At 39.2% G+C, this 140,876-nt stretch overlaps 3 protein-coding genes across 5 annotated transcripts; 2 read left to right on the top strand and 1 right to left on the bottom strand.

The window, feature by feature from the left end:
- The first annotated feature begins 56,304 nt into the window (after positions 1 to 56,304).
- Positions 56,305 to 61,977, top strand: psme2 (proteasome activator subunit 2). The gene is made up of 11 exons (XM_081392440.1): positions 56,305 to 56,668; positions 57,040 to 57,072; positions 57,165 to 57,227; positions 57,435 to 57,521; positions 57,602 to 57,647; positions 58,819 to 58,916; positions 59,003 to 59,071; positions 59,194 to 59,261; positions 59,549 to 59,603; positions 61,330 to 61,416; positions 61,568 to 61,977. Exons 1-11 carry the CDS (start codon positions 56,621 to 56,623, stop codon positions 61,646 to 61,648), a joined length of 735 nt encoding a protein of 244 aa, XP_081248566.1. The 5' UTR covers positions 56,305 to 56,620; the 3' UTR covers positions 61,649 to 61,977.
- An 84-nt stretch (positions 61,978 to 62,061) lies between these two features.
- On the bottom strand, positions 62,062 to 66,611 carry lsm5 (LSM5 homolog, U6 small nuclear RNA and mRNA degradation associated). Of its 2 annotated transcripts, none has more exons than XM_081392442.1 (5): positions 66,477 to 66,611; positions 64,626 to 64,721; positions 64,237 to 64,264; positions 63,362 to 63,434; positions 62,062 to 62,293 (listed from the first exon to the last, which is right to left on the bottom strand). In XM_081392442.1, the coding sequence occupies exons 2-5, from the start codon at positions 64,678 to 64,680 to the stop codon at positions 62,261 to 62,263; spliced, it is 189 nt and encodes a 62-aa protein (XP_081248568.1). In that variant the 5' UTR covers positions 64,681 to 64,721; positions 66,477 to 66,611; the 3' UTR covers positions 62,062 to 62,260. The 2 variants fall into 2 exon arrangements, with proteins under 2 accessions (XP_081248568.1, XP_081248567.1); XM_081392441.1 differs by lacking the exon at positions 66,477 to 66,611 and adding an exon at positions 66,335 to 66,401.
- Positions 66,612 to 71,283: 4,672 nt separating this feature from the next.
- drosha (drosha ribonuclease III) lies at positions 71,284 to 136,654 on the top strand. Of its 2 annotated transcripts, none has more exons than XM_081393057.1 (31): positions 71,284 to 71,434; positions 72,900 to 73,642; positions 74,013 to 74,319; positions 75,384 to 75,525; positions 78,076 to 78,233; positions 79,374 to 79,454; positions 80,354 to 80,440; positions 81,154 to 81,240; positions 81,870 to 81,941; positions 82,255 to 82,336; positions 82,439 to 82,510; positions 84,398 to 84,567; positions 85,629 to 85,753; positions 86,910 to 87,009; positions 87,248 to 87,355; positions 87,998 to 88,105; positions 89,657 to 89,795; positions 89,881 to 89,941; positions 90,130 to 90,189; positions 90,380 to 90,479; positions 92,490 to 92,592; positions 111,712 to 111,782; positions 123,424 to 123,468; positions 124,761 to 124,918; positions 126,944 to 127,049; positions 128,250 to 128,391; positions 129,774 to 129,856; positions 131,700 to 131,803; positions 133,699 to 133,791; positions 134,397 to 134,443; positions 134,758 to 136,654. In XM_081393057.1, exons 2-31 carry the CDS (start codon positions 72,900 to 72,902, stop codon positions 134,871 to 134,873), a joined length of 3,870 nt encoding a protein of 1,289 aa, XP_081249183.1. In that variant the 5' UTR covers positions 71,284 to 71,434; the 3' UTR covers positions 134,874 to 136,654. The 2 variants fall into 2 exon arrangements, with proteins under 2 accessions (XP_081249183.1, XP_081249182.1); XM_081393056.1 differs by having other exon boundaries at positions 71,292 to 71,434; positions 78,073 to 78,233.
- The last annotated feature ends 4,222 nt before the right edge of the window (positions 136,655 to 140,876 follow it).

The following is a 140,876-nucleotide window of genomic DNA, read 5'->3' as shown; positions in this document are numbered from 1 at the left end:
TAGTTGTATTAACCTGATGTCTAAACAAGAACCCTTAAATGTAGGATAACTTAAATTATTCAAGTTAACTGAAAACCATTAATTGAAGTTAAACCAAAACCTTTCATTCAAGTTAAATGAACACCATTGGTTGTAGTTGGTTTTACATGGTTGATTTTACTTTGTTTTATTTGTTCATGTTTTGTTAAAATTACTTGTTTTAATGACGTGGAACCACTGTCCATGAATGAATGAGTGTGACCGTGCACACTGTGAACCCTGTTGGCTATTTGGAGACCGCAGTTCACCCCACTACAATAATGCATGGGTGAAGGGAGTCAGAGATTGGGGCCATTTGTCTGAATTTTTTTTTTTTTAAATACACGGGTCCTCTCAGTTTCATGATCAAGCCTGCATGAAAACACTTGGTGCTTCCTGTTTGTCTTTCAGCTGCAGTCTGGGACGTGTGTGAATGCGGACCGAGCCCCGGTGTCCCTTCTTTAAATAGCTCTTTATTGGCTGAGACTCTCGCTTACGGCCATACCACCCTGAACACGCCCGATCTCGTCCGATCTCGGAAGCTAAGCAGGGTCGGGCCTGGTTAGTACTTGGATGGGAGACCGCCTGGGAATACCAGGTGCTGTAAGCTTTTGCTTTATCTTCACTAATACACTTCATGGCTCGGCTTCCACGGTTGTTCCTTTATCCTTTTAAATTCAATTGCTTCATTTATTTGTCTTTTATTTTGCTTTCTCCCTGGCTTCTGTCTGTTTTCGGTGTGCAAAGGACAGCTCAGCCTCGTCATTATTTCGTCCTCCTCCAGGGGGCGATCGACAGGCTTTTTTTCTCTCTCAGTCTACAAGCAACACAGAACTCTGAGCGCTTGTTCTTTTGTAACCAGCTCATTTCCTCAGCTTCAATTAGACCAGATGTTCCCAAACTTTTTTTGGCAGCCGAACGCTCAGATTTTAACTTAATATTTCAATAAATCCACACACATTCGCATGTTCATGGTTTTCTGGCGTTGGGAACGGTCAGAAGAGACATGCAAGTAAACAGATGAAATATTGAATCTTTTCTTTATTTTGGGTTTACTTGTTTAATTTTATTTGGTTTTATTTTAATATAGGGCTGCGAGTATAGGGCCTATTGAAATTATTATTATAAAATAGTTTTAACTCTAATTATAAAAATGAAAATATTAATATGTTGTATATTAGGTACAACTGTCCTGTTAAATACTTTAAAAAGGAGTATTTGATACGCCTAATTAATGGCAGAATAATGATTTGATTTTACAAGTTATTGTTTACAAGTTATATATTTACAAGTTACAAGCACTATAACTCCATATTTGTCATGAGTTTGTTGTCTACTTTATGAATGAAATGGTGATGTATGGGTTCCTGAGCGCACAACTGGATGATTCTGGACAAACTTTAGTTTACGGGCATTTGCGTGACTGTGAGAAAATGGAAGTATCCTAAATGGGGCCAAACCTTATACTAGTAATCTCAGTTTCAAAGATAAAACCACGCAGACATAAATAATGTGGTTGCTTTAATGTGGATTTTAGTGTTAAAAAATGACTCGCTAAACATTTTTGTGTAAAGTTATACAGTTTCACAACTTTTACTAGTTGTATGAACAGCGGAAACTTAATGGCACCATTGATGTGCAGTTGGAGAGGGACATGCATGATGTTGCGCTTTTTTTTAAACAGGTGCTAAAGCGCATTGTCCAACCTAGTGTTCCGGGGACACAGAGACATTTTGGGACAGCCAAACAGTGGGAATTTCCTCGCCATTATTGAGCCTTATTGACCTGTGACCCTGTGCTGCAAGAGCAGATCAAACGGCCCAAGGGGTCAATTAAATACCTCAGTCCCTCTATCCAAAATAAGCTCATTTATATTTTGTCACAGCGTGTTCAGCAGGAGATTACGACTGAAATCAACCAAGCACCATTTTTTCCAATTATACCACACAAGCCCTGTCCGAGCGATACCAACTTGGTCAAGTTTACAGATAAGTCACCACCATAGTGAGGAACACATTGGACATAAGCTATCGTTATAGCTGAAGCTTTTCTCGGATTTCAGAAAACATCTCACACATCTGCAAGTGAACTGGAAAACAAAATCCTCGACAGCATTACGAAAAATGGCCTTGATATTTCTAAATATCGTGGACCGGGATATGACGGAGTGGTCAATATGAGTGGCGTCTATGCGGGAGGGCAGGCCAGGATCAGGGAAAAAGAGACACTTGCAACGTATGTACACTGTGTGCCACATAACCTGAACCTAGTGCTGAATGATGCAGTAAAAAACATTCCAGAAGTGTCACAGTTCTATGACAACATCGAACATTTGTATGTGTTTTTTGGCCACAGTATTAAAAGGTGGACCATGCTCACTGGCATCGACTCCACAGAGCCCTCACTCGGGTGTAACACTGAAGCGACTATGTCCCACCCGCTGGTCCTCTAGAAATGAATCCATTGTTGTTATTCGGTACAGATATGTGGATGTAATGGAAGCGCTGACAAAAATATATCTGACAAGTGCTTGTCACTTGTCAGATATATTTTTGTCAGCGCTTTCATTACATCCACATACATCCATTACATCCTCGTCCTTTTCATTTCAAGGACGAGTGTGGTGAAGCAGCAGGGAAAAAAAAAAGAAAAAATGAGAAATTCCCTTTCATTTTTCAAGTGATTCTGCAGACTAAAATTTTGGAGAGTGTGAATGCTGTATCTACAATGCTTCAAGCTACAAACACTGACATGCAGAAGGCATTGACATTGCTGGACAACACCATTCAGAGCTTGTCTGAGTATCGTGGCGCTTTTGACCAGGCAAAGGTTAAGGCACAGACGTTCGCAGAAAAATGGGGATCTCAGCCAACTTTCGAAAATGTGAGAGTCAAAAGAATGAAATGTCATTATCACTAGTTGTGTGAAGAAGAGCGCCTGTCCAACAAAGAACGTTATTTCAGAGTCAACATTTTTAACGCTAATCTAGACACAATAATCAACCAGCTCTATGTTCCCACATCCCTATGTTCCCACAGCCTTATGTTCCCACAGCCCTAACCCTAACATACCTAAACCTACCCCTCACAGGAGGGAGATTTGTCTGGGATGTTATTGGGCTATCCCTGTACCAGTACAAGCACTAACACCTACCCTTCGTGGGGGAATTAGGCTTGATTGTTTGACATACCTAAAACCCACCCCTCACAGGAGGGAGACTTGTCTGGGATGTAATTGGGCTATCCCTGTACCAGCACAAGCACTAAAACTTACCCTTCATAGGGGACTAGGGCTTAATTAGTTAACATACCTAAACCTACCCCTCACAGGAGGGAGACTTGTCTGGGATGTAATTGGGCTATCCCTGTACCAGCACAAGCACTAAAACCTACCCTTCATATGGGACATAGTTAAATGAGAGAACATAGGACTGTGGGAACATAGGGCTGTGGGAACATATGGTTGTGGGAACATAGGGCTGTGGGAACATAGGGCCTAATTTTCTAAATTTTCAGTAAAAAAAAAAATTCTTAGAAATGTGGGAACATAGGGCCATGGGAACATAGGGCTGTGGGAACATAGGGCTGACCCCCTCTCGGGGATTCAACAGTATGCGAACAACCTCTGACATGTTGAGGCCCTACACCCCATGACTCTTCAGCTCGCAAGTGATGATGAGCTGTATGTCAAGGCAAAACATCTGTCTGACCACTACAACAGGGACATAGGATTTACATTTCCTGCACAACTACTGTCATTCAGGGCCTGTTTTAGAGCAGAAATTGCTCAGCAGTCCTCAATCTATCAACTTGCCAAGATGTTGATTGTGGACTCCATAACGTCCACCTATGGTGAGGTGTGCACTGCTCTGCTGTTATTTTGGACATTACTAAATAACTAAAACCTTTGATTCAAGTTAAATGAACACCATTGGTTGTAGTTGGTTTTACATGGTTGATTTTAGTGCATTTTATTTGTTCCTGTTTTGATAACTTGTTTTAATCACGTGGAACCACTGTCCATGAATGAATGAGTGTGACCGTGCACACTGTGAACCCTGTTGGCTATTTGGAGACCGCAGTTCACCCCACTACAATAATGCATGGGTGAAGGGAGTCAGAGATTGGGGCCATTTGTCTGAATTTTTTTTTTTTTTAAATACACGGGTCCTCTCAGTTTCATGATCAAGCCTGCATGAAAACACTTGGTGCTTCCTGTTTGTCTTTCAGCTGCAGTCTGGGACGTGTGTGAATGCGGGCCGAGCCCCGGTGTCCCTTCTTCAAATAGCTCTTTATTGGCTGAGACTCTCGCTTACGGCCATACCACCCTGAACACGCCCGATCTCGTCCGATCTCGGAAGCTAAGCAGGGTCGGGCCTGGTTAGTACTTAGATGGGAGACCGCCTGGGAATACCAGGTGCTGTAAGCTTTTGCTTTATCTTCACTAATACACTTCATGGCTCGGCTTCCACGGTTGTTCCTTTATCCTTTTAAATTCAATTGCTTCATTTATTTGTCTTTTATTTTGCTTTCTCTCTGGCTTCTGTCTGTTTTCGGTGTGCAAAGGACAGCTCAGCCTCGTCATTATTTCTTCCTCCTCCAGGGGGCGATCGACAGGCTTTTTTTCTCTCTCAGTCTACAAGCAACACAGAACTCTTGTTCTTTTGTAACCAGCTCCTTCCTTATGTCCCACCCGCTGGTCTTCTAGATATTAATCCATTGTTGCTATTCGGTACAGATATGTGGATGTAATGAAAGCACTGACAAAAATATATCTGACAAGTGACAAGAAGCACAAGCGTGGTGAGGCAACAGGAATAAAGAAAAAAAATTAAGAAATTCCCTTTCATTTTTCAAGTGATTCTACATACTAACATTTTGGATGCTGAAATGCTTCAAGCTACAAACGCTGACATGCAGAAGGCCGTGACATTGCTGGACAACACCATTCAGAGCTTGTCTGAGTATCGTGGCGCTTTTGACCAGGCAAAGGTTAAGGCACAGACGCTCGCAGAAAAATGGGAATCTCAGACAACTTTCGAAAATGTGAGAGTCAGAAGAATGAAATGTCATTATGACTAGTTGTGTGAAGAAGAGCGCCTGTCCAACACAGAACGTTATTTCAGAGTCAACATTTTTAACGCTAATCTAGACACAATAATCAACCAGCTCTCTCAAAGAGTCAAAAAGTACGCGAGCAACCTCTGACATGTTGAGGCCCTACACCCCATGACTCTTCAGCTCGCAAGTGATGATGAGCTGTATGTCAAGGCAAAACATCTGTCTGACCACTACAACAGGGACATAGGATTTACATTTCCTGCACAACTACTGTCATTCAGGGCCTGTTTTAGAGCAGAAATTGCTCAGCAGTCCTCAATCTATCAACTTGCCAAGATGTTGATTGTGGACTCCATAACGTCCACCTGTGGTGAGGTGTGCACTGCTCTGCTGTTATTTTGGACATTACTAAATAACTTAAACCTTTGATTGAAGTTAAATGAACACCATTGGTTCTAGTTGGTTTTACATGGTTGATTTTAGTGCATTTTATTTGTTCCTGTTTTGATAACTTGTTTTAATCACGTGGAACCACTGTCCATGAATGAATGAGTGTGACCGTGCACACTGTGAACCCTGTTGGCTATTTGGAGACCGCAGTTCACCCCACTACAATAATGCATGGGTGAAGGGAGTCAGAGATTGGGGCCATTTGTCTGAATTTTTTTTTTTTTAAATACACGGGTCCTCTCAGTTTCATGATCAAGCCTGCATGAAAACACTTGGTGCTTCCTGTTTGTCTTTCAGCTGCAGTCTGGGACGTGTGTGAATGCGGGCCGAGCCCCGGTGTCCCTTCTTTAAATAGCTCTTTATTGGCTGAGACTCTCGCTTACGGCCATACCACCCTGAACACGCCCGATCTCGTCCGATCTCGGAAGCTAAGCAGGGTCGGGCCTGGTTAGTACTTGGATGGGAGACCGCCTGGGAATACCAGGTGCTGTAAGCTTTTGCTTTATCTTCACTAATACACTTCATGGCTCGGCTTCCACGGTTGTTCCTTTATCCTTTTAAATTCAATTGCTTCATTTATTTGTCTTTTATTTTGCTTTCTCCCTGGCTTCTGTCTGTTTTCGGTGTGCAAAGGACAGCTCAGCCTCGTCATTATTTCGTCCTCCTCCAGGGGGCGATCGACAGGCTTTTTTTCTCTCTCAGTCTACAAGCAACACAGAACTCTGAGCGCTTGTTCTTTTGTAACCAGCTCATTTCCTCAGCTTCAATTAGACCAGATGTTCCCAAACTTTTTTTGGCAGCCGAACGCTCAGATTTTAACTTAATATTTCAATAAATCCACACACATTCGCATGTTCATGGTTTTCTGGCGTTGGGAACGGTCAGAAGAGACATGCAAGTAAACAGATGAAATATTGAATCTTTTCTTTATTTTGGGTTTACTTGTTTAATTTTATTTGGTTTTATTTTAATATAGGGCTGCGAGTATAGGGCCTATTGAAATTATTATTATAAAATAGTTTTAACTCTAATTATAAAAATGAAAATATTAATATGTTGTATATTAGGTACAACTGTCCTGTTAAATACTTAAAAAAGGAGTATTTGATACGCCTAATTAATGGCAGAATAATGATTTGATTTTACAAGTTATTGTTTACAAGTTATATATTTACAAGTTACAAGCACTATAACTCCATATTTGTCATGAGTTTGTTGTCTACTTTATGAATGAAATGGTGATGTATGGGTTCCTGAGCGCACAACTGGATGATTCTGGACAAACTTTAGTTTACGGGCATTTGCGTGACTGTGAGAAAATGGAAGTATCCTAAATGGGGCCAAACCTTATACTAGTAATCTCAGTTTCAAAGATAAAACCACGCAGACATAAATAATGTGGTTGCTTTAACGTGGATTTTAGTGTTAAAAAATGACTCGCTAAACATTTTTGTGTAAAGTTATACAGTTTCACAACTTTTACTAGTTGTATGAACAGCGGAAACTTAATGGCACCATTGATGTGCAGTTGGAGAGGGACATGCATGATGTTGCGCTTTTTTTTAAACAGGTGCTAAAGCGCATTGTCCAACCTAGTGTTCCGGGGACACAGAGACATTTTGGGACAGCCAAACAGTGGGAATTTCCTCGCCATTATTGAGCCTTATTGACCTGTGACCCTGTGCTGCAAGAGCAGATCAAACGGCCCAAGGGGTCAATTAAATACCTCAGTCCCTCTATCCAAAATAAGCTCATTTATATTTTGTCACAGCGTGTTCAGCAGGAGATTACGACTGAAATCAACCAAGCACCATTTTTTCCAATTATACCACACAAGCCCTGTCCGAGCGATACCAACTTGGTCAAGTTTACAGATAAGTCACCACCATAGTGAGGAACACATTGGACATAGCTATCGTTATAGCTGAAGCTTTTCTCGGATTTCAGAAAACATCTCACACATCTGCAAGTGAACTGGAAAACAAAATCCTCGACAGCATTACGAAAAATGGCCTTGATATTTCTAAATATCGTGGACCGGGATATGACGGAGTGGTCAATATGAGTGGCGTCTATGCGGGAGGGCAGGCCAGGATCAGGGAAAAAGAGACACTTGCAACGTATGTACACTGTGTGCCACATAACCTGAACCTAGTGCTGAATGATGCAGTAAAAAACATTCCAGAAGTGTCACAGTTCTATGACAACATCGAACATTTGTATGTGTTTTTTGGCCACAGTATTAAAAGGTGGACCATGCTCACTGGCATCGACTCCACAGAGCCCTCACTCGGGTGTAACACTGAAGCGACTATGTCCCACCCGCTGGTCCTCTAGAAATGAATCCATTGTTGTTATTCGGTACAGATATGTGGATGTAATGGAAGCGCTGACAAAAATATATCTGACAAGTGCTTGTCACTTGTCAGATATATTTTTGTCAGCGCTTTCATTACATCCACATACATCCATTACATCCTCGTCCTTTTCATTTCAAGGACGAGTGTGGTGAAGCAGCAGGGAAAAAAAAAAGAAAAAATGAGAAATTCCCTTTCATTTTTCAAGTGATTCTGCAGACTAAAATTTTGGAGAGTGTGAATGCTGTATCTACAATGCTTCAAGCTACAAACACTGACATGCAGAAGGCATTGACATTGCTGGACAACACCATTCAGAGCTTGTCTGAGTATCGTGGCGCTTTTGACCAGGCAAAGGTTAAGGCACAGACGTTCGCAGAAAAATGGGGATCTCAGACAACTTTCGAAAATGTGAGAGTCAAAAGAATGAAATGTCATTATCACTAGTTGTGTGAAGAAGAGCGCCTGTCCAACAAAGAACGTTATTTCAGAGTCAACATTTTTAACGCTAATCTAGACACAATAATCAACCAGCTCTATGTTCCCACATCCCTATGTTCCCACAGCCTTATGTTCCCACAGCCCTAACCCTAACATACCTAAACCTACCCCTCACAGGAGGGAGACTTGTCTGGGATGTTATTGGGCTATCCCTGTACCAGTACAAGCACTAACACCTACCCTTCGTGGGGGAATTAGGCTTGATTGTTTGACATACCTAAAACCCACCCCTCACAGGAGGGAGACTTGTCTGGGATGTAATTGGGCTATCCCTGTACCAGCACAAGCACTAAAACTTACCCTTCATAGGGGACTAGGGCTTAATTAGTTAACATACCTAAACCTACCCCTCACAGGAGGGAGACTTGTCTGGGATGTAATTGGGCTATCCCTGTACCAGCACAAGCACTAAAACCTACCCTTCATATGGGACATAGTTAAATGAGAGAACATAGGACTGTGGGAACATAGGGCTGTGGGAACATATGGTTGTGGGAACATAGGGCTGTGGGAACATAGGGCCTAATTTTCTAAATTTTCAGTAAAAAAAAAATTCTTAGAAATGTGGGAACATAGGGCCATGGGAACATAGGGCTGTGGGAACATAGGGCTGACCCCCTCTCGGGGATTCAACAGTATGCGAACAACCTCTGACATGTTGAGGCCCTACACCCCATGACTCTTCAGCTCGCAAGTGATGATGAGCTGTATGTCAAGGCAAAACATCTGTCTGACCACTACAACAGGGACATAGGATTTACATTTCCTGCACAACTACTGTCATTCAGGGCCTGTTTTAGAGCAGAAATTGCTCAGCAGTCCTCAATCTATCAACTTGCCAAGATGTTGATTGTGGACTCCATAACGTCCACCTATGGTGAGGTGTGCACTGCTCTGCTGTTATTTTGGACATTACTAAATAACTAAAACCTTTGATTCAAGTTAAATGAACACCATTGGTTGTAGTTGGTTTTACATGGTTGATTTTAGTGCATTTTATTTGTTCCTGTTTTGATAACTTGTTTTAATCACGTGGAACCACTGTCCATGAATGAATGAGTGTGACCGTGCACACTGTGAACCCTGTTGGCTATTTGGAGACCGCAGTTCACCCCACTACAATAATGCATGGGTGAAGGGAGTCAGAGATTGGGGCCATTTGTCTGAATTTTTTTTTTTTTTAAATACACGGGTCCTCTCAGTTTCATGATCAAGCCTGCATGAAAACACTTGGTGCTTCCTGTTTGTCTTTCAGCTGCAGTCTGGGACGTGTGTGAATGCGGGCCGAGCCCCGGTGTCCCTTCTTCAAATAGCTCTTTATTGGCTGAGACTCTCGCTTACGGCCATACCACCCTGAACACGCCCGATCTCGTCCGATCTCGGAAGCTAAGCAGGGTCGGGCCTGGTTAGTACTTGGATGGGAGACCGCCTGGGAATACCAGGTGCTGTAAGCTTTTGCTTTATCTTCACTAATACACTTCATGGCTCGGCTTCCACGGTTGTTCCTTTATCCTTTTAAATTCAATTGCTTCATTTATTTGTCTTTTATTTTGCTTTCTCTCTGGCTTCTGTCTGTTTTCGGTGTGCAAAGGACAGCTCAGCCTCGTCATTATTTCTTCCTCCTCCAGGGGGCGATCGACAGGCTTTTTTTCTCTCTCAGTCTACAAGCAACACAGAACTCTTGTTCTTTTGTAACCAGCTCCTTCCTTATGTCCCACCCGCTGGTCTTCTAGATATTAATCCATTGTTGCTATTCGGTACAGATATGTGGATGTAATGAAAGCACTGACAAAAATATATCTGACAAGTGACAAGAAGCACAAGCGTGGTGAGGCAACAGGAATAAAGAAAAAAAATTAAGAAATTCCCTTTCATTTTTCAAGTGATTCTACATACTAACATTTTGGATGCTGAAATGCTTCAAGCTACAAACGCTGACATGCAGAAGGCCGTGACATTGCTGGACAACACCATTCAGAGCTTGTCTGAGTATCGTGGCGCTTTTGACCAGGCAAAGGTTAAGGCACAGACGCTCGCAGAAGAATGGGAATCTCAGACAACTTTCGAAAATGTGAGAGTCAGAAGAATGAAATGTCATTATGACTAGTTGTGTGAAGAAGAGCGCCTGTCCAACACAGAACGTTATTTCAGAGTCAACATTTTTAACGCTAATCTAGACACAATAATCAACCAGCTCTCTCAAAGAGTCAAAAAGTATGCGAGCAACCTCTGACATGTTGAGGCCCTACACCCCATGACTCTTCAGCTCGCAAGTGATGATGAGCTGTATGTCAAGGCAAAACATCTGTCTGACCACTACAACAGGGACATAGGATTTACATTTCCTGCACAACTACTGTCATTCAGGGCCTGTTTTAGAGCAGAAATTGCTCAGCAGTCCTCAATCTATCAACTTGCCAAGATGTTGATTGTGGACTCCATAACGTCCACCTGTGGTGAGGTGTGCACTGCTCTGCTGTTATTTTGGACATTACTAAATAACTTAAACCTTTGATTGAAGTTAAATGAACACCATTGGTTCTAGTTGGTTTTACATGGTTGATTTTAGTGCATTTTATTTGTTCCTGTTTTGATAACTTGTTTTAATCACGTGGAACCACTGTCCATGAATGAATGAGTGTGACCGTGCACACTGTGAACCCTGTTGGCTATTTGGAGACCGCAGTTCACCCCACTACAATAATGCATGGGTGAAGGGAGTCAGAGATTGGGGCCATTTGTCTGAATTTTTTTTTTTTTAAATACACGGGTCCTCTCAGTTTCATGATCAAGCCTGCATGAAAACACTTGGTGCTTCCTGTTTGTCTTTCAGCTGCAGTCTGGGACGTGTGTGAATGCGGGCCGAGCCCCGGTGTCCCTTCTTTAAATAGCTCTTTATTGGCTGAGACTCTCGCTTACGGCCATACCACCCTGAACACGCCCGATCTCGTCCGATCTCGGAAGCTAAGCAGGGTCGGGCCTGGTTAGTACTTGGATGGGAGACCGCCTGGGAATACCAGGTGCTGTAAGCTTTTGCTTTATCTTCACTAATACACTTCATGGCTCGGCTTCCACGGTTGTTCCTTTATCCTTTTAAATTCAATTGCTTCATTTATTTGTCTTTTATTTTGCTTTCTCCCTGGCTTCTGTCTGTTTTCGGTGTGCAAAGGACAGCTCAGCCTCGTCATTATTTCGTCCTCCTCCAGGGGGCGATCGACAGGCTTTTTTTCTCTCTCAGTCTACAAGCAACACAGAACTCTGAGCGCTTGTTCTTTTGTAACCAGCTCATTTCCACAGCTTCAATTAGACCAGATGTTCCCAAACTTTTTTTGGCAGCCGAACGCTCAGATTTTAACTTAATATTTCAATAAATCCACACACATTCGCATGTTCATGGTTTTCTGGCGTTGGGAACGGTCAGAAGAGACATGCAAGTAAACAGATGAAATATTGAATCTTTTCTTTATTTTGGGTTTACTTGTTTAATTTTATTTGGTTTTATTTTAATATAGGGCTGCGAGTATAGGGCCTATTGAAATTATTATTATAAAATAGTTTTAACTCTAATTATAAAAATGAAAATATTAATATGTTGTATATTAGGTACAACTGTCCTGTTAAATACTTAAAAAAGGAGTATTTGATACGCCTAATTAATGGCAGAATAATGATTTGATTTTACAAGTTATTGTTTACAAGTTATATATTTACAAGTTACAAGCACTATAACTCCATATTTGTCATGAGTTTGTTGTCTACTTTATGAATGAAATGGTGATGTATGGGTTCCTGAGCGCACAACTGGATGATTCTGGACAAACTTTAGTTTACGGGCATTTGCGTGACAGTGAGAAAATGGAAGTATCCTAAATGGGGCCAAACCTTATACTAGTAATCTCAGTTTCAAAGATAAAACCACGCAGACATAAATAATGTGGTTGCTTTAACGTGGATTTTAGTGTTAAAAAATGACTCGCTAAACATTTTTGTGTAAAGTTATACAGTTTCACAACTTTTACTAGTTGTATGAACAGCGGAAACTTAATGGCACCATTGATGTGCAGTTGGAGAGGGACATGCATGATGTTGCGCTTTTTTTTAAACAGGTGCTAAAGCGCATTGTCCAACCTAGTGGAGACATTTTGGGACAGCCAAACAGTGGGAATTTCCTCGCCATTATTGAGCCTTATTGACCTGTGACCCTGTGCTGCAAGAGCAGATCAAACGGCCCAAGGGGTCAATTAAATACCTCAGTCCCTCTATCCAAAATAAGCTCATTTATATTTTGTCACAGCGTGTTCAGCAGGAGATTACGACTGAAATCAACCAAGCACCATTTTTTCCAATTATACCACACAAGCCCTGTCCGAGCGATACCAACTTGGTCAAGTTTACAGATAAGTCACCACCATAGTGAGGAACACATTGGACATAGCTATCGTTATAGCTGAAGCTTTTCTCGGATTTCAGAAAACATCTCACACATCTGCAAGTGAACTGGAAAACAAAATCCTCGACAGCATTACGAAAAATGGCCTTGATATTTCTAAATATCGTGGACCGGGATATGACGGAGTGGTCAATATGAGTGGCGTCTATGCGGGAGGGCAGGCCAGGATCAGGGAAAAAGAGACACTTGCAACGTATGTACACTGTGTGCCACATAACCTGAACCTAGTGCTGAATGATGCAGTAAAAAACATTCCAGAAGTGTCACAGTTCTATGACAACATCGAACATTTGTATGTGTTTTTTGGCCACAGTATTAAAAGGTGGACCATGCTCACTGGCATCGACTCCACAGAGCCCTCACTCGGGTGTAACACTGAAGCGACTATGTCCCACCCGCTGGTCCTCTAGAAATGAATCCATTGTTGTTATTCGGTACAGATATGTGGATGTAATGGAAGCGCTGACAAAAATATATCTGACAAGTGCTTGTCACTTGTCAGATATATTTTTGTCAGCGCTTTCATTACATCCACATACATCCATTACATCCTCGTCCTTTTCATTTCAAGGACGAGTGTGGTGAAGCAGCAGGGAAAAAAAAAAGAAAAAATGAGAAATTCCCTTTCATTTTTCAAGTGATTCTGCAGACTAAAATTTTGGAGAGTGTGAATGCTGTATCTACAATGCTTCAAGCTACAAACACTGACATGCAGAAGGCATTGACATTGCTGGACAACACCATTCAGAGCTTGTCTGAGTATCGTGGCGCTTTTGACCAGGCAAAGGTTAAGGCACAGACGTTCGCAGAAAAATGGGGATCTCAGCCAACTTTCGAAAATGTGAGAGTCAAAAGAATGAAATGTCATTATCACTAGTTGTGTGAAGAAGAGCGCCTGTCCAACAAAGAACGTTATTTCAGAGTCAACATTTTTAACGCTAATCTAGACACAATAATCAACCAGCTCTATGTTCCCACATCCCTATGTTCCCACAGCCTTATGTTCCCACAGCCCTAACCCTAACATACCTAAACCTACCCCTCACAGGAGGGTAGACTTGTCTGGGATGTTATTGGGCTATCCCTGTACCAGTACAAGCACTAACACCTACCCTTCGTGGGGGAATTAGGCTTGATTGTTTGACATACCTAAAACCCACCCCTCACAGGAGGGAGACTTGTCTGGGATGTAATTGGGCTATCCCTGTACCAGCACAAGCACTAAAACTTACCCTTCATAGGGGACTAGGGCTTAATTAGTTAACATACCTAAACCTACCCCTCACAGGAGGGAGACTTGTCTGGGATGTAATTGGGCTATCCCTGTACCAGCACAAGCACTAAAACCTACCCTTCATATGGGACATAGTTAAATGAGAGAACATAGGACTGTGGGAACATAGGGCTGTGGGAACATATGGTTGTGGGAACATAGGGCTGTGGGAACATAGGGCCTAATTTTCTAAATTTTCAGTAAAAAAAAAAATTCTTAGAAATGTGGGAACATAGGGCCATGGGAACATAGGGCTGTGGGAACATAGGGCTGACCCCCTCTCGGGGATTCAACAGTATGCGAACAACCTCTGACATGTTGAGGCCCTACACCCCATGACTCTTCAGCTCGCAAGTGATGATGAGCTGTATGTCAAGGCAAAACATCTGTCTGACCACTACAACAGGGACATAGGATTTACATTTCCTGCACAACTACTGTCATTCAGGGCCTGTTTTAGAGCAGAAATTGCTCAGCAGTCCTCAATCTATCAACTTGCCAAGATGTTGATTGTGGACTCCATAACGTCCACCTATGGTGAGGTGTGCACTGCTCTGCTGTTATTTTGGACATTACTAAATAACTAAAACCTTTGATTCAAGTTAAATGAACACCATTGGTTGTAGTTGGTTTTACATGGTTGATTTTAGTGCATTTTATTTGTTCCTGTTTTGATAACTTGTTTTAATCACGTGGAACCACTGTCCATGAATGAATGAGTGTGACCGTGCACACTGTGAACCCTGTTGGCTATTTGGAGACCGCAGTTCACCCCACTACAATAATGAATGGGTGAAGGGAGTCAGAGATTGGGGCCATTTGTCTGAATTTTTTTTTTTTTTAAATACACGGGTCCTCTCAGTTTCATGATCAAGCCTGCATGAAAACACTTGGTGCTTCCTGTTTGTCTTTCAGCTGCAGTCTGGGACGTGTGTGAATGCGGGCCGAGCCCCGGTGTCCCTTCTTCAAATAGCTCTTTATTGGCTGAGACTCTCGCTTACGGCCATACCACCCTGAACACGCCCGATCTCGTCCGATCTCGGAAGCTAAGCAGGGTCGGGCCTGGTTAGTACTTGGATGGGAGACCGCCTGGGAATACCAGGTGCTGTAAGCTTTTGCTTTATCTTCACTAATACACTTCATGGCTCGGCTTCCACGGTTGTTCCTTTATCCTTTTAAATTCAATTGCTTCATTTATTTGTCTTTTATTTTGCTTTCTCTCTGGCTTCTGTCTGTTTTCGGTGTGCAAAGGACAGCTCAGCCTCGTCATTATTTCTTCCTCCTCCAGGGGGCGATCGACAGGCTTTTTTTCTCTCTCAGTCTACAAGCAACACAGAACTCTTGTTCTTTTGTAACCAGCTCCTTCCTTATGTCCCACCCGCTGGTCTTCTAGATATTAATCCATTGTTGCTATTCGGTACAGATATGTGGATGTAATGAAAGCACTGACAAAAATATATCTGACAAGTGACAAGAAGCACAAGCGTGGTGAGGCAACAGGAATAAAGAAAAAAAATTAAGAAATTCCCTTTCATTTTTCAAGTGATTCTACATACTAACATTTTGGATGCTGAAATGCTTCAAGCTACAAACGCTGACATGCAGAAGGCCGTGACATTGCTGGACAACACCATTCAGAGCTTGTCTGAGTATCGTGGCGCTTTTGACCAGGCAAAGGTTAAGGCACAGACGCTCGCAGAAAAATGGGAATCTCAGACAACTTTCGAAAATGTGAGAGTCAGAAGAATGAAATGTCATTATGACTAGTTGTGTGAAGAAGAGCGCCTGTCCAACACAGAACGTTATTTCAGAGTCAACATTTTTAACGCTAATCTAGACACAATAATCAACCAGCTCTCTCAAAGAGTCAAAAAGTACGCGAGCAACCTCTGACATGTTGAGGCCCTACACCCCATGACTCTTCAGCTCGCAAGTGATGATGAGCTGTATGTCAAGGCAAAACATCTGTCTGACCACTACAACAGGGACATAGGATTTACATTTCCTGCACAACTACTGTCATTCAGGGCCTGTTTTAGAGCAGAAATTGCTCAGCAGTCCTCAATCTATCAACTTGCCAAGATGTTGATTGTGGACTCCATAACGTCCACCTGTGGTGAGGTGTGCACTGCTCTGCTGTTATTTTGGACATTACTAAATAACTTAAACCTTTGATTGAAGTTAAATGAACACCATTGGTTCTAGTTGGTTTTACATGGTTGATTTTAGTGCATTTTATTTGTTCCTGTTTTGATAACTTGTTTTAATCACGTGGAACCACTGTCCATGAATGAATGAGTGTGACCGTGCACACTGTGAACCCTGTTGGCTATTTGGAGACCGCAGTTCACCCCACTACAATAATGCATGGGTGAAGGGAGTCAGAGATTGGGGCCATTTGTCTGAATTTTTTTTTTTTTAAATACACGGGTCCTCTCAGTTTCATGATCAAGCCTGCATGAAAACACTTGGTGCTTCCTGTTTGTCTTTCAGCTGCAGTCTGGGACGTGTGTGAATGCGGGCCGAGCCCCGGTGTCCCTTCTTTAAATAGCTCTTTATTGGCTGAGACTCTCGCTTACGGCCATACCACCCTGAACACGCCCGATCTCGTCCGATCTCGGAAGCTAAGCAGGGTCGGGCCTGGTTAGTACTTGGATGGGAGACCGCCTGGGAATACCAGGTGCTGTAAGCTTTTGCTTTATCTTCACTAATACACTTCATGGCTCGGCTTCCACGGTTGTTCCTTTATCCTTTTAAATTCAATTGCTTCATTTATTTGTCTTTTATTTTGCTTTCTCCCTGGCTTCTGTCTGTTTTCGGTGTGCAAAGGACAGCTCAGCCTCGTCATTATTTCGTCCTCCTCCAGGGGGCGATCGACAGGCTTTTTTTCTCTCTCAGTCTACAAGCAACACAGAACTCTGAGCGCTTGTTCTTTTGTAACCAGCTCATTTCCTCAGCTTCAATTAGACCAGATGTTCCCAAACTTTTTTTGGCAGCCGAACGCTCAGATTTTAACTTAATATTTCAATAAATCCACACACATTCGCATGTTCATGGTTTTCTGGCGTTGGGAACGGTCAGAAGAGACATGCAAGTAAACAGATGAAATATTGAATCTTTTCTTTATTTTGGGTTTACTTGTTTAATTTTATTTGGTTTTATTTTAATATAGGGCTGCGAGTATAGGGCCTATTGAAATTATTATTATAAAATAGTTTTAACTCTAATTATAAAAATGAAAATATTAATATGTTGTATATTAGGTACAACTGTCCTGTTAAATACTTAAAAAAGGAGTATTTGATACGCCTAATTAATGGCAGAATAATGATTTGATTTTACAAGTTATTGTTTACAAGTTATATATTTACAAGTTACAAGCACTATAACTCCATATTTGTCATGAGTTTGTTGTCTACTTTATGAATGAAATGGTGATGTATGGGTTCCTGAGCGCACAACTGGATGATTCTGGACAAACTTTAGTTTACGGGCATTTGCGTGACTGTGAGAAAATGGAAGTATCCTAAATGGGGCCAAACCTTATACTAGTAATCTCAGTTTCAAAGATAAAACCACGCAGACATAAATAATGTGGTTGCTTTAACGTGGATTTTAGTGTTAAAAAATGACTCGCTAAACATTTTTGTGTAAAGTTATACAGTTTCACAACTTTTACTAGTTGTATGAACAGCGGAAACTTAATGGCACCATTGATGTGCAGTTGGAGAGGGACATGCATGATGTTGCGCTTTTTTTTAAACAGGTGCTAAAGCGCATTGTCCAACCTAGTGTTCCGGGGACACAGAGACATTTTGGGACAGCCAAACAGTGGGAATTTCCTCGCCATTATTGAGCCTTATTGACCTGTGACCCTGTGCTGCAAGAGCAGATCAAACGGCCCAAGGGGTCAATTAAATACCTCAGTCCCTCTATCCAAAATAAGCTCATTTATATTTTGTCACAGCGTGTTCAGCAGGAGATTACGACTGAAATCAACCAAGCACCATTTTTTCCAATTATACCACACAAGCCCTGTCCGAGCGATACCAACTTGGTCAAGTTTACAGATAAGTCACCACCATAGTGAGGAACACATTGGACATAGCTATCGTTATAGCTGAAGCTTTTCTCGGATTTCAGAAAACATCTCACACATCTGCAAGTGAACTGGAAAACAAAATCCTCGACAGCATTACGAAAAATGGCCTTGATATTTCTAAATATCGTGGACCGGGATATGACGGAGTGGTCAATATGAGTGGCGTCTATGCGGGAGGGCAGGCCAGGATCAGGGAAAAAGAGACACTTGCAACGTATGTACACTGTGTGCCACATAACCTGAACCTAGTGCTGAATGATGCAGTAAAAAACATTCCAGAAGTGTCACAGTTCTATGACAACATCGAACATTTGTATGTGTTTTTTGGCCACAGTATTAAAAGGTGGACCATGCTCACTGGCATCGACTCCACAGAGCCCTCACTCGGGTGTAACACTGAAGCGACTATGTCCCACCCGCTGGTCCTCTAGAAATGAATCCATTGTTGTTATTCGGTACAGATATGTGGATGTAATGGAAGCGCTGACAAAAATATATCTGACAAGTGCTTGTCACTTGTCAGATATATTTTTGTCAGCGCTTTCATTACATCCACATACATCCATTACATCCTCGTCCTTTTCATTTCAAGGACGAGTGTGGTGAAGCAGCAGGGAAAAAAAAAAGAAAAAATGAGAAATTCCCTTTCATTTTTCAAGTGATTCTGCAGACTAAAATTTTGGAGAGTGTGAATGCTGTATCTACAATGCTTCAAGCTACAAACACTGACATGCAGAAGGCATTGACATTGCTGGACAACACCATTCAGAGCTTGTCTGAGTATCGTGGCGCTTTTGACCAGGCAAAGGTTAAGGCACAGACGTTCGCAGAAAAATGGGGATCTCAGCCAACTTTCGAAAATGTGAGAGTCAAAAGAATGAAATGTCATTATCACTAGTTGTGTGAAGAAGAGCGCCTGTCCAACAAAGAACGTTATTTCAGAGTCAACATTTTTAACGCTAATCTAGACACAATAATCAACCAGCTCTATGTTCCCACATCCCTATGTTCCCACAGCCTTATGTTCCCACAGCCCTAACCCTAACATACCTAAACCTACCCCTCACAGGAGGGAGACTTGTCTGGGATGTTATTGGGCTATCCCTGTACCAGTACAAGCACTAACACCTACCCTTCGTGGGGGAATTAGGCTTGATTGTTTGACATACCTAAAACCCACCCCTCACAGGAGGGAGACTTGTCTGGGATGTAATTGGGCTATCCCTGTACCAGCACAAGCACTAAAACTTACCCTTCATAGGGGACTAGGGCTTAATTAGTTAACATACCTAAACCTACCCCTCACAGGAGGGAGACTTGTCTGGGATGTAATTGGGCTATCCCTGTACCAGCACAAGCACTAAAACCTACCCTTCATATGGGACATAGTTAAATGAGAGAACATAGGACTGTGGGAACATAGGGCTGTGGGAACATATGGTTGTGGGAACATAGGGCTGTGGGAACATAGGGCCTAATTTTCTAAATTTTCAGTAAAAAAAAAATTCTTAGAAATGTGGGAACATAGGGCCATGGGAACATAGGGCTGTGGGAACATAGGGCTGACCCCCTCTCGGGGATTCAACAGTATGCGAACAACCTCTGACATGTTGAGGCCCTACACCCCATGACTCTTCAGCTCGCAAGTGATGATGAGCTGTATGTCAAGGCAAAACATCTGTCTGACCACTACAACAGGGACATAGGATTTACATTTCCTGCACAACTACTGTCATTCAGGGCCTGTTTTAGAGCAGAAATTGCTCAGCAGTCCTCAATCTATCAACTTGCCAAGATGTTGATTGTGGACTCCATAACGTCCACCTATGGTGAGGTGTGCACTGCTCTGCTGTTATTTTGGACATTACTAAATAACTAAAACCTTTGATTCAAGTTAAATGAACACCATTGGTTGTAGTTGGTTTTACATGGTTGATTTTAGTGCATTTTATTTGTTCCTGTTTTGATAACTTGTTTTAATCACGTGGAACCACTGTCCATGAATGAATGAGTGTGACCGTGCACACTGTGAACCCTGTTGGCTATTTGGAGACCGCAGTTCACCCCACTACAATAATGCATGGGTGAAGGGAGTCAGAGATTGGGGCCATTTGTCTGAATTTTTTTTTTTTTTAAATACACGGGTCCTCTCAGTTTCATGATCAAGCCTGCATGAAAACACTTGGTGCTTCCTGTTTGTCTTTCAGCTGCAGTCTGGGACGTGTGTGAATGCGGGCCGAGCCCCGGTGTCCCTTCTTCAAATAGCTCTTTATTGGCTGAGACTCTCGCTTACGGCCATACCACCCTGAACACGCCCGATCTCGTCCGATCTCGGAAGCTAAGCAGGGTCGGGCCTGGTTAGTACTTGGATGGGAGACCGCCTGGGAATACCAGGTGCTGTAAGCTTTTGCTTTATCTTCACTAATACACTTCATGGCTCGGCTTCCACGGTTGTTCCTTTATCCTTTTAAATTCAATTGCTTCATTTATTTGTCTTTTATTTTGCTTTCTCTCTGGCTTCTGTCTGTTTTCGGTGTGCAAAGGACAGCTCAGCCTCGTCATTATTTCTTCCTCCTCCAGGGGGCGATCGACAGGCTTTTTTTCTCTCTCAGTCTACAAGCAACACAGAACTCTTGTTCTTTTGTAACCAGCTCCTTCCTTATGTCCCACCCGCTGGTCTTCTAGATATTAATCCATTGTTGCTATTCGGTACAGATATGTGGATGTAATGAAAGCACTGACAAAAATATATCTGACAAGTGACAAGAAGCACAAGCGTGGTGAGGCAACAGGAATAAAGAAAAAAAATTAAGAAATTCCCTTTCATTTTTCAAGTGATTCTACATACTAACATTTTGGATGCTGAAATGCTTCAAGCTACAAACGCTGACATGCAGAAGGCCGTGACATTGCTGGACAACACCATTCAGAGCTTGTCTGAGTATCGTGGCGCTTTTGACCAGGCAAAGGTTAAGGCACAGACGCTCGCAGAAAAATGGGAATCTCAGACAACTTTCGAAAATGTGAGAGTCAGAAGAATGAAATGTCATTATGACTAGTTGTGTGAAGAAGAGCGCCTGTCCAACACAGAACGTTATTTCAGAGTCAACATTTTTAACGCTAATCTAGACACAATAATCAACCAGCTCTCTCAAAGAGTCAAAAAGTACGCGAGCAACCTCTGACATGTTGAGGCCCTACACCCCATGACTCTTCAGCTCGCAAGTGATGATGAGCTGTATGTCAAGGCAAAACATCTGTCTGACCACTACAACAGGGACATAGGATTTACATTTCCTGCACAACTACTGTCATTCAGGGCCTGTTTTAGAGCAGAAATTGCTCAGCAGTCCTCAATCTATCAACTTGCCAAGATGTTGATTGTGGACTCCATAACGTCCACCTGTGGTGAGGTGTGCACTGCTCTGCTGTTATTTTGGACATTACTAAATAACTTAAACCTTTGATTGAAGTTAAATGAACACCATTGGTTCTAGTTGGTTTTACATGGTTGATTTTAGTGCATTTTATTTGTTCCTGTTTTGATAACTTGTTTTAATCACGTGGAACCACTGTCCATGAATGAATGAGTGTGACCGTGCACACTGTGAACCCTGTTGGCTATTTGGAGACCGCAGTTCACCCCACTACAATAATGCATGGGTGAAGGGAGTCAGAGATTGGGGCCATTTGTCTGAATTTTTTTTTTTTTAAATACACGGGTCCTCTCAGTTTCATGATCAAGCCTGCATGAAAACACTTGGTGCTTCCTGTTTGTCTTTCAGCTGCAGTCTGGGACGTGTGTGAATGCGGGCCGAGCCCCGGTGTCCCTTCTTTAAATAGCTCTTTATTGGCTGAGACTCTCGCTTACGGCCATACCACCCTGAACACGCCCGATCTCGTCCGATCTCGGAAGCTAAGCAGGGTCGGGCCTGGTTAGTACTTGGATGGGAGACCGCCTGGGAATACCAGGTGCTGTAAGCTTTTGCTTTATCTTCACTAATACACTTCATGGCTCGGCTTCCACGGTTGTTCCTTTATCCTTTTAAATTCAATTGCTTCATTTATTTGTCTTTTATTTTGCTTTCTCCCTGGCTTCTGTCTGTTTTCGGTGTGCAAAGGACAGCTCAGCCTCGTCATTATTTCGTCCTCCTCCAGGGGGCGATCGACAGGCTTTTTTTCTCTCTCAGTCTACAAGCAACACAGAACTCTGAGCGCTTGTTCTTTTGTAACCAGCTCATTTCCTCAGCTTCAATTAGACCAGATGTTCCCAAACTTTTTTTGGCAGCCGAACGCTCAGATTTTAACTTAATATTTCAATAAATCCACACACATTCGCATGTTCATGGTTTTCTGGCGTTGGGAACGGTCAGAAGAGACATGCAAGTAAACAGATGAAATATTGAATCTTTTCTTTATTTTGGGTTTACTTGTTTAATTTTATTTGGTTTTATTTTAATATAGGGCTGCGAGTATAGGGCCTATTGAAATTATTATTATAAAATAGTTTTAACTCTAATTATAAAAATGAAAATATTAATATGTTGTATATTAGGTACAACTGTCCTGTTAAATACTTAAAAAAGGAGTATTTGATACGCCTAATTAATGGCAGAATAATGATTTGATTTTACAAGTTATTGTTTACAAGTTATATATTTACAAGTTACAAGCACTATAACTCCATATTTGTCATGAGTTTGTTGTCTACTTTATGAATGAAATGGTGATGTATGGGTTCCTGAGCGCACAACTGGATGATTCTGGACAAACTTTAGTTTACGGGCATTTGCGTGACTGTGAGAAAATGGAAGTATCCTAAATGGGGCCAAACCTTATACTAGTAATCTCAGTTTCAAAGATAAAACCACGCAGACATAAATAATGTGGTTGCTTTAACGTGGATTTTAGTGTTAAAAAATGACTCGCTAAACATTTTTGTGTAAAGTTATACAGTTTCACAACTTTTACTAGTTGTATGAACAGCGGAAACTTAATGGCACCATTGATGTGCAGTTGGAGAGGGACATGCATGATGTTGCGCTTTTTTTTAAACAGGTGCTAAAGCGCATTGTCCAACCTAGTGGAGACATTTTGGGACAGCCAAACAGTGGGAATTTCCTCGCCATTATTGAGCCTTATTGACCTGTGACCCTGTGCTGCAAGAGCAGATCAAACGGCCCAAGGGGTCAATTAAATACCTCAGTCCCTCTATCCAAAATAAGCTCATTTATATTTTGTCACAGCGTGTTCAGCAGGAGATTACGACTGAAATCAACCAAGCACCATTTTTTCCAATTATACCACACAAGCCCTGTCCGAGCGATACCAACTTGGTCAAGTTTACAGATAAGTCACCACCATAGTGAGGAACACATTGGACATAGCTATCGTTATAGCTGAAGCTTTTCTCGGATTTCAGAAAACATCTCACACATCTGCAAGTGAACTGGAAAACAAAATCCTCGACAGCATTACGAAAAATGGCCTTGATATTTCTAAATATCGTGGACCGGGATATGACGGAGTGGTCAATATGAGTGGCGTCTATGCGGGAGGGCAGGCCAGGATCAGGGAAAAAGAGACACTTGCAACGTATGTACACTGTGTGCCACATAACCTGAACCTAGTGCTGAATGATGCAGTAAAAAACATTCCAGAAGTGTCACAGTTCTATGACAACATCGAACATTTGTATGTGTTTTTTGGCCACAGTATTAAAAGGTGGACCATGCTCACTGGCATCGACTCCACAGAGCCCTCACTCGGGTGTAACACTGAAGCGACTATGTCCCACCCGCTGGTCCTCTAGAAATGAATCCATTGTTGTTATTCGGTACAGATATGTGGATGTAATGGAAGCGCTGACAAAAATATATCTGACAAGTGCTTGTCACTTGTCAGATATATTTTTGTCAGCGCTTTCATTACATCCACATACATCCATTACATCCTCGTCCTTTTCATTTCAAGGACGAGTGTGGTGAAGCAGCAGGGAAAAAAAAAAGAAAAAATGAGAAATTCCCTTTCATTTTTCAAGTGATTCTGCAGACTAAAATTTTGGAGAGTGTGAATGCTGTATCTACAATGCTTCAAGCTACAAACACTGACATGCAGAAGGCATTGACATTGCTGGACAACACCATTCAGAGCTTGTCTGAGTATCGTGGCGCTTTTGACCAGGCAAAGGTTAAGGCACAGACGTTCGCAGAAAAATGGGGATCTCAGCCAACTTTCGAAAATGTGAGAGTCAAAAGAATGAAATGTCATTATCACTAGTTGTGTGAAGAAGAGCGCCTGTCCAACAAAGAACGTTATTTCAGAGTCAACATTTTTAACGCTAATCTAGACACAATAATCAACCAGCTCTATGTTCCCACATCCCTATGTTCCCACAGCCTTATGTTCCCACAGCCCTAACCCTAACATACCTAAACCTACCCCTCACAGGAGGGTAGACTTGTCTGGGATGTTATTGGGCTATCCCTGTACCAGTACAAGCACTAACACCTACCCTTCGTGGGGGAATTAGGCTTGATTGTTTGACATACCTAAAACCCACCCCTCACAGGAGGGAGACTTGTCTGGGATGTAATTGGGCTATCCCTGTACCAGCACAAGCACTAAAACTTACCCTTCATAGGGGACTAGGGCTTAATTAGTTAACATACCTAAACCTACCCCTCACAGGAGGGAGACTTGTCTGGGATGTAATTGGGCTATCCCTGTACCAGCACAAGCACTAAAACCTACCCTTCATATGGGACATAGTTAAATGAGAGAACATAGGACTGTGGGAACATAGGGCTGTGGGAACATATGGTTGTGGGAACATAGGGCTGTGGGAACATAGGGCCTAATTTTCTAAATTTTCAGTAAAAAAAAAAATTCTTAGAAATGTGGGAACATAGGGCCATGGGAACATAGGGCTGTGGGAACATAGGGCTGACCCCCTCTCGGGGATTCAACAGTATGCGAACAACCTCTGACATGTTGAGGCCCTACACCCCATGACTCTTCAGCTCGCAAGTGATGATGAGCTGTATGTCAAGGCAAAACATCTGTCTGACCACTACAACAGGGACATAGGATTTACATTTCCTGCACAACTACTGTCATTCAGGGCCTGTTTTAGAGCAGAAATTGCTCAGCAGTCCTCAATCTATCAACTTGCCAAGATGTTGATTGTGGACTCCATAACGTCCACCTATGGTGAGGTGTGCACTGCTCTGCTGTTATTTTGGACATTACTAAATAACTAAAACCTTTGATTCAAGTTAAATGAACACCATTGGTTGTAGTTGGTTTTACATGGTTGATTTTAGTGCATTTTATTTGTTCCTGTTTTGATAACTTGTTTTAATCACGTGGAACCACTGTCCATGAATGAATGAGTGTGACCGTGCACACTGTGAACCCTGTTGGCTATTTGGAGACCGCAGTTCACCCCACTACAATAATGCATGGGTGAAGGGAGTCAGAGATTGGGGCCATTTGTCTGAATTTTTTTTTTTTTTAAATACACGGGTCCTCTCAGTTTCATGATCAAGCCTGCATGAAAACACTTGGTGCTTCCTGTTTGTCTTTCAGCTGCAGTCTGGGACGTGTGTGAATGCGGGCCGAGCCCCGGTGTCCCTTCTTCAAATAGCTCTTTATTGGCTGAGACTCTCGCTTACGGCCATACCACCCTGAACACGCCCGATCTCGTCCGATCTCGGAAGCTAAGCAGGGTCGGGCCTGGTTAGTACTTGGATGGGAGACCGCCTGGGAATACCAGGTGCTGTAAGCTTTTGCTTTATCTTCACTAATACACTTCATGGCTCGGCTTCCACGGTTGTTCCTTTATCCTTTTAAATTCAATTGCTTCATTTATTTGTCTTTTATTTTGCTTTCTCTCTGGCTTCTGTCTGTTTTCGGTGTGCAAAGGACAGCTCAGCCTCGTCATTATTTCTTCCTCCTCCAGGGGGCGATCGACAGGCTTTTTTTCTCTCTCAGTCTACAAGCAACACAGAACTCTTGTTCTTTTGTAACCAGCTCCTTCCTTATGTCCCACCCGCTGGTCTTCTAGATATTAATCCATTGTTGCTATTCGGTACAGATATGTGGATGTAATGAAAGCACTGACAAAAATATATCTGACAAGTGACAAGAAGCACAAGCGTGGTGAGGCAACAGGAATAAAGAAAAAAAATTAAGAAATTCCCTTTCATTTTTCAAGTGATTCTACATACTAACATTTTGGATGCTGAAATGCTTCAAGCTACAAACGCTGACATGCAGAAGGCCGTGACATTGCTGGACAACACCATTCAGAGCTTGTCTGAGTATCGTGGCGCTTTTGACCAGGCAAAGGTTAAGGCACAGACGCTCGCAGAAAAATGGGAATCTCAGACAACTTTCGAAAATGTGAGAGTCAGAAGAATGAAATGTCATTATGACTAGTTGTGTGAAGAAGAGCGCCTGTCCAACACAGAACGTTATTTCAGAGTCAACATTTTTAACGCTAATCTAGACACAATAATCAACCAGCTCTCTCAAAGAGTCAAAAAGTACGCGAGCAACCTCTGACATGTTGAGGCCCTACACCCCATGACTCTTCAGCTCGCAAGTGATGATGAGCTGTATGTCAAGGCAAAACATCTGTCTGACCACTACAACAGGGACATAGGATTTACATTTCCTGCACAACTACTGTCATTCAGGGCCTGTTTTAGAGCAGAAATTGCTCAGCAGTCCTCAATCTATCAACTTGCCAAGATGTTGATTGTGGACTCCATAACGTCCACCTGTGGTGAGGTGTGCACTGCTCTGCTGTTATTTTGGACATTACTAAATAACTTAAACCTTTGATTGAAGTTAAATGAACACCATTGGTTCTAGTTGGTTTTACATGGTTGATTTTAGTGCATTTTATTTGTTCCTGTTTTGATAACTTGTTTTAATCACGTGGAACCACTGTCCATGAATGAATGAGTGTGACCGTGCACACTGTGAACCCTGTTGGCTATTTGGAGACCGCAGTTCACCCCACTACAATAATGCATGGGTGAAGGGAGTCAGAGATTGGGGCCATTTGTCTGAATTTTTTTTTTTTTAAATACACGGGTCCTCTCAGTTTCATGATCAAGCCTGCATGAAAACACTTGGTGCTTCCTGTTTGTCTTTCAGCTGCAGTCTGGGACGTGTGTGAATGCGGGCCGAGCCCCGGTGTCCCTTCTTTAAATAGCTCTTTATTGGCTGAGACTCTCGCTTACGGCCATACCACCCTGAACACGCCCGATCTCGTCCGATCTCGGAAGCTAAGCAGGGTCGGGCCTGGTTAGTACTTGGATGGGAGACCGCCTGGGAATACCAGGTGCTGTAAGCTTTTGCTTTATCTTCACTAATACACTTCATGGCTCGGCTTCCACGGTTGTTCCTTTATCCTTTTAAATTCAATTGCTTCATTTATTTGTCTTTTATTTTGCTTTCTCCCTGGCTTCTGTCTGTTTTCGGTGTGCAAAGGACAGCTCAGCCTCGTCATTATTTCGTCCTCCTCCAGGGGGCGATCGACAGGCTTTTTTTCTCTCTCAGTCTACAAGCAACACAGAACTCTGAGCGCTTGTTCTTTTGTAACCAGCTCATTTCCTCAGCTTCAATTAGACCAGATGTTCCCAAACTTTTTTTGGCAGCCGAACGCTCAGATTTTAACTTAATATTTCAATAAATCCACACACATTCGCATGTTCATGGTTTTCTGGCGTTGGGAACGGTCAGAAGAGACATGCAAGTAAACAGATGAAATATTGAATCTTTTCTTTATTTTGGGTTTACTTGTTTAATTTTATTTGGTTTTATTTTAATATAGGGCTGCGAGTATAGGGCCTATTGAAATTATTATTATAAAATAGTTTTAACTCTAATTATAAAAATGAAAATATTAATATGTTGTATATTAGGTACAACTGTCCTGTTAAATACTTAAAAAAGGAGTATTTGATACGCCTAATTAATGGCAGAATAATGATTTGATTTTACAAGTTATTGTTTACAAGTTATATATTTACAAGTTACAAGCACTATAACTCCATATTTGTCATGAGTTTGTTGTCTACTTTATGAATGAAATGGTGATGTATGGGTTCCTGAGCGCACAACTGGATGATTCTGGACAAACTTTAGTTTACGGGCATTTGCGTGACTGTGAGAAAATGGAAGTATCCTAAATGGGGCCAAACCTTATACTAGTAATCTCAGTTTCAAAGATAAAACCACGCAGACATAAATAATGTGGTTGCTTTAACGTGGATTTTAGTGTTAAAAAATGACTCGCTAAACATTTTTGTGTAAAGTTATACAGTTTCACAACTTTTACTAGTTGTATGAACAGCGGAAACTTAATGGCACCATTGATGTGCAGTTGGAGAGGGACATGCATGATGTTGCGCTTTTTTTTAAACAGGTGCTAAAGCGCATTGTCCAACCTAGTGTTCCGGGGACACAGAGACATTTTGGGACAGCCAAACAGTGGGAATTTCCTCGCCATTATTGAGCCTTATTGACCTGTGACCCTGTGCTGCAAGAGCAGATCAAACGGCCCAAGGGGTCAATTAAATACCTCAGTCCCTCTATCCAAAATAAGCTCATTTATATTTTGTCACAGCGTGTTCAGCAGGAGATTACGACTGAAATCAACCAAGCACCATTTTTTCCAATTATACCACACAAGCCCTGTCCGAGCGATACCAACTTGGTCAAGTTTACAGATAAGTCACCACCATAGTGAGGAACACATTGGACATAGCTATCGTTATAGCTGAAGCTTTTCTCGGATTTCAGAAAACATCTCACACATCTGCAAGTGAACTGGAAAACAAAATCCTCGACAGCATTACGAAAAATGGCCTTGATATTTCTAAATATCGTGGACCGCGATATGACGGAGTGGTCAATATGAGTGGCGTCTATGCGGGAGGGCAGGCCAGGATCAGGGAAAAAGAGACACTTGCAACGTATGTACACTGTGTGCCACATAACCTGAACCTAGTGCTGAATGATGCAGTAAAAAACATTCCAGAAGTGTCACAGTTCTATGACAACATCGAACATTTGTATGTGTTTTTTGGCCACAGTATTAAAAGGTGGACCATGCTCACTGGCATCGACTCCACAGAGCCCTCACTCGGGTGTAACACTGAAGCGACTATGTCCCACCCGCTGGTCCTCTAGAAATGAATCCATTGTTGTTATTCGGTACAGATATGTGGATGTAATGGAAGCGCTGACAAAAATATATCTGACAAGTGCTTGTCACTTGTCAGATATATTTTTGTCAGCGCTTTCATTACATCCACATACATCCATTACATCCTCGTCCTTTTCATTTCAAGGACGAGTGTGGTGAAGCAGCAGGGAAAAAAAAAAGAAAAAATGAGAAATTCCCTTTCATTTTTCAAGTGATTCTGCAGACTAAAATTTTGGAGAGTGTGAATGCTGTATCTACAATGCTTCAAGCTACAAACACTGACATGCAGAAGGCATTGACATTGCTGGACAACACCATTCAGAGCTTGTCTGAGTATCGTGGCGCTTTTGACCAGGCAAAGGTTAAGGCACAGACGTTCGCAGAAAAATGGGGATCTCAGCCAACTTTCGAAAATGTGAGAGTCAAAAGAATGAAATGTCATTATCACTAGTTGTGTGAAGAAGAGCGCCTGTCCAACAAAGAACGTTATTTCAGAGTCAACATTTTTAACGCTAATCTAGACACAATAATCAACCAGCTCTATGTTCCCACATCCCTATGTTCCCACAGCCTTATGTTCCCACAGCCCTAACCCTAACATACCTAAACCTACCCCTCACAGGAGGGTAGACTTGTCTGGGATGTTATTGGGCTATCCCTGTACCAGTACAAGCACTAACACCTACCCTTCGTGGGGGAATTAGGCTTGATTGTTTGACATACCTAAAACCCACCCCTCACAGGAGGGAGACTTGTCTGGGATGTAATTGGGCTATCCCTGTACCAGCACAAGCACTAAAACTTACCCTTCATAGGGGACTAGGGCTTAATTAGTTAACATACCTAAACCTACCCCTCACAGGAGGGAGACTTGTCTGGGATGTAATTGGGCTATCCCTGTACCAGCACAAGCACTAAAACCTACCCTTCATATGGGACATAGTTAAATGAGAGAACATAGGACTGTGGGAACATAGGGCTGTGGGAACATATGGTTGTGGGAACATAGGGCTGTGGGAACATAGGGCCTAATTTTCTAAATTTTCAGTAAAAAAAAAAATTCTTAGAAATGTGGGAACATAGGGCCATGGGAACATAGGGCTGTGGGAACATAGGGCTGACCCCCTCTCGGGGATTCAACAGTATGCGAACAACCTCTGACATGTTGAGGCCCTACACCCCATGACTCTTCAGCTCGCAAGTGATGATGAGCTGTATGTCAAGGCAAAACATCTGTCTGACCACTACAACAGGGACATAGGATTTACATTTCCTGCACAACTACTGTCATTCAGGGCCTGTTTTAGAGCAGAAATTGCTCAGCAGTCCTCAATCTATCAACTTGCCAAGATGTTGATTGTGGACTCCATAACGTCCACCTATGGTGAGGTGTGCACTGCTCTGCTGTTATTTTGGACATTACTAAATAACTAAAACCTTTGATTCAAGTTAAATGAACACCATTGGTTGTAGTTGGTTTTACATGGTTGATTTTAGTGCATTTTATTTGTTCCTGTTTTGATAACTTGTTTTAATCACGTGGAACCACTGTCCATGAATGAATGAGTGTGACCGTGCACACTGTGAACCCTGTTGGCTATTTGGAGACCGCAGTTCACCCCACTACAATAATGCATGGGTGAAGGGAGTCAGAGATTGGGGCCATTTGTCTGAATTTTTTTTTTTTTTAAATACACGGGTCCTCTCAGTTTCATGATCAAGCCTGCATGAAAACACTTGGTGCTTCCTGTTTGTCTTTCAGCTGCAGTCTGGGACGTGTGTGAATGCGGGCCGAGCCCCGGTGTCCCTTCTTCAAATAGCTCTTTATTGGCTGAGACTCTCGCTTACGGCCATACCACCCTGAACACGCCCGATCTCGTCCGATCTCGGAAGCTAAGCAGGGTCGGGCCTGGTTAGTACTTGGATGGGAGACCGCCTGGGAATACCAGGTGCTGTAAGCTTTTGCTTTATCTTCACTAATACACTTCATGGCTCGGCTTCCACGGTTGTTCCTTTATCCTTTTAAATTCAATTGCTTCATTTATTTGTCTTTTATTTTGCTTTCTCTCTGGCTTCTGTCTGTTTTCGGTGTGCAAAGGACAGCTCAGCCTCGTCATTATTTCTTCCTCCTCCAGGGGGCGATCGACAGGCTTTTTTTCTCTCTCAGTCTACAAGCAACACAGAACTCTTGTTCTTTTGTAACCAGCTCCTTCCTTATGTCCCACCCGCTGGTCTTCTAGATATTAATCCATTGTTGCTATTCGGTACAGATATGTGGATGTAATGAAAGCACTGACAAAAATATATCTGACAAGTGACAAGAAGCACAAGCGTGGTGAGGCAACAGGAATAAAGAAAAAAAATTAAGAAATTCCCTTTCATTTTTCAAGTGATTCTACATACTAACATTTTGGATGCTGAAATGCTTCAAGCTACAAACGCTGACATGCAGAAGGCCGTGACATTGCTGGACAACACCATTCAGAGCTTGTCTGAGTATCGTGGCGCTTTTGACCAGGCAAAGGTTAAGGCACAGACGCTCGCAGAAAAATGGGAATCTCAGACAACTTTCGAAAATGTGAGAGTCAGAAGAATGAAATGTCATTATGACTAGTTGTGTGAAGAAGAGCGCCTGTCCAACACAGAACGTTATTTCAGAGTCAACATTTTTAACGCTAATCTAGACACAATAATCAACCAGCTCTCTCAAAGAGTCAAAAAGTACGCGAGCAACCTCTGACATGTTGAGGCCCTACACCCCATGACTCTTCAGCTCGCAAGTGATGATGAGCTGTATGTCAAGGCAAAACATCTGTCTGACCACTACAACAGGGACATAGGATTTACATTTCCTGCACAACTACTGTCATTCAGGGCCTGTTTTAGAGCAGAAATTGCTCAGCAGTCCTCAATCTATCAACTTGCCAAGATGTTGATTGTGGACTCCATAACGTCCACCTGTGGTGAGGTGTGCACTGCTCTGCTGTTATTTTGGACATTACTAAATAACTTAAACCTTTGATTGAAGTTAAATGAACACCATTGGTTCTAGTTGGTTTTACATGGTTGATTTTAGTGCATTTTATTTGTTCCTGTTTTGATAACTTGTTTTAATCACGTGGAACCACTGTCCATGAATGAATGAGTGTGACCGTGCACACTGTGAACCCTGTTGGCTATTTGGAGACCGCAGTTCACCCCACTACAATAATGCATGGGTGAAGGGAGTCAGAGATTGGGGCCATTTGTCTGAATTTTTTTTTTTTTAAATACACGGGTCCTCTCAGTTTCATGATCAAGCCTGCATGAAAACACTTGGTGCTTCCTGTTTGTCTTTCAGCTGCAGTCTGGGACGTGTGTGAATGCGGGCCGAGCCCCGGTGTCCCTTCTTTAAATAGCTCTTTATTGGCTGAGACTCTCGCTTACGGCCATACCACCCTGAACACGCCCGATCTCGTCCGATCTCGGAAGCTAAGCAGGGTCGGGCCTGGTTAGTACTTGGATGGGAGACCGCCTGGGAATACCAGGTGCTGTAAGCTTTTGCTTTATCTTCACTAATACACTTCATGGCTCGGCTTCCACGGTTGTTCCTTTATCCTTTTAAATTCAATTGCTTCATTTATTTGTCTTTTATTTTGCTTTCTCCCTGGCTTCTGTCTGTTTTCGGTGTGCAAAGGACAGCTCAGCCTCGTCATTATTTCGTCCTCCTCCAGGGGGCGATCGACAGGCTTTTTTTCTCTCTCAGTCTACAAGCAACACAGAACTCTGAGCGCTTGTTCTTTTGTAACCAGCTCATTTCCTCAGCTTCAATTAGACCAGATGTTCCCAAACTTTTTTTGGCAGCCGAACGCTCAGATTTTAACTTAATATTTCAATAAATCCACACACATTCGCATGTTCATGGTTTTCTGGCGTTGGGAACGGTCAGAAGAGACATGCAAGTAAACAGATGAAATATTGAATCTTTTCTTTATTTTGGGTTTACTTGTTTAATTTTATTTGGTTTTATTTTAATATAGGGCTGCGAGTATAGGGCCTATTGAAATTATTATTATAAAATAGTTTTAACTCTAATTATAAAAATGAAAATATTAATATGTTGTATATTAGGTACAACTGTCCTGTTAAATACTTAAAAAAGGAGTATTTGATACGCCTAATTAATGGCAGAATAATGATTTGATTTTACAAGTTATTGTTTACAAGTTATATATTTACAAGTTACAAGCACTATAACTCCATATTTGTCATGAGTTTGTTGTCTACTTTATGAATGAAATGGTGATGTATGGGTTCCTGAGCGCACAACTGGATGATTCTGGACAAACTTTAGTTTACGGGCATTTGCGTGACTGTGAGAAAATGGAAGTATCCTAAATGGGGCCAAACCTTATACTAGTAATCTCAGTTTCAAAGATAAAACCACGCAGACATAAATAATGTGGTTGCTTTAACGTGGATTTTAGTGTTAAAAAATGACTCGCTAAACATTTTTGTGTAAAGTTATACAGTTTCACAACTTTTACTAGTTGTATGAACAGCGGAAACTTAATGGCACCATTGATGTGCAGTTGGAGAGGGACATGCATGATGTTGCGCTTTTTTTTAAACAGGTGCTAAAGCGCATTGTCCAACCTAGTGTTCCGGGGACACAGAGACATTTTGGGACAGCCAAACAGTGGGAATTTCCTCGCCATTATTGAGCCTTATTGACCTGTGACCCTGTGCTGCAAGAGCAGATCAAACGGCCCAAGGGGTCAATTAAATACCTCAGTCCCTCTATCCAAAATAAGCTCATTTATATTTTGTCACAGCGTGTTCAGCAGGAGATTACGACTGAAATCAACCAAGCACCATTTTTTCCAATTATACCACACAAGCCCTGTCCGAGCGATACCAACTTGGTCAAGTTTACAGATAAGTCACCACCATAGTGAGGAACACATTGGACATAGCTATCGTTATAGCTGAAGCTTTTCTCGGATTTCAGAAAACATCTCACACATCTGCAAGTGAACTGGAAAACAAAATCCTCGACAGCATTACGAAAAATGGCCTTGATATTTCTAAATATCGTGGACCGCGATATGACGGAGTGGTCAATATGAGTGGCGTCTATGCGGGAGGGCAGGCCAGGATCAGGGAAAAAGAGACACTTGCAACGTATGTACACTGTGTGCCACATAACCTGAACCTAGTGCTGAATGATGCAGTAAAAAACATTCCAGAAGTGTCACAGTTCTATGACAACATCGAACATTTGTATGTGTTTTTTGGCCACAGTATTAAAAGGTGGACCATGCTCACTGGCATCGACTCCACAGAGCCCTCACTCGGGTGTAACACTGAAGCGACTATGTCCCACCCGCTGGTCCTCTAGAAATGAATCCATTGTTGTTATTCGGTACAGATATGTGGATGTAATGGAAGCGCTGACAAAAATATATCTGACAAGTGCTTGTCACTTGTCAGATATATTTTTGTCAGCGCTTTCATTACATCCACATACATCCATTACATCCTCGTCCTTTTCATTTCAAGGACGAGTGTGGTGAAGCAGCAGGGAAAAAAAAAAGAAAAAATGAGAAATTCCCTTTCATTTTTCAAGTGATTCTGCAGACTAAAATTTTGGAGAGTGTGAATGCTGTATCTACAATGCTTCAAGCTACAAACACTGACATGCAGAAGGCATTGACATTGCTGGACAACACCATTCAGAGCTTGTCTGAGTATCGTGGCGCTTTTGACCAGGCAAAGGTTAAGGCACAGACGTTCGCAGAAAAATGGGGATCTCAGCCAACTTTCGAAAATGTGAGAGTCAAAAGAATGAAATGTCATTATCACTAGTTGTGTGAAGAAGAGCGCCTGTCCAACAAAGAACGTTATTTCAGAGTCAACATTTTTAACGCTAATCTAGACACAATAATCAACCAGCTCTATGTTCCCACATCCCTATGTTCCCACAGCCTTATGTTCCCACAGCCCTAACCCTAACATACCTAAACCTACCCCTCACAGGAGGGAGACTTGTCTGGGATGTTATTGGGCTATCCCTGTACCAGTACAAGCACTAACACCTACCCTTCGTGGGGGAATTAGGCTTGATTGTTTGACATACCTAAAACCCACCCCTCACAGGAGGGAGACTTGTCTGGGATGTAATTGGGCTATCCCTGTACCAGCACAAGCACTAAAACTTACCCTTCATAGGGGACTAGGGCTTAATTAGTTAACATACCTAAACCTACCCCTCACAGGAGGGAGACTTGTCTGGGATGTAATTGGGCTATCCCTGTACCAGCACAAGCACTAAAACCTACCCTTCATATGGGACATAGTTAAATGAGAGAACATAGGACTGTGGGAACATAGGGCTGTGGGAACATATGGTTGTGGGAACATAGGGCTGTGGGAACATAGGGCCTAATTTTCTAAATTTTCAGTAAAAAAAAAAATTCTTAGAAATGTGGGAACATAGGGCCATGGGAACATAGGGCTGTGGGAACATAGGGCTGACCCCCTCTCGGGGATTCAACAGTATGCGAACAACCTCTGACATGTTGAGGCCCTACACCCCATGACTCTTCAGCTCGCAAGTGATGATGAGCTGTATGTCAAGGCAAAACATCTGTCTGACCACTACAACAGGGACATAGGATTTACATTTCCTGCACAACTACTGTCATTCAGGGCCTGTTTTAGAGCAGAAATTGCTCAGCAGTCCTCAATCTATCAACTTGCCAAGATGTTGATTGTGGACTCCATAACGTCCACCTATGGTGAGGTGTGCACTGCTCTGCTGTTATTTTGGACATTACTAAATAACTAAAACCTTTGATTCAAGTTAAATGAACACCATTGGTTGTAGTTGGTTTTACATGGTTGATTTTAGTGCATTTTATTTGTTCCTGTTTTGATAACTTGTTTTAATCACGTGGAACCACTGTCCATGAATGAATGAGTGTGACCGTGCACACTGTGAACCCTGTTGGCTATTTGGAGACCGCAGTTCACCCCACTACAATAATGCATGGGTGAAGGGAGTCAGAGATTGGGGCCATTTGTCTGAATTTTTTTTTTTTTTAAATACACGGGTCCTCTCAGTTTCATGATCAAGCCTGCATGAAAACACTTGGTGCTTCCTGTTTGTCTTTCAGCTGCAGTCTGGGACGTGTGTGAATGCGGGCCGAGCCCCGGTGTCCCTTCTTCAAATAGCTCTTTATTGGCTGAGACTCTCGCTTACGGCCATACCACCCTGAACACGCCCGATCTCGTCCGATCTCGGAAGCTAAGCAGGGTCGGGCCTGGTTAGTACTTGGATGGGAGACCGCCTGGGAATACCAGGTGCTGTAAGCTTTTGCTTTATCTTCACTAATACACTTCATGGCTCGGCTTCCACGGTTGTTCCTTTATCCTTTTAAATTCAATTGCTTCATTTATTTGTCTTTTATTTTGCTTTCTCTCTGGCTTCTGTCTGTTTTCGGTGTGCAAAGGACAGCTCAGCCTCGTCATTATTTCTTCCTCCTCCAGGGGGCGATCGACAGGCTTTTTTTCTCTCTCAGTCTACAAGCAACACAGAACTCTTGTTCTTTTGTAACCAGCTCCTTCCTTATGTCCCACCCGCTGGTCTTCTAGATATTAATCCATTGTTGCTATTCGGTACAGATATGTGGATGTAATGAAAGCACTGACAAAAATATATCTGACAAGTGACAAGAAGCACAAGCGTGGTGAGGCAACAGGAATAAAGAAAAAAAATTAAGAAATTCCCTTTCATTTTTCAAGTGATTCTACATACTAACATTTTGGATGCTGAAATGCTTCAAGCTACAAACGCTGACATGCAGAAGGCCGTGACATTGCTGGACAACACCATTCAGAGCTTGTCTGAGTATCGTGGCGCTTTTGACCAGGCAAAGGTTAAGGCACAGACGCTCGCAGAAAAATGGGAATCTCAGACAACTTTCGAAAATGTGAGAGTCAGAAGAATGAAATGTCATTATGACTAGTTGTGTGAAGAAGAGCGCCTGTCCAACACAGAACGTTATTTCAGAGTCAACATTTTTAACGCTAATCTAGACACAATAATCAACCAGCTCTCTCAAAGAGTCAAAAAGTACGCGAGCAACCTCTGACATGTTGAGGCCCTACACCCCATGACTCTTCAGCTCGCAAGTGATGATGAGCTGTATGTCAAGGCAAAACATCTGTCTGACCACTACAACAGGGACATAGGATTTACATTTCCTGCACAACTACTGTCATTCAGGGCCTGTTTTAGAGCAGAAATTGCTCAGCAGTCCTCAATCTATCAACTTGCCAAGATGTTGATTGTGGACTCCATAACGTCCACCTGTGGTGAGGTGTGCACTGCTCTGCTGTTATTTTGGACATTACTAAATAACTTAAACCTTTGATTGAAGTTAAATGAACACCATTGGTTCTAGTTGGTTTTACATGGTTGATTTTAGTGCATTTTATTTGTTCCTGTTTTGATAACTTGTTTTAATCACGTGGAACCACTGTCCATGAATGAATGAGTGTGACCGTGCACACTGTGAACCCTGTTGGCTATTTGGAGACCGCAGTTCACCCCACTACAATAATGCATGGGTGAAGGGAGTCAGAGATTGGGGCCATTTGTCTGAATTTTTTTTTTTTTAAATACACGGGTCCTCTCAGTTTCATGATCAAGCCTGCATGAAAACACTTGGTGCTTCCTGTTTGTCTTTCAGCTGCAGTCTGGGACGTGTGTGAATGCGGGCCGAGCCCCGGTGTCCCTTCTTTAAATAGCTCTTTATTGGCTGAGACTCTCGCTTACGGCCATACCACCCTGAACACGCCCGATCTCGTCCGATCTCGGAAGCTAAGCAGGGTCGGGCCTGGTTAGTACTTGGATGGGAGACCGCCTGGGAATACCAGGTGCTGTAAGCTTTTGCTTTATCTTCACTAATACACTTCATGGCTCGGCTTCCACGGTTGTTCCTTTATCCTTTTAAATTCAATTGCTTCATTTATTTGTCTTTTATTTTGCTTTCTCCCTGGCTTCTGTCTGTTTTCGGTGTGCAAAGGACAGCTCAGCCTCGTCATTATTTCGTCCTCCTCCAGGGGGCGATCGACAGGCTTTTTTTCTCTCTCAGTCTACAAGCAACACAGAACTCTGAGCGCTTGTTCTTTTGTAACCAGCTCATTTCCTCAGCTTCAATTAGACCAGATGTTCCCAAACTTTTTTTGGCAGCCGAACGCTCAGATTTTAACTTAATATTTCAATAAATCCACACACATTCGCATGTTCATGGTTTTCTGGCGTTGGGAACGGTCAGAAGAGACATGCAAGTAAACAGATGAAATATTGAATCTTTTCTTTATTTTGGGTTTACTTGTTTAATTTTATTTGGTTTTATTTTAATATAGGGCTGCGAGTATAGGGCCTATTGAAATTATTATTATAAAATAGTTTTAACTCTAATTATAAAAATGAAAATATTAATATGTTGTATATTAGGTACAACTGTCCTGTTAAATACTTAAAAAAGGAGTATTTGATACGCCTAATTAATGGCAGAATAATGATTTGATTTTACAAGTTATTGTTTACAAGTTATATATTTACAAGTTACAAGCACTATAACTCCATATTTGTCATGAGTTTGTTGTCTACTTTATGAATGAAATGGTGATGTATGGGTTCCTGAGCGCACAACTGGATGATTCTGGACAAACTTTAGTTTACGGGCATTTGCGTGACTGTGAGAAAATGGAAGTATCCTAAATGGGGCCAAACCTTATACTAGTAATCTCAGTTTCAAAGATAAAACCACGCAGACATAAATAATGTGGTTGCTTTAACGTGGATTTTAGTGTTAAAAAATGACTCGCTAAACATTTTTGTGTAAAGTTATACAGTTTCACAACTTTTACTAGTTGTATGAACAGCGGAAACTTAATGGCACCATTGATGTGCAGTTGGAGAGGGACATGCATGATGTTGCGCTTTTTTTTAAACAGGTGCTAAAGCGCATTGTCCAACCTAGTGTTCCGGGGACACAGAGACATTTTGGGACAGCCAAACAGTGGGAATTTCCTCGCCATTATTGAGCCTTATTGACCTGTGACCCTGTGCTGCAAGAGCAGATCAAACGGCCCAAGGGGTCAATTAAATACCTCAGTCCCTCTATCCAAAATAAGCTCATTTATATTTTGTCACAGCGTGTTCAGCAGGAGATTACGACTGAAATCAACCAAGCACCATTTTTTCCAATTATACCACACAAGCCCTGTCCGAGCGATACCAACTTGGTCAAGTTTACAGATAAGTCACCACCATAGTGAGGAACACATTGGACATAGCTATCGTTATAGCTGAAGCTTTTCTCGGATTTCAGAAAACATCTCACACATCTGCAAGTGAACTGGAAAACAAAATCCTCGACAGCATTACGAAAAATGGCCTTGATATTTCTAAATATCGTGGACCGGGATATGACGGAGTGGTCAATATGAGTGGCGTCTATGCGGGAGGGCAGGCCAGGATCAGGGAAAAAGAGACACTTGCAACGTATGTACACTGTGTGCCACATAACCTGAACCTAGTGCTGAATGATGCAGTAAAAAACATTCCAGAAGTGTCACAGTTCTATGACAACATCGAACATTTGTATGTGTTTTTTGGCCACAGTATTAAAAGGTGGACCATGCTCACTGGCATCGACTCCACAGAGCCCTCACTCGGGTGTAACACTGAAGCGACTATGTCCCACCCGCTGGTCCTCTAGAAATGAATCCATTGTTGTTATTCGGTACAGATATGTGGATGTAATGGAAGCGCTGACAAAAATATATCTGACAAGTGCTTGTCACTTGTCAGATATATTTTTGTCAGCGCTTTCATTACATCCACATACATCCATTACATCCTCGTCCTTTTCATTTCAAGGACGAGTGTGGTGAAGCAGCAGGGAAAAAAAAAAGAAAAAATGAGAAATTCCCTTTCATTTTTCAAGTGATTCTGCAGACTAAAATTTTGGAGAGTGTGAATGCTGTATCTACAATGCTTCAAGCTACAAACACTGACATGCAGAAGGCATTGACATTGCTGGACAACACCATTCAGAGCTTGTCTGAGTATCGTGGCGCTTTTGACCAGGCAAAGGTTAAGGCACAGACGTTCGCAGAAAAATGGGGATCTCAGCCAACTTTCGAAAATGTGAGAGTCAAAAGAATGAAATGTCATTATCACTAGTTGTGTGAAGAAGAGCGCCTGTCCAACAAAGAACGTTATTTCAGAGTCAACATTTTTAACGCTAATCTAGACACAATAATCAACCAGCTCTATGTTCCCACATCCCTATGTTCCCACAGCCTTATGTTCCCACAGCCCTAACCCTAACATACCTAAACCTACCCCTCACAGGAGGGAGACTTGTCTGGGATGTTATTGGGCTATCCCTGTACCAGTACAAGCACTAACACCTACCCTTCGTGGGGGAATTAGGCTTGATTGTTTGACATACCTAAAACCCACCCCTCACAGGAGGGAGACTTGTCTGGGATGTAATTGGGCTATCCCTGTACCAGCACAAGCACTAAAACTTACCCTTCATAGGGGACTAGGGCTTAATTAGTTAACATACCTAAACCTACCCCTCACAGGAGGGAGACTTGTCTGGGATGTAATTGGGCTATCCCTGTACCAGCACAAGCACTAAAACCTACCCTTCATATGGGACATAGTTAAATGAGAGAACATAGGACTGTGGGAACATAGGGCTGTGGGAACATATGGTTGTGGGAACATAGGGCTGTGGGAACATAGGGCCTAATTTTCTAAATTTTCAGTAAAAAAAAAAATTCTTAGAAATGTGGGAACATAGGGCCATGGGAACATAGGGCTGTGGGAACATAGGGCTGACCCCCTCTCGGGGATTCAACAGTATGCGAACAACCTCTGACATGTTGAGGCCCTACACCCCATGACTCTTCAGCTCGCAAGTGATGATGAGCTGTATGTCAAGGCAAAACATCTGTCTGACCACTACAACAGGGACATAGGATTTACATTTCCTGCACAACTACTGTCATTCAGGGCCTGTTTTAGAGCAGAAATTGCTCAGCAGTCCTCAATCTATCAACTTGCCAAGATGTTGATTGTGGACTCCATAACGTCCACCTATGGTGAGGTGTGCACTGCTCTGCTGTTATTTTGGACATTACTAAATAACTAAAACCTTTGATTCAAGTTAAATGAACACCATTGGTTGTAGTTGGTTTTACATGGTTGATTTTAGTGCATTTTATTTGTTCCTGTTTTGATAACTTGTTTTAATCACGTGGAACCACTGTCCATGAATGAATGAGTGTGACCGTGCACACTGTGAACCCTGTTGGCTATTTGGAGACCGCAGTTCACCCCACTACAATAATGCATGGGTGAAGGGAGTCAGAGATTGGGGCCATTTGTCTGAATTTTTTTTTTTTTTAAATACACGGGTCCTCTCAGTTTCATGATCAAGCCTGCATGAAAACACTTGGTGCTTCCTGTTTGTCTTTCAGCTGCAGTCTGGGACGTGTGTGAATGCGGGCCGAGCCCCGGTGTCCCTTCTTCAAATAGCTCTTTATTGGCTGAGACTCTCGCTTACGGCCATACCACCCTGAACACGCCCGATCTCGTCCGATCTCGGAAGCTAAGCAGGGTCGGGCCTGGTTAGTACTTGGATGGGAGACCGCCTGGGAATACCAGGTGCTGTAAGCTTTTGCTTTATCTTCACTAATACACTTCATGGCTCGGCTTCCACGGTTGTTCCTTTATCCTTTTAAATTCAATTGCTTCATTTATTTGTCTTTTATTTTGCTTTCTCTCTGGCTTCTGTCTGTTTTCGGTGTGCAAAGGACAGCTCAGCCTCGTCATTATTTCTTCCTCCTCCAGGGGGCGATCGACAGGCTTTTTTTCTCTCTCAGTCTACAAGCAACACAGAACTCTTGTTCTTTTGTAACCAGCTCCTTCCTTATGTCCCACCCGCTGGTCTTCTAGATATTAATCCATTGTTGCTATTCGGTACAGATATGTGGATGTAATGAAAGCACTGACAAAAATATATCTGACAAGTGACAAGAAGCACAAGCGTGGTGAGGCAACAGGAATAAAGAAAAAAAATTAAGAAATTCCCTTTCATTTTTCAAGTGATTCTACATACTAACATTTTGGATGCTGAAATGCTTCAAGCTACAAACGCTGACATGCAGAAGGCCGTGACATTGCTGGACAACACCATTCAGAGCTTGTCTGAGTATCGTGGCGCTTTTGACCAGGCAAAGGTTAAGGCACAGACGCTCGCAGAAAAATGGGAATCTCAGACAACTTTCGAAAATGTGAGAGTCAGAAGAATGAAATGTCATTATGACTAGTTGTGTGAAGAAGAGCGCCTGTCCAACACAGAACGTTATTTCAGAGTCAACATTTTTAACGCTAATCTAGACACAATAATCAACCAGCTCTCTCAAAGAGTCAAAAAGTACGCGAGCAACCTCTGACATGTTGAGGCCCTACACCCCATGACTCTTCAGCTCGCAAGTGATGATGAGCTGTATGTCAAGGCAAAACATCTGTCTGACCACTACAACAGGGACATAGGATTTACATTTCCTGCACAACTACTGTCATTCAGGGCCTGTTTTAGAGCAGAAATTGCTCAGCAGTCCTCAATCTATCAACTTGCCAAGATGTTGATTGTGGACTCCATAACGTCCACCTGTGGTGAGGTGTGCACTGCTCTGCTGTTATTTTGGACATTACTAAATAACTAAAACCTTTGATTGAAGTTAAATGAACACCATTGGTTCTAGTTGGTTTTACATGGTTGATTTTAGTGCATTTTATTTGTTCCTGTTTTGATAACTTGTTTTAATCACGTGGAACCACTGTCCATGAATGAATGAGTGTGACCGTGCACACTGTGAACCCTGTTGGCTATTTGGAGACCGCAGTTCACCCCACTACAATAATGCATGGGTGAAGGGAGTCAGAGATTGGGGCCATTTGTCTGAATTTTTTTTTTTTTAAATACACGGGTCCTCTCAGTTTCATGATCAAGCCTGCATGAAAACACTTGGTGCTTCCTGTTTGTCTTTCAGCTGCAGTCTGGGACGTGTGTGAATGCGGGCCGAGCCCCGGTGTCCCTTCTTTAAATAGCTCTTTATTGGCTGAGACTCTCGCTTACGGCCATACCACCCTGAACACGCCCGATCTCGTCCGATCTCGGAAGCTAAGCAGGGTCGGGCCTGGTTAGTACTTGGATGGGAGACCGCCTGGGAATACCAGGTGCTGTAAGCTTTTGCTTTATCTTCACTAATACACTTCATGGCTCGGCTTCCACGGTTGTTCCTTTATCCTTTTAAATTCAATTGCTTCATTTATTTGTCTTTTATTTTGCTTTCTCCCTGGCTTCTGTCTGTTTTCGGTGTGCAAAGGACAGCTCAGCCTCGTCATTATTTCGTCCTCCTCCAGGGGGCGATCGACAGGCTTTTTTTCTCTCTCAGTCTACAAGCAACACAGAACTCTGAGCGCTTGTTCTTTTGTAACCAGCTCATTTCCTCAGCTTCAATTAGACCAGATGTTCCCAAACTTTTTTTGGCAGCCGAACGCTCAGATTTTAACTTAATATTTCAATAAATCCACACACATTCGCATGTTCATGGTTTTCTGGCGTTGGGAACGGTCAGAAGAGACATGCAAGTAAACAGATGAAATATTGAATCTTTTCTTTATTTTGGGTTTACTTGTTTAATTTTATTTGGTTTTATTTTAATATAGGGCTGCGAGTATAGGGCCTATTGAAATTATTATTATAAAATAGTTTTAACTCTAATTATAAAAATGAAAATATTAATATGTTGTATATTAGGTACAACTGTCCTGTTAAATACTTAAAAAAGGAGTATTTGATACGCCTAATTAATGGCAGAATAATGATTTGATTTTACAAGTTATTGTTTACAAGTTATATATTTACAAGTTACAAGCACTATAACTCCATATTTGTCATGAGTTTGTTGTCTACTTTATGAATGAAATGGTGATGTATGGGTTCCTGAGCGCACAACTGGATGATTCTGGACAAACTTTAGTTTACGGGCATTTGCGTGACTGTGAGAAAATGGAAGTATCCTAAATGGGGCCAAACCTTATACTAGTAATCTCAGTTTCAAAGATAAAACCACGCAGACATAAATAATGTGGTTGCTTTAACGTGGATTTTAGTGTTAAAAAATGACTCGCTAAACATTTTTGTGTAAAGTTATACAGTTTCACAACTTTTACTAGTTGTATGAACAGCGGAAACTTAATGGCACCATTGATGTGCAGTTGGAGAGGGACATGCATGATGTTGCGCTTTTTTTTAAACAGGTGCTAAAGCGCATTGTCCAACCTAGTGGAGACATTTTGGGACAGCCAAACAGTGGGAATTTCCTCGCCATTATTGAGCCTTATTGACCTGTGACCCTGTGCTGCAAGAGCAGATCAAACGGCCCAAGGGGTCAATTAAATACCTCAGTCCCTCTATCCAAAATAAGCTCATTTATATTTTGTCACAGCGTGTTCAGCAGGAGATTACGACTGAAATCAACCAAGCACCATTTTTTCCAATTATACCACACAAGCCCTGTCCGAGCGATACCAACTTGGTCAAGTTTACAGATAAGTCACCACCATAGTGAGGAACACATTGGACATAGCTATCGTTATAGCTGAAGCTTTTCTCGGATTTCAGAAAACATCTCACACATCTGCAAGTGAACTGGAAAACAAAATCCTCGACAGCATTACGAAAAATGGCCTTGATATTTCTAAATATCGTGGACCGGGATATGACGGAGTGGTCAATATGAGTGGCGTCTATGCGGGAGGGCAGGCCAGGATCAGGGAAAAAGAGACACTTGCAACGTATGTACACTGTGTGCCACATAACCTGAACCTAGTGCTGAATGATGCAGTAAAAAACATTCCAGAAGTGTCACAGTTCTATGACAACATCGAACATTTGTATGTGTTTTTTGGCCACAGTATTAAAAGGTGGACCATGCTCACTGGCATCGACTCCACAGAGCCCTCACTCGGGTGTAACACTGAAGCGACTATGTCCCACCCGCTGGTCCTCTAGAAATGAATCCATTGTTGTTATTCGGTACAGATATGTGGATGTAATGGAAGCGCTGACAAAAATATATCTGACAAGTGCTTGTCACTTGTCAGATATATTTTTGTCAGCGCTTTCATTACATCCACATACATCCATTACATCCTCGTCCTTTTCATTTCAAGGACGAGTGTGGTGAAGCAGCAGGGAAAAAAAAAAGAAAAAATGAGAAATTCCCTTTCATTTTTCAAGTGATTCTGCAGACTAAAATTTTGGAGAGTGTGAATGCTGTATCTACAATGCTTCAAGCTACAAACACTGACATGCAGAAGGCATTGACATTGCTGGACAACACCATTCAGAGCTTGTCTGAGTATCGTGGCGCTTTTGACCAGGCAAAGGTTAAGGCACAGACGTTCGCAGAAAAATGGGGATCTCAGCCAACTTTCGAAAATGTGAGAGTCAAAAGAATGAAATGTCATTATCACTAGTTGTGTGAAGAAGAGCGCCTGTCCAACAAAGAACGTTATTTCAGAGTCAACATTTTTAACGCTAATCTAGACACAATAATCAACCAGCTCTATGTTCCCACATCCCTATGTTCCCACAGCCTTATGTTCCCACAGCCCTAACCCTAACATACCTAAACCTACCCCTCACAGGAGGGAGACTTGTCTGGGATGTTATTGGGCTATCCCTGTACCAGTACAAGCACTAACACCTACCCTTCGTGGGGGAATTAGGCTTGATTGTTTGACATACCTAAAACCCACCCCTCACAGGAGGGAGACTTGTCTGGGATGTAATTGGGCTATCCCTGTACCAGCACAAGCACTAAAACTTACCCTTCATAGGGGACTAGGGCTTAATTAGTTAACATACCTAAACCTACCCCTCACAGGAGGGAGACTTGTCTGGGATGTAATTGGGCTATCCCTGTACCAGCACAAGCACTAAAACCTACCCTTCATATGGGACATAGTTAAATGAGAGAACATAGGACTGTGGGAACATAGGGCTGTGGGAACATATGGTTGTGGGAACATAGGGCTGTGGGAACATAGGGCCTAATTTTCTAAATTTTCAGTAAAAAAAAAAATTCTTAGAAATGTGGGAACATAGGGCCATGGGAACATAGGGCTGTGGGAACATAGGGCTGACCCCCTCTCGGGGATTCAACAGTATGCGAACAACCTCTGACATGTTGAGGCCCTACACCCCATGACTCTTCAGCTCGCAAGTGATGATGAGCTGTATGTCAAGGCAAAACATCTGTCTGACCACTACAACAGGGACATAGGATTTACATTTCCTGCACAACTACTGTCATTCAGGGCCTGTTTTAGAGCAGAAATTGCTCAGCAGTCCTCAATCTATCAACTTGCCAAGATGTTGATTGTGGACTCCATAACGTCCACCTATGGTGAGGTGTGCACTGCTCTGCTGTTATTTTGGACATTACTAAATAACTAAAACCTTTGATTCAAGTTAAATGAACACCATTGGTTGTAGTTGGTTTTACATGGTTGATTTTAGTGCATTTTATTTGTTCCTGTTTTGATAACTTGTTTTAATCACGTGGAACCACTGTCCATGAATGAATGAGTGTGACCGTGCACACTGTGAACCCTGTTGGCTATTTGGAGACCGCAGTTCACCCCACTACAATAATGCATGGGTGAAGGGAGTCAGAGATTGGGGCCATTTGTCTGAATTTTTTTTTTTTTTAAATACACGGGTCCTCTCAGTTTCATGATCAAGCCTGCATGAAAACACTTGGTGCTTCCTGTTTGTCTTTCAGCTGCAGTCTGGGACGTGTGTGAATGCGGGCCGAGCCCCGGTGTCCCTTCTTCAAATAGCTCTTTATTGGCTGAGACTCTCGCTTACGGCCATACCACCCTGAACACGCCCGATCTCGTCCGATCTCGGAAGCTAAGCAGGGTCGGGCCTGGTTAGTACTTGGATGGGAGACCGCCTGGGAATACCAGGTGCTGTAAGCTTTTGCTTTATCTTCACTAATACACTTCATGGCTCGGCTTCCACGGTTGTTCCTTTATCCTTTTAAATTCAATTGCTTCATTTATTTGTCTTTTATTTTGCTTTCTCTCTGGCTTCTGTCTGTTTTCGGTGTGCAAAGGACAGCTCAGCCTCGTCATTATTTCTTCCTCCTCCAGGGGGCGATCGACAGGCTTTTTTTCTCTCTCAGTCTACAAGCAACACAGAACTCTTGTTCTTTTGTAACCAGCTCCTTCCTTATGTCCCACCCGCTGGTCTTCTAGATATTAATCCATTGTTGCTATTCGGTACAGATATGTGGATGTAATGAAAGCACTGACAAAAATATATCTGACAAGTGACAAGAAGCACAAGCGTGGTGAGGCAACAGGAATAAAGAAAAAAAATTAAGAAATTCCCTTTCATTTTTCAAGTGATTCTACATACTAACATTTTGGATGCTGAAATGCTTCAAGCTACAAACGCTGACATGCAGAAGGCCGTGACATTGCTGGACAACACCATTCAGAGCTTGTCTGAGTATCGTGGCGCTTTTGACCAGGCAAAGGTTAAGGCACAGACGCTCGCAGAAAAATGGGAATCTCAGACAACTTTCGAAAATGTGAGAGTCAGAAGAATGAAATGTCATTATGACTAGTTGTGTGAAGAAGAGCGCCTGTCCAACACAGAACGTTATTTCAGAGTCAACATTTTTAACGCTAATCTAGACACAATAATCAACCAGCTCTCTCAAAGAGTCAAAAAGTACGCGAGCAACCTCTGACATGTTGAGGCCCTACACCCCATGACTCTTCAGCTCGCAAGTGATGATGAGCTGTATGTCAAGGCAAAACATCTGTCTGACCACTACAACAGGGACATAGGATTTACATTTCCTGCACAACTACTGTCATTCAGGGCCTGTTTTAGAGCAGAAATTGCTCAGCAGTCCTCAATCTATCAACTTGCCAAGATGTTGATTGTGGACTCCATAACGTCCACCTGTGGTGAGGTGTGCACTGCTCTGCTGTTATTTTGGACATTACTAAATAACTAAAACCTTTGATTGAAGTTAAATGAACACCATTGGTTCTAGTTGGTTTTACATGGTTGATTTTAGTGCATTTTATTTGTTCCTGTTTTGATAACTTGTTTTAATCACGTGGAACCACTGTCCATGAATGAATGAGTGTGACCGTGCACACTGTGAACCCTGTTGGCTATTTGGAGACCGCAGTTCACCCCACTACAATAATGCATGGGTGAAGGGAGTCAGAGATTGGGGCCATTTGTCTGAATTTTTTTTTTTTTAAATACACGGGTCCTCTCAGTTTCATGATCAAGCCTGCATGAAAACACTTGGTGCTTCCTGTTTGTCTTTCAGCTGCAGTCTGGGACGTGTGTGAATGCGGGCCGAGCCCCGGTGTCCCTTCTTTAAATAGCTCTTTATTGGCTGAGACTCTCGCTTACGGCCATACCACCCTGAACACGCCCGATCTCGTCCGATCTCGGAAGCTAAGCAGGGTCGGGCCTGGTTAGTACTTGGATGGGAGAAAAAAAAAAAAAAAGAAAAAAAAAAAAAAACACGCCCGATCTCGTCCGATCTCGGAAGCTAAGCAGGGTCGGGCCTGGTTAGTACTTGGATGGGAGACCGCCTGGGAATACCAGGTGCTGTAAGCTTTTGCTTTATCTTCACTAATACACTTCATGGCTCGGCTTCCACGGTTGTTCCTTTATCCTTTTAAATTCAATTGCTTCATTTATTTGTCTTTTATTTTGCTTTCTCCCTGGCTTCTGTCTGTTTTCGGTGTGCAAAGGACAGCTCAGCCTCGTCATTATTTCGTCCTCCTCCAGGGGGCGATCGACAGGCTTTTTTTCTCTCTCAGTCTACAAGCAACACAGAACTCTGAGCGCTTGTTCTTTTGTAACCAGCTCATTTCCACAGCTTCAATTAGACCAGATGTTCCCAAACTTTTTTTGGCAGCCGAACGCTCAGATTTTAACTTAATATTTCAATAAATCCACACACATTCACATGTTCATGGTTTTCTGGCGTTGGGAACGGTCAGAAGAGACATGCAAGTAAACAGATGAAATATTGAATCTTTTCTTTATTTTGGGTTTACTTGTTTAATTTTATTTGGTTTTATTTTAATATAGGGCTGCGAGTATAGGGCCTATTGAAATTATTATTATAAAATAGTTTTAACTCTAATTATAAAAATGAAAATATTAATATGTTGTATATTAGGTACAACTGTCCTGTTAAATACTTAAAAAAGGAGTATTTGATACGCCTAATTAATGGCAGAATAATGATTTGATTTTACAAGTTATTGTTTACAAGTTATATATTTACAAGTTACAAGCACTATAACTCCATATTTGTCATGAGTTTGTTGTCTACTTTATGAATGAAATGGTGATGTATGGGTTCCTGAGCGCACAACTGGATGATTCTGGACAAACTTTAGTTTACGGGCATTTGCGTGACAGTGAGAAAATGGAAGTATCCTAAATGGGGCCAAACCTTATACTAGTAATCTCAGTTTCAAAGATAAAACCACGCAGACATAAATAATGTGGTTGCTTTAACGTGGATTTTAGTGTTAAAAAATGACTCGCTAAACATTTTTGTGTAAAGTTATACAGTTTCACAACTTTTACTAGTTGTATGAACAGCGGAAACTTAATGGCACCATTGATGTGCAGTTGGAGAGGGACATGCATGATGTTGCGCTTTTTTTTAAACAGGTGCTAAAGCGCATTGTCCAACCTAGTGGAGACATTTTGGGACAGCCAAACAGTGGGAATTTCCTCGCCATTATTGAGCCTTATTGACCTGTGACCCTGTGCTGCAAGAGCAGATCAAACGGCCCAAGGGGTCAATTAAATACCTCAGTCCCTCTATCCAAAATAAGCTCATTTATATTTTGTCACAGCGTGTTCAGCAGGAGATTACGACTGAAATCAACCAAGCACCATTTTTTCCAATTATACCACACAAGCCCTGTCCGAGCGATACCAACTTGGTCAAGTTTACAGATAAGTCACCACCATAGTGAGGAACACATTGGACATAGCTATCGTTATAGCTGAAGCTTTTCTCGGATTTCAGAAAACATCTCACACATCTGCAAGTGAACTGGAAAACAAAATCCTCGACAGCATTACGAAAAATGGCCTTGATATTTCTAAATATCGTGGACCGGGATATGACGGAGTGGTCAATATGAGTGGCGTCTATGCGGGAGGGCAGGCCAGGATCAGGGAAAAAGAGACACTTGCAACGTATGTACACTGTGTGCCACATAACCTGAACCTAGTGCTGAATGATGCAGTAAAAAACATTCCAGAAGTGTCACAGTTCTATGACAACATCGAACATTTGTATGTGTTTTTTGGCCACAGTATTAAAAGGTGGACCATGCTCACTGGCATCGACTCCACAGAGCCCTCACTCGGGTGTAACACTGAAGCGACTATGTCCCACCCGCTGGTCCTCTAGAAATGAATCCATTGTTGTTATTCGGTACAGATATGTGGATGTAATGGAAGCGCTGACAAAAATATATCTGACAAGTGCTTGTCACTTGTCAGATATATTTTTGTCAGCGCTTTCATTACATCCACATACATCCATTACATCCTCGTCCTTTTCATTTCAAGGACGAGTGTGGTGAAGCAGCAGGGAAAAAAAAAAGAAAAAATGAGAAATTCCCTTTCATTTTTCAAGTGATTCTGCAGACTAAAATTTTGGAGAGTGTGAATGCTGTATCTACAATGCTTCAAGCTACAAACACTGACATGCAGAAGGCATTGACATTGCTGGACAACACCATTCAGAGCTTGTCTGAGTATCGTGGCGCTTTTGACCAGGCAAAGGTTAAGGCACAGACGTTCGCAGAAAAATGGGGATCTCAGCCAACTTTCGAAAATGTGAGAGTCAAAAGAATGAAATGTCATTATCACTAGTTGTGTGAAGAAGAGCGCCTGTCCAACAAAGAACGTTATTTCAGAGTCAACATTTTTAACGCTAATCTAGACACAATAATCAACCAGCTCTATGTTCCCACATCCCTATGTTCCCACAGCCTTATGTTCCCACAGCCCTAACCCTAACATACCTAAACCTACCCCTCACAGGAGGGAGACTTGTCTGGGATGTTATTGGGCTATCCCTGTACCAGTACAAGCACTAACACCTACCCTTCGTGGGGGAATTAGGCTTGATTGTTTGACATACCTAAAACCCACCCCTCACAGGAGGGAGACTTGTCTGGGATGTAATTGGGCTATCCCTGTACCAGCACAAGCACTAAAACTTACCCTTCATAGGGGACTAGGGCTTAATTAGTTAACATACCTAAACCTACCCCTCACAGGAGGGAGACTTGTCTGGGATGTAATTGGGCTATCCCTGTACCAGCACAAGCACTAAAACCTACCCTTCATATGGGACATAGTTAAATGAGAGAACATAGGACTGTGGGAACATAGGGCTGTGGGAACATAGGGTTGTGGGAACATAGGGCTGTGGGAACATAGGGCCTAATTTTCTAAATTTTCAGTAAAAAAAAAAATTCTTAGAAATGTGGGAACATAGGGCCATGGGAACATAGGGCTGTGGGAACATAGGGCTGACCCCCTCTCGGGGATTCAACAGTATGCGAACAACCTCTGACATGTTGAGGCCCTACACCCCATGACTCTTCAGCTCGCAAGTGATGATGAGCTGTATGTCAAGGCAAAACATCTGTCTGACCACTACAACAGGGACATAGGATTTACATTTCCTGCACAACTACTGTCATTCAGGGCCTGTTTTAGAGCAGAAATTGCTCAGCAGTCCTCAATCTATCAACTTGCCAAGATGTTGATTGTGGACTCCATAACGTCCACCTATGGTGAGGTGTGCACTGCTCTGCTGTTATTTTGGACATTACTAAATAACTAAAACCTTTGATTCAAGTTAAATGAACACCATTGGTTGTAGTTGGTTTTACATGGTTGATTTTAGTGCATTTTATTTGTTCCTGTTTTGATAACTTGTTTTAATCACGTGGAACCACTGTCCATGAATGAATGAGTGTGACCGTGCACACTGTGAACCCTGTTGGCTATTTGGAGACCGCAGTTCACCCCACTACAATAATGCATGGGTGAAGGGAGTCAGAGATTGGGGCCATTTGTCTGAATTTTTTTTTTTTTTAAATACACGGGTCCTCTCAGTTTCATGATCAAGCCTGCATGAAAACACTAGGTGCTTCCTGTTTGTCTTTCAGCTGCAGTCTGGGACGTGTGTGAATGCGGGCCGAGCCCCGGTGTCCCTTCTTTAAATAGCTCTTTATTGGCTGAGACTCTCGCTTACGGCCATACCACCCTGAACACGCCCGATCTCGTCCGATCTCGGAAGCTAAGCAGGGTCGGGCCTGGTTAGTACTTGGATGGGAGACCGCCTGGGAATACCAGGTGCTGTAAGCTTTTGCTTTATCTTCACTAATACACTTCATGGCTCGGCTTCCACGGTTGTTCCTTTATCCTTTTAAATTCAATTGCTTCATTTATTTGTCTTTTATTTTGCTTTCTCTCTGGCTTCTGTCTGTTTTCGGTGTGCAAAGGACAGCTCAGCCTCGTCATTATTTCTTCCTCCTCCAGGGGGCGATCGACAGGCTTTTTTCTCTCTCAGTCTAAGCAACACAGAACTCTTGTTCTTTTGTAACCAGCTCCTTCCTTATGTCCCACCCGCTGGTCCTCTAGATATTAATCCATTGTTGCTATTCGGTACAGATATGTGGATGCAATGAAAGCACTGACAAAAATATATCTGACAAGTGACAAGAAGCACAAGCGTGGTGAGGCAACAGGAATAAAGAAAAAAAATTAAGAAATTCCCTTTCATTTTTCAAGTGATTCTACATACTAACATTTTGGATGCTGAAATGCTTCAAGCTACAAACGCTGACATGCAGAAGGCCGTGACATTGCTGGACAACACCATTCAGAGCTTGTCTGAGTATCATGGCGCTTTTGACCAGGCAAAGGTTAAGGCACAGACGCTCACAGAAAAATGGGAATCTCAGACAACTTTCGAAAATGTGAGAGTCAGAAGAATGAAATGTCATTATGACTAGTTGTGTGAAGAAGAGCGCCTGTCCAACACAGAACGTTATTTCAGAGTCAACATTTTTAACGCTAATCTAGACACAATAATCAACCAGCTCTCTCAAAGAGTCAAAAAGTATGCGAGCAACCTCTGACATGTTGAGGCCCTACACCCCATGACTCTTCAGCTCGCAAGTGATGATGAGCTGTATGTCAAGGCAAAACATCTGTCTGACCACTACAACAGGGACATAGGATTTACATTTCCTGCACAACTACTGTCATTCAGGGCCTGTTTTAGAGCAGAAATTGCTCAGCAGTCCTCAATCTATCAACTTGCCAAGATGTTGATTGTGGACTCCATAACGTCCACCTGTGGTGAGGTGTGCACTGCTCTGCTGTTATTTTGGACATTACTAAATAACTTAAACCTTTGATTCAAGTTAAATGAACACCATTGGTTGTAGTTGGTTTTACATGGTTGATTTTGGTGCATTTTATTTGTTCCTGTTTTGATAACTTGTTTTAATCACGTGGAACCACTGTCCATGAATGAATGAGTGTGACTGTGCACACTGTGAACCCTGTTGGCTATTTGGAGACCGCAGTTCACCCCACTACAATAATGCATGGGTGAAGGGAGTCAGAGATTGGGGCCATTTGTCTGAATTTTTTTTTTTTTAAATACACGGGTCTTCTCAGTTTCATGATCAAGCCTGCATGAAAACACTTGGTGCTTCCTGTTTGTCTTTCAGCTGCAGTCTGGGACGTGTGTGAATGCGGGCCGAGCCCCGGTGTCCCTTCTTTAAATAGCTCTTTATTGGCTGAGACTCTCGCTTACGGCCACACCACCCTGAACACGCCCGATCTCGTCCGATCTCGGAAGCTAAGCAGGGTCGGGCCTGGTTAGTACTTGGATGGGAGACCGCCTGGGAATACCAGGTGCTGTAAGCTTTTGCTTTATCTTCACTAATGCACTTCATGGCTCGGCTTCCACCGTTGTTCCTTTATCCTTTTAAATTCAATTGCTTCATTTATTTGTCTTTTATTTTGCTTTCTCCCTGGCTTCTGTCTGTTTTCAGTGTGCAAAGGACAGCTCAGCCTCATCATTATTTCTTCCTCCTCCAGGGGGCGATCGACAGGCTTTTTTCTCTCTCAGTCTACAAGCAACACAGAACTCTGAGCGCTTGTTCTTTTGTAACCAGCTCATTTCCTCAGCCTCAATTAGACCAGATGTTCCCAAACTTTTTTCGTCAGCCGAATGCTCAGATTTTAACTTAAAAAATCCACACACATTCGCATGTTCATGGTTTTCTGACGTTGGGAACGGTCAGAAGAGACATGCAAGTAAACATATGAAATATTGAATCTTTTCTTTATTTTGGGTTTACTTGTTTAATTTTATTTGGTTTTATTTTAATATAGGGCTGCGAGTATAGGGCCTATTGATATTATTATTATAAAATAGTTTTAACTCTAATTATAAAAATGAAAATATAAATATGTTGTATATTAGGTACAACTCTCCTGTGAAATACAGGACATGCAGGAGGCATTGACATTGCTGGACACACCATTCAGAGCTTTTCTGAGTATCGTGGCGCTTTTGACCAGGCAAAGGTTAAGGCACAGACGCTCGCAGAAAAATGGGAATCTCAGACAACTTTCGAAAATGTGAGAGTCAGAAGAATGAAATGTCATTATGACTAGTTGTGTGAAGAAGAGCGCCTGTCCAACACAGAACGTTATTTCAGAGTCAACATTTTTAACGCTAATCTAGACACAATAATCAACCAGCTCTCTCAAAGAGTCAAAAAGTACGCGAGCAACCTCTGACATGTTGAGGCCCTACACCCCATGACTCTTCAGCTCGCAAGTGATGATGAGCTGTATGTCAAGGCAAAACATCTGTCTGACCACTACAACAGGGACATAGGATTTACATTTCCTGCACAACTACTGTCATTCAGGGCCTGTTTTAGAGCAAAAATTGCTCAGCAGTCCTCAATCTATCAACTTGCCAAGATGTTGATTGTGGACTCCATAACATCCACCTGTGGTGAGGTGTGCACTGCTGCTGACAGTGGCAGCAGTACAAAGTTATGCCACTGATTACAACATAAACGTTGTTTATGTGGACATTTCCTGAGGGATTAAAATGGCACGAAAAAACATGCTAAACAATGTTTAAAAATGCATAAGGTTTTCTGTGATGGTTATGTTTAGTCTTGGGGAATAGAATATAAGTTTGTCTTGTATAAAAACCATTATGATAATGAGTAGACCAACGTGAGTGTCTGTCTGTCTGTGTGTGTGTGTGTGTGTGTGTGTGTGTGTGTGTGTGTGTCTGTGCTCAGTATGTTTAGCAATACAGCTTCATCTACTCACTGTTAAAAAAGAGCCTCTTGTATTTCCGTCCATCGTGTTATTCTTCTTCGCGCTTTATTTTGTACAGGAGAATGGGTTCACTTTTACTTATCACTCTCTATAATATACCATTTTTATTTTCAATTTCGAAAAATTTCAAATTTCAAATTTTATCTCACTTCACTATTAATGTTTAAAACGTGTTCATGTGTGTAAGACAGAAATAAACTATTGAAATTAATTCCAAAGTGGTGTTTTTGGATCCCCCTGGCGTCTAGTGGGCGCATGCCTTGCATGTGTGTGCACAAAACGGCGCTTTTTAAATGAAATAATGAGGAATGTGTAAATTAATTATGAAAAGCTTAACACATTAATCTAAAAACGTAAATACAAAAATTTAAATATTAATAATGATGAAAAAAATTAGTAGCCTATTTCACTTTATCCTTTAGTAGTGGATTGTGGGCGTCATTATTAAAGCGAAAGTGTCGCGAAGTGAAAGTGAATTGCGCGAGCCACCTGAACGTCTGCTGCTAAGTGTACCGTGATCTTTTCCTCTGAAAATAACGCAGAATTGCTTTCATTATGTCCAGAGCTAAAGTACTGAAGATAAACTCTGATAATGCAGTGAGGGTAAGTTCATCTCTATAGATTTTATAGTATCTCCACTGCCAACCGATTCGAACAAATTTAAAGTAAACGCGTTTGCGTCTGTTTGAGCTGTGACGGTTTGGCTCCTAAGAAGATTTAAAGGGCTCTTTGTTGATTGTTTAATGATTGTTGAAAATAAAACACTACTGTAATCGCTGTTTATATGTAAAAACTAACAAAAAATAAAAAAAACCTGAGTCACACTTCCTCATCCACGAATGTTGAAAGTGAAAGTAAACATGGCCATAACCTGAATGCGCGATCATTTCATGGACAAAGACAACCTAAATATTTCATTTAAATATACATTTTTTAAATAAAAATAATTGTTCATCTGTGTTATCTTCATCCAGATAGAAAACTACCGCCAGTCACTGTATAAGCAGGTATGAATTCACTTGAAATAATACACGTATATAGGCTATTTGAGATCGTGCACTGTGGCTGTTTGTGCTTACAATATTCATTGTATTGGTAGGCAGAAGAGCTGTTCTCCAATCACATACCTTTGAAGATCTCACAGCTTGACAACCTGCTGAAGGTACTTTATTTATTTATTTTTTGTTTTCATTTGATAGATGCTTTTATCCAAAGTGACCCGTACCTTTAGGTATCCATGTGTCAGTCTGTATGTGTGTCCTTGGGAAATTAACTCATAACCTTGGTTTTGCTGCCCATGGTTACCAGTTGAAAAAAATGTACTCCAGCTACAAGTGAAATGAAAAATGCTTCTCTTTTATGGTTTTAGGGGGATGAGTTCAGTATCACTGACCTCTCGTCTCTCCATGCACCCCTGGACATTCCCATTCCTGACCCCCCTGCTGCAGAGGAGGAGGTTGGCATCCGGATCAGGATTCATAATAATTCTAGAAATAGATGTCCCTTACCCTAACATTTATTCAAATATTTTAATAGGAGATGGAGACAGATAAAAATGAAGATGATGAGAAAAAGAAGAAAGGTAATTTTGCGCACACACACGTAAATGAGATTTAACTGGTTAATCATGTGATCTCGATGATGATGAGGGTGGAGAATAAAGGCTTTGTCTTGACCAGGAGTGCCAATCCTGTTCCTGCATATCTTCCTTCCTGCAGAGTTCAGTTCCAACCCTGCTTCAACACACATGTCTGTAAATATCAAATGTTCTTGAAGATCTTAATTAGCTAGTTTAAGTGTGTTTAATAAGGATTGCTGAACTTTACAGAAAGGCATGTGCCCGTCAAGTAGAGGCAATAGTGCAATTATTAGTTCCGGGCACATGATTGACTAAGCAAAGTCGTAATTACAAGTGGGAAACGTTCATTCTTAAAATATTAATTCTATCAATTATAGAATTCATAATGGACAAATCACAGATTTAGAATTTTAGTAAATTTAACAAAATGTCCCAACTTCTCTGGGAATGGGGTTGTACTTTTTTCTCTTCTTCATTTGCACACCATCTAAATTTTGTCCTGTACTTCATCTGACCAGCACAAATCAAACAAGTGTTACTATACCAAACCAAAAGCAATGGAAAATTACTGCTTCACAACATCGCCCTGTGATGTTAAAAACCTTGAATCAATTTTAATCAATTTGTTTATTATGATCCTGGTATTATTTCTTTTTGTTTCCATCGATGCATTTTAGATAGGTGGAATACCTTTTTAAAATGTTTTTTTTTTTTTGGGCGGGGCGGGAAGGGTGGGTGGGGGGATTTCCGCACCACATGTTGGAGTGCTATTGTACGCTGACGTAGGTGGGGTTTTACCATAGTAAAGTTACTTTGTGCACCTTTATCCTTGTGAATTGTGACAGAAAATAAGTGAAAAGAGAAACTGAAAAGCATATATATTCATGATGGTGGATTATTGAAGCAGTCCGACAGGAGTGATACCAGTGAATGCTGGTTTAGAAAGAAAACACACTGGTGAAGTTAACAGCACCAAAAATACCTAGTAATCAACAAAAGAGTATGACTGGAGAATCTGCTAAAAAAAGTGGGTAAAAGGGTTATGCACTGATTAGATGAAAATGTATGTTTACCAGAGTGATGGTAATGTAAGAACCTAACCTTAACTGTAACTGTGTCAAACCTTAACTGTAAATGTGGAATTTTGTTGTAACGTTACATTTTCTTGTGTCAGCTCCCAAGTGTGGCTTCATCAAAGGAAATGAGCGGATTGTGAAGTTGCTGGATATTGTAAAACCGGAGATAATGGCTCTGAAGGAGACCTGCATCACTGTAAGTGGGCAAAATTGACTCGTAGAAACGTTTTCAGCATTTTCCAAGACCGTAGTTTGGCAGCTTTTTTCTTTACTTTTCTTCAGGTCTCTTGCTGGATTGCTCATCTGATTCCAAAAATTGAAGATGGAAATGATTTTGGAGTTGCAATTCAGGTTATTAACCCTTAATTCTTCTTTGAAGATGGCTGGTTTATAGACGGTGTTATAGACTGATCGCCTATGGCACATAATGTTTTTTGTTTCTGAATGGTTAACATGACTGGTTGAAATTTTAGGAAAAAATCCTTGAGAGGATTACTGCTGTGAAGACCAAGGTGGAAGGTTTCCAGACCAACATTAACAAGTATGCGCAATTCCTAACAGTTTCAGTTCATTGATTATGCACACTATGGAAGCTTGTTTCAGGCACGTAATAAAAAAAGGGAAAAAGTCATTGAAGACAACTTTTCTCTTGCAATTGCAACTTTAATCTTATCATTTTGACTTGTTTTCTTGCAATTGCGAGAAAACAAATCTGAATTTTGAGATATAAACTCGCAATTGCAAGAAAAAAGTCCACAATTAGCTTTTTTATTTGTTTTACACTGCCCTGATTTATTCATGTTGGTAATCAAGTGTGTTTATCTGCAGGTACTTCTCAGAGAGAGGTGATGCAGTGGCCAAAGCTTCCAAAGACACACATGTGGTGAGTTACCTATCCAGTCCACTTATTAGTGTAAACTTTTTTTTGTATAGCTACAGTTATTAAATAGGGCTTTCATTATCATATTCTCAGGGGTGTTTAGTATTTTTAGTAGATTTTTTGTATTTTCACACACATTAAACATCACCCTCACCCACCTTTTAAGAATATGAAAAGGTGTGTACACGGCAATAAAATCCTTTTTAATTATTAAAATGTATATTATTTCATTTAATAAATAAGTTTTATCTGAAGTTTGCTTTAAAATAATACATGATTATTACATGATTTGCATATTAACTGTTTGGGGGAAATCGCCAGTGGCCTGTTGCATGAAGAGTTTCAGAATAGGTTTAGAGTTGACAAAACCATGCAAATCCAACCTGAGCAACGAAATCATTTACTGTTCCCTACATTAATCCACTAATATACGCTCTTGAAGGAGTGAATGAAAACGAGCGAGCGAATTTGGGCACTGACTGTGCTGAAAGGGCTGCTGCTCTTTCAGTTTGTGCTTGCTGTTTAATAATCATTTGAAACTTAGCAAACTGGCAGCTCCAGTAGTAGTGAAAAGACTTTGAACTCTGTCATGGAAACTAGCATGTATAAAGCGTAATTAAACAGTTTAATTCACAGTGCATTATGGGTATTCTCTAGCTGTTGAGTGTTCATCCGTTGTATGCTCATTATTGTGGTGCATTATGGGATTGAATGAGTGTACTCGATAGTGCACTTGTAGTTGATTTGCACCTACAAATGGCTGTCCCCTCAAATAGTGCCCTATTTAAGGGTATAGGGGGCGATTTCAGACACAGCCCTGGTTTACATCAGATTCAGCAGTCTTGCAACATTGGTTATACAAACGTTCAACTCGGGGTTTGATGCAGAGTTTGTAATTAACTCTGGAGCGCGTGCACCTGAACATGTGATACGCCGAGAACATCCAACCACATGGATCATGGAGAGTGTCAGTTTGATTCTCTTCTCTCGAGTCCAACCAAATTAATTTAGCAGTCTTGCAACATTGGTTATACAAACGTTCAACTCGGGGTTTGATGCAGAGTTTGTAATTAACTCTGGAGCGCGTGCACCTGAACATGTGATACGCCGAGAACATCCAACCACATGGATCATGGAGAGTGTCAGTTTGATTCTCTTCTCTCGAGTCCAACCAAATTAATTTAGCGATCATTATGAAAAATATCATGAATTTAAATGCATTTACAAGCCAGGAATAAATACTGCTGCTGCAACAAAAGTTTGATAAGGCAGTTGAAAGAAAATTTCTGACTATATCAATGCAAGTTTAAATAATTTAAATTTAAATAAATGTATATATGTTCACAAGAGCTCAAAAGAAAATGTGTAAGTTTAAACAATTAAAAATGCTTTATATCATATTTATATTATATAGTATTTGTATGTATATATTTATATTAATTTAAATGCAAAGTTTAATATTGTCAATTTATTTAAGATAATGAATAATAAAATAATATAATTAAAATAATGTAAATATAATAATCAGCCGCAAAAGACTAGTAATTTTGTCTTTAAAATTTGTTCACTGGAAACTGCTTTAATTTGGAGCAAGAGATACAAGGAGAGTGCCTTTATTGCATCAGTTTTGGTTTTGCTCAAACTAATCTCAAACTTGCCTGGGTAGCAAGTTTGAAGTCACTTTCATATACCCTTTTGTGTAATGATAAAGGGCATGTTCTTTTGATAGATGGATTATCGCTCTCTGGTGCACGAGAAGGATGAAGCAGCATATTCTGAGATCAGAGTGATTGTGCTTGATATACGCGGATTCTACGTGAGTGGTTTACATTTATTTATTTAGCAAACAGCTTCTAAATGAGAAACGCTACAACACAAGCGAAGGATATGGCCTTTATGAATGAATCATGATAATTGTGGAATCATCTGTACGGCTGTACATTCAGATTTCTGTTGTTTGTACTCAGGCTGAACTATATGACGTCATCAGCAAGAACCTGGAGAAAGTGACAAACCCCAAAGGAGAAGAGAAGCCATCCATGTACTGAGCCAGATACTTGCTGGGATCTTAATATACATACAGTTGTACAACTAGACCAGTTTTAAGAATTTCTCATTTCTTTTCCTCATTTTTGACATTCTAGATACAGTAGTTGCATGACACTTTTGACAGTAGATTCATCTTTTAAATGGGTTTGTTACTAAACTTGTTAAATTAATCACAGTGGTAGTTGAATTCAATGCTACATTTACATCTATTTCAGCATATACAAAATAAAATAAGGAAACCCTAATAGCAAATTCACTCATAGGACATGTTCTTAAAGCAAAAAAAAAAACAAAAAAAAAAAACATTAAAACCAATGATTTCACAAAAGATCTTCAGTTTCTTTATCTACAGATTCCACTTCAAGAATATAACACAAAATGCTGTTATACAATGAATGACAACACAGTCCAGTTAATTTGATTTGTTTTATTGTAACAAGCAACAAATGTTTACAAAACCATTTTGGATCACTTAAAGAATAAAAGAACTATTGTGGAAAAACTCCCCTCATGAAATGAAAATGCCTCTTAAAAAAAAAGAAGTGATCAATTCTTCCATGAAACAGGAACATAATTTGTACATTTATTTTCTGTCATGTGCTACACGTTTCTCAAACTTCTGGTCCTTCTCCTCCTGGAATCAACTGGAAAACAGCAGAAACACATGGTTTCGTCATATATAACAAAGTGACCTGCCATGTTGATTAGCGTTCATCTATTAATTAAATTTTTTATTGTGTTGATTCATGGTAATGTTATTAAATGGAATACATGGTACAAATAATTAAAACCGCATTTCGACAGATGTAACAAATCAAACAACATGAGATCTGAAGTGGGTTAATAACTAGTCTTTCTATAGCCTTTATAGATCTAGGCAAGTATTTCTGTTAATTAATATGTTTAGTTTTACAGGTCCATATAAAAGAAAATGACTCAGTATCATTAGCTATGTTTGCAAGTTGCAAATTTAACTTAAATCGCAAAATATAACATAAAACATTTGTGAATAAAGCACCGTTTTCATCCCATGTGTTCAAGAGAACAAAATCGTCTTCCTAGGACATTGGTGCAAAAATATCAGCAATAAGAATGGAAATTGCTGCAATCGGAGAAGAAACTGCGGCTCTTTTTTTTATTCATCATAAAATGACTTGTGCCTCATAATACGCAGATGAAACGCTCTTGCGTTCGGATGCTGGTGTTTGGGAACACAATTGTGTGAGACGCTTCGATTGGTCTGTTGGCTACACATCACATCCTGAGAGTTTTTTTGTTGTGCATTGAGGGATTTATTCAGTAAATGTGAATCCATTATAGTTTATGTGCATGTCTTCTTAACGGATAAAGAAAAGTATCCACCTCAATTGACCTTTAGTTACTGTTGCTACGTCTGACAAGCAATGGTGCTCTCATGCCACACTTCATGTTCTCACGCAGTTTAAAAGATTAAATTGGACAGAATTACAAATCGGTAAAATGAAAGAGACAGCGTTCTTTTGGGCTTAAATGTTTGATAAATTCAGGTTACACATAAAATTAAGCAAAATACTATACCTAAACAAAAAAATAAACTTGCATAAGAGCTTTACTCATATCACTCGTATGCATATTCATATACTTAATCCATCTCAAAGCAAATTGCTGTCAATTCATGAAGTGTGGATTGATATTTAAAGATGATGATTTAAAGAAGAACTCAATGATCATACCATTGTGATGTTATTGCCATTGAGCAGAATCTGATCCAGTTTTGTGATTCTTCTTCCCTCTGGAGTGATTTCACTGTGACACAACAACTTTAGTTATGGCTCAATAACAAATAATGTTTAAGATGAAAAATAAAGCAAGTTTTCCCAAATGTAAATTTCATAAATTTTTGCAAAATGATCATCGAATTACATACTCATCATTCTAAAAAATGTGGGACCACACAAAAAGAGGTGTATTTTCCTTACACCTTGAAAACAATGTACACTTCATTTTCAAAAATGTATTCCAAGTGAGTTTTTGAATCATAAATATATAATATAGTATCACCTTATAATATAATAAAATATAATAATAAGGTTCCCATGGGGTTACTACCTGAACAATGTAATGAACATGTTTCCATTGAATGGAAAGGCTTTTTTTGCAATACTAAGATGTTTTTTAGAAATTTCAACTATGCTTTTGAAACGTACACTGATAATGTTGGAGACAAGACAGGTGGATGCCATTTTTAGTGGAAACAAAGCAAAGACACTCACGAGACACAAGGGAACCTGAAGTGAAGACATCATTTCTTAAATTTCAAATGTTCAATTTATTTATTTTTCTTCTTTTTAACGCTGGATGTTTTAAGGAGATAAAAAAATTTGACATTTTCCAAACTCTGTTTGAACCCTGTTAATAAGAACGCTATGGTGTCTGGCCCCCAAATATCCCAGAGAAACATTTAGCCATTAGAATATGTTTTATATCATGTATATTTAGTTGTATGTTTGTGAAGTTTAAGTCAGAGAAGTTGAATGCATAAATATGGTAAAAAGTTATTATTATTAGGAATATATTTGACATGTTTTGGGTAGGAACATCTACTTACAACTCTGTCACATCCTCAAGGACCATGTCTGATCAAAAGAATCAAGAAAATGAAAAACATCACAAAGAATGCATTACATTATGACATGAGAATCTTCAGTACATTCCTGGCACACTCTTTGAATTCAATGCACCTTCTCTTTCGTTACATAATATCAGCAGAATTGCTGCAGAGGTAGGCTAATTTGCTTTTTATTTCACTTAATTAAAACAGCAACAAAAATGGCATTGTAACAAATGTAAGTCTCTTACATTTACAGAACAAATAAGTGAATGTGTACCTGTATTATTGGCTACTTGTATTTTGCTCAATTAAGTTAAATCTAATCCTAAAATATTAACCATCACAAATAGGTGTCAGCATTTTTTTCCCCAGCAGTTAAAGGATACTGACAAAGTCATCGAACCCGAGCAGAGTTCCCACAATCTCTTTATCGTTCTTCATGACGATGTGAATCCGAGAGCCAATGCATTTATCCACCAGCTCTGAAAGACATCATACAAGTCATGGCAAACACAATCAAAGACAATAGAAGCAGTGTAAGACTGAGGCTGTGTGATGTTTGCAGTGTGCATACTGTTAAGAATCTGTAAAAGCTAACAGATGCAAAGACACACCGAAACGGTGAATAATAAAGCAGTTATATCGGCCGTCACGGTTACGCCTATAGTTTGAAGGGTTTATGAACTGCAAATGTATAATTTAATCTTCCACAAGTTTGACATTAATACTAATTTTTGAGTTAATTATATTTGGAGTTTGTGATTATTAGAGAAGTCACAGACAATTTTGTAACATGAAGGTGCGTGTGATATGACAATATTGTGAACATTAAAATGTCTCCAAGACCCGTCTTTACAGAGAGATCTAGTATCGTGCTACAGTGCACATTCTATCAGTAGCAGTTTTAAAGCTTTCGCCGACGGCCCAACCTGTATGTGTGTGAGTATGTGACAAATTCAAATCTCCTATTTAGCAACATGGATGAAGACAGAGTTGGTCCCTAACAAGAATTCAACATCGGTATTTATTATCAAGTTTAATCCTTCTTGTAATGAAGATATTCATGTCACACACACTGAACACATACCCTAGCACAGGGGTTTTCGAAGTAGAGACCTGGGACTTACATATACATATAGGATATAACATATACATATATAAACATACAAACATAAGTAAATGAATAAATCTAACAGTCCAGTACTTCTGAGAAAATAATATATTTGTAATGTACATGTAACTATAAAATAATATTTTGAAATTATTAATATAATTTTTTACAGTACAAATGGGTTCTTTTTTATACAAGAAACTATAAAGATGTTTTTTTTATTATTATTATTATTTTAGGATAGCGGTCCCTGGCATGAAGAAGATCATATTTGGGGGTCCATGGCACTTAGTTTAGAGTTCCCATGAAGGGGCCTTCATCATCTCATGCTGAATAAAATAGGCTAGATAGCCCAAATAAAACAAATTAATTATATTACGAACAATAAACCAAAATAAGTAAGTACATCTGAATTCAAAATTGAATATTATAAATGTATCACTTATTTATACATGGTATCAAAAATAAGTATTTTTGTTAAATAACGAAAAATCGCATCTCTAAAAACAATGTTTCAAATCAACGTCCCTTTCAACTTAAAAATTCAGCAACTGGTCATCTATCATCTAGAATTCTGTTTTACCCACTTGTAAAACAACTTTAGTCATGATGACGCTTGGTCATACATGTGCTTGTAACTCGTAATTAATATACTTGAAAGGCACATAAATGAACGAAATAGCCTAATTGTGAATGAGGCTATAGGTGCGAATTCGGACACAGACACGGTGATGCAGGCACTTTAACAGAATTCACCCATACTGACTGTGGGGTCTGATTTCAGTTTATATCCTACGATTCATTTGAATTAAAAAAAAAATGTTTCAACGATTATGCCTATAGACCGTTTGTGTACACGTGTGTCCGATAAAATATAATAAAAAGTACTCAGGTTTGAATGCGACTTACAGGGAACTCTATGCTCCCTACTACAAACTTAATCCAATAAAGCAAACAATCAATTAAAATAAAAGTCGCACATACCGAGAGGTAAAAGCTGCGAAGGGTTTGTAGCTGCTACTGCCGCCATTTTGATATTAGACCTGAATAATCAGTCACCGGAAACGAATGACAGACACGAGAAATCGATGTCAGATAGTTTGAAACGCGCTTGGCTGGCACTCACCAGCAGGAGGTGCTGCGGCTCTTCCGAAGTTTGAGTTCGTCGTTCAAGACATAAGATAGTAGCAGAGCCCGTCTACGGAGAGCCTTGGCACTCCCTATTCAGCCCCATTGTATTGATTTTGGTTGCAGTTCCATTAGAATTCCACTGGGGGTGATCGCGAGCGAGTGCAGACTGAATGGGAGTCAATGGGGCTATACGGCTAGTGTCTCTTTCACCCAAATGCCGTTGAGAAATCTCAGATTTTATTGTAGGTTTTGCAAGTTCAACATGGGTTATAGGTCGAAAGTTGAATGAACGAGTACTTATTTCTTTTCTATTTCTTACAGGTTGAGTTGTTGTTGCCCATAACACGCTAGCATTCTGCTAATGACGTCAGCATTCTGACGTCATTGACATTTTAAAAGACTTTTTAAACCAAATAAGTGACTCTAAAAAAATCGAACACCCAGCAATGTGTAATTTCTTTGCATCTCCTTTCGAATACAACATTCAAATTACTAGACAAAAAATTATATCCTGAGAAAAGTGGGTTTTGAGGGGTATTTCGCCATAGACCTCCATTCATTCTGCACTCGCTCGCGAGCGCCCCCGCATGGACAGAGACGTGTTACTGCAACCAATCCAGAACCCGGAAGTAACCCCCCCCCCTGATTTTTTTATTTTATTTTTTTAAATTCTCTCCCACAAATTAGATTCCTCAAGAAACTTAAGAATAAAAATATAACACTCATTTCTCGAATTATTTTGCAGAATATACTTTGGTATGAATTTCATTTTTATGTTTTTTAAATTATGAATTAACAACCTTCTTTCATTCTCATATTTCTGACAATGCATTAAAACATGCTCTACTGTTTCCTCTTGCCCACAATAATCACATCTTCCCGTATCATGTTTACCCATTTCCCCACTGTTTTTGCCACCTTTCCTTTAGTCTCTTCTTGATAATACTCTTAATTTCACTCTTACTTAAATTAACAATTAAATTAATGTCATTGTTTTTAACTGCTTCTTTTGCTTCTTTATCTGCAATTTCATTTCCTTAAACACCAACATGTGCAGGCACCCACAAAAATACTACTGTAATCCCCATCATTTGAATTCTGTATATTGTTTGCATTATCTCCATTAAAATATCTGGTCTACTATCTGAATGACTGTATTGTAAACTAGCCAATGATGAACATGAGTCTGAACAAATAACTGATTTCACAGGTCTTATTTCTTCTATCCACTGTATCGCTAATAATAATGCAACCATTTCCCCTGTATAAACAGATAGCTCATCACTGATCCTTTTCCTTATTGATAGATGAAACTCTGGGACAGTAAATGCTACTCCTATCTTGTTGTCTGAACTCTTTGATGCATCTGTGTATATCTGAACATAACTGTAGTACTCATTAATATGTGTCTGTACATTATATGAATTACATTCCTTACCCTTGTTTCTCTGTTCTAACAATGTAAAATCAACTATAGCATCTGGAAGTACCCAAGGTTTTATTACTGGTAATGGAACAGTAGGACTAACATTTAATCGATTAATTTTAAGTTCTGTTGCTTTCTGTATCACAGTCCATCCAAAACTTTTAGTTTTCCTCCTCTCTTTTTCCCAACATGGCTTTAACGTGTCTAGTGTTGGATGCTCTTGACTATGGCCTTGTAAATTAACCCAGTAATTCAATGATAGCTGTTCCCTTCTCATTTCCAAAGACATTTCACCCATTTCCACCTGTAGTGCTGTAATTGGAGTAGTTTTTATAGCTCCTGTACATAGTCTAAATACCTGATTCTGTATATTATCTAATTTTTTAAGAGATGTTTCTGCAGCTGATCCATAAACCACACACCCATAATCTAACACAGATCTAATCAGTCCATTATACATTGCCTTTAATGCCATCCTATCTGCCCCCCACTCACTACCAACTAAACATCTCATTGTATTTATTATTTTCTTACATTTATTTATTATATTCTGAATATGCACCGCCCACGTAACTCTTTCATCAAGCCATATCCCCAAAAACTTAAAATATTTTACTCTTTCCAGTTCTTGATTATATAATTTTAGTTTCACCTCACTTCCAATTTTCTTCCTTGTAAACAACATTATTTTTGTTTTATCAACTGAGAATTTAAAACCCCATTTATATGACCATTCTTCAACTATTGTAATAGCCTCCTGTATTTTTTTCACAATAAAATCAATATTCCTTCCCCTTTTCCAGATTGCCCCATCATCAGCGAAGAGTGAGAGGCCCAGCCCATTATCCAAATCTTCAAACACATCATTTATCATAATGGAAAATAATAAAGGACTTATTATACTTCCTTGTGGAGTACCATTTTCAATTGTAAACTTTTCTGAATAACTGTTTCCTATTCTCACTTTAAGTGTTCTGTCTGATAAAAAATCCTTGATCCATCTATACATTTGACCTTTGATACCTAACTTATACAGTTTAATTAACAACCCTTCTCTCCACATCATGTCATAAGCTTTCTCTATGTCGAAAAAGACAGCTACTACACTCTCTCTATTTATTTGTGCTTTTCTTATCTCATGTTCTTAACATACCGCCGGATCCATTGTATTTCTCCCTCTCCTAAAACCACTCTGATATTTGGATAAGACTTTATTAATTTCTACATGATACATTAACCTTTCATTCACCATTTTTTCCATTATTTTACCAATATTAGATGTCAACGCAATAGGTCTATAATTTCCTGGATTTGTACTATCCTTCCCCGGTTTACGTATTGGTACTATCACCGCCTCCTTCCACCTTTGTGGTAACTTTCCTTCTTCCCATGATTTATTGTACATATTTAATAAAACATCCTTAGATACTTCGCTGAGATGTCTTAGCATTAAATAGCAAATCTGATCTATACCTGGAGCTGAATTCTTGGTTTTCCTAAGAGCTCGATTTAACTCTGCCTTTGTAAATATCATATTCAATTGTTCATTATTATATTCCTCATTCTGTATTAAGTCTTTAAACTGTTCCAATGTCCTTTCCCTTCCTCTTTTACCCTCCTTACTACTATTATCTGATTTATGTATTTTAACAAAGCTTTTTGCAAGCATTTCTGCTTTCTCTTCATCTTTTATTGCTATTGTATCTCCATCTTTTAATACTGGATACCCAAATTCTCTTTTTATCCCATTCATTCTTCTTATCATATTCCATACTTGACCAATTTCAGTTTAGTAGACAGTCAGTAGCAAACATTCTCCAATAACAAGTTCCTTTTTTTAATTTTTTTATTTTTTTATGTGTGCATTTGTCTCCATAGTTCGTTGTTTTGTGTTTTCACCTGTACAAGATGACACTGTTCAGTTGTAGTACATTTTTCCTTTACAATTCATCACTTTAGTTTGCACTAATTACAAATTCATTGTGGGAAAAGCGTCTGTAAATGAATAGGCCTACATGCTAATGTAATGTAATCATGTAATGTCATTTATTCATTAACTGTAATGTACCATTACCTATAATTTTTGACTTCTTCAATGAAATGTAAAGTCCTTTGGCCTTCCATCAAGAGCAGGCTGGATGTCTTGTCTCTTGACCTTTGAGAGCTACAATGTCATTTATTGTAATACAGAAATGCTGAACTTTTCAATGATACTGAAAAAATATATTGTACTGATGAGTTGGGAAAATGAATTTTATTTTTTCATTTAAACCTGGAAAGTTTTAGGATTTTGAAACTTTTAAAATGAAGATAAGACAAGAAATGTCCCAGCTAACAGTGTTTTCAGAACTTTGGGTAATATTCTGGCAAGGTTCACTTAAAGTTTTCTTCCAGTAACATTAATAGAATGTGCATTTAAAGTTTAATAATGTTCTCAAAATGTTAGCACAAAAACATTATAATAGGCTACATCGTTCATGGAACTTTTTTCCTGAAATGTTTGTCGGATGTTCAAATAGCTTTTTTTTTTTATGTTACTACTTGTTTCTGAGAAAATGTTGAGAAAATTCAAAAGTATCATTCTCATAATTTTTGCAACATGATAAAATGGAATGTTTCCTTAACCTTTGCATAACCAAGCAAAAGTTTTTTTTATTTTATTATTGACTTTTTTAATGTTCTGAAAACATCCAGAAACAATGGCATCATGACTTGATGAGAACGTTACGTTCGCAAAACGTTCGAAGAACATATTTTGTTAGTTATTCTGAAATTTGACAATTGAGTTTATCACTCAGATTAAAAAGATACAATCAATCAATCAATACAAACTTGCAATATAAAAGCCAATTATGAATTGTTTACCCTTGTGTTTGCTCAAGCATCCAAAAATCTATCCTGGTTGGACTGCTGAGAAATCTGATAAGAGACTGAGCTACTAAAACTGTTATGATTGGATGATCACTATGCAGAGGACACAACTGTAGAAGAGAGAGCAGACTATTACATTGAGATTAAGTTTCAGATAGAAATACATGAGGTTTATGATTATGAATAGCAAAGACACAATTAAGTGTTTCTGTAGAAAGAGAAAAAAATACTTCCTTATTGTGTGCATATAATTAACATATTGATGTGGTGTAATGTGTGGGAGTATGGGTGAACGAACTGTCCTTCGATGTACAAATAGGAAAATTGATGTCAAAGCGAAAATGTACTCGAATTAAGAATACAATACGCATTTGTTTTCTTCCCCCTAGTATGAGATGTCTTTCTGCATCGACTCTTCACACTCCGGTTCAGTTGGTGGCAGTGATGCACCAAAAGAACAAGAAGAAGACTATTTCAGCGAGGGATAATTTCTCGCGTTCTCATTGGTCACTTGTCACACAGCCTAAATCTGATTGGCAGCAGCACACACCGCGTTGCCAGCGTCATAAACTGAGCATTTTTTCCCCCTGTAAACATAAAACATTATAAACAGCATCACTGATTTATTTCCCAAGCTTTAGCAAAGACTTCTAAAGGTAAGATTTATTCTTCAGGAAGTTTTTCGTCATCTTTATTAAAGTGCTGTTCTGTCATTGAATCATAGGAGATGCTGAAATTGATGTAACTGTTAACGTTAGCTTAGATATATTTCAGAGCGTGTTTTCAGTGTGTTAAAACACTAACTTAGGTGAAAATGCATTAAAAAATACGCATTTGAGAGGGATAATAAATTGTTTCGAGACGCCTACAAGACGTGACTCTGCCAAAACCCGTGCTTAAATTTTTCACTTGCCATGTCAAAATTGTCACTGTCTCAACCACAAAAGCGAACAAAAAAAACTGGGCCCATGTAAATCGCTGCATCCACGATGCTAGAAACGTCGTTTTCTTTTGGCCTCATAATTAGAAAATGCCTTTGTGTCGAAAGAAATGTCTTTCGCTCTAATCGGTACGAGGGCATTTTAATTAAAGGGACAGTTCACATAAAAAGTTTAATTCTGTTATTTACTCTTATGCCGTAAATAACTCTTATGTCGTCTACCCTTATGTCCTTTCTTACCTAAATAAGAACATTTTGAAGAATGTTGGTAATCAGACCCTGTTGGACTGTTGGTTACCATTGACTTCCACTTTATGGACATTATTTTATGTGCCACAAAATATAAAAATTCATCAAGGTTTGGAAAGACCTTTTGAAAATTAGAAATGACAGAATTTTCATGTTTGGATGAACTATCCCTTTAAATCAATGGTGTTCACAACATTCATTAAAGTCGTAGAAAACTACTTTTAATTTACTTTTAAGATTACTAAAATATCACACTATAGGCCTAAGTAATTTTATCTCACGATAAGGCTGTATCACAGTAGTTATTTTTGCTGCAAATTGTTACATTATCAAAATTTTAGATACTCATGAAACTTCACAATTCTTGGTACCAACTTTGATAACACAGCACAGCGAGGCTAACTAATGTAATAAACTATACTATACTAAAAAAATGACCAAGGATTTATTGAAGACAAGTAAACAGTCAATAACAAATAACAAAATTCAGATGTGGTTTTCTCCAGTGCTGACTGATTAGTTCAAGCGCATACTTGGGTAACATTTTTGTTTTTTGATGGTCCACTTAAACATTCCACTAACTAAGTAACTTTGCTAATCTAACCCTCATTAGAGTATTAGTAGACTGTCTGTCTGCTTAATATCTGCTAAAACTTTATTTTCATGGTGCCCCGCCAGACATTCTACTACTGACTAATGTGTAACAATGCAACTACCGGCACATGTCAACTTATTCCACAACCAGGCCTAACATCTAACCCTAACCTAATAGTATTCTAAAGTCTACTAATAAGTCTACTCTAATGACATGTAGTTGTAAAGTTACTTATAGTAGTAGAATGTCTAAAGTGGATCATTGAAATAGTGTAACCCATCCTTGTATGAAAATCTTCTATATCCATATCTTTCTTACATCCATGTCTTCTTTACAGATGTCTTTTCACGCTGGCCGCGGATGCCCATGGGGAAGACCACCCGCTCCAGGCCAAATGTACCGGCCCCCTCCACCACGCTATCACTACGACCCTCCAGCTGCTCCCGGTCCTGTCTATAACCCTCAGGGAGGCAGTGGCTACATGCCACCTCATCCTGACTTCATGCCTTTCCACTTCCCTCCACCATCACAGGGTTCTAACGTTCTACCCCAATGTCCCTTGCGCCCACCGGTCTTCCCAGATCCACCTCCTTTTCCTCCACCTGCTCCTCGCAGCTCAGAAGGCTCGGCTTCCGTCCCGGTTCAGAGCTCTTACCCCTACATGATGCCCACCGTCCCCCCTCCACCGTTGCCCCCTCAGCCCCCATCAGTGCCACCTTCCATGCCCTACTCGCCATCATATCCCATGAGCTACCCTCCACAGCCACAGCTTCCCCCTCCACCCAGTTTCAACCCAGCTTACGTGCAGCCCGGAGGTTCCTTCAAATCTGAACGCTCCCGCCCGAACACTCAATACAAGACAGACACATCCTCCCGCTCGCCCGAGAGACTCCGTCACCATGACGATCACCGGCACAGAGGCCACAGCTACGGAGGATATGGAAGCCGACATGACCGTGAGTTTGGAGGAGAGAAGCGGGACCGGGACAGAGGGTGCAGTTCAGAGCGCAGGCGGTCAGACAGCCCACGGTGTAAAGCGGACTACGATAGAGGGCGCGTGCCATCAAGACACCGCAGCAGGTAATGCGCTTCACTGCTCTCTATTAATATTTTTTTTTGTGCCTTTCATTTTACAAATTGCTCCCAACAGTAAGTGGTGACACAACATTTGGGACCCACAGTTTTTATGTTTAAACACCAGTTGTGAGTCATTAGTACACTACCGGTACTGCATGAATTTTTAATTTATGCAAAGAAAAGAAGTATTGCTTGTGTCATCTCTGGGTCCTTTTGACACTATTACAGTTGACCAAGTAATGACATCTTACTGCATTTTTGTGTGATTCAAACACACACATACACACTTTTATAGTCTTAGTTTAATAAGTACTTTCGCTGGGTTGTCTGTTCCGTTATTTTTTACCACAGTAATATTGCCTTCATCCACCAGAGAACGATATCGGCATAGAGACGAGCCAGGTTCGCCCCCCTCAGACAGACACAGGAAACACATTCACAGTCGCTCAGGCAGTCGAGAGAGAAAGCGCCGGCGTGTGGAAGAGGAGAAAGAGAGGAGAACAGATGGAGCCTCCAGCAGTCGAGAGAGATCTGTGAACTCTAGCAGGAGTAGAGAGGCAGAGGAGACGTCCACTGACCGCCACGAGGAGGAGAAAGGAGAGGAAGAGTTACTCAAACCTGCCTGGATCCGCTGCACACATGCTGAGAACTACTACTCCAATGACCCAATGGACCAAGTGGTAATCACAGGAGTGAACTATCAAAATATCAATGATTTACTTATAGAAACTCATTAAAGGAGTAGCCTAGTTCACTTCAGAATTAAAATTTCCTGATAATTTACTCAGCCCAATGTCATCCAAGATGTTCATGTCTGTCTTTCTCCAGTCGAAAATAAATGTTTTTGAGGAAAACATTCCAGGATTTTTCTCCAAATTGTGGACTTCAACAGGTTGAAGGCCCAATTTTCAGTTTCAATGCAGCTTCAGAGGGCTCTACATGATCCCAGCTGAGGAATAAGGTTCTTATCTAGTGAAACGATCAGTGATTTTCTGAAAAGAAATATATATTTAACCACAAATGCTCGTCTTGCACGTCCACGTAATCACGATGGAAAGGTCAGGCGGTAAGCTGACGTAGGCGGAAAATTAAGGGTAGGACAAACAACTCCATCTCATTTTCTCCTCCAACTTCAAAAATCGTCCAACATCGTTGTTTTACCTTTTACTTCCTTTTTTTTTTTTTTTGGAAAAGGCTTTTGACTGTTTTACCGACACTAGGTCGGTACTTCCACAAGCGGTCACGCGTGTCCTTTCAACGTTATTACGAAATGTGTGGCGCATCACAGCTAGTGCAAGAGGAGCTTTTATGGTTAAAAATTATATAAATGTTTATTTTTTTAGAAAATAACAGATCGTTTCTCTAGATGAGACCCTTATTCCTCAACTGGGATCGTTTAGAGCCCTGAAGCTGCATTGAAACTGTAATTTGGACCTTCAACCTGCTCCACTATATGGAGAAAAATCCTGGAATGTTTTCCTCAAAAATATTAATTTCTTTTCGACTTAAGAAAGAAAGACATGAATATGTTGGATGACTTGGATGTAAATTATCAGGAAATTTTAATTCTGAAGTGAACTAATCCATTAAACAAAATTACACACTACACCTTTAAAATGTGAACTATAGATGATCCAGAAGAGTTTTGTACCAAATATTGTCATGATGTTATGACCAAAATACATCAGATACTTTGACTTCAGGAGCTCTTACTTATCTTTCACGTGTTATTATTCATTCGTAGGGTGACTCTACAGTCGTGGGAACCAGTAAGTTGAGAGATCTGTACGAGCGCTTTGAGGAAGAGCTTGGCCGAAGGCAGGAGCGGGCCAAATCCACCAGGCCTAAATGGGATCCACCCAAGACCAAACTGGACCAGGATCAGGGTATCGTGTTCCAAGATTTTACTATTTCAAATATGCACAGTTTACTCTATGATATTTACCAACATAATATGGCTCAAATCTATTTCTAAACAACTCGATTCCATATATAGTTTCTATACGAAATATTTATTTTATAATTCATAATATTGTTTATTCCATTTTTTATTTCAATCTGTATGTAAAATAAAGCAAAAAAAAAAAAAAGCAGCAAAAAAGGTTTTGCTTGAATTGGAAATGTAAAAAGAGTCATTTGAAAGCCACAAGCATAGTCGAGAGGAGTAAAACTTCCCAGTGCTGTTATACTAAGGGTGTTGAAGTGAAAGGTGAAGACATGACTAAGTGGTTCATATGGACTTCAAAACCGAATGAGGGTTTCAACCTGTCTGTTAAAGGGTCATGAGACCCCCCGTCTCAGCACCAGTTGCTACAAAAAGTGCTACAATCCACAAAAAGGCTTCTGATTCAAACAGTTTTATTTAACTCAAATTAAGTTAAAGCATTAAAGCTTCCCACACACTGCAATTTACCATTACACGCAATAAATTTGAATGTTTATTTTACATGGTTTTGTAAGCTCACTGTAAATTAAACATACTTTACTTATCCTGTGACAACTACAATTTAATGCAAAAATAAATGCACATCCGCTCACATTTGTACTCTTCATTGAAAATAAATGAATTCACTGTTGCATCTTTAATAACTTTTGAGGCCTATTTTGCGCTGTTTGATTGGATATATCATGGAGCCATAAAGACCGATTGCAGCCACAATGTGGATGAATTGCATTTGTCGAGGACTTGGGTCTATGGAAGAGAACTTATTACTCTTACAAAGCAAAAAACAAACACTCATTTTGATCCGTTAATGCATCTGTTACAGACACCAATGAGTTATCAATGTAATATAGGTGTAAGTAAATATCACATCCTGTGGCGCTAACACGAAGATTTTAAACCTGGAAAATGAAAATAACACTTTACTTGTTGAACGTCTCTTCACGTCCTGATAGCAATCAATAATTAAAGTTGTCTGAATATTTAAAGTCAAGTCAAGTCATCTTCATTTATATAGCGCTTTTAACAATGTAGATTGTTTCAAAGCAGCTTTACAGAGATAAACGTATAATTTAAGGTAACAGAGATTGTTTTGGCTTTATAGGAGTTCTTTAATAAAGTTATTTTCCAGCTAAAGTTAGTTTTGATTGATTTGCTTCCGTCGCAACGATCATTTGTTATTAAATTAGGGGCCGTTAAGACCACACTATTCTCTCTACACAGACTTTAAACGCGAACCTGTGAGAAACGCAGATGGCGTTCACATGCGCATTAAGAATTGGTTCTATAGTTATGTGCGTTTGATGTACGCAGGTTTGGAATTCCCTACAAACCAAGCCTAAACAAAGTACTTGTCTTTCCTTATAAATTTTGATTAAGAATTTTATTTTATTTTGTCACTTCGGGGTAGGAACGCGAAATGGATTTTCCCGACAACGCCTTATCTGTAGAGTGGTAAAGGGATCCTCCATAGGGAGAGACTAGTTGGCACTTCAGCACTGCGTTGTCATCGGGTCCAGGCGAAGGTCCTTCATCAGATCTGGATACGGCCTGGATCCGGCAGGCTGCGGGAAAACCTCGGGACAAACACAGACACTAAAATAAGCGTAGATGCCATTCTTCTTATGATGTAACGAGTACATCAGGATTTATGGGAAGTGTTCCCGGTTCCGGCTGACCTAATCTATGCAGCCTAACATTGAATTATAGAAGTATATAGTGTATTCTGTGAATGCTAGGTCAAAGAGATGTGTCTTTAATCTAGCTTTGAACTGACAGAGTGTGTCTGCTTCGCGGACAATAGTAGGAAGACTGTTCCAAAGTTTTGGTGCTAAATAGGAGAAGGATCCACCGCCAGCAGTTGATTTTGATATTCTAGGTATTATCAACTGGACGGAATTTTGAGATCGCAATAGACGTGAAGGACTATAATGCGTTAAGAGCTCGCTCAAGTACTGCGGAGCTAAACCATTTAGTGCTTTGTAAGTAATCAGCAATATTTTAAAATTTATGCGATGTTTAATAGGGAGCCAATGCAGTGTTGACAGAACCGGGCTAATATGGTCATACTTCCTGGTTCTGTAAGAACTCGAGCTGCTGCGTTTTGGACCAGCTGTAGTTTGTTTATTAAGCGTGCAGGACAACCACCCAGTAGAGCATTACAAATATGTATGTATGTATATCTTCTTTGGAAGTCTCTCAGGACCAAAAAAGTTTTGTCCACTCATTGCGAAACTGCACAGCTTAGCTTTAAAATGAAACAATTAAAACTAACGGATGGTTGTTACATGGTCTTCTATGATGTGCAACACACATATCCTTATTAAAATATGAGAAAATGTAGTTTAGTGTTTCATGACCTCTTAAGACCTTAAAGAATATTATCAACATTTAAGCAGATGTTTAAGACAAGAGATTGTTTAAGAAGATGAGATTTTATACAATCAAAAATGGCATGCTGTAAAAGATGATTGTCGGTTTGTTTTAAAAGAAGAGAGCTCCAGCGAATCAGAGTGTGAGTCTGATGGAGGTGGTAGCAGCTGCTCCAGTAGCTCTGACTCAGATGTGTTTGATGTCATCGCTGAGATCAAGAGGAAGAAAGCGCACCCTGACCGCCTCCATGAAGAGTTGTGGTATAATGACCCCGGACAGGTATGCTTCACCTCACTGCAGACTCTTTGCTGAGAAATTTAGGTTTTATGGTATGTTTTGCTCAAATCCATTTTATAGGGGTCATGAATTGAGACATCAAAATTTCCTTGATCTTTTTGACATGTAAGAGGTCATTGTACTATAAACATATCCTGTAAGTTTCAGAACTCAAAACTTCCTCGTAAGTAAAAAAAACAGCTTTTATTGAAACCAAGCTCCTAGAAGTAGACATTACAAAACGTTTTGCCAAGTTGTGGAAAAACATAGTCTTTGCATTGCCCTTTTTGTGATTCTAACATTAAGAAAATGTTTCAACTATGAAACAAGATAATAAACACCTTTCTATATCGTCTTTGTTTAAACACTAATATAATAACTACCTTACAAATACTTAATTATAAATAAAGATGATTAATTACCAAGCTGTTGCAGACTGGAATATCCTTAGAATTTGATCTGTAGGTTGATTAGTTGGCTTCCAATTCAGGATCAGTCTCTGGTGGTTGCCATTTTCAAAACAATTCCACATGTAGTGGTGGGAATGTTGAAAATAATTTGAATATGCAAAAATGATTGTTACCCAGTCATAGCAGTGGGCGTTTACTTTCAAAACTTGTCAAATGCGGCATCAAAACGGAGTGTCAAAAATGAGAGAGAAAATAGCATATTTCTTCTAAATTAGGATATTTAAAAAAAAATCTTGCTAACATTATAAGAGGACCTCCAAGAACATTATAAGATTTAGAAAAGATGCTGTTCATGACCCCTTTAAACTAGTGATGCATCAAAATTAAAATAACTAAAACCAGACCATTCTGGACACTATAGGCCAGAAAATGAATCCAGAAATACTAATTTAAATTTTGGAATACCTAAACAAATTCTATTAATATTATATTTTTTATCAATAAACACTTTTTACTGACTTGCTCTGCAAGGTTCTCTTTAAGCAATAGTAAACATCTATGCCACAGCCAGTGATGTTCACTCAGAACTGATTTCAAATCTGGAGAGGAAAAGTAATCTAAAGAGTTCCTGAATTAACCACTAATTCTAAATTGTTTAATGTAAGTGTATTTCTATGGTTTAAAATGAAGTTACATGTATTCTTATTTTCTTGATCATATGCTTAAATCTCAGATGAATGATGGACCATTATGCAAGTGCAGTGCCAAAGCCAGACGAACTGGAATTCGACACAGTATTTACCCTGGTGAACAGGTATAGGCCTACATGCCTTTATTGAGTCACCTGAGTCATCTGTTTTAAAAACCTAGTTTAGAATTCAGTTAGACACTGTCATATGCATTGAATGTTTCTGAAATTTAGAATTAATAAGACAACAAACTTCTGTAGAATATGAAAAGCGCAAACAATATGGGTACAGGAGAGAGAAGCTTTAGAAGCTTGTGCTGAGGAGTTAGAAAAAGATGTAATATTCTGAAATGATACAGTTGTGAACCCTTAACAATGATCTAGATTTTTACATGAATGGGACCATGATGTACCTAGGATTGCGAGCACTTGGTAGTAAATATTCTCACATGTAGTACTTTGGTTGAACTCTGCATCGCCTATCAGCATAGGCTTGCTGCTGTAGTCGTTGTTACCGGCCGTACAGCGATTACATTACCTGGGCACTGCCCCCACTGCCGTTTTTCTTCTTTATAGAAGTAAAAACCATTTAGTTCAGTTAGATAATCGGATGCTACACTAAACTTAGCTGCAGAGTTGCAGCACAGTGCAGCAAGAGTCAGATTTCACTTATGTTGTGTCAGTTTATTTGTAGGATACTTCACAGAATTTTAGCTCTTTTTTTGTCTGATGTTAGACATTGTTGCCTTTGTATTTGTTTTATACACCAGTGAAAATTAACAATCATTTAGGAACTGTTCTCATTTTATTTTAGATGTGTAGCTATATGAAGAATTTGACATGCAGTTGTAAAAAAATAACTTTTAAAGTAAATTCTAGATGTAATGGTGATTACAGTGTTATCATAATTGTGCTGTTCTTGGTATTCAGGTTTTTTCTGTTTAACCCCAGCATTTTGAAATGTCAATCATCTGTCTGGGATATCAAGCTGATTGGATTGGTGATTTTCTCTCTCTCTCTTACAGCCGGTGAAACAGTGTCGTCCATTGAATAACAATGCCGGCAAGCTGTTCCACTACAGAATAACCGTGTCCCCACCTACCAACTTCCTGGTAGGTTTCTGTGCTGTCTTAAAGGGTTAGTTCACCCAAAAATTAAAATTCTGTCATTAATTACTCATGTTACCCTCATGTTGTTCCAAACCTGTAAGACCTTCATTCATTTTCGGAACATGAATTAAGATATTTTTGATGAAATCCGAGAGCTTTCTGACCCCTCCATAGACTGCAACTTTATCACAACTTTCAAGGCCCATAAAGGTAGTAAAGATATTGTTAAAATAGTCCATGTGACTTTATGTTTGTTTTTTTGGGCATAAAAATAGTATTCTTGTCACTTCATAAAATTAAGGTTGAACCACATGGACTATTTTAACGATGTCTTTACTACCTTTCTGGGCCTTGAAAGTGGTGACGTTTCAGTGTATGTGGGGTAAGAACAATCATGGCGTGCAAAGACCTGGGGGAAATCATGCTATACGACCGAAACGGGCACTTTTGCTTTCACGATTAAAGGGGCAGGGGCTCAAGCGCCCCCTGTGCACACCAATGGGTCAGAAATCTCTCTGATTTAAAAAAAAAAAAATCTTAATTTGTGTTCCCAAGATGAACTTGCGGGTTTGGAACGACATGAAGGTGAGCAATTAATGACAGAATTTTCACTTTTGGGGGAACTGTCCCTTTAAACTAACAAATTCAATCAGATAATTTTTTTATGTTTTCATATTGTTTCTACCATTCAATGTAACCGTTGCTCTCTCTTTCAGACAGATAGACCCACGGTTATTGAGTATGATGATCACGAGTACCTGTTTGAGGGCTTTTCCTGCTTTTCTCACACACCACTTAATAATGTAAGCATACAACTGCTGCATGGTTGCGTTCAAACTAGATAACCACATGATCTACTTGTGGTTTGTGCAATAGTTAAAAAAATAAAACCTTTTCATGATATACACAAGGACAGCAGATGAGCCATGCTGTGACAGTCAGTAAAGCAAACTCCACTAATAGATATTACATCAGCAACATATAAGAAGTTTTTCTGCTTATAACTAGTCCAACAGCTAAAATAACTCTTGATGTTCTAGTTTATCATTCACTCATTTATATGATGTTTCAAACTTGTATGACTTATTTTCTTCTGTGGAGCACAAAAGAAAATGTTTAGTAGAATGTTTGCAGTGCTTTTTGGTTCTTGCATACCTAGAAAAATTATTCTGTGCTGTAGATCTCTGATTTTAAACTTTTGTGAATGTCTCGCCTAATTGACTTGCGAGTACATTATTGTGGATTTTTTGTTGAGGGAAGTGTGAAAAGGAGGTTCAGTGGCAATTGACAACATTCCACAGATACTGTTATATATCATCAGTTGTATTTAAGTTCATAATCTCAAAAGTGCTTATGGAGTAAAATCAGTATCGATGGGTGTGAGTATTGATGAGATTTAACATGCCGACACGTGTTTTCCTCCCCGTTTTAGATCCCTTTGTGTCGGGTTATTCGCTTCAACATTGATTACACCATCCACTTTATAGAAGAGATGTCACCTGAGGTCTGTTATTAAATTTGACACTGTCCACATCTTCAACTTTTCGACATTGTCCACATCACATTCAAATGGTTATAATTTGTTTTAATTTGCACTTTATATATACAATTAACATTCTCATAATGAGACAAACATATCTTGACACTTTTAACTGTTAACAATTATTAATGAAAATGAATTTTATGGCAATTTCATTTTCTTGCTTTCCTTACCAATCACTTTGTAATTTGAGTGCTACTTTAGACATCTTGGTTGTTTCTAGCACATGTGAAGTGACCCAAATGCTCTGCTATTGTAATGTGTTATGTTTGACCAGAACTACTGCGTAAAAGGCCTGGAGCTGTTTTCCTCATACCTGTTTAAAGACATCTTAGAGTTGTACGATTGGAACCTCACAGGTAACAAGCACATGCACACACAGCTATACATAAACACATTATTGGCTAGGGGTGCAAACTCCTGCCATATAGCCATAGTAATATAGTTTTGCTGTCATACAGGTCCTGAAGAAAACGGCCCCTCAGGTTGTCAGAAGTTTCATTTCATGCCACGGTTTGTTCGGTTCCTCCCGGGTGAGTTTTAAATGCCTCTCTCTCCATTTGATTGATGTTGCTTTGTGATTGTGTCAGTCAATCAGCTTGTTAAAGTGGGCAAATACACTACAGCTGAAAGTGAACATTTCCTCATATGCAGATGCCAAATGATTGGTAGATGGCGGAGAACAAAATGTCATTTTGCTAACCATTTAAAAGACATTTACTTGATTGATTTTTATTTATTTTTACTGGAATTCTTTAAAAAAAAAAACAATTTATTTGTGTGAACTTATGAATTAAATGGAATGACTAATGACAGAAGCAATGTAAAGCTGCTATCCACTTTGTAAAATAAATGATGCTTTTTATATCAGATAAAATTTTACTAAAGTTTTTGTGTAAAAATGTTATTAATTTTATAACCCTACAAAGCAGAATGTATCATATTTGATACACAAATTTCTAAGGCCTCTAAATTCTCAACATGTTCTACTACAAAACAATCTACTACATGCCTTCTGTTGTCTGACTGATAGCAAAAAAGCCTTTAGTATAATTATAAAAATGTCCTCAGTCAGTCTTTTTGCTGTGAAATCTTTACTGATATTATTTATAAAGTAATCAAGAATATATTTTAGAATTTTAGTATTATTTCAAGAGAAACACTTACTAAACTGAATTAACTTCGATTTTCTTGATTATCCATTCATAAAAAAAAAAATAGGGCTAGTCCTTTGATATGCCCCATCCGACTTTGTTTTAATAGGTAATGTCAACACAATAAGGAAAACACTTTATCAATAAAAAAATGAAAGCCACTTCAAGAGTGTCACAACTGTCATTTGGGAGAAGTTGGATGTAATTTTTTTTTAGTAAGATCACAATGCACAATGCAACACAAATGAGTCAAGGCTCGTACCTCTTTCTCTGTAATTTTCTTGCACCACACATACAGAAGAGAGACTTTGCTTTATAAATACGTCATTAACTACTAGTTGTTCAGTCTGGTTCTGTACACGCTGCATAGAAATTTTGTTGTGGATGTTACAACCTGTTTTTTGTTTTTGTTTTTATTGGGAGTTCATTCGGTTGTAGAATGTGGTTGTGACTCCCGTGAATTACTGAATTGTGTGTACAGCACAGGCTGAAGCTCTAAAAGGTGAACTGACAACTAAATGTGTACGTGGCCTAAATCATGGACAGTGATTTATACCAATTGGGACCTAAAGCAGTAAAGAGATCTTAGTGATTTATAAAAGAAATTATGTATGACTCTTACTTGCATGGATCACAAAAGGAGATAATCTAATGAATGTCCAGTTGGGTGAAGTGTCAGCAAAAAAAGTTGTTGGTGAAAGTTAATTTAAAGTTGCAAACCAAATTATATTTAAGTAGTTTTACAGTAAAATCATAGTGGTGGAGATTAACCTTTACGGGTGGTTTGTAACTGCCATTGAGCACCAGAAGAAGAATGTGTTGATTTATCAGCGAGCTGCATGTAGTTTTTTTGTAGACACTCTCAGTGCTTTATAAAGCGTTACAGTGAATCATGATTTGCTGTACTGAATTAACCCATCAGCATATTCATTGTATTATCTCCTTTTGAGTGCTGCTGGGGAAAGTAAATAAAAATTGTAAATGATGGAATACATCTTTTTTTTTTTGACATGGTAGTAGTAATTTGACAAGATTCTTGTGTAAACACCAATGAGCTTTTATACAAATGAAACCCACTGTTTTATTCAAACTTCGATGAAGAAATTTGGTTGCCAATTCAGCTTAATAATGTGCATGTCCACACAAGGTGTTTTAAAATATTTTTTAGGGCCCGAGCACCAATGTTGTGAGGGAGCGAATTGCTCCGTTTATTATAAAATTATAATCCTGTTTACAGTGGTTTCCCTGTCTGCTCATGTGTGTCAGATGGAGGAAAGGAGGTGCTGTCAATGCACCAGGTGCTGCTGTATTTGCTGCGCAGCAGCACGCCTCTGGTTCCCGAAGAGGAGATCGCAAATATGCTACAGTGGGAGGAGCTGGAGTGGCAGAAATATGCTGAGGAGTGCAAGGGCATGATTGTCACCAACCCTGGCATGGTAAAACACATTTACACAAGTCAGGAGCAGACTGAATATTTAAATGCCTCTGTGAGATAATGGCACAGAGGAAGTCAATGAACCTTTTTCAATATGATGAAACATCGTGGAATAAAATAAGAAATGGGTGAGATGCGTCTGTGAATAGAGTCTTTCTACACTGACATCAGTAGCTAAAACCTTTCTGCTTAAAATGTTCTGCATGTCAAAAGTGTGCATTAATGCCTATCCACTTTTTCAGTTTAGTTGGTCTGGGAAATATTTTTTTCATTAATTTTTTTTCATAGGGATCTTAAAGTCTTTTGGTGCATGTCAATCAGCTCCTTAGTTCAGTAGTCAGGGCACTGATTATAGTGTCGGCCAAAAAAAGTCCCTAAAAAGTCCCACAATGCACCCTGAAAACCATGGGGCATATATGGTGCTCACTATGTTCCCCCTTAACTGAAGTTGCACACATAATGACACGTGAAAGATGTTTTTTAAAATACAAACCATTATTGCATTATATTTCAGCATAAACATACATCGATAGAGAGGTCTAGCTAACACATAGCAAAGTATTTATCATATTGTACTTTAAATAGCATTAAAAAATAATGTCAGAAAGATCTCAGTTCTGCTATTGTTTATAAATACCAGTAGTGATGGTGCACATTGAGGGCATTGTCATGTCGTGGGAAATAGTCACCGAGTTCCCAATGTGTAATGAGCCAGCGTTTTATATTGTCCTTACCAGTGCCCGAATTCGTGAACACGATATACTGATTCACGGCCTAGGAAGCTAGGGAGCTGATTGAATCTCACCCTTTGTTAAAGCGTTATGAGCTATGAACCAAGCCAATCAGCAACGAGGTGAAAAAAGTAATACAAAAATAACTACTTCAGTGAAGGAATTAACTACAACCCCACGCATTGCGAATGGTCATCGAATGAAAACTGATGGTGAGATTTTCATGGGAGAAGTTGTTTACCGCAATTTGCAACCTGACTGCGGTCTATAAGTTCAATACCACTGTCATGTCTTTTAATGTGTTTTTATGTGTGTGCTTATACTCACACAGAAACCCAGCTCTGTGAGGATTGACCAGTTAGACCGCGAGCAGTTCAACTCCAGTGTCATTACTTTCCCCATCATTGTGCACTTTGGTATCCGACCTGCTCAGCTTAGCTATGCCGGAGACCCACAGTAAGTGTGACGAGCATTCGCCACTTCTCTTCTTGCTTGTTAGGTTAACTTCTGATGGTAAGGGTTTTCTGAAGTGTTTCTTATAATTAGGGATGTGCGGCACAACTAATTTCATAAAAGTTTAAACCGAAATTTTGCTAATCTGATTAGTCTAACAAACTCCTAGAAGAAAAAACTGTGTATCCATTTGAAATGTCCTATTTAACATGATTCAAACAGACAAATCCCACACTGAATGCCACTGAAAAATAGGTCCTAAATATTCATAAACATAGTTTCCCTTTCAAACCTGTATAAAATTTCATACTTCTGTTGTCCCTCATAACCGGTAGTATACCAAGCCTATAAGAAAGTTCATCTTCTTAGTGAATATTTCTCTTGAGCCCACCGCAAGCTGCACAGATCAAATGCATCCAACTCAAACCTCTTTCACTTCAGGGGAAAAAGGGAAGAGTTAAAAAAAATATTGAGTTATATTAGGCAACATTCCCAGTGTTTTTGACCCATTCAGTATGATTATAAGATAATCATTAGGAGTATGTTTTTTTTTAAATTGTGAACTTATTCTGCTCAATTTATAATAATATGTATATTGCTTTTGTGATAATGCTATTCTGTAAAATAAAAAAGTGTTTGTGAAAATAATTTATTTTGCAGTACCACTGTAAAATTACAATACTATTATTTAAATAAAATCTTCAAGCTTTTATTTTGGTGAAAAACTGCAGGGAGCCCTTGAAGATTCTCTTTTGTTGGCAAAAAGTTTATAAATGCCTTTCATTGCAAATCTGGTTGTTATAAGCATGTTATAATCGACCCAAACTCAGTAAATCTGCTCTGTGAACAGACATCCTGACACTGGATCATGAGCTGCTTGTTTAAATGAACACAGTGCTGCACTTCACTCTGAAACAGTTTTATTTATTTTATAAAATCGTAGCGTAGAAGTATAATTTGATAATTTCACTAAGCCGTATCACGATTTCCATTTTATTTTGATTAATTGTTCATCCTTAATCCAACAGTTAGTTAGTATTAGTTTGAATTCTATATATGGGCTCGGCTCTTTTTGCCCATGAGTGTCATGAATAATGTTTTTCATAATAATATAATGATGAAATAGATTAAATGCTGCTGATTACTGCTTTCATTGCAGGTATCAAAAGTTGTGGAAGAGTTACGTGAAATTGCGCCACCTGCTGGCCAACAGCCCGAAGGTTAAACAAATTGACAAACAGAAGTTAACGCAAAGGGAGGTAAGTGTCTGCGTGTGCTGTTTATGTATTTAGAAATAGCTAATGTGACAGACGCATTAAAATAATAAATATGGCCACGATGGAAGGGTAGCATGATTTATTTTTTGTAAAAAAAAAAATTCTAGAAATTCTTTTTTTTTTTTTTTTTTTTTTTAAATACCACATCAAGGCTGTGCATTACGTGTAAGTACATTGTCTTAATGGTGTGAATACTGTGTCCAAAAACTGTGATTTACAGGAAGCTCTGCAGAAGATCAGGCAGAAGAATACGATGAGAAGGGAGGTCACAGTGGAGCTCAGCAGTCAGAGTTTCTGGAAGACTGGTATCCGCTCTGATGTCTGCCAGGTATAAACACACTCCCACACAGTGTGTGAGCTAGGGATGTCAAAATCAAACTTTGAATTTTTCTTTAGATAAACTTGCACATTTGAATTTAAGATTTTAATAAAAACAGTGATTTTTATAAATTACTTTATATATATATATATATATATATAATATAATAATGAAAATATTCTTCTTCACATTTTGTTCTGTTGCAGGTCTATGCTAAAATGTTTTAAATGATTATTAGTTTACATTTATGTCACTTTACTCATTATTGTGCTTGTCTCAATTAAAACCTGTTTTAGAAAACTCACTTGAAAAGTAAAAAAAAAATCTGTAGGACAACTACTTGATTGGCATTTCATTGCAATTGCGGACTGCATTATAAATATGCATGAAAAAAGACATGATTCATCATTCAAATCTTGGTAATTGAGTTATCTGTGAATTGAGCTATATTTAAATTAGTGCACTAAATATTTAAATCAAAGCACATAAATAATGATCTGGATCAAATATTTGTCTCCATATTAGAATATTTATAATATTTTATTTTTCTATTTTATTGTAGATATTTAATGTGTTGTACAAAACACTTTTTCTCACACATGCTGTTGTCTTAAGAGTGTTCAGAGGACTTAGGTTTTGCTTTTTTTGCAGCACGCCATGATGCTTCCAGTTCTCACCCACCACATCCGCTACCACCAGTGCCTGATGCATTTGGACAAGCTGATCGGTTACAAGTTCAAGGAACGATGCTTGCTGCAGGTTAGAGAGAAAGTGTAAAGTCTTTTGTAGGGTTGTTTTTCTTCCTGTAATATTGTGTGTTTTTAGTATATCCAGGAAAATGTCATAGTTCTTGGGCATTATATCCTTCTACCAAATGGTGCTTATGGTACATTTACATGACAACGATGTACTAAAAGTGGAAAAGTGTATCCTTTGTGTTTTTCGCATACAGACAACAACGTTGTCAAAATGATAAAAACAGTGTATTATGCATGCCAGGCCAGTAGTTGGCATTCAGTAGTTGGTCACTCTGTGAAGAAGCTACGCACTTATAGACTAAACACGTAATACTTATGCGCGTGACGTCACCGTTTTCTCAAATTCACGATTTTGTAGTTTACAATAATGGTGTCATTTTTAAAAACTTGCACTTTGAACCCTGTTTTCAAAAGTTAGCATTTTCAGGCCCTCAAAACACTGTTGTTGTGTATATGAATGACCTAAACACATTCAAATTTCTGTTTTTATTTGAAAAGGGGGGTTTTGTAAATGGCCCCTTAAGCCCTTTCACACAGAGATTCCGGAAAATACACGGATAATGTGTCCCGGGATTTTCCATAGTCTGTGAGTGCGTTCACACACATCCCGTAAAGACACGTGACGTCAGGATGTGATAACTCCTGTCAGATGTCAGTTCTGCTGATAACTCCCCTGGTCATTTCTACACAAAGACGAGTCCATACTCCCTAGTAGCGCCACTGGGTTTACCGAGTGGCTCGTTCCCCATATGCTGTAGCATAGGTTGTAGAGAGGCCCGTGCGATGGCATCAGCTTGGTGGAATTAAGGCTACGTCTACATTAATTTGAAAAATGCGTTTACGTTTAAAAACATTCTCTATCCATAGTAGCGTTTTCCAAAAGAGGATCAAAAAAAAAAGTTGACTGTTAAAAAGACCAGCCAAACATCAGTTAACAAATAAATATTCATAAAATATTACTTTTGTTACTGCATTCTTATAGTAATTTTGGAATAAATGTAAAAAATGCTAAGAAAGTACTAACTTGATGAGAAATAAACTAGAAATAAGTAGAAATAAGTATAACATTACATTAGCAATGTTAAAATACAAAATAGTACAATATTTGCTGTTTTCTTGATAGTGTAAGTCTTTGATAGACTATAAAAAGACTAACCCCTGGACTAAAATGCATGTTTGAGTTGTTTTACCTGAAAGAAACTTACACTGACATCTTAAAATATGTCGGTGTCATTTTGTCTCAAGATGCACATCAGTAGGCCTAATGTTTTTTTCTAAGGCTAATTGAACAGCTAATTGAACTAAGGCCTAATCCTGCCTTAATCTAAGCCTCTGTTTTTGAACTAAACACCCAACAACGTGTTAAGAACTGAAAACTGTTCTGCAGGATCAATGTAATTACTACTATGAGTTAGAATGTAGCCTTGCTTTAAAGTGTTTAATGGCCATAAAAGTTCATTATTGCGCACTGTGTTCAACAGCCAGTGCTGTGATTCACATTATGTATTATAATTCTCACTTTGTTTCTCTTTTGCTTTTCTTTCTTGCTAAGTTGGCAATGACTCACCCCAGTCATCATCTTAATTTTGGGATGAATCCTGACCATGCTCGCAACTCTCTGTCCAACTGTGGCATACGCCAGCCCAAATATGGAGACCGGAAAGTGCATCATATGTACATGAGGAAAAAAGGTTTGCAAATCTCTCTGTTCATGTATGTGAGAGCATTTTTTTAAGAAGTCCCACTCTTCTGACGGTTCTGTCCCTTTTCCATTAGGAATCAACACCTTAATCAATATTATGTCACGGTTGGGCCAGGATGACCCATCACCCTCCAGGTTTGTGGCTTTTTATTAATTTATTTATTTATTAATATTATTTATTTTTTTGTGAAAGAAATGTATTTTTTGTAACTTTGTCCATTTAGTGTTAATCAAATGTATGTTTTGTCCATGAAAAGGCATTATAACAACTCAAAAAAGCAAATATGTGGATTTTGTAAATGTGTTATCCCGGTCTTTAACAGAATCAATCATAATGAGCGGTTAGAGTTTCTTGGTGATGCAGTTGTTGAGTTCCTGACCAGGTGAGATCTCTGACCTTTCACCATTGCTATAAATCTGTGGCTACATAGAGCATGTCTCACTGAGTTTAGCTTTTGAAGTGGTTTTGAAGTTTTTGAAGTCTTTATGATTTTAGAGCTGTTGCACAGATTGCTCAAGCTTTCGTTTGTCTGCCTGTTGTAAGTCTTATATTTGTCGTACTTTCTTTTCCAGTGTGCATCTCTACTACCTGTTCCCAAGTCTGGAGGAGGGAGGACTCGCCACATATCGCACAGCAATCGTTCAGAATCAGCATCTTGCTATGCTTGCTAAGGTGACTGTTTACTAGATGTTCAAAGATGTGCTTTTGGAAAGAAAGTGTAAAAAGTATGTTCGTTAAGCTTATCTCAAAAAACACACGCTGTAAGGTCTGGTTTCACAGATGGGTTTAGATTAAGCCAGGATTTGACCTTACTTACTTCAATTAGCTATTATTAACGTGCCTTAAAAAAACATTACTGAGGTGCATTTTGAGACAACAATGGCACTGACATATTTTAAGATGTCTCAGTTAGGGATTCACCCAAATGAAAATTCTGGACAGAAACTGCAAAATCTGGAGGTTCTTGGCCGAGAACCGATATCGAAACTGAAAATGCTTTTTTAAAATTATATATTGCTTATTTAAAATTAGCTGATTTTTGTATAATTGTATTAATTTTAGACTTTTTAAAAGGGTGGTTTACTGCTTTTTTTCTTTGCATGATTGTGTTTATGGGGTGCAATATAACATGTCTTCGGGGTTTTTATTTTTGTTTAAGTCTTATTTTTCATAAATTTCACCTTTATTGTAAGCCGCTTTCTCCTCTGTCATTTGAACGACCGGTTGACTTCCTGATTCTATGAAAACACTCCCTCGGAAACAGGCAATGGGCTCAGATTGGTTAGTTGGGCCGGTGTGTTGTAATTGGCTAAACTGCGTAGTGCATGTTGTCCGGAAACTTCACGCCCATTACCTTTACGGGCGAAAGTTGCATGTGCTCCGGTCAAATGTAAATATCAGACCCAGAAAGCGGCAATGAAGAGTCAAGCAACCTCCGCAAACACGGCTCTTACAAAACGTTTCTGAATGGTACATTTTTTATTATTATTATTCTATTCTAATCTACTATTATTATATATGTATTTCGATATGCTGTTACTTGAAAATGCTACTGCTGCTTGTTAGCTTTTGAGATACGGTTTTCTCCTGATTAAACATTTAATATAACTGAATAAATGACTGAGTAATACCGTTTTTTAAAGTTATTGTTTTAACTTCAGCAGTTTGAAGTTTGCTGTTGCGATTAGGCTACATATATATATTTTTTTACTTTATACACGTTTGTCTTAAATACACACAAAATAGCATCGAACTAACTGGCTATAAACAAACAGCGTTGGCATTGGTTTACGTTCTTTATCAAATCGATCGTCATAAAATATACATGGAAAATACATTTACAAAATTAGTGCATAATTACAAATTCAGGTTCAAAATGTTTGTACGCGTTTGTACGTGTAAGTGGCTACTAAAGCCAGCGCTGGCATTTGTTTACGTCCTTGATAAAACTAAAACATTATGTCTGAAATTATACATGCAAATACATTTCAAATTATTAAGTCTTACTTACAGGTTGTGGCCCAACAACTGCTGTCTCTGGTTGTAAAGTTGGAACTGCTTCATGTTTTAGTAACAATTTCTTGTTGAATCCGGCATTGAATTCCTGGAGATTCTGGAAGCTGTCTTCCGTAAAATGCGCAGCACAGAGAGCTATTACGATTGAAATTTTCAGGAACATAATCAAACATAAATTTTAGCCATTGTTGATGAACTACAGCGTCCGTATGAAGCCCGAACACAGAAGACCTGGCAGCTGGGTGAAAATAACACACTTTCGACAGCATGGCTACAGCTCTCCACTATAACTCCTCTTCGACAAAGCCGCAGAAATATGGCCATGCCCCCTTTTTTGCATGGGTTAGTTACGTATAAAACCCGGGAAGTACCTCGTTGTAGTCCCATTCGAGTCATTTTTGTAGGCATTAAACTTCCTGATTTTTAAAAGTCGATATCTCTGCTTACATTGAACTTTCAGCGCAGCAACTTTGCAGATAATGTTCATGCACCAACAGCAACATTACACACTATTTAAAATGAAAAAAGTGAAATCACAATCAACCACCCCTTTAATGAAATTCAATCATTTTAATGAATTTTAATTTGAAGGCATTGGTGAGTGTATTTAGCACATAATTTCATATTTGTGTTTATTTAATCTTTATCATTGTTTTGGATCCCCAGAAATTGGAGTTGGATCGGTTCATGTTATATGCTCACGGCCCTGACCTTTGCCGAGAGTCAGACCTCCGACATGCTATGGCAAACTGTTTTGAAGCCCTGATAGGTAAGTGCTTTCTCATGCATGTCTGTCTTTATTTCATACTGTATTTCAACACACTGAAGTCAAAATGTTGCTTTTGACATGGTCACTAAAAGTACTTGATGTGCTTGTTAAAAAAAAAGTTAAGTGCAATAAGCAATTCCCAATTTTGTCTCTCTTATCGGTCACACTTAGGCTATGATCTGATTTTTTCATTTATTTTTTGGCTGGTCATGTTATTTTTTTAAATGTTGCCAGTATCCGGTTCGAGTCTGAACAGGTCCCAATCCTGAACTGACCCTCACGCGAAAAAGAATAATAACAAAGACGTCACGCAGCATGGAATTATACTGAAGCAAACAGAGGTTACTTAAATCAACATTTACGTGTTCATATAAGGTGCGCCGGCTATGAGGAGGACGCAGGCGAGGATGAGAAGTTTTTCTCGTACAGTTTTTTTCCTTACATTTGGTAACACTATTTTACAGTGTCCTTGTTACATATGCTACATGTACTTACCATAGTAATAACAGTAAATTATGCATAATTACATGCAACTAACCCTCAACCAAATCCTAATCCTACCCTAACCCTAGAGTAAGTACATGTAGTTGCTTAATATTACTCAGTACTTAAATATATAATTACACTGTAACAATGACACCTTAAAATAAAGTGTAACCTTACATTTTTGTTTGTATAGAGTTGTCTCTGTAATATTTATTAATATTACAGCTCACCATCTCTCCACTGACTAGCTTGGCTCCCGTCTTCCATATTCACAGTGTGACCAAAGAACCACCAGTATGTAAAATGTGTGCAGAATTGTGACGAATGTTGATCTAGAGTCGCATGAATTCCGGTATGACTATTCAGACTGAGGTCGCATTGCAAAACATCAGACCTGTATCCGATTTATTACCACACATAGAAGTGACCCAAATCAGAATTGAAAAGATCAAATTCATGTGGTTTGAGCTATTATGAAAAAAAAAAATGAAAATATAGCTGCGAGCAGCGATTACGGGCCCAAGCCGGTGGCACCGCAACCCCGGTGCCTTTAGTTACCTAAAGGCACCGGGGTGGCGGTACCCCGGCTTTGGTCCTCCATCGCTGCTCGCAGCTATATTTATATATATATATATACATTCATATATACAAACATATATATATATATATATATATATATATATATATATATATATATATATATATATATATATATATATATATATATATATATATATATATATATATATATATATATATATATATATATATATATTCATATATACAAACATACATATATATATATATATAATATACCGTTCAAAAGTTTGGGGTTAGGAAGATTTTTAATGTTTTTAGGAGAAGTCTCTTCTGCTCACCAAGGCTGCATTTATTTGATTAAAAATACAAACAAAAACAGTAATATTGTGAAATATTATTCCAATTTAAAACAGCTGTTTTCTATTTTAAAATATTTTACACTGTAATTAATTTATCTGATCAAAGCTGAGTTTTCAGCATCATTACTCCCGTCTTCAGTGTCACATGATCCTTCAGAAATCATTCTAATATGATGATTGATGGTCAATAAATATTAATTATTATTTTCAATGGTGAAAACAGTTGTGTAAAGATTTTTTTTCAAAATGCGTTGATGAATGTAAAGTTCAAAAGAACAGCATTTATTTCAAATATAATTTTTTTTTAACATTATAAATGTCTGTACTGTAACTTTTGATCAGTTTAACTCATTCTCGATGAATAAAAGTATTGATTTATTTGATTTCTTTCCTCCAAAAATAAAATTAAAATGATTACTGACCCCAATCTTTTGAGTGGTAGTGTTTAATGTTACAAAAGCTTTAGATTTCAGATAAATGCTGTTCTTTTGAACTTTCTATTCATCAAAGACTGTACACAACTGTTTTCGACATTTAAAATAATAATGAATGTTTCTTGAGCATCAATCATCTTATTAGAATAATTTCTGAAGGATCATGTGACAGTGACGACTGGAGTAATGATGCTGAAAACTCAGCTTTGATCACAGGAATAAATAACAGTTTAAAATATATTAAAATAGAAAGCAGCTGTTTTAAATTGGAATAATATTTTACTATATTACTGTTTTTGTTTGTATTTTTAATCAAACAAATGCAGCCTTGGTGAGCAGAAGAAACTTAGCTTAAAAATCTTACTGACGCCAAATTTTTGAACAGTAGTGTATTATATATTTATATAATTATATAAAAATGTAAGGGATAAGACACAGATAATTTTACTTGCCTGACCTGATTAGAACAATGAAAAAAACTTAAATGAAAAAATAACTTGGGAATCACTAAAACGAGGGCGCGATTGAACAGTGGACACATAAAAAACATACTCTGTCATTTTGTTCAGAACATCATTCAAACTGCAAAGTGTTAACTTATATTTTTGTACAGTAGCAATAAAACACAACATTGTGCTTTTTTAAAATACATTCAAGCAATCCGCCCCGAAAATGAAACTAAAATGCTCACGGCTGCACAGGCATTCATAATGGTGCGCGTCCTCAGCGAGGAACGAGCAGAACAGAGTCAACGTTTCTTAGGTCATTCCTCCTTCCATAGGAATTTATTGAAAACGCTCGCTCTGCTCCGCACCATTATCAATGTCCGTGCGGACGAACATATTTTACTTTCGTTTTTAAGTTAGCGATTAAAAAGCCCCCAGCAGTGTCACACGTCAGTTAACCGGTGGTAAAATATTCTCACCGTCACATACCTAGTATATTTTTATATAGATATAATAGGCCTACCTGATTTTGAACACAAGAGGGCAGTATAGCACTATGTTTGACTTTATTTATTTATTGTTTAGACTAAACAACCATTCTGGCAGTTTTTAAACTTAAACTTCATTCTTAAATTGAAAAAAAAAGAATAAAATGAGTTAAGTTCTGATATTTGTATACTTTTATATAGTAATAAATGGTGTATAATTACATTTTTAGAATATATGAGCCTTTTAGTGGTTCCTTTTTTGACATTACTTTAATCCCTCGCCATAGCAAGACCGTTTGAGATATTTATTATCCGTTCACAATTTAGCATCATTAATATATTTTTATCATGTTGAAAAAGTTTGGTGGGAATAAAATAACCACTTAGATAAAGGTGGCTAAAAATTCAGAGGCTGATTTTGCAAAAAAATCCACATTCAGACCAAAATATCTGACTTCCTGATGGTCAGAGCTAATGACTTTAAATTAGAAAGTTATCCGGGTCGATGAGATCAATATATGAACTGAGTTTTTTTTACTGTATTTAAAACTAACCCCCCCACTTTTGTCAAAAGCATGTTGAAAGTGATACACTTCCTGCTGCCAGTTGGTGGCGCTATAACTTTGAATCACAATAGTTACATCCATCTGATCGGCCTCTTACCACAAACACACTGCTGAAGTTTCATCAAGATCAGTTAATGTATGCAGAAGTTATTCCACTTCGTGTTTCTCTTTTCTCGCCATAAATTCGATTCCTCGCCACGGCCAAACCGTTCGAGATATCAAAAATCCGTCCGCAATTTAGCATCCTCAAAGTCTTGACTACATGCACACCGAGTTTGGAGGGGACACGGTGAATTTTCTAGGAGGAGTACTTCGCATTCCACAGGAAGCGTTTTCCAAACAACCAATAATTGCCGACTTCCTGTTGGGCTGGCGTAAAACTTGACCGGGGGAAAGTTGTTCGGCCCGATGAGATCTATATGTGTACCGAGTTTCATATTAATTCATGCGAGCGTGTTTGATATATGGATCAAGTTTTAGAACCCCGTTCAAGGGGGCGCTGTTGAGCCCCCCAGCCACGCCCGGGTACCAGCTTCAGCCCGGCCCTGATGGCCGTGGGTTCTGACCTGTGTGCAAAGTTTCAAGAGTTTTTGAGCACCCCTCCCCTCACACACACACAGACACAGAGAGAGGGAGAGAAAATTCTTCAGAAAATCCACATTCAAACCAAAATATCTCTCTTCCTGTTGGTCGGAGATGGTTCATGTAAATTAGAAAGTTGTCCGTCTTGATGAGAACAATACACATACCAAGTTTTGTGATTCTAGGAAAAACTAAGCCCCCATTTTTGACTAAAGGTGGCGCTACTGAGCCATTCCACTACGCCCGTTTCTGAAACTTTGCACATGTCTACGGGCTAATAAATGTGATGTGTCTGAGTTTCATGCAATTTCAAGTATGTTAAGAGTCTCAAAAGCATCAAAAAATAATATTAAAGTTTGATGCGTTGCCACGGCAACAGTATCTAAGATATCAATAATCCTTTCACAGGTCTACATCTGCCGTGTGTCTACATTGTACACATAAAGTTTGAAGCAAATCGGGTAAAAATAAGACACTGATTTCAAAGCATTTTGAAAGTGATGTACTTCCTGCTGCCTGTTGGTGGTGCTATAACTTTGACTCACAATAGTCACATCCATGTGATCGGCCTCTTACAACGAACACACTGCTGAAGTTTCATCAAGATCAGTTAATGTATGCAGAAGTTATAACACACTTCCTGTTTCATTTTTTCGCCATAAATTTGTTTCCTCGCCACGGCCAAACCGTTCGAGATATCAAAAATCCGTCCGCAATTTAGCATCCTCAATGTCTTGACTTCATGCACACCGAGTTTGGAGGCGAATCGATGAATTCCCTAGGAGGAGTACATTAAATTCCACAGCATGCGTTTCCAAACAACGCTAAATAGCCAACTTCCTGTTTGGCTGGCGTAAAACTTAGAGCACGAAAGTTGTTCGGCCCGATGAGATCTATATGTGTACCGAGTTTCATATTATTACATGCAAGCGTGTTTGATTTATGGACACGTGTTTGGATCCCGTTCCAGGGGGCGCTGTCGAGCCCCCCTGCCACGCCCGGGTACCAGCTTCAGTCCGGCCCTGATGGCCGCGGGTTCTGATGTGTGTGCAAAATTTCAAGAGTTTTCGAGCATGTTAAGGGCCCCAAAAGTGCCCGAAAGGTTGACAAAATAATAATAATAATAATACTTTCAGGGCTTGGGCCCTAATAATAATAATCCTACCGAAAACAATAGGGCCTTCGCCCTTTCAGGGCTTGGGCCCTAATAATCCTACCGAAAACAATAGGGCCTTCGCCCTTTCAGGGCTTGGGCCCTAATAATCCTACCGAAAACAATAGGGCCTTCGCCCTTTCAGGGCTTGGGCCCTAAATATAGCTGCGAGCAGCGATTACGGGCCCAAGCCGGTGGCACCGCAACCCCGGAGCCTTTAGTTACCTAAAGGCACCGGGGATGGCGGTGCCGCCGGCTTTGGCCCTCCATCGCTATATTATATATATATATATATATATATATATATATATATATATATATATATATATATATATATATATATATATATATATATATATATATGTATATAAATATCTATCTATCTATCTATCTATCTATCTATCTATATATATATATATATATATATATATATATATATATATATATATATATATATATATATATATACACACACACACACACACACACACACACACATACACATACATATACATATACATATATATATGTATATATATATATATAAGACAGAAAATATTACTTGTCTTACCTTATTCTGATTTTATGATACACTCAAAATATTCCACAACAAATCCTTTAAATTTAATGTAAAAATAAAAACGAAAGTAAGCAGTGTTGGTCTCACGTAACCCTCTCATTAGAATCAAAATGTTTCAATATTTGCGATGTATTTGGATGCTAAACTATTCTTTATTATAGGCTTTGTACTTCACTCGTGTTCCAATATCGATGGAAAAAATCATCCTCTTCACACGCACAAAAATGTGCTTGGAAACATCACAGTGGAGCTCTGCTTTCTGTGAATGGTACAAATTGTACTACTGACTATTTAAACAGAGCAGTGTAATTCGTTTATGTTAGGTTGACTATTTTTATTATTATATTGTATTAGGGCTATAATGAACAGGCTGCGATGTCAAGATTGCAATTCTGGAATGTGTGTGTGTGTGTGACGCGGTTGCGGTTGAACAGTGGACACAAAAACATAAATAAAATGTTTTAGTTAATTCCTACATCCATAGGAACACATTGAAAATGCTCGCTCTACTCCGCACCATTATCAATGTCTGTGCGGACGTCTGTATTTTACTAGTATATAGTATACTATAGTTAGCGATTTAAAAGCACCCGCTCGTGTCACACGTCGATTAACCGATGGGAAAATATCCTCACAGTCATATACCTAATAAATTTATATTTAAATACAATAGGCCTACCTAGTAAAACGTTTTATATACTAGTTTGATATCCTTTTGGACACAAGAGGGCAGTATAGCCCTATGTTTGCTTTTTTGTTGAACCAAATAGCACTAAATAGCCTGTTTTTAACTTTTTCATACTTCTTGAATTGCAAAAACAGAATAAAATAGGTTTAGTTCTAATATTTGTAAAATTTTATATAAAAATACATGGTGTATAATTACATTTTTAGAAGTCATGAGATGTTTCCTGCTTCCTTTTTGACATTAATTTAATCCCTCGCCATAGCAAAACCGTTTGAGATATTCAATATCCGTTTACAATTTAGCATCATTAATATATTTTTATCATGTTGAAAAAGTTTGGTGGGAATAAAATAAACCTTTTAGGAGGAGTACCTAAAAACTCAGAGGCTGATTTAACAAAAAATCCATATTCAGACCAAAATATCTGACTTCCTGTTGGTTGCAGCTAATGCCTGTAAATTAGAAAGTTGTCCGGCTCGATGAGACCAATATACGTACTGATTTTTGTAATTGTGGGTAAAACTAACCCCCCCACTTTTGTCAAAAACATTTTGAAAGTGACACACTTCCTGCTGCCAGTTGGTGGCGCTATAACTTTGACTCACAATAGTCACATCCATCTGATCGGCCTCTTACCACGAACACACTGCTGAAGTTTCATCAAGATCAGTTAATGTGTGCAGAAGTTATAACACTTTGTGTTTCTCTTTTCTCGCCATAAATTCGTGTCCTTGCCAAGGCCAAAGCTTTTGAGATATCAAAAATCCGTCTGCTGCATAATTGCTGACTTCCTGTTGGGCTGGCGTAAAATTTAGAGCACAAAAGTTGTTCGGCCCGATGAGATCTATATGTGTACCGAGTTTCATATCATTACATGCAAGTGTGTTTGATTTATGGACAAGTGTTCGGATCCCGTTCCAGGGGGCGCTGTTGAGCCCCGCTGCCACGCCCGGGTACCAGTTTCAGCCTGGCCCTGATGGCCGCGGGTTCTGACCTGTGTGCAAAGTTTCAAGAGTTTTCGAGCACGTTAAAGGCCCCAAAAGCCCCTGAAACCTTGAAAAACAAAGATTAAATGGAATAGACCCCCCCCACACACACACATAGAGACGGAGAGAGAGAGAAAATTCTCCAGAAAATCCTCATTCAAACCAAAATATATGACTTCCTGTTGGTCAAAGCCAATTACTATAAATTAGAAACTTGTCCAGCTTGATGAGAACAATATACGTACCAAGTTTTGTGATTCTAGGAAAAACTAAGCCCCCATTTTTGACTAAAGGTGGCGCTACTGAGCCATTCCACAACGCCCGTTTCTGAAACTTTGCACATGTCTACTGGCTAATAAAAGTGATGTGTCTGTCGAGTTTCATGCAATTTCAAGCATGCTTAGAGTCTCAAAAGCATCAAAAAAGAATATTAATGTTTGATGCGTTGCCATGGCAACAGTATTAAAGATATCAAAAATCCTTTCACAGGTCTACATCTGCCGTATGTTTACATTATACACATAAAATTTGAAGCAAATGGGGTAAAACTAAGAGGGTGATTTCAAAGCATTTTGAAAGTGACACACTTCCTGCTGCCAGTTGGTGGCGCTATAACTTTGACTCACAATAGTCACATCCATGTGATCGGCCTTTTACCACGAACACACTGCTGAAGTTTCATCAAGATCAGTTAATGTGTGCAGAAGTTATAACACACTTCCTGTTTCCATTATTCACCATAAATTCGTTTCCTCGCCACGGGCAAACCGTTCGAGATATCAAAAATCCCCTGGCAATTTTTCATCCTCAATGTCTTGTCTTCATGCACACCGAGTTTGGTGGCGATCGGATGAATTCTCTAGGAGGAGTATTTCAAATTCCAGAGCATACGTTTTTCAAACAACCCATAATAGCCGACTTCCTGTTGGGCGGAGCTAATAACATATAGTGCGGAAGTTGTTCGGCCTGATGAGATCTATATGTGTACCGAGTTACATACTAATACGTTCTTGTATGTGTCCAAGATTTCAGATTCTGTTCCAGGGGGCGCTGTCGAGCCCCCCTGCCACGCCCGGGTACCAGCTTCAGCGCGGCCCTGATGGCCGCGGGTTCTGACCTGTGTGCAAAGTTTCAAGAGTTTTTGAGCATGTTAAGGGGCCCAAAAGTGCCCGAGAAGTAGAAAAAAATAATAATAATAACAAAATATAGCTGCGAGCAGCGATTACGGGCCCAAGCCGGTGGCACCGCAACCCCGGTGCCTTTAGTTACCTAAAGGCACCGGGGTGGCGGTACCGCCGGCTTTGGCCCTCCATCGCTGCTCGCAGCTATATTTATATATATATAAATTATTGTTCAAAAGTTTGGGGTCAGTAAGATTTTTAATGTTTTTAGGAGAAGTCTCTTCTGCTCACCAAGGCTGCATTTATTGATTAAAAATACAAACAAAAACAGTAATATTGTGAAATATTATTCCAATTTAAAACAGCTGTTTTCAATTTTTAAATATTTTACATATTAATTCATTTCTGTGATCAAAGTTGAGTTTTCAGCATCATTACTCCAGTCTTCAGTGTCACATGATCCTTCAGAAATCATACTAATATGATGATTGATGCTCAATAAATATTCATTATTATTTTCAATGTTGAAAACAGTTGTGTACAGATTTTTTTTTTTTTTCAAAATGCTTTGATGAATGTAAAGTTCAAAAGAACAGCATATATTTCAAATATATATATTTTTAACATTATAAATGTCTTTACTGTAACTGTTGATCAGTTTAACTCATCCTTCATAAATAAAAGTACTGATTTATTTTATTTATTTCCCCAAAAAATAAAATTTTAATTATTACTAACCCAAAACTTTTGAGCGGTAGTGTTTAACGTTACAAAAGCTTTAGATTTCAGATAAATGCTGTTCTTTTGAACTTTCTATTCATCAAAGACTGTACACAACGGTTTTCGACATTTAACCCTCTGGGGTCTGAGCTGTTTTCTGGGCCCTGGAGGTGTTCTGACATGCTCTGACATTTGTGGTTATTTCTGTTACTTGTGACATTTTCATGGCTAAAGTCTAATTACACTGTATTCAGCACAAACTCTGCTACAATAATATATCAGCAGCATGTATGTAAAAGTTTGTAGTTTTGAGATAATGACATTTATGCGTGGTTTGTGAAAATACAAAAATAAATTCTCACTGAAATAAGGTCATGAAACCCATACTGATTATTTCTTCACAAGACTTTTGAAAATTGTATGACGTAGCCTAGAATATTTGCTGCAAAACTATGTGAGAATCACCCTGACTGCTCATTCAGAGAAGACAATATATTGATTTAAAAATTTTACGACGTGTTTTGTGTTAGAAAGCAATATGCGAAGGGGCGGATCACCTCATTAATATGAAAGCTTTCCACACCTGAGAAAGACAAAGAACCTCCCTAATGGCCCTATTAGGAGCTTATCAGGGCCCATCATTCTGACCACCCTTGCACAAAGAATGAGGAGATTTAAAAAAGAATGGCTTTTAAAATTGTTTGGATTTATTTACAACACAACATAATCCAAAGATACACAACAAAAAAGCACTTATTGAAGAAAGAGACCTTTGTGCCATTCCTAAAAACATTGTACATACCTTTCATTTTCTAAGGTGTTTGATTTTCACTTTACCATGTTCATGTACAGAGACATGTACTGTGAATGTTGAAGTCAGCAGGACTCAGTGGCATCTGGGCCCTGAAAAAAAAAGTAAAAAAAAAAAAGTGCTGATATCAAGAGAAAGGCCTGCACGATTTTGGGAATACATTTTAGATTTTTCTTGTTAAAATTGCTTTTTAAAATTCACAGAATACACACACACACTCACACAAATGTTTCCAACAATATATAATGAACACCAGGTTTGTTGTGCCTTGTAGGTATAGGCTATGCGCAGTGCTGCATAAAATAATAACAATATAGCAGCCTATATATTTTCAAAAAGATTTCAGTAACAACTAAGCTAGAGAAAAATATATTGATTATCATGTTACTTCAAATGTTTCCATTCGTTATGATGATATGAAATGAGACAATAGTAAAAACATGAAGCCGTTTGGAGCGTTTTGCTTTTCCAAAATATGATACATTCAAACGCGATCGCGATCAAAAATATGATACATTAAAACGCGATCGCGATCAAAAATATGATACATTAAAACGCGATCGCGATCAAATATAAAACATTATGGTTAGGTCTACCATATACATATCTACGTTTGAGCAGATATCCACAAACACAGTAACAGTAAACACGGGTCTAAATATTATAATATTCACCATATATCTAGCAACAGTTCAACTGCAATGTGAAATTTATGCAACAATAGCAAACTAATATGTAAGAATTTCTTACCTTATCTTTCTTGTCTTCAAATATCGTTCTTCTTCTTCTGATGTAAATCCAATGTAAGCTCAGGCAGGTCTTTCAAACTCGACGAAAAGTGAAGTGAAGTGTTTTGTTGTTGAGGTAATGAGGGCGATCGCGTTCCATGTGGAGATTTGCATGTGAATATCTTTTGCGCGAGTGGGCGTGGCCGAATTAAAAATAATTAGGAAACGTTTGAGAAGCTGGACATCTTGTTGGTTTTATACAAATTACTTAAACAGAGAATATATGTTTTCGTTTTGAATCCGATCATTTAAAAGTACACACTTAAATGTTTATAAAGGTGTATGGCTCATAAATGTGTGACAAGTATTCGCTGAGTTTTGTTTCAGTTTATAGACGTGCTCAAGAAAAAAAAGTTCACCGCGACGGAGAGGCAGAACGCACACACTGTTTATTTTCTTTATTTTACAAAAGCACAATGTTTTGATTTGATTGGAAGTGGACACATACAAAAGTAGAAATACCACAGATTCTTTTTTTATATTTCTTTTTTCTGTATGACCATAAATGACGGAGAAATTTAAGTTTATAGTGCTACAATGTGGAGAAAATCCAGCAAAACGCGCCGGCGCGTTTGTCGACCTCAGAGGGTTAAAATAATAATGAATGTTTCTTGAGTATCAATCATCATATTAGAATAATTTCTGAAGGATCATGTGACAGTGACGACTGGAGTAATGATGCTGAAAACTCAGCTTTGATCACAGGAATAAATAACAGTTTAAAATATATTAAAATAGAAAGCAGCTGTTTTAAATTGGAATAATATTTTACAATATTACTGTTTTTGTTTGTATTTTGAATCAAATAAATGCAGCCTTGGTGAGCAGAAGAAACTTCTCTGTTATGTGCGCGCCACAGACTGCACGCACGTCCGCTTAGAGTTACGCCTTTTGCCTTCCGTCAATATTACGTTATCAGAAAAATATTTTTTTAGAGAATCGATTTTTTGACATTTGTGAATCGATTCAGAATCGTCCACGTCCGCATCGCGATGCATCTAAGAATAAATTTTTTCTCCCACCCCTAGATTTCATACAACAGGTTAATAAACAGTTACAATTAAGTCACTTACATTTTAGATGCAATGTTGACTGTTTTTGTTCTGTTTCAGCAGCGAAAATAGTTAAACAAAGATCACGGCAGAACCATCACGCATCACGTGTTTTCTCATAACTGAACGATTCAGCATTTTTAACGAATCGGTTGACTCAAAGATTGAATGATCAATCCATAAACATCTGTCTTAATCATGATCGACTCATTCGAACAAATCGTTTGAACGAATGAATCAATGACTCGCTTATTAAGATGGATGCCTGGCGACACCTAATGGCGGTTTAGTGTTGTTTAAAAGCATCATTCTTTCCCACATGTGTGTGATTTGTGTGTGCAACATTATCATTATTTTTCTTACACTATTATATTAGCGATTTAAAAGCACCCACTCGTGTCACACGTCGATTAACCGGTGGGAAAATATCCTCAGACACATACCTAATACATGTATATTTAAATACAATATTGGCCTACCTGGTAAAAAGTTTTATATACTATTTTGATGTCCTTTTGGACACAAGAGAGCAGTATAGCCCTATGTTTGCTTTTTTGTTGAACCAAATAGCACTAAATAGCCTGTTTTAACTTTTTCATTCTTCTTGAATTGCAAAAACAGAATAAAATGGGTTTAGTTGTGATATTTGTATACTTTTATATAGAAATAAATGGTATATAATTACATTTTTAGAAGATTTTAAGTGTTTCCTTTTTGGACATTATTTAATCCCTCGCCATAGCAAAACCGTTTGAGATATTTATTATCCATTCACAATTTAGCATATTTAATGTAGTTTCATCAAAAAAGTTTGGTACGAATAAAATAAATAGTTTAAGAGGAGTGGCTAAAAATTCAGAGGCTGATTTTGCAAAAAAATTCACATTCAGACCAAAATATCTGACTTCCTGATGGCCAGAGCTATTGAATGTAAATTTTGTCAAAAGCATGTTGAAAGTGACACACTTCCTGCTGCCAGTTGGTGGCGCTATAACTTTGACTCACGATAGTTACATCCATCTGATCTGCCTCTTACCACGAACACACTGCTAAAGTTTCATCAAGATCAGTTAATGTATGCAGAAGTTATAACACTTCGTCTCCTCTCTTTTCTCGCCATAAATTTGTTTCCTCGCCACGGCCAAACCGTTCGAGATATCAAAAATCCGTCCGCAATTTAGCATTCTCAATGTCTTGACTTCATGCTGACTGAGTTTGGAGGTGATTGAATGAATTCTCTAGGAGGAGTACATCACATTCCACAGCAAGCGTTTTCCAAACAACCCATAATAGCCGACTTCCTGTTGGGCTGGCGTGAAACTTGACAGAGGGAAAGTTGTTCAGCCCGATGAAATCTATATGTGTACCGAGTTTCATATTAATTCATGCAAGCGTGTTTGATATATGAACCAAGTTTTCAGACCCTGTTCAAGAGGGCGCTGTTGAGCCCCCCTGCCACGCCCGTTTCTGAAACTTTTCACATGTCTACTGGCTAATAAGTGTTATGTGTCTGTCGAGTTTCATCCAATTTCAAGCATGCTAAGAGTTTCAAACGCATCCGAAAAGAATATTAAAATTTGATGCGTTGCCACGGCAACAGTATCTAAGATATCAATAATCCTTTCACAGGTCTACATCTGCCGTGTGTTTACATTATACACATAAAGTTTGAAGCAAATCGGGTAAAAGTAAGAGGGTGACTTCAAAGCATTTTGAAAGTGACACACTTCCTGCTGCCAGTTGGTGGCGCTATAACTTTGACTCACAATAGTCACATCCATGTGATCGGCCTCTTACAACGAATACACTGCTGAAGTTTCATCAAGATCTGTCAATGTATGCAGAAGTTATAACACACTTCCTGTGTCCCATTATTCGCCATAAATTAGTTTCCTCGCCACGGCCAAACCGTTCGAGATATCAAAAATCTGTTCGCAAGAATTCATCCTCAATGTCTTGACTTTATTCTCACCGAGTTTGGTGGCGATCGGATGAAATCCCTAGGAGGAGTATTTCACATTCCATTGTATGCGTTTTCCAAACAACGTATAATAACCGACTTCCTGTTGGGCTTTTGTAAAACTTAGAGCACGAAAGTTGTTCGGCCCGATGAGATCTATATGTGTACTGAGTTTCATATTATTACATGCAAGCGTGTTTGATTTATGGACCAAGTTTTCGGACCCCATTCCAGGGGGCGCCGTCGAGCCCCCCTGCCACGCACCGGTACCAGCTTCAGCCCGGCCCTGATGGCCGCGGGTTCTGACGTGTGTGCAAAATTTCAAGAGTTTTTGAGCATGTTAAGGGCCCCAAAAGTGTCAAAAAGGCAAAAAAAAAAATAATGAAGAAAAAAAAAAATAATCCTTACGGAAACAATAGGGCCTTCGCCCTTTCAGGGCTTGGGCCCTAATAATAATAATAATAATCCTACCGAAAACAATAGGGCCTTCGCCCCTTCAGGGCTTGGGCCCTAATAATAAATAATCCTACCGAAAACAATAGGGCCTTCGCCCTTTCAGGGCTTGGGCCCTAATAATAATCCTACCGAAAACAATAGGGCCTTCGCCCTTTCAGGGCTTGGGCCCTAATAATAATAATCCTACCGAAAACAATAGGGCCTTCGCCCTTTCAGGGCTTGGGCCCTAATAATAATAAATAATCCTACCGAAAACAATAGGGCCTTCGCCCTTTCAGGGCTTGGGCCCTAATAATAATAAAATATAGCTGCGAGCAGCGATTGCGGGCCCAAGCCGGTAGCACCGCCAACCTGGTGCCTTTAAAGGCACCGGGGTGGCGGTGTCACCGGCTTGGGCCCTCCATCGCTGCTCGCAGCTATATTTATATATATATATATATATATATATATATATATATATATATATATATATATATATATATATATATATATCAGACAAGTAATATTCTTTGTCTTGTCACTTAAAAAAAAAAAAAAAAATATATATATATATATATATATAATTACCTTTTTTTGGATGCTAAACTATTGTTTATTATATGCTTTGTACTTCACTCACGTTCCAATATCGAAGGGAAAAATTATCCTCTTCACATGCGCAAAAATGTCCTTGGAAAATTCACAGTGGAGCGGTGCTTACTGTGATTGTACAAATTGTACTACTGACTATTTAGAGCAGTGTAATCTTTATATGTTAGGTTGACCATTTTATTATTATATTTTATTAAGTCTATAATGAACAGGCTGCAATGTCAAGATTGCAATGCTAGTGTGTGTGTGCGTGTGTGTGTGTGTGTGTGTGTGTGTGTGTGTGTTCATGTTTTTCTGTCCCGGTGGGGACTTTAACCTGAATGCACACAGACTCATGGGGACTCGTATCACAGTGGGGACCTAAATAGAGGTCCCCATGGGTAAACAAGCTTCATACAGAATGAGTTTTTTTGGAAATGTAAAAATGCAGAAAGTTTTCAGTGATGGGTAGGTTTAGGGGTAGGGTTAGTGTAAGGAGATAAAATATACAGTTTGTACAGTATAAAAATCATTAAATCTATGGAGAGTCCCCACAAAGATAGTAAACCGTGTGTGTGTGGGTGGGTGTGTGTGTGTGTGTGTGTGGCGTGGGCGCGTTTGAACAGTGGACACATAAAAACATACTCCGTCATTATACAGGACGACATTCAAACTGCAAAGTGTTAACTTATATTTGTGTACAGTCGCAATAAAACACAACATTGTGCTTTTGTAAAATAATTTCAAGCAATCAACCCCCGAAAGGCGCTAATTTTAAAATTAAACTAAAATGCTCATGGCTGCACGGGCATTCATAACGGTGCACATCCACGGCGAGGAACGAGCAGAACAGAGTGAACGTTTTTCAGTTAATTCCTACTTCCATAGGAATTAATTTGAAACGCTCGCTCAACCACTATCAATGTCAGTGTGGACGAACATATTTTACTTTCGTTTTTAAGTTGGCGATTCAAAAGCCCCCAGCGGTGTCACACGTCGATTAACCGGTGGTAAAATATTCTCACCGTCACAAACCTAGTATATTTTTATGTAGATACAATAGGCCTACCTGATTTTGAACACAAGAGGGCAGTATAGCCCTATGTATGACTTGACTTTTATGGGACTAAATAGTACAATCACTATTTTTAAACTTATAAATATTTATTAAATTGAAAAAAAAAGAATAAAATGGGTTTAGTTGTGATATTTTTATACTTTTATATAGAAATAAATGGTGTTTAATTACATTTTTAGAAGATGAGGCTTTAAGTGTTACTTTACTTTAGTCCCTCACTATAGCAAAACCGTTTGAGATGTTTAATATCCGTTCACAATTTAGCATCTTTAATGTATCTTTATCATTTTGAAAAAGTTTGGTGTGAATAAAATAAACCAGTTAGGAAGAGTAGCTAAAAACTCAGAGTCTGAAATATCCAAAAAATCCACATTCAAACCAAAATATCTGACTTCCTTTTGCTCTGAGCTAATAACTGTAAATTAGAAAGTTGTCCGGCTCGGTGAGACCAATATATATTCTGATTTTTGTAACTGTTGGTAAAACTAACCCACCCACTTTTGTCAAACGCATGTTGAAAGTGACACACTTCCTGCTGCCAGTTGGTGGCGCTATAACTTTGACTCACGATAGTTACATCCATCTGATCTGCCTCTTACCACGAACACACTGCTAAAGTTTCATCAAGATCAGTTAATGTATGCAGAAGTTATAACACTTCGTCTCCTCTCTTTTCTCGCCATAAATTTGTTTCCTCGCCACGGCCAAACCGTTCGAGATATCAAAAATCCGTCCGCAATTTAGCATTCTCAATGTCTTGACTTCATGCTGACTGAGTTTGGAGGTGATTGAATGAATTCTCTAGGAGGAGTACATCACATTCCACAGCAAGCGTTTTCCAAACAACCCATAATAGCCGACTTCCTGTTGGGCTGGCGTGAAACTTGACAGAGGGAAAGTTGTTCAGCCCGATGAAATCTATATGTGTACCGAGTTTCATATTAATTCATGCAAGCGTGTTTGATATATGAACCAAGTTTTCAGACCCTGTTCAAGAGGGCGCTGTTGAGCCCCCCTGCCACGCCCGTTTCTGAAACTTTGCACATGTCTACTGGCTAATAAGTGTTATGTGTCTGTCGAGTTTCATCCAATTTCAAGCATGCTAAGAGTTTCAAACGCATCCGAAAAGAATATTAAAATTTGATGCGTTGCCACGGCAACAGTATCTAAGATATCAATAATCCTTTCACAGGTCTACATCTGCCGTGTGTTTACATTATACACATAAAGTTTGAATCAAATCGGGTAAAAGTAAGAGGGTGACTTCAAAGCATTTTGAAAGTGACACACTTCCTGCTGCCAGTTGATGGCGCTATAACTTTGACTCACAATAGTCACATCCATGTGATCGCCCTCTTACAACGAATACACTGCTGAAGTTTCATCAAGATCAGTCAATGTATGCAGAAGTTATAACACACTTCCTGTGTCCCATTATTCGCCATAAATTCGTTTCCTCGCCACGGCCAAACCGTTCGAGATATCAAAAATCTGTTCGCAAGAATTCATCCTCAATGTCTTGACTTTATTCTCACTGAGTTTGGTGGCGATCGGATGAAATCCCTAGGAGGAGTATTTCACATTACATTGTATGTGTTTTCCAAACAACGTATAATAACCGACTTCCTGTTGGGCTTTTGTAAAACTTAGAGCACGAAAGTTGTTCGGCCCGATGAGATCTATATGTGTACTGAGTTTCATATTATTACATGCAAGCGTGTTTGATTTTTGGACCAAGTTTTCGGACCCCATTCCAGGGGGCGCTGTCGAGCCCCCCTGCCACGCCCCAGTACCAGCTTCAGCCCGGCCCTGATGGCCGCAGGTTCTGACGTGTGTGCAAAATTTCAAGAGTTTTTGAGCATGTTAAGGGCCCCAAAAGTGGCAAAAAGGCAAAAAAAAAAAAATAATGAAGAAAAAGAAAAAAAAAAAATAATCCTTACGGAAACAATAGGGCCTTCGCCCTTTCAGGGCTTGGGCCCTAAAAAAAGCTGAGTCTATATGAGCAAATAAATCTGACTTGGGACACTTTTGCCTGCAGTCTCAACGTAGCCTAAGTTCAGTTCATGGAGCTGTTACCTAATACCTTGATAATTTGAATCATGTGTGTTAAATAAGAGACATACAAAATGTGCAGAGCTGTTGGTCCCCAGAACCAGGATTGAAACCCATTTCACTGGTGGATGATTGAAGTGCCAGCTAGATAGTCAAGAATATATAACAACAAAGTCACGACTGATTATAGCGCAGCCTACATATTTCCACTAATACCTGATGGGAACTTCTAATATAATGTTGTCCTATTAGTAGTAGCAGACTTTTCTTCTATAAATGATTAATTATTCATTACAGCAAATGTGGTATTTAATTTAAGCCTAAAAGATGTAGTAACCCTTTACAGTAAGGTTGCATTTGTTAACATTTGTTTATGCATAGGCTAATTTCTTAACATTACTATGTGTATATGTTAGTTAGTTTAACATTAGGTTAACAACACTTCTTGGTTTAATTTGTATTCTACACATTATATACACTGAACTCCTGTGTAAGTTTGGATGAGTGAGAGACAGTCTTTGTTGAATTCATCTGTTTGAAGATAGCGAGGTCATTTCCAGAGCAAACGAATATTCACTTTTCACTGAATTTAAAAATTGTGGTTTTTAGATCTATACTTTTTAAATGTTTTTAAAATAAGATTGTTTTGTGTTCACCAAGACTGTATTTATTTAGTCAGAAATAGTCAAAAAAGTATTTTTGTAAACAGTACAATATTATTTCAATACAAAGCTACTCCAGTTTTCAGTCATATGATCCTTCAGAAAACATTCTAATACCAGATCTAATACATTCTAAAACTGTAGAAAATAAAATCTGATTTGCTACTCATAATTTTATTTTCACAGTTAAAAAAATGGTTGTGCTACTAAATGAAGGGTGTTTTTGTTGTTGTTTTGTTGTTGTTGTTTTTTAGGATAATATATCCTAATATTATTTGAAATAGAAATATTAACATCATAAGTGTCTCTATGGTCACTTTGATCAATTTAATGTGTCCTTGCTGAATTAATGTATAATTTCTTTTTTTTTAAATGATAAAGATCACAAACTTTTGAACGGTAGTGTATTTGTTTAATTTTTGTTTGAGTAAACTTGAACTCTCTTTGATCTTAAATTTGATTTGCTTTAGCACAAAATGAGAGTTTTTTTTTTTGTGTAATTCAGTATTTCTTCTGTGGTAATTTTTTATTTAATTTTTAGGGGCCGTTTACTTAGAAGGTGGTTTAAAGGAAGCCAAACTACTCTTTGGGAGACTGCTGTTCAACAGTGAGGTGAGTTTTCTGTGTGTGTGTGTGTGTGTGTGTGTGTGTGTGTGTGTGTGTGTGTGTGTGTGTGTGTGTGTGTGTGTGTGTATGTGTTTGTAGGGCTAAACATGGTTTGCATTAAAAACAAACATTTATAAACTTGGATTTACGTAGTTTTGGTTTGAACACTTGGGGGTTGAAGTGTGAACCGTTTAACAGGGTCCCAAGGCATGCTCCCTTGTGAGGTTTATTTGTTTGTTTTTGCAAAATGGTCTTTTGCTAAATGGTCCACACATTGGAAGTTGGTTGATAACATAACTGCAATAAAGTAATAGCATATAGTTAACAATCACTTGTTTACAAAGTGCCATGGGAAGTCAAACTATCTTTACTTAAAATTTTCTTATACTGAACATGTTAATTTCCTGTCATCTCTTGGGATATCTGAACGCAGATTTTTCCTAATATCTTTCATTATTAGCAGGACACATATTGTACATATGGAGAATAATTCAAGAAGGTCCATACTTTAAAGCTCTTGAGTCTTGATTCTAAATCTAACTTGTACTTGGCCTTATGAAAAAGTAACCGTTCTTGTAATTGTTTATCCATAGCATTTTTTACAATAAGGATACAATTAGTCTACAGGCAAGACCACTTATGGCTCCTTATTTCCATGCTTAGGCCAATGTTAACTTTCTTTCTTTTTTTTTTTATCTGTAGCATCCCTTAACAGATTCTTTGGTTTGACTTTATTTTGATGGTCCGTTTAACACATTCTGTTGACTATAAGTCACATTGCAACCACATGTCTACTTACTTTCATTGGAGTGGTAGTATAGTATTAGTCGAGTGGTAGTATAGTATTAGTAGACTGGTAGGGTTAGGGATAGAATGAGTTGATATGTAGTTGCAAAGTTACTTAAAGGCAGTAGAATGTCTGTTGGAGGAGCATCACAATAAAAATTTAGCAGATATTATGCAGACAGTCTATTAATACTCTAATCATGGGATTTAGTTGACATGTAGTTGCAAAGTTACTTATAGTCAACAGAATGTTTAAAAGGGACCATCAAAATAGTGTTACCGATTCTTTTATAAATTCTACAACAAGTTAGTCAAAATTTACCACAATAAATACAATAGAACATGATACATTCTAGTCATGGTGGTCATGAGTAGTTTAAAAAGTTTTATGTTGGTTCAGGAGGACGGTGATCATGCAAATTTAAACAATTGGGCTTCAGTCATATTGCGCATAATAATTGATTTGTTCAGCTCGTATAGCTTATAAAAGCTCCAAACATGCAATGTATACAATTAATTAATTAATAGTCCAATTCTGTTTCGTGTGGGCTGTCAGAGTACCGGCAACATGTGAGAAGTGCCGGTACACTAGGGCTGAAACGATTAGTCGACATTGTCGACAACGTCGACAATAAAAAATTGTCGACAAATATCTTTGTTGTCGAGTAGCCGTTTGATCCCACGTGACCTAATGTAAGGGCCTGCAATATCGCGATTTGACCGCTACGGCGCTTAGTGGTGCAACGGATCATCATTGATCCGTGATCCGTTCGGATCAATATCTTCGGTTCGGTACACACGTGATCCGCGGATTGATTTATGAAAAAAAAATGCACTCAACATTTGCTTATATTTGTTGTTCATTTAAACCGTTATGAACCGCAGAGAGCGTGGCGCCTTATTCGCGCCCCAAGATCTCCAGACGCACGTAAACGCATCTTTACATTGACTTAATATTGAAATCACTCGCGCCATACGCTCTATTCGCGTTTGGTGTGAACGCAGCGCGAGGGCGAGAGAGAAAGAGTGCCTGTGAGTGTGAGTGAGCGAGCGAGCGAGAGTGAGGTCTGCGGTCTTGGCCATTAGTTGATTTACTTGTTTTTGTGTAGATAATACGTTGTCAAATATGTTTAAACTTAAATAAACTACCTATACAAGTAGTTATGTCTCTTTGTATTAATTTGTCCTGTTATTGACGTAATGCGCGTCATTGACAAAATGCGCAACCAGATGTTCGAATAGTTCGAATATATGTGTTTTTTTAGAGAGAATATTCGAACGTCATTTTTGAGCAATTTTGACAGCCCTATATGACAGTGGAAACACATCAAGCATTGGTCCATGTTTAAAGGAAGGAGATATGCCTTTTTATGTTGCACTTTAAGTTGTTTTTCATTAATTATGTTAAAAAGAAGATATTATGCCTTGTGCACTTTAAGTTGATTTTATGTATTTTAATTTAATAATTTAAAAGTGTTAATAAACAAAAAAACATTTTTTTTTGATGATCCGAAAAATGATCCGATCCGTGACTCTGATCCGAGAAACGATCCGAACCGTGAGTTTTTTGATCCGTTGCACCCCTAACGGCGCTGTAGCGCTAGAGTGTAATGCAGCCGTTACAAATGCTTTTGCGGTAGAAGAAAACACAGCGCGAATAGAGCTGGTAAGTCCCGCCCCTTCCGCTAATCCCCCTGGACCTCTAGGTTGAAAAATTGTCAATGCAAGTGAATGGGAGAAAATAATTATTTTCTGATCCCGTTTGAATTTTGCCATGAATGTGAACATATGTTGTCTGTGAATTTTTTATATAACTTTTCGTGTAAAGAATGATACAATTTAGCGGGTAGAAGTTTGATACGGTTAGACTTTGTGTGAGAGCACTTTGTGGACTACAACTCTTCGCTGCTTTCGACGCGTTTGAAACGTCAACACAATTCGCACACGGACACTAGCTCACGGATCCCGCTAAACATGACTGTGTCTTTGGTGCACTTCACCGCCTTCTTTCAGGGAGAGGACAAAATCGTTGAGGTTGGCGAAAACCACGGGTAAGTCAACTTTATGGGGTGACGTCACATAGGCGACATGTTGTCTTTCTCGTTATGTCTTTTCCACAACTGCTAGGCGAAGAATCATACCATATACTGTCAAACTCGTAACATGAAAAGTTATATAAAAAATTCACAGACAACATATGTTCACATTCATGGCACAATTCAAACGGGACCAGAAAATAATTATTTTCTCCCATTCACTTGCATTGACGATTTTTCAACCTAGAGGTCCAGCGGGGTTTTACGGATGGGCGGGACTTACCAGCTCTATTATGACGGAGTGCAAACGAATCCGAACTAGTAAGGTGTGTGAAAGTTTCATAAAACATCAAACCAAGAATGCTGTCGTGTGCAATACATGCAAGGCGGAACTTGCTTTTCACGGGAGCACAACATGCATGTTAAAACACTTAAAGAGGAAAAATCCGGCACGAGACGAGCCGGTGAGAGGTGAATGTTCTCCAGCTGAAGCTAAATAACTAGCAGTAAATTTATTAGAATGTATTAAATTCATTATCTTTTTATTAGATAATGCAATACTACTAATAATAGCAATAATATTAACAATAATAATATAATTACAGTAATTTGATGATTTATTTTTGCATAGAATAAAGCTTGATCGAGCTTAGGAGTCAGGGCTATTTTTATTATTGTAACTCTATTAGTTATTACAGTCTTATCACTTGCCTGTATTTTGTTCCATATTCATGAAGACTTACAAAAAGAGATGTTATGAAGAATATCATGTCAGTTATTTTTTTATACTGTAATTAAAAGGTGAATGAGAATGTCTCTGTCTGCTCAGCTGTCATTTTTTTTTTAAATTGTATTCTTATAATAATTGTTTGCAGTTTAAGTTTGTCTGTAATGCAGCTAATTTTTTTTGTTTATTTTTTTCTATTGAAAGAGAACAGAATATTTAACCAATGCTTAGAGAGCATTTGTGTGTGATTTGAGTTGGACAGAAATCTGAAAACTTAATCGTTCTAATAATCGTTAGATTAATCGATTATCAAAATAATCGTTTGTTGCAGCCCTACGGTACACAAGAAAGAGTGAGGGTACACTACAGATTAAAATATAGAAGTGCGTACCGGCCCACTTTCAGCACTGTTTAAAACTGATTCAGTTTTGGGGGGAAAAAATGAGAGCTTAAAAAAAAATCATCCAAGTTTGAAGGATAGTTTGTAATAGTTTTATAACTTTTTGTCTCTCTAAAATATTTTTTTCCTACTTCTTCAGAAGTTATTTCTATATTTGGGTTTTTCTCCTACCCAGACTCTTGAAACATCCCCAGTATAATTTGGAGTGTTAAAATACTTTTTATAAGATGTTAAAAGAAAACAAATCATGTCCGTTTGGTATTTGCAGACCCCCTGTGGTGGAAATCAAGTTTTTAATGTTGTTTATATGTCTATGTGGAGTCTCAAAAACATGGTTTGAAATCATTGGTGTTTCTTATGTCACAAACTACCTTGTAACCAATCACGTCAACGTGCTGGCGGGCTCTAGCATATTATTAACTATGCAGGGGAGTCTCAAGTGAAGCCAGGTATATTTTTCTGTTGATATGAAAAATCAGGTACATTTAGCAATATAGCGGATTTTTCCGAGTTCCTCTCCGGTATGTCGCTGTCTAAACCTGCTGCTTCTCCGGGGAACAGCCTATCATGGGCCTGCCCGGCCGCGTGTGGTGCTCTCATCGCCGCTAAGGACCTTCACCCATTCTGCATGGTCTGCTTGGGCCTTAAACACGCTCAAGAAGCCTTGGAGAACCCGGAAAATTGCAGTCATTGCCTTATGCTGCCCAAGAAGCTTTTACGTTGCCGTCTTAAAGTTGCTGCGATCCAGTGCTCCGAGCTCGGCCTTTCTGGCTACCAGGGGACTCCCGGGGCGCCTCCTCACTTATTTGGGCTGACCAGCCCAATCCTGCATTCCCCGAAGAGGACATCTTCGCGGGTAACCTCACGCTCGTTCCGGCAATGAGGATGATGCGGCTCTTCTTGGGGTCTTAGAGGACGAGGAGGCCATCCCGCCCTCTGGCGTTCCCCAGGCTAGCGCCCATGCAGCCTTGCCTCAGTCCATCCTCCTGGAAGTTTGTGAGTGAGCGGCCGCTCGCCTCAACATTGAGTGGCCGGCTCCACAGAGCGCCACCGACCAGGAAACTGATGTTTACGACGGGAAAGTGTTGGGACCTCCTCCCGGTCCGGGGAAACAACTCTTCCCCGTCCTTCCAGCGTGCGCGAAGCACGAGGCACAATTGGAGGCACTCTCCGCAGAGAGAGAAAATCTTTCTGAACCCCTGCATGTCGCCCGTAGTCTGTCCACTAGATGGCGCCATTGCATCACAAATAAATCAGCTGGGCTTACACAGCTCCGCTGCGGCTCGGGTGGGAACACTCGCGAGTCATGAATGGGCTTGGCAAACTGTTTCGGCTCCCGAGTGGGTAATGCGTACTATAATGCAGGGATACAGACTGCAGTTTGCAATGAAACCCCCGCATTTCAACGGCGTTCTCTCTTCACACACGGAAGAGAACGCCTCACACATTCTGAAAGAGGAAATATCCTCCCTCCTAAACAAGGGAGCGATTCAGGTGGTGTCCCCAGTCTGATGAATCAGGGATTTTATTCTCGTTATTTCCTGGTCCCAAAGAAGGACGGCTCTCTCCGCCCTATCTTGGACCTTCGTGTGTTGAACAAACATTTGAGGAAATACAATTTCAGAATGCTAACTCATGGCTCGCTCGCCCGCGCCATAAAACAGAACGACTGGTTCACATCGGTCGACCTGAGAGATGCTTTCTTCCATATAAGCATTTATCCGCCACACAGAAAGTTACGAATGTTACGAAGGCACATGTAACGAAATCACAGTTCTGCCGTTTGGGCTCAGTCTAAGCCCCCGGTGCTTCTGTCTGTGTGTGGAGGTGGGCTTAGCACCCATGAGAATGTCAGGTCTGAGGATTCTGACATACATAGACGATTGGCTTATTATAGCCGAGTGTTGCAGGACACCTGCCGTGTGCTCACGCACATCACATCTCTCGGGTTCAGAGTGAATGTGAGCAAGAGCAATTTTACACCCAGTCAGAATGTCATTTTCCTGGGTTTGGAGTTTAACTCAGTCTCCATGCAAGCGCGTCTCTCTCAAGAGCACGTTCTTTCTCTAATGAACTGTCTGTCGCAGTTCAGAGAGGGGGCGAAAGTACAATATCGCACATGCCTCAGGCTGCAGGGTCTTATGGCTTCGTCCATCCAGGTTGTGCCGCTGGGACTCCTGAGAATGAGAGCGTTCATGAAATGGGTTTTGTCACTACATTTCAGCCTGACACACGACCTTTGCCGCTCTGTAATAGTGACGCGCGCCTGCTCGGCAGCCTTGCGCCACTGGAAGAGCGCAGACTTTTACGCACAGGGAACCCCTCGGACGGTTATGATGCGGAAAGTTGTGACGACAGATGCGTCTTTAACAGACTGGGGTGCCACCCAGGAGGGCAGAACGGTGAACGGTCTGTGGCAGAGCAGACTACGTTCAGCACACATAAATTATTTAGAGCTTATGACCGTATAGAAAGCTCTGAATCATTTTCTGCCTCGCCTGCAGGGACATCATGTGCTCGTACGCTGCGACAATACCACGGCAGTGGCTTATATCAACCGTCAGGGTGGCGTGCGCTCGTCGAAACTTCACGCTTTGGCTTACAAGCTTTTGGTGTGGAGCAGACAGGTTTTCCTGTCGTTACGCGCGACTCATGTTCCGGGCATTCTAAACAGAGGCGCGGATCTTCTATCGAGGGGAAACCCAATCTACGGAGATTGGCGCCTTCACCCGCAGATAGTGGATATGCTATGGATGAGATTCGGACAGGCAACCGTAGATCTATTCGCCTCGCGCGAAAACTACTATTGTCCTACGTTCTTCTTGCTAAAGGACGTGGACGCGCCCCTCGGGGTAGATGCACTGGCCCACCCGTGGCCCAAATTGCTGCTGTATGCTTTTCCTCCCCTGTGCCTGATAATTCCCACACTGGCCAGGGTGAGAGAGCAGGGCCTGTCTCTCATTCTGATAGCACCCAGGTGGCCCAAAGCACCATGGCTGGTGGAGATAATCCCTCTGTTATATGCCGAGCCGTGGCGCCTTCCCACTCGCACGGACCTATTGTCCCAAGCCAACGGGGAGATTTACCACCCCCACCCGGACAGGGTGGCTCTCTGGGCCTGGCCCGTGAGAGGACGAACCTGAACGCACTTGGGCTTTCGCCGCGTGTGATCGCCACTATTCAGAATGCCAGGGCCGTCTCTACACGGTCCTTATATGGCTGTAAGTGGCAAGTGTCCGAAGGGTGGTGCGACAGGCGCGGTCTCACATCTTATCAGTGCTCGGTGCCTGATATTTTGTGTTTCCTTCAAGATCTCATGGAAAAAGGGAGGTCTTTTTCCACCATTAAGGTCTACCTGGCTGCGATTTCAGCCTGTCATGTGGGTTTTGAGGGCTCTACTGTCGGGCAGCACCCTCTAATCCGCAGATTTATGAAGGGTGCACGCCGCTCTTTGCCAGTCATCAGGAGAACTGTTCCGGAGTGGGACCTCTCCATGGTGCTGGAAGCGCTGTCTCAACATCCTTTTGAGCCTCTGGGGAATATTTCCCTTAAGCTGCTGTCCTTCAAGACAGCTTTGCTCTTGGCCTTGGCATCTGCTAAACATGTCAGTGAGCTACATGCACTCTCGGTTCATCCCTCGTGCACTAAGTTCTCCCTCAGTGGAGATAAGGTTTTCCCTTAAGCCTAACTAGAGGTCTGCTACCCGACCCGAGCCCGACGAGTCCCGAAAAATGTGCGGGTTTCGGGTCGGGTTCGGGTTAATGTTTAATGAACAGCCTCGGGTTCGGGTCGGGTTCGGGTTTGTAAGAAAAAATAAATAGGCTATATATAGTTTGCGTGCCGTGTGCTTTGCCTGCTTTCTGTGTTGTGGTGACCGGCACGCGCGAGACAGAAAGTACTGTCGATGCCGTTCTCTTCCTTCATAACTCATACTGAGAAGTATATATTTGTGTAAATAGCTCTGAAAGCGGCACTACAATTAAAACTTTCACAGAGATCTCAAACAGGCATTAAAACATCAAATATTAAGAATTGGCATATCGAGCAAAATAATATGAGTGATCTAAAATTGTAGGCTATCTCTCCCTCCTCATGCTCACCGGCAAGACGCACCAACATTAAATTTATTTGTAGGCTAATAGGCCTATGCAGTGTTTCCCACAGAATTAGATTCTATTTGCGGTGGTGTGGTGTTTGGGGACCGGGGGGGGGGGTGATTAAGTTAAATATATCATATATATGTTTAAATATACATCATATATATAAACTTTATATATATATCATATATTTTTATTGACAAGTACACATTCCCATTGCCAACAGTTAGTGTCAGATAACTTAAAGACTTTGCCATTGCCAAGTCAAGTCAAGTCATCTTCATTTATATAGCGCTTTTAACAATGTAGATTGTCTCAAAGCAGCTTTACAGAGATAAGCATATCATTTAAGGTAACAGAGATTGTTTCGGCTTTACAGCAGAGTTAAGTTAATTCCATCTAAAGTTAGTTTTAATTGATTTGGTTCCGTCGCAATGATCATTTGTTAAATTAGGGGCCGCTAAGACGACACCATTCCCTCTACACAGACTTTAAACGCGAACCTGTGAGAAACGCTGATGGCGTTCACATGAGCATTTAGAATGGGTTCTATAGTTATGTGCGTTAGAATATACGCAGGTTTGGAATTCCCTACAAGCCAAGCCTAAACAAAATACTTGTCTTTCCTTATAAATTTTGATAAGGAATTTTATTTTATTTGTTGCTTTGGGGTAGGACCGCGGGACGAATTTTCCCGACAACGCCTTATCTGTAGAAACACTTTCTATGCTATGACTGCTCCACAGACTTTTTGTTGCAAATTTTGCTCACACACAAACCTGGAACTGGACACACACACACACACACACAAACTCACAAACTTACTGACACACTCAAACACAGGCTCACACACTCAAACACAGGCTCACACACACACACATTCAAAAAGACTCACACACACAAAGATTTAAACACAGACACACACTCACACACATTCAGACCCAAACACATACTCAGACACACACAGGCTCACACACACACACCAAACTGGACCTGGAGGTGGACACACACAGACTCAGACACACACACGCGCACACCTGGAGATTGAGGTGGACAAAAACCAACACACACCAACCTGAACCTGGAGATAATAATAATATAATGTCTAGTCTGGTGGCTGTGATATGAACCTACCAACGTCCGTTGCAATGATTTTTGGAATGACTGATCGCGAGAGGAACAAATTATGTTTTAGTCGCATAACATCGGTTAATGGAAACGCCGTCATTTCGCAATAGTTGTAACGGATATTTAGAAAAAAAAATCGCAAAAGTTTTGCGCGAATCTGTAATGAAACGCGACCGCGCTTAACATCTACACAACTTCTCAGAGTTATGTTGAGCAACAGTGTTCATTATACTAACCATTCAACTCCGGATTGATTCTGGAATCTTCGCTGGGGAATAAGCATTAAGCACCGGCAACAATCCGCCCTCTACATGCTCATGTTTTGATTCAGATCGTGCGGTAAGAGAAGGAGGGGCTAGTCGTGCCTCCATTGTCAGTTTGTGAGAGAGAGGGGGAGCAAGCAGCGCGAATAAAATAAAATTTTACCCATATTAAATAGTTAAAAAATCTGAATCAATCCGTGGCGGTCAGCGTTGATATGTGGCGGGCCACCACAAATTAATGAATGTATGGGAACCCTGCTATGTGTTGTAACCCAGTCATTAAAAAACGATTTAGTTTTATATTCATGTTTAAATAAAAATAATATATATATTTTTTAAATTTCATGTTGAGATTATATGAAAAGTGAAAAGCATGAATAAGATAAGATGATCCCGAAAATATCGGGAGACAAATGGAGTGGGCAGACATGATTTTGACCACTTCATTAAGTTTGTTTTTTAGAAAGCCTGTCTTTAAAGTGAATTTCGTTTTGTATTAATTGTACCTTAATTTTAATAAATTTTTCATTAATCAATTTCTTGAATTTAATAAATAAGAGGCTAAATAGGCTATAGCAGGCAATATAATCAGGACACGGTGTCGCCGGCGCGTGAACTGGAGCTGGTCCGAAACACAGCGTATAGGCTATAAGCTATTTGCCTCTCAGACTTGAGACATATATTATATATAGAAAGCATGAAATGTGTACTTTTAAACAAAACAATTCAAAACGAAAGAAAACAGACTGTGCTCTGCTTAATGAAATGTGAATTTCTCTCTGGCGCGTTTACTGCGAAGATCGCGAATCAGCATCGTCAAATTTATCTTTGACACAGAAAACACTTGTTTATTAATAAACAATTGAAATGTCCTTGATATATTTGACATACTAATCATTAGGCTACTTTTCCCTGACAGCTTTTAGGCGCGTTATTGGCAGCGCACCCTATGGTATGAACACGTTACCACCGCTATAATATTATTCTTCGGTGTTCAGTTAAAAAAAAAAAATACAGACTGACCTACCGACCTTTTTTTGGCTGTTACGGCAAACCAAAATATTTTTAAGGATGGCCTTACCGTTTCAAGCAATCATTACACTATTGCAAAAATGGTAGTCTTGGTAGGCTGGTGTTAGAAACAGAGTGGACCTCGGGTTCGGGTCGGGTTCGGGCTTAACATGTAAATGTAATTGTCGGGTCGGGTCGGGTCGGGTTAAATGATCGCGGGTACGGGCCGGGTTCGGGCTTCAGTTTAAAGCCCATGCAGACCTCTAAGCCTAACCCGGCCTTCATGCCGAAGTGCTTCCCTGCGTTCACTTTGGAGCTGTCTGCTTTTCACCCTCCACCTTTTACCTCTCTAGAGGATCAGAGGCTGAATGCTCTGTGTCCGTGCTTTACAGACATATATGACCAGGACCAGCGCTTTCCGGAAGAGCGACCAGCTCTTTGTTTCACAGTCTTTCTCTGGCTTTCAGAACCTCACTGTGAGTGTATTGGGCAATCGGGGAGCTGTCCATGTCTCTCCCATAGGTGGATCTCGAACACGAGATGATGAAAGAGAACAATAGGTTACTATCGTAACCCCGGTTCTCTGAAACATCGAGTGGAGAGATCCACCAGCTTTGCCCCGCTTGCCGCACGAGAAGCGAATATACTTACTGAGGAATAGCAGCGCGCCCAGCCGTTATATGCCCGTAGGTAAGGGGGTGTGGCCTCACCTGGCATTGGCTGCGTGCTTCTGTCGTTCTAGCCAGACTTGGTGCAATTGGATGCTTCTGCAGAGGTCAGGTACGGATGCCCTTCCCATATGTGGATCTCTCCACTCGATGTTTCAGAGAACCGGGGTTACGATAGTAACCTATTGTTTTTTCAGCATAGTTGCTGTTTTGTTATGATGAAAATGAGAAGCACAGCAGAGTCATATTAAATTACAATTACAAATGTAATTTAATATGATCTGTGAGTAACTTTATTGGTGTCATCAAATCAGTTAATTGACTGTTGCCTAAAACTGAGAAAAAAAAAAAAAAAAAAAAAAAACTAATCACACACAATACCACAGGGGGGAAAATTGTCCATGACTCATTCTTTATTCCAGCATGTGATAAATGTTTTGTCATAGAAGTCTGAATTGTCCCTCATATACTCATTATAAAAGTGGACTGTCATTTTTTATTCAGTTTATTTCCTCTCTCTTTGTCTTTCAGGACCTGAGGGATGTTTGGCTCAACTATCCACCTCATCCTTTACAGGTGTGAGCAGACTTGGTTTTCAATGTTCGTTATGCACCAGTGTAAAAACACATACATACACATTCATGAGACACTTGGGTAAATATCTAGAAAAATAACAACGTGCAGTAAATGGTAAAAAATGTGTGCTACCAACTTGTGATAAATAATTAAAAATAAATAAATAAATAAATAAATTAAACTAATAAATTAAACCATGATAACAAATAACACTTTGCAAAATCAAGCAGCATAATGCATTCTTGTGTGTACAGATAAAATAACTGGAACTGTCTGAGACCAGAAGCCTCACACATTCAAGTTCAAAATGGCTGTGCCTGCTCTTACATTAAAAATAATGTGTATATATGTTGTTTCAATATTTGCTAATGTTCATTTGTGCAGGGCAATTTAAAGGCAGTTTACCCCAAAATTAACATTGTCGTCATTTACTCACCCTCTTGTTGCTCTAAACTCATCTCTAAAAGTATTTTATTTATCTTTGAAAAACAAGTGAAGATATTTTTTATATTCTGTAATCATGTTTGTCAATCCATTGAAAATCTATGCAAGCTAAATTTTCAAGCTTCAAAAAGTACATAAAAACATTGTACAAGGAGTCCATATGAATTTAGCGGTATAATCCAAATACTGTGAGGAGACCCAAATGGAATGCATGCTTGATGCACAGGGAAATAGCAGGGTGCTTGAAATAAAACTGCCTAATTCATATGGATTTTCTTTCTGAACTTTTTTAAAGCTTGAAAATGTTGATTGCCTAGACTTTTAATGGATGGACAAAAAAGAAACATTTTTAGATGAGTGAGGTCTTATAGGTTTCAAACATGAATTAGGACAACATTTTGTACTGAAGAAATAAAACTGAAGTTTTATTATAAACTAATGACATTTCACCTGTTTTTTTGTTTTTAATAAAGAAAACTGGTAACAGTTTACAATAAGGTTCATTAGTTAACCTTAGTTAACATGAACTAAGAATGAACAATACTGCAGCATTTATTAATCTTAGTTAATATTAATCTCAACATTTACTAATTTGTTATTAAAATCAAAAGTTTTATTTGTTAACATTAGTTAATGCACTGTGAACTAACATGAACAAAGATTAATAAATACTGTAACAAATGTATTGCTCATTGCTAGTTCATGTTAGTTAATACATTAACTAATGTTAACTAATGAACCTTATTATAAAGTGTTACCAGAAAACTGTAACATTTATTGTTTTAATAAAGTAGTTCTGTTTATTTAATGCATGAAAGCTCACACTTCATGTTCTGTTGTATGTTTAGGTGCAGGAGACACTGACAGACAGGCAGTTGATCGAGTCATCTCCAGTTCTGCAGAAACTCACTAGTTTTGAGGACGCCATTGGAGTGCTGTTCACTCATGTCCGTCTCCTCGCGCGGGCCTTCACTCTGCGTACAGTGGGCTTCAACCACCTCACCCTGTGAGTGCTTCAGTGCGTCTACAATGTATATAATGAACACTCACTTGGCCACTTTATTAGGGACACTTTACTAAAACCAGGTTGGGCCCTCTTTTGGCTTCAAACCGCTGGTTACGTATGTAAACGTGGTTCTGTGAATTCCGGATGACCCCCAGAGACGGTGTTATATGTTGGCACCGCAAGGGCATTGTTAGGCACGACGCGAAGCAAATAGCAACAGAAGTTACATTATTTTGCCATTAGATGGAGGCAAAGACTGTCTTTATGAGTAAGTGAGTCAGTAGAGAAGATTTTTATATTGAAAGGACTGAAACTAACACGGAGAAGCGAGACGCAAGTGACAAATGACTAGCATGTCAGGGCACGGGAAACCCCTTAACTGTTAAAAGGACAAGATATCGAAACGGACATTCCATCGGATTTTTTATTACGAATATAGGACTGACCTGAAGGAAAATGCTATGTCTACTGTAAATGCAGGTACACTCACTTACTTGATCTCTCACAATACTCTACTCTATAAGCTTCAATGAACAATATCAATGAGAACATGTTTACTTTGCTAAGAGTGGTTGCTAGGGGTGTTGTGTAGTCATAGCCGTGTTTTATTGTGAATAAAGTGCAGCTATTGACCAATCAGAATCAAGGACTGGAACTAACTGTTTTATTTTAGTGTATAATCGCAGCGCCAGCCAGATAGGTCGAAAAAATATTTACCGACAAAGTCACGTAGTGACGTGAGCTGAAGGAATCTAAGCCACTGCAGCTCAGCGCCCCACCTCAAAGCACCTCTCGCAGTGATAGGGAACTCTGGGGTTCATCCGGAATTCACAGAACCACAGTTACAAATGTAACCACCGTTCTGTTTCATTCCTCCTGACCGCCAGAGATGGTCCTATATTAGTGGATGACCCATACCAGCAAAGTCACGAGGAAAGTAACTTACATCCTGAGAAGAAGCAACAATGACGCTGTAGAACCTCGCTAATGTACAAGGAGAGGACCATGTCGCTGCTGCACAAATGTCTTTGTGAAACACACCATTATAAAACACACCTGAATGGCTGTGCGCATTTTACTTTCGCTTTCAAATTCAGCCAAGAGTGAGGCGAAGTGAGGTGAAATCTGACGACTGCTGCTGATTTGTGTTGCAACTCTCGTTAGGAAAAGTCTAAATTGAGCAAACGCCTTCATTTTTTTTTTTTTTGTTATTGTAGTGTCTGTTCTCTAACTGAACTAAATGATTTTTTTTATTACTATGAAAAATCAAATAAGCAACCGCCGCTTAAAAAACAAGCCCATTATTGTTATTCCGTCAAGAGCAATAAGTTATTCTGTCTCAATGTTAATCAAACAACAATTGAGAATAAACACAGGTGATCGGAGGATAGTGCATGCCCTCCTGCTTTTTGCAATTTGATGACTTTTGTAAAATCATTTCTGTTTTTGCTTTTTCAAACTCTGAGTGGTTTCAGTTTCATATGTTGCAGGCTCATTTATTGATAATAAATAATTGATAAATAATATTGATGATAATAAATAATACTTTTGTAGCTTTTACAAGAATGCCCAGTGAATAGATAGCCTTAATTCATTCAGTGAAGTCTAGACAGTGTTTGATTTTTACATTTGATTATTAAATTTCTGTTGCTAAATAACCTTAATGTTGGCCTACCTGAAACCCTAAACTTCCTGGTTTACACTGACGTAAAAATGACACTTACTTTTTATGTAGCTAATGCTACAGTAAAACACTCCTGTACACATTCAGAAGTTGAAGGGATGCTTTCTTCTCACATAAAGAATGTGAAAAAATTTGTTGGATGTATCAATTTTAGTTTCTAAATACTGGTATATTTAAATATAAATGTAATTTGTTTTACATACTTAAAGCATTATCGTATTGCAAATCAAATATCGCATTATTTAACGTGTTAACCCATATTGCATTTTTCTTAAATATCATGTAGCCCTGTTAGTTAACTATCGACTAGAGCTTCATGAAGCCAATTTATGTGTCTGCAGAGGCCACAACCAGAGGATGGAGTTCCTGGGAGATTCTATCATGCAGTTGGTGGCAACTGAATATCTGTTCATCCACTTCCCAGACCATCATGAAGGACATTTGACAGTGAGTATATCCATCATCTAGTGCTCATGTTATGGCCAAATCACAGCCATGCTGATATAGAGCCATTTAAATAAATATTCTAGGGTCATGAAGATTTTGTGAAAATGATCAGAAACCCTGGCGGTAGCTGGCAACGTTTTTTTAAAAATGCTGGCAGAGAAAGAGAGTTTATTCAAGATTGCAAATTCATTCAGGAATGAAACCAGGTTTTAAACCAGGAAATATTTTGAACTTTGCACACCACCATCATAAGTGATGTTAGAGGAAGCCATGATAGGGATCTACATCTATCTACCATAGTTTTTAAATTGTAAATATGTGAATCCTGTGCCAACAAACTCCCTGGTCTCCCCTACTATATAGTAGGGCTGTCACTTTTGTGAAAAAATCCTGTTCGATTTTTGAGACATAAGTGTTCATTGAATCGATTGAAAAATCGATTTTCCATGTCTAAAGACGTTTCGATTTTAAACGCAAAATATGGGCAAATCCATGGACAACGAACAGGCATTAGGACGAACGTAAAGAGGGCGCTTGAGACGCGCACAAGTCAGCAAATATTCCTGATGATTTATTGGCGTGAAGTTTCGTACAACGTGACAAACAGGAGTGCAACATTCTCAAAAAACAATAAGCAGAGTGGACTGCCATAGCATAAATGAAAAACATTACCTCAGTCTTCAACATGGCTGTGTTTACGATTAGAAATGTCAAACAAATTTCGCTTACGTAGGCGATTGTAGACGCGTAGCCCGAATTTGTATCTGAATGCATGAGACTGTGTGCATACCGGCAGAATTCACAGTTTTGCAGTAAAAAGAGACGCATTATGCAGAAAGATAATTTGCTGTTATGCGTGTTTGTCAGAGCCTGCAGTTGCTGTATGACGCGCGTTCGCTGCAGGCGTATCGTGACGAGCTGGACGCGCTCCGAGAAAAGACCGTTAAAATCGATTCCCTATTTTCGTTTTCGAAACTTGCGTTGGTTGGTCCAATCGACTGTGCAATCGATTTTCGAACGTAAAGTGACAGCCCTACTATATAGTACAAAAAAAATCCAGCCACTTTAGTCACTGGTTGGCCATCCCACCCAGAACAAAGGGGGGCAACACTACAGATTGTGTTAGGGAATGATATAATCAAGATGATGAGATCTGTTAAGTCAGTTAAAGTATAAAATGTTGATTTTTGTGATTTTTAGCTCCTGCGCAGCTCTTTGGTGAATAACCGGACTCAGGCAAAGGTTGCAGAGGAATTGGGCATGCAGGAATATGCCATCACCAACGACAAGACCAAACGGCCTGTTGCCCTGCGGACCAAGACTTTAGCCGATCTACTGGAGTGTAAGTATGATATGACACTAAAATCAAAGCTCCTTTGCAATTATCTGCATTCAGCATATATATATATATTAGGGCTGTGTATTGGCAAGAATCTGGCGATACGATACGTATCACGATACATGGGTCACGATTCAATATATTGCAATATATTTCGATACTGTGCATAAGGCGATATATTGGGATTTTTTTAAAGTAAAATATATAAAAAATATTTTAAAAAAGACATGATGTGCATAAAAGTCAAAGAAGTTTACTTTAGGTAAACAATTCAGTACACAGAAAATCAAACTGCCAGTTTTGGATTGTGGTTCACAGGTTCTTAGTGAGCAAATTTGTATGCTCAAGTAGGCCATAATAAAAGAAAATAGGTACATAGCCCCTGTCACAATGCAAAACAACAACGTGAACTGGACGAAAATGAATGAAAGTGGATGAAAGTGAAAAAATTAAAGGTGTCATATATTGAAAACAAGTTTTATGTGATAAAAGATTTTAAAAGAACTGGATGCACGAATGAGGCGAACCACGCCGCACTAAACGCCTCGTGCCGCAGGACCTCCAGACGCGCGTAAACGCGTCTTTGTATTGACTTAACATTGAAATCACTCGCGCCAGATACTCTCTTCGCGTTTGGTGGGAACGATGCACGCGATTACATTTAGAAATAGACAAGCTTTGTTTCCAAATGCACCAAGCAAAGATATCCTTTCAACTGTATAAACTTTTATAAAACCAGCCAATATAATCACAATAAACACATCCAAAATGAAATATTCAACATATATATATATAACAACTGCACAACGTCTAATTTGTAAACAAAATGATTTACGCACTAAATCCAGCATAAAATCCGGCACAATTTGCATATGTCTAAACTCTCAAGACAGACGTCACATCCCGAACCTCACAGCAATTGGCTGGCGACTGTGTTTTTCGCTTGATATTTGTATAAAGGAACTGCCCAACTTTCTAGTGGTAGGGATTTAAACAACATAAACGTGAACCACTGTCTTACAGTCTTACCATGAATATTTTTGGACGTAAAAAAAAAAAAAATCGATATTGCGTTTTTGAAAATCGATACAGTATTGCAAAATAAAATATCGCGATACTCAAGTGTATCGATTTTTTCTTACACCCCTAATATATACATATATATACATATATATACATATATATACATATATATACATATATATATATATTATTTACTATAAATAATATAATAATTATCAGAGGAACGAAAAGTAAAATTAAAATTACAAGTGAAATCCTTACAAATCCCACAGAATGTTTCGTTATTTATTATATAAATGATTTTGTGCAAGCACTGTTATTTTGTTTAGTATTCCAAATATACTTTCTTTCTTTTTTCTCAGCATTCATTGCAGCTCTTTACATCGATAAAGACCTGGAGTTTGTGCACACATTTATGAATGTTTGCTTCTTCCCACGACTCAAGGTATGGCAAACTTATTTGGAGATTAACAAAGAATCAGGTTACTTGATATTTTTTACCCATATTCACACATCTGCAGTTATCTGGAGCACAACCTTATGATTTGAAATGTTTTGTTTCAGTTTTTCAATCTTGGAAAAATGTGGATAGCAACAATAGACACCTGGCACATTTTATTTCAGAATCATTATTGGCCAGTAGAGAGGAAAAGTAAAAAACTGTAGTATTTTATTTAAAATAAGATAAAGAACCTCACGTCACGCAGAGGCATGTTATGAAATGTTCTGTGTAAATTAAAGCATTTGTAGAGTAATTTACAACTGCTTTGAACGTGGCTCAACCAATCATAATCAAGGACCGGAACTATCCATTTTATGAATACTTTAAGAATAATGCACTAAGCTTTCAATCACAAATGAAGACATGAGCCAGAGAAAGAGAACAAAGAGGGCTTCTTTACTATTCATTGAATAAAAGTTAGTTTAGGAATAGTTGGGAAAGTGCATGATATACTAGGGTAGTCTGTCCATGTAAGCATTAATGCATCTGGAACACTGTAATAAGGCCATGTGGACTATGGGTCTTATGCGCCAGAGAAACAAGCATGCTGCTATCTTTAGAATTTTTTGTTTGAAGTTGAACTTCTGTTTTTGTGGTAGCTTTGTATTTCTATGGCATTCTGTCAAAGAGTAATTAGCTTGTGAAGTGGATTTACTTATTGTAGAGTTAACTGAAGTTATCATGAGCATTGTAATGTTTGAAGCGGATGTTATAACAAATGTCAGTAGATTTTAAAATTCTTGCGGCTCATTCATAAATTACCTTCATGCTGTGGAAATACAAACCGGAAGACAACACAACAAGTGCAGTGTTGAAAAGGGGCGGGGCTACATAATCTTGAACTTGTTTTATGTACATTTCTGCATATACCTATTTTCATAAGCTGTTAAAGAAATGTAGCATCATTAAGACCTAACATGAACTAACATTTAACAATGGACATAAGGGTTTTTTGGCCCTCACTCTCAGACCCCATGAAGGTTGCTGTCTAATTCGCACCCTGACCAAGATACAGTACATTTAGGGAAGCAGAAAATAATCTTATAAATGCACTTAAAAAATGCAGAATCAAATTGTTAATCGAATCACATTGAATCTAACAGAGAATCGTCTCGAATCTAATCATTCTGAATTTGCAAATATCATTCTTGAATCAAATCGAAAACCTATGAATCGCAAATTGAATCGATTTACTGTTTACCCAAAGATTCACAGCTCCACTACACTGTGTTTTCTATCTGGAAAAAAAAAAGGTGCCGTTTAAACAGGACATGGTCTTGTGTTCTAACCTGGCTGTTTTTAATTGTCAGAGTCTATTGCTGTGAGCACATTTTTAAGACACTGTGTCAAGTTAAAAGTAATAAATCACCCGATACAGCACTTGTGGTTGGGAAAAAGATGAGAACAGGGTACCCTGTAAATATGAAATTTGAATATTCACTTTTTAGTTTAAAGATCACTTAAAATATAATTAGCTAGCTTGCTACTCGCTTGCATAGACACACGGCAACACTGAACCAGCTTGCTGTAATTACTACGCATACACTGCAAAGTCTGTAGACACTGAGATTGATCTACAGGAATTCATCATGAGACGTATCTGGTCTTAGCCTACACATCCAAATCCACATTCAAAGCCTTCAGCTCTGCGCCAGTGGACATGTGCAGTTAGTGTCTGCTTTTGTCCGAAAATAACTGCTGTATCTTGTGATTGTTTTGTATTTGTATATAAAAATGTTTTATTTTTCAATGTACTGCTGTTTGACCAGTTTAATTATTGTTTCAGGAGTTCATCTTGAACCAGGACTGGAATGATCCAAAATCGCAGCTACAGCAGTGCTGTTTAACCTTGCGGACAGAGGGCAAAGAGCCAGACATTCCTCTATACAAGTAAGAAGCTTCTGTCCATAAACATCCTTTGATTCACCTCTTCATCTCTTTCCACCTTTGAGTGTCTGTTTTAAGAGATTTACTGTGAGCGCAAACAGTATCTGGACACAAAGGAATACACATGTGGCCTTAGAGAATGCAAATTACAGGAAAACAGGTCCTGCATTTTCACACGGCATGCTGCTGCACAGAAAAGACATGATCTGTATAGTAGCACATTCAGTCTATACGAACACCGTGCCATGCAAAATTATTCAAAGCCCTTTATTTTTACGCATTGTTTGTTGCAGCCTTATGCTGTTTTTTCCACATCAATTTACACTCTACCCCAAAATGATAGCAAAAACCAGATTTGTGATAACTTTGCAAATTTATTAGAAAGAAGAAAACTGAATCTGTACTCAAGCCCTTTGCTACACTTGTAATAAAATCCCATTTCTCCGGATTATCTTTGAGATGTTTCTACACTTTGAAAAGGTGTACACCTGTCTATGTAAGGTCTAACAGCTGAAAATACATATCAGAACAAAAACCAAGCCACAAGGACAAAGAAACTGACTGCAAAGCTCAGAGACAGCATTTTGTAGAGGCACAGATCTGAGGAAGGCTTCAAAAATGTTCTGCTGCATTGAAGTTTCCCAAGAACACAGTAGCCTCCATCATTCTTAAATGGAAGAAGTTTGGATGGACCAGGACTCTTTCTAGGACTAGTCGTCCAGCCAAACTGAGCAATCTTAAGAAAAGGGCCTTGGTAAGAGGTGACCAATAATCTGATGGTCAATCTGGTTGTCAGAGTTCATGCATGGAGATGGGAGAACCTTGCAGAAGGACAACCATCTCTGCAACGATCCAGCAATCCAGGCTTTAAGGCAGAGTGGCCAGATGGAAGCCTCTACTCCGTAATAAAAATTAAATCCCACTTTGACTCTGAGAATAAGATTCTTGGAATCGAGGCCTCGATTCGAATCGTCATGTCTGATGGAAACCAGGTACAGCTCATCACATTTTTAATACCATCCCAGAAGTGAAGAATGGTGGTGGTAGCATTATTCTGTGGGTGTTTTTCAGTGGCAGGAACTAGTCACAGTAGAAAATGCTGCTGAATACAGCAAAATACAGAGATATTAATGAAAACCTGGTCCAGAGTGCTAGAAACTGGGCCAGAAATTCACCTTCCGACAGGATTAAAACTGCAAACTCTATGAAAGTGGCCCAGACTTGAACCTAATCAAACATCTCTGGAGAGTTGAGACTTGCTATATAGTATATCACTATGTGATTATACTGAAAGGGTTCTCAACTCTGGCCCTCGAGGTCCACTTTCCTGTAGAGTTTTGCTCCAACCTTGATCAAACGCACCTGCCTGTAACTTTCCAGTAAACCTGAAGACCTTGATTAGCTTGTTCAGGTGTGTTTGATTAGGGTTGGAGGTAACCTCCAAAGTGGACCTTGAGAACTCTTGCTATCCTGTATGTATGTGGGATAAAGTTATACACTTGCGGGAGTGTATAACTTTACTGCAAGAGTGGTTGAGAGTGCTAGAGTGGTTGCTAGGGGTGTTGTGTAGTGATACATAGAACCGTTGGGTGAATAACCGTTTATTGTGAATAAAACACAGCTATTGACCAATCAGAATCAAGGATTGGAACTAACCGTTTTATAAACATTGGATATTCAATGGTTGAGTTGTGATACTTTTTCTGTAGCTTTAAGGCATGTTGTTATACGTTTACTTACATTTACTGCTGTAAAGCCACTGGACTGTTTAAAGTCCTATCCTCTCTTTTTTTTATTCTGATATAATAATAGTATAATGTGACCACAAATCCACTTAATTGTTCTGGTTAGATGGTTTGGCTCATCTCCAGTGTGATGCTCCTCATCTTGTTTTACAGAACACTTCAGACAGTTGGACCCTCTCATGCCAGGACCTACACAGTGGCAGTGTATTTCAAAGGTGAACGTATTGGCTGTGGAAAAGGACCAAGGTACTAATAATACACTTATTTAATACTTTGCCCTCATTGCTACATTGCTGGGTATCTCCTCTTATAAATGTTGGCAGTTAAAATTAAAACTGTTGGACGATAGATTTTCTTCATTCTTTCTGACAAACAACAAAAGATAATATGAAATACAGTATGTGCACTGTTTCTACATTTTTAAATTGCAGTTTACAGTGTTTATTATAATTATACAAACACTGCCCGTGTGAAAGCACAATGTGTGTGTGCTGCTCCCGCTCTGCATACGCACAGCTTCTGCGACACGCGTTACCTGTATCTTGTGAGCTCATTGGCAAATGCCAAACACTTTAAACTTTACAAAACATTCTAATTGCAAACCATGTCATCAGTTTTCCATGTTTGAAGGCTCTATAACCAAGAATTTGGTATTTAGATGCATTAAAATGTTTGGCCTCCCTTGAATTTTAATTTATTATATCTGGCTGTCAAGAAAAAGTGGATAAAGATCCCTACCATAGATTCTTTGGGTCATTAAATCCATGCTGGATGTAATCCTTTCAGTAGAATGATAATGATCAATTGTTTGAGCTACTAAACATTTATAACTTTCCATTTTATCCCAACAGTATTCAACAAGCCGAGATGGGTGCAGCCATGGATGCCCTGGAGAAATGTGGGTGATTTTGTGAAAAGCTTCATAAACATTGTCATTCTCTATCAATAATCACAGCTATTAATCATTCCTACATGAGAATGTTTCTTTTAAAACCATTTACAGTTTAGTGAAAATTACCACAGTGTCTTGTGCCAAATGACACCTGTTTGATGGGACGGGAGCAATGGACGTTACTTTTGCAATTTAATTTGGTGCTGCTAGTGGTGCAGAAATGACACTTTAGGTTTAAGTGCACTGTAGCAAACATGTAATGGAAATAATGTTACAGTGCAGATTTTCTAATGTACATGTTTTTTTCTTGTCTTCTGCAGATAACTTTCCTCAGATGGCTCATCAGAAGCGCTTCATCGAAAGAAAGTACCGGCAAGAACTGAAGGAGATGAGACGAGAGCGAGAGCGTCAGGAGAGAGATAGTGATGAAGGGTAGGGCAGCAGAACGTGAAAGAAAAAAGTAGGATGTTATAGGAAGGGAGTTGCATCCCTTAATGAAGGCTTAATTATCTTTCTTGGTTGTTGTTTTGTGTATAAATCTGCTTTGATTGTTAATCTAATTCACACTGTTGATATGTTTTAAAAAGAGAAAAAAATTGTCAAATAAACCAAACCATTAATATGTTTGATTGTGTGCGTACTGAAGCCTAGAATTGTTATCCTTGCCAGGTAAAACCTCATCCTCTCCTTGGGTCATTTTGACCCGAAATTCATTTTCCTTTCAGTTTTAAACATTGAGTGTTCATCGGAGTGGTCCAACACCTTGGGAGAATTGTTGCTCTTGAGCTTGGAATACACAATATTAAAACACTTTAATTTTTTTTACTGGTTTAAAGGAGTTTATGTGATTTGTAATAAAAATAGTAACAAATCCTTCCCTTACAGGTCAATTTGACCCCCATAGGAATTGGAGGGAAATGTTTATTTTTATTTTTATTTATTTTTGTCAAAACAAATCTATAATAAAAAAAAATCTGGCTCAATCCAGGACAAACAAACACACACCCACACACACACACAAATGAAGGCATGAGACTATAGAACATCCCCGATGCAGAACACACCTAGGAATTCCTATTTAAACTCAGTCACAATGCAGACTACACACATTGTGAAGTGGTTAGATTTGAACACAATGCACAACTTTTATTTTTTCTGCTGCCCACCTTACTAGCTTAAATTATTACAAATTCTGACACAAACCTAAACAATTCTCAAAATTAAAACTAAAAATGCTAAAACTTTACCAAAAGAGCCATGAAATGGTTTATATAATTTTTTTTAGATACTTTTTGAGCTGTTTTTTTGTATTTAAGTGAAATAATATGAAGTATTCTGAATTATTGATCAAATCGAGTAATTTAGAGGTAAATAAAACATCTCCAAAAAAATCTGTATTTGTATTGTTTGTGATTGTTTTATTTAAAAAATGTAAAAATAAATTATAAAAAATTATATAAGCTTTATGGACAAAAGTAGTGTAATTTTATGGCTTTGGGGTCATTCTGAACTGCGAGGGAAGGATTTGTTTCAGGTACAGGAGGAGAGGATAAGGGTTAATCATGAATCAAAGGTGAAGTGCTAACAGAGTGCATCATTTGGTCAAACAATCTTTTGTGGATCAACATGAAACAGTGATCATAATATAGAACAGAATTTGTTTTGACTGTGAAAAGTGTCTGTTACATGCCAACATGGAGACAGGTGAATAAAGGGGAGGAAAATCATTCCAGATTTTCTCTTTGTTCATGGTCCAAACACAGATTTTGCTAGAATCCTGTTGAATTTTTTCTTCTGGTGTTTACTTTTGGTCACTTCATGTCCATTTTTATGGACCAAAAAGATGTCTGATTGTCTATGTACATTCAAATTACACTTGACCACATAAATGTGCCTTGACAAAATGGACATAAATCGAATATACTGTTCCTGCACTGTATGCAGAAATTTGACCATGATTCATGAAAACAAAATTCATATTGGTCTGATGTTGGCAATGGAAGATGCTCATGCTTCCAATCACTGTCTGATACCCCATAGTTTAACACGTTGGAAAAATGCAAGTTCAACCATATTGGAAACATGTTGGATTAATTGACTTTTGTTCTTTTATTTTGTTTTATATCTGAAGAATGAAGTGTTGTAACAACAGTGATGATAGAACAGTGACAAATTCTCATTGAAAACAAACAAATATATATTCTTTTTTTCTCTCTCTCCAATGTCTCAACACTTTATGGAGTACTAATTCATTTAAATATTAAAGTGATGTATAGCATCATTAAGAAATAACATAATTTAACAATGAACAAATTGTATTTTATTAAAATAACATTAACCAAGATGAACGAATATATAAAAACAGATATTCATTAAATGCATAGTCTAGAATGTAGGCAAATACATGTTGTATGTAAATGGTAATGTAGTATATAATATTGTTGTAAAGCGTTACCAGTCACAAAATCACAATCCCCATAATAAACCATAATTCTCTTTTTTCGTTTTTGGAAGGTGCGAGTTTTGACGTCATTAATGACATTCGCTCTGATAAAAAAGAAAAAAAAATCTATAACCGTGGGTACATGGTACTGCATACCACAAACCTTCATATTTATCCACACTGAAAAACTGAGCCAAAGCCCAAACTTACGTTATTATTAAAATATAGCTTATCTGCAAGTAACCTGCAGTTACCATAGTGCATACCTTTGAATTTCACAGAGCACTTTTTTTCTCTAGTTTCTTGAAAATCTGTACTGGTGGTGTGGAAAGCACTATTAGACACGAAGAGGCTTGTGCTGCACAGACCCCTTGAGGAGTGTGCTGTAGGTTTATGCCCTTGTTCTTCTGCTGGCTGAGGTCCTCTGTTCTTCACTGTATGTAGGTTAATATTTTTAGCAGTGACCTATTTCTGATGGTTGCTTTATTCTAGTGGTTTTCTGTGATTAGACGAACCCTGATAAAAATTACCCTGGCTAAAATTACCACCACAAGAAACAGCGAGAACTTCTCTTTTACCAGTGGATGGAGTACTGTATTTTAGAATCTTGACATTGGGTTGCAGACTGAAATCTTAAATGTTTTATTTTTCAGTTTGACAGCGATAGCATGTTATAATCATTTTCACATATTTGCTCTATTTCTGATTATATTATGTTAAATTATTATAAAGATTTATGATTTATGGATTTTAAGATTTATGAATGCCTTTCAGCTGTTTGGGCCTTGGTATTATAGGTGCTGCTACCTATTGTGTTTAGGTTTGTTTCATTCGATTGTAAGTACCCTGTGAAGTGGACTTCACATTGTATTCCAACATTAATGTGAAATTCCAATCCGATGAAGTGTACGTTTAGTTTGAAGGGGAAAGGGGAATTTACACACCAGTTATTGTGCATCACACCAGTACTGCAAGAAGTTTCGCTACATGAAAGATAATGAGAATGAGTTAAGACTCCAGCATTTTCATTGAGTTTTATTAGTCGCATGTGTGGTTTGTATGCAGTTGTTTGCGGATATAAAGTGTGTGAAATCTGACAGTTACAATGCTATCATGGTTAAATATTAACATTAAAACAGATATTCATCAGTCAGTTTAGCACTTACAAATATGACAATTTTTATTAATTAAATTACGCCAAATGTTTCCTTTGAATCCTTCATTCAAGCCCTACAAAACATAGATCTCATCATTTTAATTTGTCAATAAAACTTTTTGTCCATTTACTGAAAAATCTACTTTTTTAAACTCCTCTTAGGCCATTGATCTGATTTGCAATTTGACTCACATCGTCTTGAGACCGTCATGACAAAAAGTTATCAACATATTTTAGAAGCATCTAAGCATTGCAAAGAGCCAATGAATAATTGGGGTGTTGCCTAATTTTGACTAATAGTCTTTTATATGCCGAATGCAAAAATGCTAGCATTTTCTTAAATTTCACTCAAATACACCTACAAACATGGCTGCCAGAGGCCAATCACTGTTAATTGCATCAATTTTAAATGGCTTACCATTACAAAAATAGAAAAGTTCCTACATAATATAAAAACATGGCCATGTACCAAAATTGTTGAGAAGTTGCTGCTATAATACGCAAATTGATTTTGATTTTGATATTTTATATTGAAATAGATTTGTTTGCTAATAAATAGGCTGTTGTGTCACCTGGGGGATCTCGGATCTTGCGATGAACGGTTTGCGGATGGGGCCAAATGGATATTAGCGTTTGTAAGATATAAGCAGAAAATCCTTCAAGTAGCAGGAGCGCGGTGCTGGGAACTTTTATTTGTATTGCTTATATCTAATCCAAGCAGGTGTCTTAGGGCTCTAGACATCGAATGATGCCGTGTACAACTACCATGTACAACTAAAAATGTTTGATTGTGAAGATTATAATGTGAACAAAATGTGAAACAATCATAAACTTTTGTTAGTCACAGAGCTTATTTTCTGTAATTGTCCAAAAGTCAATGGAAAAATCCAGAAAATTATTTTTGCAGAGTGAAACTCAGGGTTGGCCTACAAAAATATTTCATTATTCATCACTTGTTTCTACTGCATTGTATAAATATCCCTTTGCTTCCTCAGTTTAGTGTCTAATCTTGCTTTTGTTAAGATGGTATGTTTGCACATACTAGGATTATCCTCTTGTGTTTGTTAATAAAACGTCTGCAATTAGATCAATGACTGTAACTGATCAGACAGACAAATGTATCAAGTGGTTGTCCAGCTTATCCTTCTAATTTAATTTAAAGGTTTAAAGCATCCTCTGATGTAATTAGTACATGCCGATGGTTTTTGCCAATGGTGTTTTGTCTTTTTTTTATTTTTATTTTTTTATTGGCTCTTCAAATGATGTGATGATGGAGGATGACCTCCAATTCACTGCTCCCCAGAGCTCATCCCTGAACCACTCCAGCCCTGGAGCTCTCAATTTTCTTCACTACAGACCTCGAGCCAGCACACACAGCTAAGGGCCTCGAGCTACAGTAGCACACATGCCTACCATGAACCCTAAGCTTGCGCAAATGTCTACAACAGACCCTGAGCCTGCCATAGACCCTTACATACAACAATTTTATGATTAATATCATGCCTCCCCCCTCCAGTGCTACCAAACCAGGTGTTGTAGGCATTATCTTTAAAACTTGGTGACACCAATGACGCTGCTCTCAAATGTTAGTCTGGAGCCCTGTTATGCCCACCCCCATAATCCTGCTTGAGGTTGATACAATTCTCATTATCCCGGCCATAAAAGCAGGTTTTCCTCATTGTCTGATGGCACAGTCTGGCTTAATTAACTCTTACCCTTCCTCCTCCGCTGGTTCTGTCCAGCATGATAGACTCCCTAGTCCTGCCAAGACCCAGCCCCTCCTCCTTCTCTGGTTCCATCCAACTATGGCTCCATCCCTCCAGGGGTGATGAACACTCAGGGGACCAAGGACCTCCAGCTTCACCCACTCTATCATGGTTTCCTGCCCCGCCAAAACTTCTGTGATCTCAGATATCTTGTCTCCACATTGGCCCTTTAATCCTTCAGCTCCACCTTGGCTCTTCAGTCCCTCAGCTGCACTGTGGTCCTCTATCCTGTTGTCTCTACTGGGGTCCCTCATTCCCCAGTCTCCACTTTGGTCTGTGATCCCCTGGCTCCACCTCGGACCTCCATTCTTCTGGCTTCGTCTTGGGTCTCCAATCCTTCCAGAGCCATCCCTCTGGCTCTGCATTGGTCCTCAATCCCACTGGCTCAGTCTCAGTTTCCTAACTGGCCAGCTTCACCTTTGTCCAAAGATCTCACTAATTATTATTCTTGATTAATTGGGTCTTGATTAATTGTTGTAAAGTACATTGACTCAAGTAAACTCATGCTGTTTTTAATAGTGTTATATTAATAAATTTGACATAGACATTGAACCTACCATTAACTATTCGTAATGAAATTTCTCATTCTGCATAAGATCCATTTGCTGTATAAATGAGGCAGGGTTGAATGTCCTGAGCACATAGTGTGGGTATCCTTTGGTGACCCAGAGAGGATTTACAAGAGTGCATTTGTCAATGGATACTGTGCAAAGTCATTCCAGGGATTTCCAAGAAATTAAAATCTTTGGTTCATATGAACAGATGGAAGTTTTGTTTTGGCAACATTTTCTATGAAGACCATGCTTATAATGAATTATAGCTCCATTTACTTATTTATAAGGAAGTATTACTATTCTATAAATATATTTATAAAGACTCATTATAAGAAAAGTTAAAGTTACATTTATATTATTTTTATAATTACTTGTCATGCATTTGCTTTTTCAAAGTGCATACTCATAATCCATTATACACTGATTTATAAATTATCAAATATAAAATAGATCCAGAGACACTTGTTTGCTGTATTCCAATTAGTTATCAATTATGTCTTTAATGGCTAAGGTTTGCATT

Source organism: Scardinius erythrophthalmus, assembly GCF_964197995.2.
Source record: "Scardinius erythrophthalmus genome assembly, chromosome: 18".
NCBI classification, from domain to species: Eukaryota; Metazoa; Chordata; class Actinopteri; order Cypriniformes; family Leuciscidae; genus Scardinius; species Scardinius erythrophthalmus.
Note: the sequence above shows the minus strand (reverse complement) of the source record. Positions and strands in the feature narration are given on the sequence as shown.

What these genes read in the sequence shown, in the direction of transcription:
- lsm5 (XM_081392441.1), bottom strand. Translation starts at nt 66,380, where the DNA reads ATGGCGGCAGTAGCAGCTACAAACCCTTCGCAGCTTTTACCTCTCG. An exon ending in TTCGCAGCTTTTACCTCTCG is followed by an intron (nt 64,722 to 66,334) that starts GTATGTGCGACT and finishes GATGTCTTTCAG; the next exon opens with AGCTGGTGGATAAATGCATT. An exon ending in CTTGAGGATGTGACAGAGTT is followed by an intron (nt 63,435 to 64,236) that starts GTAAGTAGATGT and finishes GTTGTGTCACAG; the next exon opens with TGAAATCACTCCAGAGGGAA.
- psme2 (XM_081392440.1), top strand. Translation starts at nt 56,621, where the DNA reads ATGTCCAGAGCTAAAGTACTGAAGATAAACTCTGATAATGCAGTGAGG. An exon ending in AGCTTGACAACCTGCTGAAG is followed by an intron (nt 57,228 to 57,434) that starts GTACTTTATTTA and finishes TTATGGTTTTAG; the next exon opens with GGGGATGAGTTCAGTATCAC. An exon ending in CTTCCAAAGACACACATGTG is followed by an intron (nt 59,604 to 61,329) that starts GTGAGTTACCTA and finishes TTCTTTTGATAG; the next exon opens with ATGGATTATCGCTCTCTGGT.
- drosha (XM_081393056.1), top strand. Translation starts at nt 72,900, where the DNA reads ATGTCTTTTCACGCTGGCCGCGGATGCCCATGGGGAAGACCACCCGCT. An exon ending in GGTATAATGACCCCGGACAG is followed by an intron (nt 78,234 to 79,373) that starts GTATGCTTCACC and finishes CTTAAATCTCAG; the next exon opens with ATGAATGATGGACCATTATG. An exon ending in CTGTTTTGAAGCCCTGATAG is followed by an intron (nt 92,593 to 111,711) that starts GTAAGTGCTTTC and finishes TTTAATTTTTAG; the next exon opens with GGGCCGTTTACTTAGAAGGT.